Consider the following 144179-nt stretch of genomic DNA (forward strand, 5'->3'; position numbering starts at 1 on the left):
TTGCTAAAATTATTAATTTCTGAAGTCGATGAGATTGAGGAGGATGAACCAGAATGCTTGAAAGATCATCCCAAACCTCTTGCCATACTAGAGTTGGGCCCGAGCACTTGTGTGAAAATGTCTATGTCACTAGTAGAGGATTCCCCAGAAGCTGACTGCAACTCCATCATTTTTTCCCACAGTTTGAAAGATCAAAACACACAAATTAATAACGTATTAAAAGAAATACAAATAAAAAGAATTTAACTATATGTTGCATAATTTATTTAACAATAATGTACACCGCTTATATAATTAATTGCAGCGGCAGGATCCATCCACTCACTATGCTCATTAGTGTGAGTAGCAGTATAAACATTAATGAGGGAAAAGTTTCCAGGATCATCACGCTTCTAACAAAACGACATTAGCAAATTTAAAAAGATAGTGTTAGTACTTATATAAAAGAATAACAAGAAAATAAATGAATTATATAGTTTATTAATTACCATTTTTTCAACAAGACGATAGAATGACCTTGAACCAGCACGATGGTGAATAGTTAGAGCAAATCTATTATGTCCATTTGTAGAACTTAAGTGCTACAAATGCACATTTAAGAATGTTAATTGTAATATATATATATACATATAAGATAAACAACAAATATTAATGTAAATAATTAATGGAAATAAATCTAGAATACCTGATATTCTGGAGATGCAAAAAGATCACAACACTTTATCCAGTCATCTAACTTCATCTGCTGGAAAGGTGACTGTGCAAGCTCTTCAAACGACTCAAACTTCTTAAAGTGGTCGTGACATCGTCCCTTGTGACGTCGGAATAGTGTAGCCATTAACTCATTCACAGTTCTCAAATCCTCGCTACGACCAAAGTCGAGGTCAAATTCATCCTAATTATAAATTAATTAGGTAAAAACTATGATATATTAATGTAGGTGAAAGAAATGAACTATCAAAGTAAACTCACCAGCACACGACTACGAATGTGTTCCTTAATCTTATTAAGCACATCTCACCGGGAGCGCACATAAAATGGAGCATAAGCTCGGACAACTGTACCAATATAGGAGGAAAGTGCTGCTACACTATCATTTACTCCTCTAGTAGAATTATCAGGAATTGTGACTTTCAATTTGCCATGCCTTCGGTTTTTCTCAAGTGAGATGCCGCATGTATAGCCATGACCGCAACGAGCGAATGCATCAACTAATATAGATAATGTGTATAATTTTTATACTAATATAGTTATTGAGACAAAAATATTAAATATATAAATAATTTTCAACGATATTTCCTTACTAGTAGGTGTCGACTGGGCATCGTTCTTTGCAGTGTTAACTTCATCTTCAAGAACGAACTCTTCAGGTGGGGAGTCCTCAACGGGTTCGGGACTTGGACTTGGTAGAGGAGGCACATTTCTTATTTTTCTTTTTGGCTGCATACTTGAAATTAATTATATATACCAAAAAAATTTAATTAGATGAAATTAATTATTATTATAAAATTCTATACTCATAAATGAATAAAGTTTTTAATACTTTTAGTCTTCATCTTCGGATGTATTTTCTATGCTTGTTTCAGAATCTCTCTCTATAACATCTTCATCATCATCATCAGTCTTTTCTTCGTCCTCCTTATCCACTTCCCCTCCGGATTCTTCTTCGTCTTCTTCTTCTTCTGACTCTTCTACTTCTTTCTCATTTTCTTGAATTGAATGATCATTTAATACAGACGGATCAGATGGATGAGTGGGACGTCATCTCTACATAAGGGGAGCAACTCGAGTGCACCAAGGTCAACAAATAAGTTAATACCCCCTCCATCTTCCTGGTACGCCTCTACATTCGGAGTGTCATCTTCATCTCCACTAGTATCGTAATCTGCATTCATTCCCACTTCATATATATTTCGAGGGACAAATTTTTGTACGATTCGCCAAGTTATATCTCCACTATCTTCATCAGCATTTTTCATTGGATTAATCAAGTAATAGATTTGAATAGATTGACAAGCCAATACAAATGGATCATCTTCGTACTATTTATATGCAGTATTTACACTCGTAAAATGATTATCCCTATATATCGAAACCCGACCACCGCCTAGATCCCACCAATCACATTTAAAGACATATGTTATAGACCCACCAAGATATTTCAATCCGATAATATCACGAATGACACCATAATAATCAATATCATATGTTCCATGACTACCCTCGACCAACACACCACAGTTTTTAGTCTTTCTATTACGTTCACGGTCTAGAGTATGGAATCTATTATCTCGTACCGTGCATGCAGTGTATCGAAGTGCTCTATTTGAAGGACTACAGACCAATGCATACAATTCAAAAGAGACAGATTCGGGATCACGAGTACGTTGTTCCAAAATCTAACAATTCAAATAATGTTATTAATTAAATATTACTTAGAGTTAAAACTTTTATAATCTAACATATCAAGTAGAGTTTAGTTCATACATGTTGTTCAAACCATCCAGAAAATTCTTCCTAGTGTCTTGCCACTATATTCTCTACACCTTCCGTCTTAAGTTGTTCCATGTGCTCACTGTATATATATATATGCAAAATCATATTATTTTATATCACAAAATTTATAGTTAATCTCATTGAATTTAGAAATATTTAAACCTTTTACAACGACATACCTGAGATAGTCTTCAATCTCTCGATAATTATTTAGCACGTACCACTGAACTTTACCCAACTCTGTATCAAGTAAATCGTAACCTGTTTGTGCACTCTAGGGTAATACATTCTGAGAAAACACTGATAGCTCACGAGAAGGCGGAGCAGTAAGATCAGCATTTCGCTCTTGACGATTAAATCGTGTCTCAACACCACGAAGATATAAAGAGCAAAATGTTAACTATTCATCATGTATATAGGCCTCTGCTATTGAACCCTCAGCTCTGGCTTTATTCCCAACAGTGCGCTTCAGTCGACCCAAATATCTTTCAACTGGATACATCCAACGGAACTGCATCTGTCCACCCAAAATTATCTCCCGAAGTAAATGTATTGCTAAATGGACCATGACATCAAAAAATGATGGTGGAAAGATATGCTCAAATTTACATAATATAATAGTAATGTCTTCTTCCAATTTCTGCAGCATATCTCTCTTTACTACCCGAGCACACAAATCCTTAAAAAACATACATAGTTCAGTTATGGCAACACATATGGCAAATGTTAGCTTCCCACGAATTTCAACCGGTAATAACTTCTGCAAAAATACGTGACAGTCATGACTTTTGAGACTTTTCAATCCACCAATTTTCCAGTCATCAGGGCTTACGCATCTACTGATATTTGAAGCATAACCATCTGGCAGCTTCACACCTTGCAACCACTTGCAGAAGTCCATCCTTTCCTCCCTTGTCATCATAAAACATGCATGGGGCATGACCACCCTATCACCTTCCACCCGTAAATGTAGATTATGTTTAATTCCCACTCTCTCAAGATCTTTCATCGTCTTAATCGTATCTTTCGTCTTTTTACTAATGCTCATCAATGTACCCAGTATATTATCACAAATATTTTTCTCTATATGCATTACATCCAAACTATGTTGCAACATGCAGGATGACCAATACGGCAAGTAAAAAAAAAATACTACGCTTTGTCCAATTCAATTCTGATGTACCTCGTTTTCTCTTGTTCTTTCCCCGACCTTTGCCAAAATTGTTCGCTGCCACATGTATCAATTGTTCCAATATCTCTTCCCCAGACAACTCATTTGGTGCAATTCTATCCTCTACTCGCCCATCAAACTTATCAGATTCTTTTCTCTATGCATGATTTTTTGGTAGATAACGTCGATGACCCATGAAACACAACTTTTGAGAATATTTTAATCACTCACTAGTAGTTTCTTTATTACACGTCGGACATACTAATTTCCCTTTAGTACTCCAGCCGGAAAGATTCCCATATGCAAGAAAGTCATTTATCGTCCACATTACCGCAGCATGCATCTGAAAAGTTGTCGACGTCGATGCATCATAAGTTCTGACGCCTGTTTCCCATAACTCTTTCAACTCTTCAATCAACGGCTGCATATATACGTCAATGTCATTCCCAAGTGATCTCGGGCCGGGGTTAAAAAAAGTTAACAAAAAGTTGGGCGCCTTCATGCACCTTCATGGTGGAAGGTTGTACGGAATCAACACTACAGGCCAAGTGCTATAACTTGTACTCATATTCCCAAAAGGGTTGAATCCATCTGTTGTAATTCCCAGACGCACGTTCCGAGCTTCTATTCCAAACTCTGGATATTGATTATCGAAAGATTGCCACGCAAGTGAGTTAGTTGGGTGCCTCATAAATCCGTCATTATTAACTCTTTTCTCCTTGTGCCACTTCATATCGTGAGCTGTTTTCTTACACATATATAATCTTTGCAACCTAGGTCTCAATGGAAAATATCGCAAGACTTTAACTGGCAGGCTTTTCTTACCCTTCCACCTCGACTCTCTGCATACAGGACATTCTTGTTTCTCCTCGTTCTCCTTCCAAAATAAAACACAATCATTCTTGCATGCATGTATGAACTTATACTCAAACCCTAATCCCTTTCTCAACTGTTTCGCTTCATAAAAGTTTTTCGGCAATGCGGACCCTTCAGGAAGCACTTCGTTAAATAAGTCTAATACCATGTTTATTACTTTGGTCGACATCCCATACAATGAATTAATGTGAAGCAACCGTACAATAAACGACATTTTGGAATGTTTTGTACAGCCTGGATACAGCTCGCGCTTTGCATCTTCCCACATTCCAGGAAAATTCTCCAAATCATTCCCTCGACCACTTGAGGCATTGTCGTCAACCTCATTCATAAACATCCCAGCTCCAATATTACTCAACATCTCCTCCATCTCATCTCGCTCATAATCGTCATTCACATGCCCCGAATAATTCGGATGACCGAATAATCTATCCGCTGATTGTGCATACGGCTCACCATGCAGTACCCATCGAGTATACCTCAAATCCATACCATTCACAAATATATGACTTTCAACTTCATCCAACCCTATCACACACAAATTTTTACAACTTCGACATAGACGCTTAATATACCTCGACTATCAGCAGAGGCCCTTGCAAAATCAATGAAGGTTCTTACTCCACGTGCATAGGGTATGTAATCCTTTCCAAGTCTATCGCCTAGCTGTATCCAAATTTTATCCATTTCTATAAACATCTAATTATTAGTAACACGTTGTATAGTATAATACACATGCATGTCATGCTCCCATTTAATTACTCTTTCTCAAGATAGTTGGTCCTATCCCATTCAAGATTATATTATCCATATTGCACAAGTTCTGTCACTCTACTACTTTCCACGTCAGTAGAAATTTCGGCAGCACCTCCCCATAGTTCTCCAAGTATACATGTTCACATAGAGGGATTGTGACCCTATGAACAGTACACCCGAAGAACAATAAAAAAGGACACCGAAACTTCATACTAAACATGTTCAGTAGGAATAACATGAATGTACAATACAAATAATATAATCTCAAACTGTCCACACTGGACAATTCAGGAATTAGTGTACACCTAAATGTACACTAATTCCCAAATGGGTCTAAGGTTATTTATGCAATGTCATACAATATCTTATAAAAAACACATCCCCAACAATACCTCAACCATGTTCATTGAATTAAAAACTACAAACAATAATTCTCATGTGTTATATATTGTTAAACAAAAGTTTAGATAGAAGAATATTATACTATATAGTTTATTATAATTTGTATTATATTAGTTCTTAATCTAATAAATTTTAATTGTTATAGTAGTATTATATTATACTATATAGTTTATTATAATTTGTATTATATTAGTTCTTAATCTAATAAATTTTAATTGTTATAGTAGTTCTATATTATACTATATAGTTTATTATAATTTGTATTATATTTGTTCTTAATCTAATAAATTTTAATTGTTATAGTAGTTCTATATTATACTATATAGTTTATTATAATTTGTAGTATATTATTTCTTAATCTAATAAATTTTAATTGTTATAGTAGTTCTATATTCTACTATATAGTTTATTATAATTTGTATTATATTAGTTCTTAATCTAATAAATTTTAATTGTTATAGTAGTTCTATATTATACTATATAGTACTTATTTATATTATATTTGCTAATACTATACTATATATTAGATTATAATTTGTATTATATTAGTTCTTAATCTAATAAATTTTAATTGTTATTATATAATTATATTATACTATATACTACTTATTTATATTATATTTACTAATACTATACCATATATTAGATTATAATATGTATTAGGGATTCTTAATCTAAAAAATCTTAATGTTATTATATAATTTCAAATATAATAAATATATTGCATATATTGCACAACAAATAATCACACTACATATTATATTATATATATATATATATATATAAATTCTTTAATCACACATATTACACAATAAACAATCCTTCAACAAAATTGACAACAAAATTTAACAATAGAGTTTAGTATAATATACCTTGTGCTCACAATATCCTCCTCTTGCAAATCACAAGTTTTCAACACTCCACAACAAACAATCCTTCAAACAATTCACAAAACTAGGTAGTTAAATACATATAAAACAAATTGACAAATATAATATAAATTGTAAATACATTAAGTTTTGAAAAATTTACCTTACTTTCTCATTTGGGTGGAAAAAACAAATACACAAAAAAAAAAAAAAAAACACAAAATCTCTCCCTAACTCAATCTATCTCACTCTAACCCTCTCTCACTCTAACACTCTCTCTATCCTCTCTCACTCTAAGCCTCCTCTTCTTCCTCTCTCTCTCTCTCTCTCTCTACAACTATGTGCTCAGCTCTTAAATCCTTCATGCACGGGATAAAGCAGATGGATCTACTTTCCCATGCGTGAAAGTTTTATATTCTGCTTCTAATACAAGAAATGTTCGGATGTTCACGTTTCACTCTCTTGCTAATGTAATATATTGTAATTTCGAACTCTAAGTTATTCTGCCCAAATTCTGAACAATACATTCGAACGTATTTATAATCCCGCCCACGTCGTCAAATTAACATTCAAACGTAAATATAAAACGATCAAACGTTTTAGGGTTCCAAACTTAAGCGGGAAATAACCTGCCCATTTTTCAAATACGTTCGAACATATAACATGTATGTTCGAACGTATTCGCACTATAATGTTATATATTATTATATCTTATATTATAGTATTTCATGTAAACTCAATTTTCATTGATTAAGTAAAAAAATAATCTTTATTAATTGTATATTATATATCATTTATATAATATAGTAAATCTAGTATAGATATAGTAGTGTATATACTATATATTATATTAAATATTATATAAATATGAACATATTATATTATACTACTATATATTAATACTATTATATAAAGTCTTATGTGATATATATATTAATAGTATATATTATACTATTAATATATAATATATAATATATTATATTGTAGTCTTATATAATATAGTACTATAGTCTATATATAGTAATACTATATACAAAATAGTCTATATATAGCATATATACTATATACTACTATAGTAAATGTATCTTATATACTATAGTAGTATATATACTAGAGTACTATAATATATAATATATACTATAGTAGTCTTATATAATATACTGCTATAGTAAATCATGTAGTATATATACTATAGTAGTATATATACTATATATATAGATAGTATATCTATTAATATAATATACTATTATATATACACTAGATTATATATTAGAATATATATATAATATATAATATATATTATAGTACTCTAATATAATATACTACTATAGTATATTATATTAGTAATAATATAGTTATAATATGTATACTATAATATATTAATACTATATAGTTATAATATTTAATAAATGGCTTACTATAAAATACATTGTGTATATTTTGTTTAATAAATATTATATAAACTATACTATACTATAGTTATATATTATATAGTTATTATCTATATAATATAATATATATAATATTATATATATTATAATATCTTACTCCATGTGATATTTAATAAATTATATATATATACTATACTATAGGTATTATATATTAGTACTGTTATATATATAATATATATATATTAATATATACGTATTAGATATTTACTATATTATATAGTTATTATACATTAGTACTTCTATAACTATATAAAAAATATAATTTACTTGATACGTTCGAATGTCACTTGTTTAACGTTTGGACGTTTCAGTATAACGTTCGCACGTATAACACCAATATGTTTGAACGTATTTAATTAAACATTCGAACGTTAACTGTATATAAAGTCTTCCCCGACGGCAGTGGAAGACTCATTTCATCCTCTCCACTATTCGTACGTCGTTTCTCTGCCACGCACGCCGCCGCATCCGCCGTCATATGCCACCGCAACCGTCACTAAAAGGTAATGTGCCCTCCCCGTCTCGTATAGACTATTATATGTATCGGTGGGTTTCAAAAATTTGAAACCCACCCAAGGTCGGATATTCTTCTTGAATTTCCGGCCACCATTGGTTGTTAAACCTCAAACAACCACCGTAGAAATATTCCCCATAGCCTATAGAGTAGTTTTATGATTTTTTTTGCTTCGAAATGTGTGGAAATGGCTGAGTTGACTCAGCCATTCTATCTCGTAACGTTTGAACGTTACAAAATAAACATTCGAATGTTACAAAATAAACGTTCGAACATGTGACATTTAAGTTTTTTACGTCTGAACGTTACGTTGTAACGTGTGAACGTAAAATTTCACATTCAAACATTTTTATCCAACGTTTTCAGTCGACGTTGGATAAAACGTCAGAACATAAACCGTTTGAATTCTTCCGTTAGCAAATACGTCCGAACGTGTGACATTTCAAGTTATTAGGTCCGAACGTTATAGGATAATGTTCGAACTTCACTGTGCGAATTTATTAAATGTACTATCGAACGTTTAAAGATGACGTTCGCACGTAACTAGAACATTCGAACGTATAAATAAGACGTTTGGATCATATTTACGTTGGAATTTATCTGAATACATTCGAACGTTTGTTCGAAGTTACATTCGGACGTCATTTTGTTATATTAGTTTGACTAAGTACGTTCGAATGTTAATGGTTTATGTTCGATTATTTAATATTACGTTCGAACGTCAAATCATTGTACATTCGGACGTAATTTATTTCTAAGTAGCATAATTTTATAGTTCGAATGTCAATTGAGTAACGTTTGAATGTTTTTTCATTTAATTTAATTTCCATTTTCTCGTCTTATTATTATTATTTTGGGTATTTAAATAGTTGAATTTTTTAATATATTTACTGTCAAAATTATGTAAATTTATAATAATGATATTTTAATTTTGTATAATCCATATATGTCGTAATATGTATATATATCTGCAAAAATTTAGGGATTTTTTTATTATATTTTAACTTGTATTTTTTTTTCCTCAGGATATAACTCACTTTATGACAACGAGGAAACGAGAGGAGGCAATCCAAACATTGCTTGGCTTGGGGCGTGAACTGTCATGGGTGAACGATAAATTTTGATTAATCAGTTTGATTAGCTCAGCTGGGAGCGGAAGACGCTCAAAGACGTCTTTGTCACAAGAGGTTGGGGCCCAATTTGCTCATTGAGGGGAAAGATTTACCCCTCAATGGTCCGGGAGTTTTACATTGGGATGACCACCATGCCTAACGATGCATCATCCCATACCCTCACTATATGTGGTGTACAGTTTGAGTTCTCGGTGGATATTATCGCTGAGTTACTCCAGATTCCCCGGATACTGCCTGAGGCAACAACTGCTCAAGCTGGTGACACAGTAGCTGCATTTGCTCCTGGCACCTTTGAGGCAGATCCAACCACTTCTGCTTCATCTAGGGGCCCTGTTGACACTATGCCCAGTGAACAGGGAGATCGACCCGAGGGCGAGGATATTGCTTTGGAAGTTGGTGATGACAAGTGGGATTAGGATTTCTACATCCTCACTGGCACAGACCGTACGAAACTGAATAGGCCGAACTCTTTCAGCCAGAATCAGTTGCTGCCTTTCTTCCGCATGTTGCAAATTTTTGTTACAACAAATGTAAATCCTGTGGCACATAAGACCACATTCAGTCGGGCTCGCGCACAGTTCCTTATTTGCTTGGCACATGGAGATCCCATTGACTTGCCACTCGTTATATTTGAGTGGATCCATTACGAAGCCAGCATTGTTACGACGGATAATCTCTCGTACGGAGTCACATCAGTCGCTTCTTACTAGCCCGGGGAGTGCCACTGCAGGCGAAGGAGATGGTACTAAACCAGATGAGCCCCATCGACATCACCACACACCATCGGAGCATTGCACAGGGGAGAGGCTTAGCTCGGCGTCATGCTGCTGCTGCTGTTGCTATATCAGATCTTGTTCCTCCTATCGAGGCAGGGGCTGGTGTTGCTTCCCCATTTGCGAGTACTAGCCAGCAGTCGGCGATTGCATCTGTCGGGGATGTGCGACCTGCTTAGGTTGATGTAGTGATGACAGATATGAAGGCGCATATAGACCGACAGATCGATAGACAGATTACGCATATAGATCAAGCTGTCGCACATATTGCAAATCATGTAGATGTGCTAAATAATAAGGTTGAGACATTGACTGAAGAGTTTCGATCTTTTGTAAACCAGCAATACTTCTTAATGTCATTTGTTATTATATAATCATAATTTGTTTTCTTTTTTCGACATATGTAATTGACAATATTATTTAATATATGTATTTTGCTTAGTTTATACTCTCAATGACGATTAATATTATGCAACCTTAATATTAAATAAATATATATTATGATTAATTTTTACAAATTAAAATATAACGTTCGAACCTTAGTGCTTATGTTCGCACATAAATATACGTAACGTTCGGACATTATTGTGACATGCGAACAAATTAACTAAAACGTTCGAACGTTAAAAATTTCTTCCCTAACATTTAGTGACAGTTCCCACAAACCATCACAGAAAATGACTTTTAGTGACGGTTTGGAGACTGTCATTATCTTCAATCCGTCACTGAAACCTATATTTGTTGTAGTGAGAATAAATCTTTTCCAGAATACGTACGACGAGGAAAGATTTATCGAAAAATATGCAAACAGTACTTGATGTACACTTGGTTTGAATTTGATTAGTTTGATATATATAAATGCCTAGATCCATAACATTAATAGAAGTTTGAATATTAAATAATTTAAATGAGTAATTAACTCGTATAAGTTTTCCTGATCTTAATTAATCTCATTAGTAAAGCTCATAGAACATTGACTGACCTGTGTGCTCATATGAACTCATTTTAATGCTTGTAATGTATGTAATATTACATATGCATGCTTGTTTTAAGTCTTTATGAGTTTGATGTAATTAGTTGTAGTTTATATTTTGAATTATGTACTATTAATATATATTCAATATTTAGTTGGGTTATCAAGACATGTTATATGATATTTCATGTATTTAGGTTATATGTAATGAATATAGTTATTTTACGTGTGTGCATATATTGGTTAGTTATGAGTTATCAAACAATGTTATAAATCTAACAACTTGATTTTAGTAAAGTTCTATAAGGTTATATTTGGGAACACAACTGTTTTCAAATATTTTCAAACTACTATTTCACTACTTTTAATTCATAAATTATTTTGTTATTATTTACAGATAGATTTGAGATACTCATAACATCCTGTGACGCCCCCAAATCCCCATGCACGGACACGGGAAAATCGAGACGTCCGGATGATGACAACCCGAGTCACCACCCTATCGACGAGTGCCAAGTGTGTGCAAAAGCAACATATGTGCACGAAGAAACACACAGCGGATAACGAAAGTCATATAACTAAGTACCAGAATTTTTCTTAATGTAATACAAGCTGTTTAAAACATACATAAATAAAATATTACAAAACACAAATATAGTTTTAAACAAAACTATAAAGCATAACATCAGCAACCCGGCGGAGCCGCATCCTCGGGCTCCGCCTCCTCCTCCTCATCCTCGAATCCTGCACCAAAATCTACGGAACCAAAAAGGTACCGCAAGTAAGTAAAACCCAAACACCACCAGATAAAAACACATAGAACTCAAACAACATGCATGAAGTGATGCCAATGCGCAAAACCCATAAAACATAATTTTCACATGCACGCCAAAAATCCCATTTGGCCCAAAAACACATCTTTTCCAAATATCACGCCAAAAGTCACATTTGGCCTCTATAACCATCTCAAACCAAAATCCATTTTATCTGTATGCGCCATGACCTCCCCTAGGGGTCATCCGCACACCCTGGCTCCAGTGTCACACCGTAGAGTACCACCACGCATGTGACACCTAACGAGCGATGCCCAGTTCCACGCCCCGCGTGTTCGTAGCCAAGCATCTTCCAGCCCTCACCAGCGAAGGGCCACGGAGTTGGTGCGTAGGGCGATGCCCGGTTCCGCGCCCGGCGCGTTCGTAGCCAAGCGTCCCCTAGCCCCCGCTCCCGTCGTCGCCTAGGGACAACCTAGGGGACATCACTCAGTTTATTTCGCGCCCGAGTGACCAGAGGAGCTCCACCGAGATAATACCCCATCCCGGCTTGGGGTCATGATACACACGCACCCGTAAGACCACTTACGCCAAAATACAGGCTTTTCACACTTAAACAAAAACACACGTGCATGCACCATGTAATGCCATATCAATGCACAAAAATAAACCATCAACATAAATCAAATAAACAAGCAACTCCATCCTCCATCCATCCGACCCCCGAACTCCTCGGACTCAGTTCGGAATCAACCAACCAGCAGATAAAATTATTGAACGAGCAATATATATTTAAATCTGAAAATAGGGTTTGGAAAATACTTACAGCGCTATATGGTATTTTTAGAAAGCTTGCGGCGTTGTAAATGGCGGAGAAAAAGCAACGTAACAGTGAAAATTCACTGTGGCCGTGGGTTGTAAAATACCCACTTTTGAACGGAGACAAACCAGGGCTTGGGATTGATAGGGAATGGTCTAGGGATGATTATGAAGCTATTGGAAGTGGTGGTTGGCCGTGGGTGGCGGCAGAAACGGTGGAGAGAGGCCGGATTTCCCAAAAAGGAAAGCTAGCTCCTGGGACCTGTTCCGGTGACTATTGGAGGCCGAAAATAGGTGGGTTAGGACGGCAAGGGACCGATGATGAAGTGGTGAAGAAATGGTGGCCGGAGGTGGAGCGACGGCGACGGATCGAGCCAAAAACCATGGGGCTTTGATGGTGTTTTCTGGCCAAACGGCTGGCCAGATGGGGCTGGGATTTGGTGGGGAGGTGCGCCGGAGGGAGGGGGTTCGAACGGTATGGGCGGTGTGCCGCACGGCGGCCGGCGGCGATGGTTCTGGGCGGAGAGAGAAAACGGATGGAAAAAGGGTAGAGAGAGAGAGTCGCGCGGGATGCACGGGGAAGAAGAAAAAGAAAAGGAAGAAGAAAAGAAAAAAAAAAGAAAAAAGAAAAAGAAAGAAGAAGAAAAAGAAAAAAGAAAAAAAGATGTAAGAAAGAAATGAGGTCCAATCCTCATTCCGGGAAAACAAAACAAAACCGCCGAAACGAGATTAAAAACCATAAACGACTAAAAGAAAATAAAACACACATCAAACAAATAAAAACAAGTTTTAAAACTCAATAAATTAAAATAAATAAACTAATATATTATTTAAAATAAAAACGACCCTTCAGTGATAATACACTCAAAAGCGGGTCATCACATCCTCCCCTCCTTAAAAAAAAATTTCGTCCTCGAAATTTGCAAGATCAACCACCAACTTAAAGAAGCCACATAAAAACACATAAACCACCTGTGACCAAGATTAAGATACGTACCTTCATTACACAAACAAGTATGGGTACTGCTCTCTCATGTCCGCTACTCGCTCCCAAGAAAAGTCTTGTGCTAACGGATCTCACCAAGCCACCTTAACCAAAGGTATCGTCTTGGACCTCAACTGTTGCTCCTTCCAATCCATGATTTGCGACGGAACAACTTCATAAGTGAGATCCGGTTGCAACTGAATACCCGCTGGGTCGACGAAGCGTGGCTCTTGCTGTCCAAAGCTCTTCTTCAGGGATGATACGTGGAAGACATCATGAATATCCCCAAAATATCCTGGCAATGCAACTCTATAGGCGACGGACCCTACCTTCTCCAGAATCTGAAAAGGGCCGACATACCTTGGATCTAGCTTCCTCTTCTTACCAGAACGCTTAACACCTCTCATGGGAGAGATTTTAAGGTAAACCCAATCACCAACTTCAAAAGATAACTCTCTCCTCCTGGTATCAGCGTAACTTTTCTGGCGACTCTGAGCTGCCGCCATTTTATCTCTGATGATCCGAACTTGGCTTTGCATCTCTTGAATTATTTCGGGTCCAATTATCCTACTCTCCCCGACTTCATCCCAACACAAGGGCGACCTGCACTTTCTCCCATAAAGAGCTTCATAGGGAGCCATCTGAATGGTCGCATGAAAGCTATTATTATATGCAAACTCGATGAGCGGCAAATGGTTTTCTCAACTCCCTTGAAATTCCATGACACATGCTCGCAACATGTCTTCAAGGGTCTGAATCGTGCGCTCTGATTGGCCGTCTGTCTGCGGGTAATATGCAGTACTGAACTTCAACTTAGTACCCAAAGCTGCCTGCAAACTCTTCCAGAACTGCGACGTGAACCTCGGGTCTCGATCCGACACTATACTCTTTGGTATGCCGTGCAGCCGCACTATCTCCTTGACATACAAGCGGGTCAACTTACCCAAAGAGTCGGTGTTATTAACAAGCAGGAAATGAGAACTTTTCGTTAACCAATCAACAATCACCCAAACAGAATTTTTCCCACTAGGCGTTCTCGGCAAACCCATTACAAAGTCCATCGTGATGTCATCCCATTTCGACTTAGAAATAGGGAGGGGTTGGAGCATACCTGCAGGTCTCTGATGCTCGGCCTTCACTTGACGGCATGTGTGGCATTTCTCAACATATAAGGCAATATCCTTCTTCATTCCATCCCACCAGTAATTTTTCTTCAAGTCCCGATACATCTTTGTACTGCCGGGATGAACTGAATAAGGGGCCACATGAGCTTCCACCATGATCCGCTCCTTGAATTCTGAATCTTTAGGGACCACTCTGCGATCTCGAAACCGAAGTATCCCATCGTTATCCATGCTATAATGCAACGACCCTTGAGATTTTCTGACTCTTTTTCTGATATTCAGCAGCTTCGGATCCTTCCTTTGAAGAGTCTTCAATTCTTCAAAATCAGTTACCCGAATATCAAGAACTGAAGATAAAATCTCTTCTTGCTGCGAACTCTCAATAAGGAGCCTTCTCATCCCACAAAGCAACGAATCCGATTATGACGGCTTGGCTTCATCTTCCAAGTGCGACTTTCGGCTCAAAACATCAGCAACTATATTAGCCTTCCCCGGATGGTACTTGATCTCACACTGATAGTCACTGATTAGCTCAAGCCATCGCCTCTTCCTCATGTTCAGATTTTTTTGGGAAAACAAATGCTTCAAGCTCTTGTGATCAGTAAATACCTCGCAAGCTTCCCCATACAAGAAGTGCCGCCAGATCTTGAGAGCAAAAACAATCACAGCCAACTCTAAATCATGCGTCGGATAATTCTTCTCATGGTCCTTTAGCTGACGAGATGCATAGGCTACAACCCGTCCTTCCTGCATAAGGACACAACCCAAACCAAACTTAGACGCATCACTGAAGACTACGAAAGGCTTATGCGGTTCTGGGAGCGCTAACACTGGTGCCGTCGTCAACCTGTTCTTTAATTCTTGGAAACTTCTCTCACATTTATATGAACAAACAAATTTTATATTCTTCCGAGTCAAAGCTGTGAGAGGTTCGGATTGGTGAGCAAAACCCTCTACAAATATTCGGTAGTACCCGGCGAGCCCCAAGAAACTCCAGATCTCGCGCACTATAGTCGGGCGCTGCCATGACAAAATGGCTTCTACCTTACTAGGATCAACAGCCACTCCGTCTCGGGAAATTACATGCCCGAGAAATTTAACTTCTTCCAACCAGAATTCACACTTGATGAGCTTGGCGTACAACTGGTGTTCTTTCAATTTCCCGAGTACCAGACGAAGATGATATACATGCTCTTCAACATCTCGGGAATAAATCAGAATATCATCAATGAATACTACCACAAAGGAATCCAGATAAGGTCGAAATACTCGATTCATTAAATCCATGAAAGCAGCAGGGGCATTAGTTAACCCAAACGACATCACCTTAAATTCATAATGCCCATACCTCGACCTGAAGGCAGTTTTAGGCACATCCTTGTCTCTGATCCTCAGCTGGTAGTATCCCGACCTCAAATCAATGTTAGAGAACACGGCTGCTCCTTGAACCTGATCAAATAAACCATCTATCCGCGGGAGAGGATATTTATTTTTGATGGTCACCTTATTCAATTCCCGATAATCTATGCACATACGGAGGGTTCCATCTTTCTTTTTAACAAACAAAACTGGTGCACCCCACGGTGAAGTACTAGGCTGAATAAATCCCTTCTCTACTAGCTCTTGCAACTGAATCTTCAACTCTTTTAATTCAGCCGGTGCCATGCGATAAGGAGCTTTATGCACAGGAGCCGCTCCAGGTTCCAAGTCTATAACAAATTCCATTTCGCGCACAGGGGGTAGTCCGGGCAAGTCGTCCACAAACACATCGGGGAATTCTTCCACAACTGGAATGTCTGCCAAAGACTTCTCCTCGGACGGCGTGGACACCATCTGAACCAAGAATGCATCCGCTCCCCATGCAATCTCTCTTCTTGCTTGAATCGCCGATATAATTACCGGCATTTCTTTCAATTTACTCCCCGCAAAATTCCAGACAATCACCATCTAGAAGTTGAAAGCTAATTATCCGACTTCTACAATTAATACTCGCAGAATATCAGTATAGCCAATCCATCCCGAGGATGATATCAAAACCCAGCAGCTTAAACACCACCAAATCAGCATCCAAGAACCTTTCCTCAAAATTTAACGAGCATCCCAAAGCAACCTTGGAACACCACACCATTTCACCATCGGGTAGGGCCACTACCATAGACTTCGGCAACGGTTCCATGACCAAATTACACACTCGAGCAAAAGCGGAAGATACAAACGACTGTGACGCACCGGAATCAAACAAAGTGCAAGCTTAAAACTCATACAAACGAACTCTTCCTGAACCAAACACATTAACCCATGAAATCCAAAAAGCAAAGGAGAAACCAAAATACCAAAAATTGAATCCAACTTAAAATTAAATTAATCCATACCTATAATTACTCCAGCATCATGGGTTGCTGGCGCCTCATCATCCACCTCTCCGGGTGTGACAGCATAAACCCGGGCTTGCACTGCTTGTCTCGGGTTGGTTCTTACACCGTGTCTACCTCCACGGCTTCCTTGAACTCTGACGGGGCAATCCCGAGCAATATGTCCCACTTGGCCGCACCGGTAACACTAGGGTCCACTACTCAGCCGACACTCGCCCTCATGAGCTCTATTACATGCTCCATAAATTGGTACCCGTCCTCCCATACGAACACCTGAGGACGTTTGAGGTCGAGTTCCAGTTCGCTGAACAAATTTCTGGGGCGAACCCGAGCTGCTTCCTTCACCAGAAAAACTCCGCCTCTTATGGCCTGGAGGGGAGCCCACACTCAGATTATTTTCCCGCTCCACAAGGGTGGCCACATCCACTAATTCCTGAAAAGTGGATATCCGATGGCTGACCACCATACGGCGTATGTCATGGCATAGTCCCTCCTGAAAACGATCAGCTCGCATCTCCTCTGTGGCGATAAGATGAGGAGAAAATGGCCCAAGTTCTATGAATCTCCGGGCGTACTGTTCCACTGTCGCGCCCCCTTGGACCAAATTTGAGAACTCTCTTGCCTTTTGCTTCCTTACCGATGCGGGAAAGAAGCGGTCATTAAACTCCTTCTTGAAGCGCTGCTAGGTCACAGCAGCGAAAGACCCCAATTCTGATTCCAGCATCACCCTCTTGGTATCCCACCAATCAGACGCAGTGCCTTGTAAGAGATAGCTGGCGTAGAGTACCTGTTGCACCTCGGTGAAACCACACACCTCAAATGTTCTTTCCAGATCTTTGATCCATTTTCCAGCTTGAAGTGGATCCTCTTCTCCAGTGAAGTGTGGAGTCCTATGCGCCAGGAAGCGCTCATAGGTGCATCCGGCTTGTACCATGCTACTGGACCCTCCTGGGTACATCCAAGGCCCTCCCTGATGTGGCCAAGGACCTCCTGGTTGTTGCCAAAATCCTCCTTGCTGTGGCCAGGGACCCCCTTGTTGTTGTGGCCAGGGACCCCCTTGTTGTGGCCAAGGCCCTGTCTGTTGTGGCCTAACATTCTGTTGCATAAACTCCGTCATCTGCCGTATTGCTTCGACTATGGAGCATCCCTTGAGGTATTGTCCCGTGGCTCCTGAGTAGATTTTCTTGGTCTCCCCATTTTTCCTGCCACAATACAACTCTTGACCCTCCTTTAAGAAAACAAATAAAACCATCATAAAACCAACAAAAACAAAACCAACTCCACACAGCAAGAAACAAAAGAAACCAGCATGCAAAAACATAACGAAATAAATAAAAACAAGCAAACAAGCCCAAACAAATAAAACAAATAAAACAACTGTACTTAACATAATTTTTAGAACACAACTTTAAAAATATTCTGGTACTACCTACGGGACATGTGGTTTTACCCAGAGCCAAACCGCTCTGATACCACCTGTGACGCCCCCAAATCCCCATGCATGGACATGGGGAAATCGAGACGTTCGGATGATGATAACCCGAGTCACCACCCTATCGACGAGTGCCAAGTGTGTACAAAAGTAACATATGTGCATGAAAAAACACGCAGCGGATAACGAAAGTCATATAACTAAGTACCAGAATTTTTCTTAACGTGTAATATAAGCTGTTTAAAACATACATAAATAAAATATTACAAAACACGAATATAGTTTTAAACAAAACTATAAAGCATAACATCAGCAACCCGGCAGAGCCGCATCCTCGGGTTCAACCTCCTCCTCCTCATCCTCGAATCCTGCACCAAAATCTACGGAACCAAAAGGGTACCGCAGGTAAGTAAAACCCAAAGACCACCAGATAAAAATACATAGAACTCAAACAACATGCATGAAGTGATGCCAATGCACAAAACCCATAAAACATAATTTTCACACGCACGCCAAAAATCCCATTTGGCCCAAAAACACATCTTTTCCAAATATCACGCCAAAAGTCACATTTGGCCTCTATAACCGTCTCAAACCAAAATCCATTTTATCCGTATACGCCATGACCTCCCCTAGGGGTCATCCGCACACCCTGGCTCCAGTGTCACACCGCAGAGTACCACCACGCATGTGACACCTAACGAGTGATGCCCAGTTCCACGCCCCGCGTGTTTGATACCAAGCATCCTCTAGCCCTCACCAGCGAAGGGCCACGGAGTTGGTGCGTAGGGCGATGCCTGGTTCCACGCCCGGCGCATTCGTAGCCAAGTATCCCCTAGCCCCCGCTCCCGTCGTCGCCCAGCGACAACCCAGGGGACATCACTCAGTTTATTCCGCTCTCGAGTGACTAGAGGAGCTCCACCGAGATAATACCCCATCCCGGCTTGGGGTCGTAATACACACGCACCCGTAAGACCACTTACGCCAAAACACAGGCTTTTCACACTTAAACAAAAACACACGTGCATGCACCATGTAATGCCATATCAATGCACAAAAATAAACCATCAACATAAATCAAATAAACAAGCAACTTCGTCCTCTATCCATCCGACCCCCGAACTCCTCGGACTCAGTCCGGAATCAACCAACCAGCAGATAAAATTATTGAATGAGTAATATATATTTAAATCTGAAAATAGGGTTTGGAAAATACTTACAGCGCTATATGGTATTTTTAGAAAGCTTGCGGCGTTGCAAATGGCGGAGAAAAAGCAACGTAACAGTGAAAATTCACTATGGCCGTGGGTTGTAAAATACCCACTTTTGAACGGGGACAAACTAGGGCTTGGGATTGATAGAGAATGGTTTAGGGATGATTATGAAGCTATTGGAAGTGGTGGTTGGCCGTGGGTGGCGGCAGAAACGGCGGAGAGAGGCCGGATTTCTCAAAAAGGAAAGCTAGCTCGTGGGAGCTGTTCCGGTGACTATTGGAGGCCGAAAATAGGTGGGTTAGGACGGTAAGGGACCGGTGATGAAGTGGTGAAGAAATAGTGACCGGAGGTGGAGCGACGGCGGCGGATTGAGCCAAAAACCGTGGGGCTTTGATGGTGTTTTCCGGCCAAAAGGCTGGCCGGATGGTGCTGGGATTTGGTGGGGAGGTGCGCCGGAGGGAGGGGGTTCGAACGGTATGGGCGGTGGTTCTGGGCGGAGAGAGAAAACGGACGGAAAAAGGGTAGAGAGAGAGAGTCGTGCGGGACGCACGGGGAAGAAGAAAAAGAAAAGGAAGAAGAAAAGAAAAAAAAAAAAAGAAAAAAAAAAGAAAGAAGAAGAAAAAGAAAAAAGAGAAAAAGGAAAAAGGAAAAAAGAAAAAAAGATGTAAGAAAGAAATGAGGTCCAATCCTCACTCCGGGAAAACAAAACAAAACCGCCGAAACGAGATTAAAAACCATAAACGACTAAAAGAAAATAAAACACACATCAAACAAATAAAAACAAGTTTTAAAACGCAATAAATTAAAATAAATAAACTAATATATTAATTAAAATAAAAACAACCCTTCAGTGAAAATACACTCAAAAGCAGGTCATCATACATCCAAATAGAATTAATTGTGAAAAATTTTAGTTTTTGGTTTAAGTTTTTCTTTTCATCTTCCTTTTAATCCCTTCTTGCCAAGAATGAGCTTTGACATCTTCCAATATGCCGTTCATTCAATTAACTTAAACTTATTCAGCGGGATAAGAATCCTCTCTCTGCTCTCTCTCTGCAGAGCAGCGTAGAGGCCGTTTCCTACCCTGTGTAGGTGGTGTGGGTGGTCTTGTTTTTTTCCCCCTGGTAGGGGTACGGAGGCCGTTACGGACTACGGCAGAAACAGAATGGAGGAAGAACTACGAGCACTCTACGAGAAACTTTCCCTTACTGCAGAGGAATCGGCAGGAGTAGTGGTGGAAACAGAACGGCTTGAAGATGTTAGAGTTCGGGGTGAGAAATCCCTGATGGTCAGGCTGCTTACGGAGCGATACTTCAATCGGGAGGCCTTCAAGCAGACAATGCGCCGGGTGTGGAGACCGACGAAGAACATTAAGTTCCGTGACCTAACTCAGGGATTGATGCTGGTGGAGTTCGATGAACCTAGAGACAAGGTACGAGTTCTACACGATGGTCCATGGACTTTCAACAAACAGTTGGTGCTTACTAAGGAATTCGAGGGCCATCTACAGGCGCATGAAGTTTCTATGACAACGGCAGATTTTTGGGTAAGAATCCATGATTTACCAATGATCGCATGCAATGAATACGTGGGCAAACTAATTGGGGATACGCTAGGCAAGGTTATTGAGGTGGATGTAGATTATGACGACCTTGCATGGGGGGAGTACATGCGGGTTCGGTTAGCGCTTGATATCACGAAGCCTCTGCTACGGAGGAAGAGGATAAGCCTGGGTGACCACCGAGAGTACTGGGTTAGATTCACCTACGAGAGGCTGCCGGATTTTTGTTACCAATGTGGGAGGCTGGGACACTCCCACAAGGAGTGTGATAGCTGGAAAATCCGAAGCACAGATCCCAAAGAGGAGAGCCTTCCCTATGGACAATGGCTGAGGGCGGCTCAGTCAACTGGCGGGGGATTCAACAACCCAAAGTACGGGCATAAAGATAGTAACGCGGGGAAGCACCCTGCCCCGAGCACGGAGGCTCCATCTATGGGACAGACTCAGGCCTCGCAGGACGCACGACCGGAGGACTCGAGTATCCGAGAACAGGGGAACGAAATAATAGAGCCAGCACAGCTTTTTAACGTCCCCATCTTCGAACAACAATTGGGAGATAACCAGAGGAATGGGGGGATATCGAATGATGATGGCCTGAGTAACCAAGCACAACCCGAGGAAGACGGTGCTGCCAATGGCTCGGATGAGGCCGCATCCAACGGTCAGGAAATCTCCCCAAGGGCCGGGGCCTCGAACCCACACCCTCACGGGTTTCCACTGGACCTCGTGATGGCCACACTAGAGCCCACTCCCAATGGGCTCTCTCGGCCCAAACGAAGAAAGCGAGGTAGGAACCGGACGGGGACCGCTGGGTCTGCACCAGAAGAGACATCCACCATCAAAGCTGGTCGAAAACGGTCAGCTCCAACCTGTGATGATGATGATACGCGTAAGGCAAAGAGGACCTCTACGAGCTTACCTGAGGGTTTGCTGGAGGCTGGAGAGTACAACGGATCGGTGGTGGCTGCGGGGCAGCCCCGCCGGGTCCAATGAAGCTACTAAGCTGGAATCCCCGTGGGCTTGGGAACCCACGTGGATTCAGAACCCTTCGTGATTTAATCAGGAAGGAAGATCCCGATGTGGTCTTCTTGCAGGAGACAAAGATCACCTCTCGCGTGATGGACAACTACAGAGCAAGGTTAGGACTTCCTAATTGTCTTTCTGTTGACTGTTGTGGAAGAAGTGGTGGGCTAGCTTTATTATGGAATGCAGATGTTAATGTGAAAATTCTTAGCTTCTCGACTAACCATATACATGCTAGCATTAGTAGTAATGATGGGTGTAGTAGAGACTGGTTTCTCACAGGCTTTTACGGCCATCCCGAGACCTCTAAACGAAATAGAACTTGGGATTTACTTAGAGAAATTGCTAGTAAAGTTGATAAACCATGGCTGGTGTATGGAGATTTTAATGAAGTGTTGGACCACAATGAGAAGTGGGGCGGCAGGATGAGACCACAATGTCAACTGGATGCCTTTCGGGCTGTCCTCTCGGACTGTCAGTTGATGGACTTGGGATTCTCGGGGCCTGCTTATACATGGTGTAACAGAAGAGAAGCAGGAGCACGCATTTGTGAAAGAATTGACCGTTGTGTAGCCACGGACAGCTGGTTGGACTTATTCCCTGGTACAAAAGTTATACATGGGGCTGTTTCTTACTCAGACCATATTCCTGTGTGGGTAGACACGGAAGGTTTTTCTAACAACCAAAGGAGGAAAAGGATGTTCAGATTTGAGGCTATGTGGGTGGGACACCCGGACTGTGAGGAAATCATCAGAGACACCTGGCAAAGAACACAAACAGATGGGGATCATATGGCTTGGGCCATGCAGCTAATCTCAACCTGTGGAAACAGACTAAAGGGGTGGAATCAACAGAATTTTGGAAATGTAAACAAACAGATCAAAATAGCCAGCGAGGAGCTAAAACACCTCCAAAATTCAGATCCCACTTATGAGAAAACTGAAGAACACAGGAGAGCAAGGAGTGAGGTCCAACTATGGCTGGAGAGGGAGGAACTCATGTGGCAGCAGAGATCAAAGGTGCAGTGGATGTACTGTGGGGACCAAAACACTAAGTTCTTCCATCAAAAAGCTTCCCTAAGAAGAAAGAAGAACTTTATCCAGAAATTACAAGATGCTAATGGCACCTGGCTTGAGGGATCACGGAGGGATTTGCTGATCAGTGAGTACTTTAAATCCCTATTTACTACCTCCTCTGATAGAGGCTCTATGGATGTCATCGAAGGGATGGGAACAAGGGTAACTGCTGATATGTATGTTGAGTTGGAAAAAGTCTATACTGCTGAAGAAGTTTCTATGGCTTTAAGGCAGATGCATCCCAGGAAAGCCCCGGGCCCAGACGGAATGTCACCAATCTTCTTCCAAAAATACTGGCACATCGTCGGAGACAAAATTATTGCTGCTGTACTTGATGTCCTTAATACAGGTCAGCTCCCCACGGGGTTAAACCATACCTTGATAGTGTTAATTCCTAAGCTTTGCTCACCTATTTCAGTCTCTGATTTCAGGCCTATTAGTTTGTGTAATGTAATCTACAAACTAATAGCTAAAGTTATCACTAATCGCTTAAAAGGTGTTTTACCTTTCATCATTTCTGATACACAATCTGCTTTTGTGCCGGGGAGACTTATTACTGACAATGTATTGGTAGCCTATGAATTGATACACTATCTGAAAAATAGAAGAAAGGGGAGGAAGGGGTTCATGTCACTCAAGTTAGACATGTCCAAAGCTTATGACCGTGTGGAGTGGGACTTTTTGGAAGGGGTATTGAGGAAGATGGGATTCCCACACAGCTTGGTTAATCTTATTATGAATTGTGTAACCTCAGTTTCCTTTTCTGTCTTGGTGAATGGTGACCCTACTGAACCGTTCAAACCCTCTAGAGGAATTAGGCAAGGAGACCCTTTGTCACCTTACCTATTCCTATTATGCACCGAAGCTCTCATTGCTTTGTTGAAACAAGCTGAAATGGAGGGAGCCGTAAAGGGTATCAAGATCTGTAGGGGGGCACCCAGTATCAACCATATGCTCTTTGCTGATGACTCCATCGTTTTCTGTAATGCAGATGTGGCAACGTCAGTTAACATACAAGTTTTGCTGAGGAGGTATGAACAAGCCTCTGGTCAGATGATTAATAAGCAGAAGACAGCCATGATTTTTAGCTCTAATGTGCCTACTAGTACGAGAGACTCCATCATGGCTATGTGGGGGGGGAGTACAATACAACAATATGAGAAATACCTTGGCTTACCTCCAATTGTGGGGAAAGCTAAAACTGTCGCCTTTGCTGAAATTAAGAATAGAGTATGGAAGAGGCTCCAAAGCTGGAAGGAAAAACTATTATCCCAAGGGGGTCGTGAGGTACTATTAAAAGCTGTTGCTTGCTCAATCCCATCCTTTGCGATGAGTTGTTTTAAACTTCCAACAGTCTTATGCCGAGAAATCGAGAAAATGATGGCTCGATTCTGGTGGGGACAACGAAAGGAAGGGAGAAAAATTCACTGGATATCATGGGAAAAGTTGTGTGTCCAAAAATCAAAGGGTGGGATGGGATTTAGAGATCTCAAGATGTTCAATTTGGCCCTTCTAGCAAAACAGGCCTGGAGGGTTCTCAAGTCTGAAGACTCTTTAATTCACAGGCTGTACAAGGCAAAGTACTTTCCTAACTCCTCTTTCTTTGAGTCCCAGTTGGGCCACAACTCCTCATATACCTGGAGAGGAATCTGGGAGAGCAGAAACATGCTGGAAAAAGGGTGCCAATGGAGAATCGGGAATGGAGCTAAGGCACGGATTTGGCAAGACATTTGGGTTCCAGGGCACGGTTTGCTATTGAATGAGGAACATGGTCATGAGGAGAGGGATACTACAGCAAGAGTAGAAACCTTGATAAATGAAGAGACACAATGGTGGGATGTTCCAAAGGTTAGAGCTCTCTTCAATCCAAAAGTTTCTTCTGATATCCTGAAAATACTCCTCAGTCCGAGCCAACATGAAGATGTATGGATGTGGCGGCATGAGAAAAGTGGGGTTTTTAGTGTTCGAAGTGGCTACAGATTCTTCAAGGCTATACTCAAACAGGAAGCTGCCGAGAGCTCTAATGCCTGCCAAAACCAGAAACTGTGGAAAGCTATCTGGAAAATGCAAGTTCCCAACAAAGTCAGAGTGTTTGCATGGAGAATTTGCAATGATAGCCTACCATCCAAGCTACACCTATACAAGAGGAAGATTATAGAGAACACCACCTGCGAGTTCTGTAATCATCCCACAGAAGATATAGCCCATGCCGTGCTATATTGCCCAGACATCAAGAACACATGGAAGCAGCTATTACCCGAGGTAGCTGAGCTGTCTGAGCAATGCACAATGGATCAAGCTGCTCTGTTTTTTGCAATCAGGGGGGACCAAAATCTCCTTTGCAGATTCTTTCTAATAGCGTGGTCATTCTGGTATAGGAGGAATAAGTGGTTTATTGAGCACTCTCCCCTGAGTCCTATGCAGGCTGCCCACCATGCTCTCGGTTTACAAAAGACAAAAACCTCCCCAACCTCTGAACCAAGTCTTCTAATGCAGAAATTAGACTGTTGGTGTGTTCCCCCATCTGGTTTCTTCAAGATTAATGTGGATGCTGCGGTTTTTTTCAACCTTAGAAAGGCTGGCGTAGGGGTTGTGGTTAGGGATGATGGAGGTAATATTCTCATGGCTGTTAGTAAAGTTGAGCACGAGCTCCATGAACCTGAATCCGTGGAGGCCTTAGCAATGTTACGGGGTCTTCAGTTTACGTTGCACTTGGGGATCTCAAAAGTGGTGCTTGAAAGTGATTGCTTACTCATGGTTGAAGCGCTGACTGCAAACACAGCACTGTTATCTGCTCAAGGCAACGTCATACAGGAGATACGGCATTTACTTAGCTTGTTTGATGACTATAAGGTTCAACATGTATTACGTAGTGGCAATCAAGTAGCTCATACCTTGGCAAGACATGCCTGGTCCGTAGATGAGTTGGAGATGTGGATGGGGTCTGTCCCTCCTTTTCTTTCTCAAGTCTGTTGGCTTGATCTCTCTCATCTGTAATTTGGTTTTTTTGAATGAAGTAACTGTTTCTTATCAAAAAAAAAAAAAAAAAAAATTAACTTAAACTTATTTCTTTTCGTTCTTTCGGTTTTGAAGTTTTTATTTTGAAATTGAAGCTTAATTTTGTAACATTTTCATATTTTAAGTTATTTTATTTTTTAGTTTTGTTTTTAATTTATTCTATCATTTTAAAATATTTCTGAATTTCTTAATATTTTATACGTACACATGAAACGTCACTAGTGGTATGCTTATAAGCAACACGTGTCAAACTATCTGATGTGGAGTTTTTAACTATTTGATAAAACTATAAGAAACTATTCGATAAAAACTTAATATTATTATAACTAGATCGGTGCTTTAATGGAGAAAAATGATCCCTGATGTGAATTGAGTTTGCCAAGTTCTGATCCATATAAATAAATAAGTATATATATATATATATATATATATATTAATATCCATGGTGTTTGACGTTCTCTAGATATCTATGGTCACGACCGGCCAGCTGGATACGATGGACCTTTAATTTTGCTCAGTGAACTTATGGTCAGCAGCAGCCCACTCTACGGTAATGTCTTCGAAGCTATCCACCATGCATTTGAAGCAACCTTATCTCATCCGACTAAATTTATTTTATAATAAAAAATAATTTAAATTAATTCACAGTTTGAAAGTATATATGTTTTTGTAAAACTTTTTTATAATTAATTAAGTATTTCTTTATTAATATATAAATCAATGACTTAAAGAAAATTACGTTTCAGTGTTTTTCTTAGAGAAAGATGAAGAAAAACAAACTCATCTATGCTCATACAGGTCATGATCGTTTGCATGCAACGTCGCATTAATGACGACGTTGATCCACAACAACGATGGGAAGTAGTTTATCATTCACCCACGGTGGCACGGATGTAATCGGGGCACTTAATTCATACCTAAAATGGTTTTTTCAAACTTGTGGTTTTTTATAATTATTTTGGAAAAATAGCATACGTTGTTTTGTTTCGTTTCGTATTAGTTATTGATTTGATGGATTCCAGGTGTGAGTTCGTACTAATTTTGCCTGTTGCTTTTTCCCCACCAAAATTCCTAGCAGACGGGGTATATTCCTTTGCAGTTGCAATTTCTTAAAACCTCTCTCCTTCTTAAAATAGTTTGCCTAATAATCTGTTTCTTACATGGTTGGACTTTAAGATATGGTTTGGTAATAAATTTTTTTTATCTTAAATTTAAAATTTTTATTTCATCATTATAATTTTTTTAAATTTTTATATAAAATATAATAAATAATTTAACTTTTTTTTTATTTTTTTAAATCTTAAAATAATAATAATATTAAAATATTTCATCTTAAATTTAAAATTTTCATTCCACTTACTAAGTAGAATCTAATTATCATTACCTAAAGTTGAAAGGAAAGACTCAAATGGCTTCCCCATCTTGGCTATCAAATCAACATGATTTTTTAGGACCTGCTGATTATTTTTAGTGTATAATACAGCATCAGCAAGCTAGCTAGCACATTAAGAACATATTCTTCACCTTTAATGGTGTTTAACTTAATTGATACTAAACCCTTTGTGGGACGTTGTAGTGGTTAATTAGGTTGAGATTTATAGAATTTGATCGTCGGGACCAAAGGGTAATAATAATATTATAATGATAAGAATCATATAAAAGTAAAGCTATTCACTAGCAATAACAATAGCAAAAGAGATATACTTTTTTTAACTATAAATTAAAAATTTTATAAAAATAAATTTACATGTTAACATATTTGACTCGATGTAATATATCATATTATAAAATTATTTTTATTATAAAATAATTCATATTACATTAATTTACAAATTTATTTTTATTAATATCAACATCAATCATCAAAGTAGACAAATTCGTGGTAAAGAGTATACACTGTTAACATCGTACTTTAGCAAGCTTCCACGATGGTGTAGATCATAAAGCCCCATTTAGTGGAGTACCATTCATTAAAGTGGAAATTGATAACTTGCTCGGACCCCAGGCATAGCTTTTTAACTTCAGTATAAGCGGATTTTTTCTTCGGGTCTAAGGTTTAGAAGACAAGATGAAATACGGGGAGTCCATCCCAACAAGATGGTCTCTCGACCATAAAGTTGAGGTTGTTCTATGATCATAATCACTTGGAAAGTCTCTACATGTAAAGAAGAAGGGGATACATCACCCAGGTATTCCCCTACGATATCTAACTTTAGAGAACTTGTGCAGGCAGATAGACAGGAAATACAGAGAGCCTTCGATTTTCTGACAGCAAGGAAAGAGGAGTCTGATGGGCTTGATTGCGAAACATGCGAGCACGGAGCTACAAATCATGTGAGGTGGAGCTCGACCATACGGGAGATAGGCTCGATAGTGAAATGTGCCAGCGTAGAGCTCAGTCATGCGGGAAATAGGCTCGACCACAAAACATGTGTGTGAAGGAAGGTCGGGCAGTCCAGTGACCTGCCTGCCTATTTGGATGCCTAGAGGGTCGGGCGGTCCCTGACCTTTCCCGAATAAGGTGCGAGGGCTGAGCTCGGCTATGCGGGAGATAGGCTCGATCGCGAAAGATGCGAGTGAGAAGCTCGGTCATGTGAGAGATAGGCTCAACCGTGGAATGTGTGTGCGAAGGAAGGCTAGGCAGTCTAGCGCCTGTTGACTCCTTCAAAGGTGATTTGGCAATGCATTAAGGCCGAACTTGCTTTGAGTCCTTAGAGCATGTCGAACTGCAAGTGGAGGCTAGCTTGCAAGGGATCTTCAGCAAAGTCGAGCAGTGCATAAGCTAGGCTCACCTTGTTGACCCTTGCGCTCGGTGAGAGGGGTCGAGCAATATGTAAGACCTGGCTTGCCTAAATAATCTGACGAAGGTTGAGTGGTACGCAAGCCTAGTTTGCCTCGTTGACCCTCATGCTCGATGAGAGGGGCCTAGTGGTATGTAAGACCAGGCTCACCTGAATACTCTTACGGAGATCAAGTGGTGTGTATGACCAAGCTCGCCTCGTTGACCCTCTTGCTCGGCGAGAGGGGGCTAAGCTATATGTAAGTCCGGGCTTAACTGAATACTCTAGTGGAGGTAGAGCAATATGTATGACCTGGCTCGCCTAGTTGACCCGTGTGCTCTGCGAGAGGGGGACGCTTTGTCGATGCTGCAAAAGTCAAACCAGTTAGTATAAATAATCACTGAAGTTTGCAAATCTGAGTTGTCTGGCAGATAAGCAATGGAGATGCTTGTCTGTCTGAGTGGCCTAGCAGAATTGCTATCTATCCTTGTTTGGCTGGACATGCAGCTCATTCTGAGGTAGAGACGAGTAGTCTTGGGACTATCCCACACTTCATCAAGGGAGGGGTTGGGGCGCCTCAAGCCACACCCTCCCATTCAATCCCTCAGGGAGGTCACCATCCCTTTGCTGCGACAGGATAGGGTAATGTTCGGGCAACCTCTAGGTTGGTCTCGCTCTCCTCCACAGGGGAGGTTAGCCTAACCCGGGATAGAGTAATGTTCGGGATTAGCCTCTAGGTTGACCCTTGCATAGAGGTAGTCTGTTCGGGTAGTATGTCTGACTAAACCTGCTCTAATTAATTAATGTTGCAAGAGAGCAGAGTGAGGGTCAGGCTAGTGTTGCACCCACTCTTCATCATGGAGGAACGAGGTACAGTTCGGGCAACCTCAGAGCTGAACCCGATCTCATTTGGGAGGGTCAAGATGGCCTCTGGTTCAAATCTTCCTTTGGCATCTTGTGAGGAGGTAATCTGTTCAAGTGGTCGTAGACTGGAACCACTCTCATCTTTGGTCGACATCTACGACGAAGGGATTGTGTGTCAGCTACTAAGCATAGACCCGCACTCTGCCATAGGAATGATTGAGCAGCCTTTTGGCATTACACCCATATCTTTGGTACCCCGCAAGGGAGGTAAATATTGGAGGGCCTAGGGGCCATCTGCTCTTCACCGCAATGGGGACAAGATAAAGTTTGCGCAACCTTAGGGCTAGACTCACTCTCCCTCGTGGGGGAGGACAGGCTAGCCCGGGGCTAATCCTACCTGTTAACCCACATGTGGAGGTAATATGTCTAGGCAGTTTGTGATTGTACCTGCTCTCGCTAGTTGACATCGTATGGAAGGTAAATGAGGATTGTGCTGGCACTGCGTCCACTTTTCGTTGTGTCGGGATATGGTATGTTTGGGCAACCTCAGGGCTAGACCCGCTCTCCCTCGCTGGAGAATTGAGATGGCCTCTGGCTCATCCTATCCTTTGGTACCTCGATGTGAGGTAATCTGTTTGGGTAGTCCTTGACTAGACCCACTCCCGTTGGTTGATGCCCAGGACAAAAGGTAAGTCGATGCGTGATCGAGGCTAGCCCACTTCCTTCCCCGGGAGGGATAAAAAAGCCCTTTGGTATTACACCCATCCTTTGGTACCCTGCGGTGAGGTAAATATCAGAGGGTTGAGGGGGTCATCTTCTTCTTCATCATGATGGCCACAGTGTAATATTTGAGCAGCATCAGGGCTAGACTCACTCTCCCTCTGGCATCGCCGAGAGGGCGGGAGCGGGTACAGCTGGAGTTCTAGAGTTGGTGGAGATTTCGAGTTGGGGGGTGCAGTAAGTTGGTGGAGATTTCGAGTTGGGCTGTATAGCTAGAGTTCTGTGCTACAAGTAGCAATTATGTTAGTAAAAATAGAATTCACACAAGTTTTAAGGAAGACAAATAGGAGTATTTTAGCTGCTATAGTCAATTTTTGGCTTGACTAAAACCAGTTGTTATCGAATGTCATTTATTCTCTTCCTTGCTTTGTTTTGCTTTTCTTTTTATGTTTATCTCCTTCTTTCTTCTCTTTCTTCTTCTTCTTATTCTTCTTCTTATTTCTTATTTCTTTTCTCTTTTTGGAAAGGGGGTTGTCCTTGGTTTGAGTATGGCGGCTGATGTAGGCTGCAGACTTGCACTTGGTTGGGACTAAGCTTATGGAAGTTGTTCTGGCCAACGAGTCCTTCACGATGGTGCTACAGCTAGTGAGTCTTCGCGGCGGTCTCACTCAAGCTGCCCATGAGTCTTCATAGTGGTCTCACTCGCGTTTGATTGCGAACCTTCGTGATGGTCCCCCTTGCGCTACCCTCAAGACTTGTTGGTGATCTCACTTGCATTGCCCGTGAGCCTTCGTGACGATCCCACTCACGCTGCTCGCGAGTCTTGCCAGTGGTCTCACTAGCGCTGCCTATGAGTGTTCGTGATAGTCCCACTAGCACTGCCTGCGAGCCTTCATGATGGTCCCATGGGTGTTGCCTGCGAGTCTTTGTTATGGTCCCACTCGCTCTGCCTGCGAGCTTTCTGGTGAGTTCATTGTGCTGTCCATGAGTTTCTCCCCTATTGTCTTTAAGTCATTCCAGGGCTGCCGCCATTGATCGTCGAGGACCACTTTTTGTATGTGAGCTGCCATCTGGGAGCTTCATGTGGCAGTTCTTCCCGTGAGCCTCTTCATGTAAGCTTTCTCGCGGTCATTATTGTGTTGCTGTCCATATGCTCTTCCCATGAGCTCTTCCCACAAACTCTTCAGGGTGGTCAAGGGCCACTTCTTAGTTTGGAAGCAGATGCTAGTGGACTGGGCAATGCCTCGTGGTTGTGAACAGAGGGCTCACGGAAGTTTGTCATGAGCTTCCTATGCAGTCATGTGCAAGCCACAGGGCAGTGTGGCCGTGGGTTAGCTTTTTACCTCTTTGGTGGTCGGAGGTGGCACTGATGGAGGTAGACAATGTCGGCGGCTGCCAGCTCCCTGGCTATATCATGGCGAGGCTGGACCTAGCACCTTTTCTGGAGCATTGTAGTGTGTACCCTCTCATTGAGACCAAGTGGTGGCCATTTGTTACCTCTTGCTGGACTCGTGGCTATGAAGTCGTGAGCTTACAGGATTCTTGCAGTGCATAGTGCACCATGGCCATTTCCGTTAGGTACTTCGAGTCTATCGTGGTGACCAACGACTCCATCGGTGAAGATAGACGACGCTGGTGGGCTAGCTGATGGCTGCCAGCATCCTTCCTAGGCCATTGTCCCTCGTGCAAAGGATGGTGCAAATGGTGACCGTGTGCCATTCACGACCCTTGTGGATGGGGGCCGCTTAGGTTGCTACTAGAAACTACGGGCAGTCCAAGCGTGGACCACATGCTGGTCACTGAAGAGCTTCCTCCATGTTGCATGCTCCTGCCATTCATGGTCAAACTTTCGTGTGTGGCCTTGCAGGAGGGGGGCCATGTGGCATTGGACAGAAGCTGTCGGCGGTCCACTGGACCTCGTGGTGGGTTGCCGTGAGGTTCCTCGGGTGCACAGGTGACGTGCACCTATTGTTATGGCCATGGTGGTTGCACAGAGTCCTTGCGCATAGCCATGGTGGTGAACAATAGATAAATATAGAAAACATAGAAAGAGATAGACACATAGATTTACGGGGTTTGGCATTGGGCCTATGTCCACGGTGGCTTGGGAGGGAAGAATCCACTATAATAAGCTTAATTTACAGTCTCTCAATGTCTCTCATCTTCACTGTACAATAGATTTCATAGATCTCTCTTCCTAGTCTAAATACTATCGCAGGATCCCATGTCTGAAGGTTGAAGAAGCCTTCCCTAAAAGTCTCACAAGAAATCTGCTTGAAGAGTCCATCCAAAGATCCCCGAAGTAGTCTGTGCGCTCTCCTTTTATCTCTTTCTTTCCCTTCCTTTATGTCACGTTACGTCACCTCTATTCATGTCTTTTCCTTCTTTTCCTTATGCCAGCCTAGCATTGCTTTGTTTCCTTTCTTTCCTCTTCCCGTCTTCTCTCCTTTTTCCCTTATTTTGTCCTTTAATGAAGCCCCATTTGTTGGGCTTAGGATTTGAGATCCCATGTGGGCCTATGTCAAAAATCCCCCCTAACACTTCTCTCTCTCTCTCTCTCTCTCTCTCTCTCTCTCAAAATTGTTTCCCTAACCATTTGTTTATTTATGGTTGGACTTTAATTATCATTGCCTAAAGTTGAAAGGAACAAACTAAAATGGCTTCCTTGTCTTGACTATCATGAACTACCAAATCAACATGATCTTTTAGGGCCTTCTGATTATTATTAGTGTCAAATAAAGCATCAGCAGCTAGTAGATTAAGAGCATATTATTCACCTTTAATGGTGCTTAACTTAATTTATACTAACATCTTTGTAGAGTGTTGTAATAGTTAATTAGGATGAGATTTATAGAATTAGAACGTTGCAACAAAAGGGCAATAATAATAATAATAATCATAAAAAAGTAAAGGTATCTACTAGCAAAAGAGAAGTGCTTTCTTTAACTAAATTCACAAACTGACATACTCGGCCCAACACAAAGAAAAATTTGTTGGTCCAGTCTTTGCCCTTACGATAGCGTGGTTCTAGTGCAATGAGGTTGTGCATCGCCCTGAAACTGCAAAGGTTCCCCTCACGTTTTATGAGATTGCAGGTCAGAAGGAATTCACGGCCAGTAAGGTCAGCATGCTTTAGGTCTAACTTCAACAAGGCACGCTGTCATAGAATGTAGCAACATACCAAGATCCTTTAAGCGTTTGGGTGAAGATGAGATTAGGGCACATGGAGATAATAATGTAGTGAAGGGGGGAAAGGAGGGCAAAACCGTGCTTCCATAGGCTCTGGGCGATGGTTCACATCCCAGAATCAGGGAAAACACACACCCCATGAAGCCAGCTAGCCTAGTGCCAATCCTGTGGAACGTACTTTAAGATGCAATGATGAGGGAATTTCCTGACACCATCGATGTTGAAGGGACAGAACAGATGCAACCAAGTGCTCGATTTCAACTATCGAAAAACTTGCCAATAAAGTTGGAAGGGGAATCGCCGCACACCACATTAAATGACCAAAAAACCAAGTAGGTATGTCAGGGGACTTGACAAATGGAAGAGCTAGGAAGTTAAATGGCCACCCCTTTTGAAAAGAGAGGATATCAAACGGTGACAACCGCCAGAGTACATGAAGACAAAAACAAGCGGAAATTCCCACTGGACTAATCTGGCAGGAATTAGTGGAGTAACTGTGAGGGGATTTTTTCCCTTAGGCCAAAGGGTTAGAAGGCAAGCCCGAATACGGGGAACCTAGCTTGGTTGGACGGCCCCTAGACCTCAAAGCTGAGGTCGGCCAATGGCCATAATCATGTAGGAAGTCCCTAAATGCAAGGAATGAGGGGAGACGGGAAATGGAGGAAATCCTTGATCTTCTGACAGTAAGGGAGGAGGAGCCTGACAGCCTGCATCTGCAAGATAGAAGGGACAGAAAGCCAAGCCTCATTAATGGCACTGATCCCAAGACTCCACACCACATTAATTGTGCCACCCTAAAAGCCACACCATATTAAATGATTCTGACTAAAGGAAAAGTTGGGGGGACATACACCCTTGACACATCCCCCCACCGAAACCTAGTATAAAAGTCGATCCCCAGGTACAAAGAACTCTCTAAGTGTGCAGGTAAAATACCAAAGACTTGAGTCGTTGGAACCTGGCCCAAAGGCTTACGAAATATGACGTTAACAATGGCACCATTTGTGAGATCCATTTAGACTTCATATGTCTTTTGTATGCTTGTGACAGCCTGTTCATAGACAACTCAAGGACAAGATGAGGCAATGTTGATAAACATGGAAGCAAGGCTAGTGGTGATGGATTAACTGGTAAGGAAGTTGACTACTGAAATGGAGACCCTTCGAAAAGAAAACAAGACGCTAAGGGAGCCACTAATGAGCCAGAAAATAATGCGGAGCCTAACAATAGAGAGCATGTAGGGTCCGGGAAAATTGGAGGGGAAGGTGACCTGGAGGAAGAAAGGAAGAACATCTAGAATGAGCTGCGTAACCTCAAAGGAAAATATGAGGAAATGGCGAAGAAGATGGACACATCGTCATTAGTAGACTAACTGCTCACTAGCATAGGCCTGTCCTACAGCGAGGAAGTGATGGATGTACCCTTACCACCAAAGTTTTGGGTTCCCCTCATAAAGATGGTACAATGGTAACAGAGACCCCCTTGAGTAGTTGGGTCCTACTAATTTTGTCTGTTGCTTTTTCCCCATCAAAATTCCTAGTAGCCAAAGGCTTGGGGCAAATCTAGAAAGGGGTATATTCCTTTGTAGACATAATTTCTTAAAACTTCTCTCTCTCTCAAAATTGTTTGCCTAAGCATTAGTATATATATGTTTGGACTTTGATTATCATTGCCTAAAGTTGAAAGGAACAAACTCAAATGGCTTCCCTGTCTTGACTATCATGAACTACCAAATCAACATGATTTTTTAGGGCCTTCTGATTATTATTAGTGTCTAATAAAGCATCGGCAGCTAGTAGATTAAGAGCATATTCTTCACCTTTAATGGTGTTTAACTTAATTTATACTAACCCCTTATTGGGACGTTGTAGCATACTAGTAGTTAATTAGGATGAGATTTATAGAATTAGAACGTTGGGACAAAAGGGCAATAACAATAAAGGTGATCATAGAGAAGCAAAGGTATCTACTAGCAAAGAGAAATGGTTTCGTTAACTATATGAAGATTTTATAAAATTAAATTTACAAATTAATGTATTTGACTAGATGTAATATATTATATTATAAATTTTTTTATTATAAAATAATTCTAACATATCATATGACTCTACATTAATTTATAAGTTTATTTTTATCAATATCAATCAATATGATCAAGTAGAATGATCAAAACACATCTAGATATACCAATCAATATGATGAAAGTGGCATTGTTGGTTGAGCCATGAAGATCCAATGAAGGGAGTGGAGGAAAAAGTAATTTCAAACAAAAGGCCAGCATGATACAGTTGGGTTATACCAATCTTACGTAACAACTAGTAGAAGATAGTCCTCTCCTTCGTAAGGGTGAGGTTTTTCGCTTGGTCTATCGACTAAGCTCTTGTCTCTTGGGTGAAAGCCTATAGAGTTTTTCTATCAACAATGGAGGAGGACATCACCCAACAATGGGGCACTCTAAACCTCACCGAAGAAGAGCAACAGGAACTGTTACTACTAGAGGATGCAATCTCATCCACCAAGTTGAGGGGCAACCATTGCCTCCTGGCTTTGATCCTCAATGATCGACATGCAAACCAAGATGTGTTCAAGTCCACCATGGCAAAGGTGTGGAACACAGAGAGCTAGCTAACGTCTAGGGACCTTGACACCAACAAGTTTATGTTAGAGTTCCATCTTGTTTTAGATAACAAGAGGTCCCTTAGGTAACGCCCTAGTCTTTCGATCATCATCTCATATGCCTAAAGGAGTTTGAAGGTGTTCTGGCCCCAAACAAGGTCCAATTCACCAATGAACTCTTTTGGGTTCAAGTTCACAACTTACCATTTGTAGGGATGAATGACTTGGTAGGGAAGAGGATTGGAGAAGCTATTGGCAAAGTGCACCTTGTGGAGGTTGATGAGCAAGGCTATGGATGGGGGAGTTTTCCTAGGATCAGGGTGGCAGTTAATATCACTAAACCATTAATAAGAGGTAGAATGATCAACTTGGGCAAGAAACAATGCTAGGCACACTTCAAATATGAACACCTCCCCACTTTCTGCTTCAAGTACAGTCTTCTGAAACATGTCAATGGTAAGTATCTTAACTTCAATATAAGCTTGCAACCTCAGGAGCAATACGGCCAATGCTTGAGAGCAACTTCTGTCCTCCCTCACCATGTCTCTGTGAAGAAGTATGGAAGATCACCAACCTCTTCTCCTCAGGAACATCTCCCATGTGAACAAGGTCAGGAAGATGGGGGATGGCATGGTGGTGGCTGGAAGCCTCAACCAACAGCAGAGGAGGAGGCACCATGCCGGGACCTAGCAGTTATTGTCCAGGAGCAAACAAAGGACTAGCAGTACACTATCAAGACCACAGAGGGTAGCAACATCCCCTTTGAACAAGCCTACAGACCATTAAGCGTATAGAGGGATCTTCAGAGCATGGGGAACCATGAAGCGTATAGAGGGGAACTTTGTCTATTCATGGGACTGCAGGGCAGAAGACATGTACCAAGAGCCAAAAATTTCCTTTTTTCCATGAAAGCTCGTGCAAGCTATGTGAGAATAGCCTTAAGGTGAAGTCTAGTTCCCCAAAAAAGACTACTCCCTCAAAAGGCAGACTAAAATCACCTTGTGGTCAGGGAAGCAGGAAAAGCCCTGTAGGAAGGAAAGGATCTCCCACCCATAAAAGGTGGAAGCTAAGAGCTCGAGTAGGCCCATCTAGCTCAGTGGATCATCAAAATTTGGGGGAGGGGGGGGGGGGGGAGATGGGCCGTGAAAAGCCTAGCAAAACCTAGAAGAGAAAGGCCCTACCAGTGACAGGAAGTGGAGTCAATAAGAGTTTAAGGCTGCTTGATGAGGAAGGGAAAGAGGAGATCAATGTAGGAATTGCTGAGGGCTTGGGAACCCTCAGACAGTTCGTGAACTTCACATGTTAGTGAAGGAGAAGGTCCCTCTGGTGGTCTTTCTATCAAAAACTAAGTGCAGAAGGGAGAAAGTGGAAAAGGTAAGGAACAAGTTGGGGTTTGAACAAAGTTTTGTGGTTGACAGCTTAGGCAAGAGGGGTAGATTGGCCATGTTATGGAAGAATAAAGTTAAGGCTCTTCTGACCTCTTACTCAAAAGGCCATATAGCAGTAACTATTACACCTGAGCATAGGGGGCAACCCTAGTTGCTGTCAGGCTTGTATGGTAAACCAGTAGTCAAGAAAAGGAAAGGAAGTTGGCAACTTCTTAGAATGATAAAACCCATGGCTATGCATGGGGGATTTTAATGAAATACTCAGCATGCAAGAGAAATTTGGGGCCGCCACTAGGCCCTTTATTCAGATGGAATGAGTTAGGGAAGCTATTGATGAGTGTGAGCTGAGTGGTTTAGGTTATATAGGTTCTCTAAGTTCACCTGGTGCAACAAGAGAGATGGTGGAGGTTTCACCAAAGATAGATTAGATCAAGCTATGGGAAATGGCCTTTGGCCTATAGCAACTGCGAAGTTCATGTCCTACCAGTCATAAGCTCAAATCACTCTCTATTACTAATTACTTGTAATAATGTGGAGGGATATGTGAGAAAGGGGTAGAAGTTGTTTGGATATGAGGCTAGTTGGTCCAATAAACAAGGGTGCAAGGAGACAGTAGGAAGGGCCTGACAGGAAACCATTCAAAGGGACCATTTTCTTAATTCCCTCAAGCATGGATTGGCCAACTGTAGAATTCACTTGAGATCTTGGAAGAAGGATAATGATAGAAACCAGACTCACAAAGTCAGGCTTAAAAGTGCCATGATCCAAGAGCTCCAGAATCTAAATCAAGGGGAGCTCAATGATACTATAAGAGGCCTACAAGGAGAGGTGGATGGGCTGCTAGCAGAGGAGGAGACAAAATGGAGGCAAAGGTCAAAACAGTTTTGGCTTAAGAAGGGGGGGGAGGGGACAAGAATTTCAAATATTTTCATAAGTGTGCATCCCAAAGAAGGCAAACTAATACTATAAGAATGATTAAGAATAAGAGAGGGGAATGTGCAAGGAACCACAAGGAAGTAGCTGCAATGAGACCTCCTCGAGGACGTGGTAGCGGTGGTGGATTTAGGGGCAGGGGTGATGGAGGCAAAGGTAGAGGCGGAGGTGGTGGAGGGAGAGGCAGCGACAGAGGTAGTGCCATGGGAGGCCGTGGTGGTGGATGTGGTGGCTGAGGCACTGGTGGAAGAGGCCGGGGTGGAGGTCGAGGTGGAATGAAAGGTGGAAGTAAGGTTGTGGTTGAGCCTTATTGACATGGAGGAGTATTCATTGCAAAGGGTAAAGAAGATGCTATTGTTACTAAGAATTTGGTACCTGGTGAAGTTGTTTACAATGAGAAAAGGATCTATGTACATAATGAAGATGCCACAAAAGTAGAATATAGAGTCTGGAACCCATTTTGGTCTAAGTTGGCCACTGCCATAATTGGTGGTGTTGATGAGATTTGGATTAAACCCGGTGCTAGGGTCCTCTACCTTGGGGCTGCTTCAGGAACCACTGTCTCCCATGTGTCTGACATTGTTGGGCCTACTGGAGTGGTTTATGCAGTGGCGTTTTCTCATAGAAGTGGTAGAGACCTGGTTAACATGGCAAAGAAGCACACTAATGTTATCCCCATAATTGAAGATGCTAGGCATCCGTCGAAATATCGAATTCTAGTTGGCATGGTGGATGTAATATTTTCTGATGTTGCACAGCCTGATTGGGCAAGGATTCTAGCATTGAATGCATCATATTTTCTTAAAGCTGGAGGCCATTTTGTAATTTCTATCAAGGCCAACTACATAGATTCTACACAACCTGTTGAGGCTGTATTCCAAAGTGAAGTGAACAAGTTAAAGTAGGATCAATTCAAGCCATTTGAACAAGTTATGCTTGAACCTTATGAGCGTGACCATGCCTGTGTGGTTGGGGCTATCGTATCCCAAAGAAATCCAAAATTGCTGTCTGAGATGCTAGGGGGCATCGGTAGCATGTAACTGTTGTCAGAGTGGTAACTGAATATAAATTTTGGCGAAGACAATGTTATGGATGTTTTCTATCTTTGTTTTTTATTTATTTTTTGTGGGTTATTATTAAATGTTCTAATCATTTCTAAGCACGTTTAAAGCAATCTCGAGTTCTCAACTTGGGTCGGGAACATCCTCAAGAACTTTAACGGAATTAAAATCATCTTGCTTTCTAGTCCTTGTTTCTGGATGATATTTCGGTATAGTGAAGATGGATTTTGAATCTATACATCCAACAATCGATGGGCAAAGATAAAAAAATCAAGTGGTGGCTGAAAGGTTACACTCAGAACTTGCAAATGTGATGAAAAGATAAAGGATCAAGAGCTGGCCCGGATTTTCTTCAAGAGACATTGACACCAAAGCATTTACTATGGCAGATTCCTTAGTAGTTAGTATTTCATGCAAGCGGAATTGAAATATTTTACCATAAAAAAAAAAAAAAAACCCTCTTCAAGTCCTCCCAACCAAGAGCTATTGATACTGTTTTCAAGACATGGAGCCAATGGTGACCAAGAGATGAATAGACAGTTACAAAGGGAATGCATATTTGAGGAAATCAAACAGCCTGTATTTGAGATGCAACCACTGAGTTCACTGGCCCAAATGGATTCTCTGCTGGTTTTTACCAAGACAATTGGAGCATAGTAGGAAATAAAGTGGTCTCAGTTGTGCATAAATTTATCTCTACTAGGTTAGGCATAGGTGAGGTAAATGACACTTTCATTGTCATAATTCCCAAGAAGAAATGCCCTAAATTAGTTACTGAGTATAGGCCTATAAGCCTATGCAATGTAATATACAAAATTGTTGCCAAGGTCATAGCAAATAGGTTGAAAGTGTTCCTGCCTTCCATCATCTCACCAACATAAAAGGCCTTTGTTCCAGGGTGCTTGATCTCAGATAACATCATAGTGGCCTATGAAACTGCGCACTCAATGCAATACAGGATGAGAAGCAAGAAGGAAGGGTACATGGACATGAAATTGGACATGAGTAAGGCCTATGACAGGATAAAGTGGCTTTTTTTGGAGGCTGTTTTGAAAAAGATGGGTTTTGGAGAAGCATGGACTGAGCTAATAATGAAGTGTGTAGGCTCAGTGAATTATTCCCTTCTCATCAATGGTGAACCTCAAGAGATCTTCCATCCATCCATAAGGCTAAGGCAAGTGGATCCCCTATCCCCTAACCTTTTTATTCTGTGTTCTGAAGTCCTTGGAGGATTGTTAGATAAGGCTTAGGAAAAGGGCTTAATTTCTGGTTTCCCCTTTGCAAGAGGATCCCTTCTCGTTAGCCACCTCTTTTTTGCAGATGATAGCCTACTTTTTTGCAAGCCCAACGTCTTGGAGTGGAGTAGACTGCTCAAGCTCTTGAACTCGTATGAGTATGCATCTAGCCAGAGGTTGAAAATGGAGAAGACTGCAATCGACTTTAGCAAAAATACCACTGCTGCCCACAAAGAAACTATACTAACAGCAGCTTGAGTAAAGGAAGCAAAGGCTTTTGAGAAGTACCTAGGGCTTCCTCTTATGGGGGAGGCACAAGCTAGCAGCTTTCAAGCCTCTTTTGGATTCAATCAGGAACAAGATCTAGAATTGGAAGGTGAAGTTGATATCCCAGGTTAGGAAAGAGGTGCTTCTGAAGTCAATTGTTCAAGCTATCCCAACCTATTGTATGAGTATATTCAAGCTACCTAAAGCTATCCTTAAGGCAATCAACAAGCTTATGCAGCATTTCTGGTGGGGAAGTAGAGGAGACAGAGTCAAGACCCAATGGATTCCTTGGAAGAAACTTGGCCAGTGAAAACCTGAAGGAGGACTAGGGTATCGAGATTTTGACCACTTCAATGTGGCCCTCCTAGCCAAACAAGGTTGGAGGTTAATTCAACAACCTTACTCCCTAGCTGCTAGAGTACTAAAAGCCAAGTATTCTTTTAGAACTGATTTTTTGAATGGAAAGGTGGGCAACAATGCCTTCTATCTTTGAAAAAGTTTCATGGAGGCAAAACCAGTCTTGGAAGAAGGCCTATTCTAGAGAATAGGTCATGGAGACTATGTGTATATAGGGAGAGATAAATAGATCCCTCAACTTACCTCTTATCGAGTTCAATCCCTTTGAGTGATAGGCATTCATGCTAGCAGGTTAGTGAGTTGGTTGATAAACAATAGAAAACATGGAACATGGCTGCTCTGAGAGAGGTTTTCTCAAAGAATGAAGCTGCCACTATTAGTAAAATTTCCATCAGTATGAGTAGTAGCCCAAACCAGTTGATTTGGAGACTCACAACTAATGGATTACTTACAGTCAAGAGTGCCTACCACCTTCTTGGGGAGATGGATTTGTGCTTAAAGGTCAAGCTTCTAACAGCTCGTGGAACAATGAATTTTGGTCCAAGTTATAGAAGATTAATGTGCCAAATGCTATCAAAATGATGTTGTGGAGAGCATCTCATCAGTCCTTGCCCACTAACCAAAATTTGAATAGAAGGAATATAAGGGACTCTCCCCTCTGTCCTATCTGCCATAGAGAACCAGAAACTAGCTCACATGTTTTGTGGTCTTGCCCTTCAGCTCAAGATGTCTGGGGAGTAAGCCCGAGGAAATTACAAAAGGAAAGGGTGGATGAGTCAAACTTCAAAGAATTGGTATGTTATATGTTTTTAGCCCTAGATGAGAATGATAAGGCTTTCTTTGCTTCCATAGCTCACAAACTTTGGAAGAGAAGGAACCTACACGTGTTTGAAGGCAAGTTCAAAGCTCCTAATAAAGTGGTGGAAGTTGCCACCCAACTAGCACTTGATTTCAAGAAAGCAAACACTTAGTAAGACAGCAGGGAGAAACCAGAAGGCTTATTGGCTCATAGTTGGACTGCTCCTCCTCTGAACATGAACAAGGCCAATTGGGATGCATCGATGGACAAAATACATTGCAGGATTGGCATAAGGGTGGTTGTAAGAGACTAGAATGGCCACGTGATTGCTACACTTAGATCTTAAAGAGACTCATTTCCTAATGCAATGCTAGTTGAATCAGTTGCTATCTTAAAGGCTATTATCTTGTGCAACCAGCTGAATTTGCAAGATATTCTACTTGAGGGTGATGCTTTGAATGTGGTTCAACAGATCAAGGGTGAAGAAGTTAATTGGAGCTCTGCAAGGATGATGATTCAAGACACCATAACAACGCTCAAGAAGTTTAAGAATTAGTCTGTGATGCATGTGTTTTGGGACTTTAATAGTGTTGCCCTTTATTTAGCTAAGAATGAACTTAAACTCTATGAGGAGAGCATTAGTTTGGAGTGAGTCCCGTATTATATCCAACATTTACTAATCTAGATGAATATAGGTTTTATTAAAAATAAAAAACAAAACAAAACAAAATAGTATGATAAAAGTGGAGAATATATACTGTTAGCATAGTACTTTAGCAGCCTTTCACAGTGGTGTAGATCATAAAGCCCAAGTGGCAGTACCCTTCCTTAAAATGGAAGCTAGCTAGCCAGCGAGGACCCACGGATAGCCTTTTAACCCCAGTGTTTGGAATTCCAAATGTTTTGGCAGCTCAGCTTCACATAGGTATGCGCACTTAGGAATCTAAAATGGTACAACTAAGGTCGGAAGCTGAGCTAATTCACGTGGGCGTGCAAGCAGAAGGAGACTATCTCTTTCATAATACAATGTATTAATTGAGATTTTTTAATATTTTTTTATTATAATTTATAAATAATTTGAGATATTATAAGATTTTGTTTAAATATTAAAAGTATTTTAAATAATTTGTAGCCAAATAATTTATAAATAATAACAAAATAATTTAAGAATATATATATACGAAAACAGTTGTTTTTTTAAACGAATATTTATCCGTTTGGATAGTGAAATATTTTGAGATCACTCTACTATTATTTATTATTTTATTATTATTTTTTATATACTTTTTATTATTTTATTTCTATTTATTATTATTTAATATTTTATTATTACTTTATTATTATTATTTATAAATCAGATTGTCTCACTATCTAAACGCAATTTTAATATCCAAACGGAAGATAAACAGCACACTTTGCATCCAAAGTTAAAAGGTTGCTTCGTGTTGTCCAACTACCATCTTCTTGTCCCATATACACCACATCGTCCGAAAATTGGGCCACTTCCTCAACTTCAAAACTTCATGCATGTTGATAAGCCACTACGATGTTCAACTAGAGGTTTCAAACCAAATCCCAAATATTTGGGAGGAGGTTGACAGAAGACGTAAATGGGGAGTAACGATGTAGTGCATGAGGAGTGTAGTGCATACGTGCATGGACTGGGACATTGGAGAAATTTATGCTTGATGTTATCTTTCTGTTGCAATTTTATTTTAGTTAGTTGTGGGGCCTATTTCTATTATTTCATTTTTTAGGCGTCGGCTACTAGTAGTGGCCTTAGGATGTTCCTCTATTTTCGGCTTATTTGTTTTTCAATTTCATGAATGTGGTATGCTATTTAAGCAGCTGTGGGTTATCAATGAAAGCAAGAAAAATTATTCCAATTATATTACGTTACATCCTCACCCAAAGAGGATATTTGCACGAGTTATTTTCTTTATGTGTACACAAGACCTATCATTAGCATCACAGCTAGGTTACCTATTGATTCACTCAAAATAATGCTTCCAAGTATAAAACCATGTTTAGAATATAGTGTGAGTGCCAAGGTCATTTCCACATGGACGACTATGTTAACATAACCCAAAAATGTAAACAAGTAAAACAATTTAAATTGAGTGGAAGATAAGATGTGGTAGAACAAATTCTCTTTATGGAAGAGGTCTGTTCTCAAATACGGAAGAGGGGCTATATGCAATGGATTGCACTGAATGTAGGATAATTTAGAAGTGTAACAAGTGAAACAAGGGATTCAATTCTTCTAAGAATAATGCAAACGAAAGAGCCAGATCAACAGTATTTAAAGTTGAGACAAATAGAATGTAAAATGTGAATAAAATCTTTGAAACTTAGAACTAGAAAGTATTTGTCAGAAAGTGTGAATACTAGGGACACAAAGTTAGAATTTCCTTTATCATCAGGTTATAGTTGCTGGGTGCATCTGCTTGTATTAACTCAATCAAGACAATAACACTTAAGAACCAAAGAACAGTAAAACTCAGATGAAGGCACCGATTGGAATAAAACCTTCACTACATTATCATCCATTTTCATCTCAAGATTCACAGTGGATAGATCCTTGATTATTTTAGGTCTTGATGTGCCGTGAGTCTACAACAGGTCAAGAACAAGAGATTTATCCAAACCGATAGTAAATAAGGCATGAAAATACAGCAATAGATTTATATTAAGTATAATAGCAACAAATAACCATTGATAATGAAGGAAAGAAACCCCTTCCTCTGCAACCCCAGCTATAGAAATTAGCCACAAATCATCATTTGATAGATGATTTGAAAATCCTAAAAAGTAAGAAAAACTGCAAATGTTCTGAAAGCAAAACTTAACTAAGGATTCCAAGAATGGACGTGAATCGATTCCCTTTCTCTGTGGTGCGCCTCTTCTCCTTTTATTCTCTCCATCCATCATCTCCATCTTCTCTCTCTTCTAATCGAATCCATTTAGCTCTCGATTCTGCCCTCTACGGGACGAGGTGTTTGATGAATGAAGGTGAGTTGCAGCAGAAGCCTTCACACAAGCCTTAACTCATCGGGTCTAAACTCAAGGCTGAGCCAATGCTGATTTCGAGCTTTAATTCCTAGGACTAGGCCTTAATACCTGCAAGCATAACAATCAACCCATCAAACAAGTAAAATAGCACATTTATCCTCTTGACTAGCAATTCCAAAGGTCACGGATTTTGTCTAAAGATCTAACAATTAATCTCACTTTTTTGACTATTTTATCTTGATTTCTCTCAATTGTAATCAGATATTATAACCAAAATATCTTGACAATCACCTATGGGCACAACAAGGAGCGAATTGAGTACTTGGAGTTGGGACTCGGGACAGTTCAAGAAGGTCTACAGCAGATGGAGGAAGCTCTCCATCATATTTCGAGTGTGTTGATCACAAATCAGGAGAACCCCAACCACGGCAACCCTTATCGAGAAGGCAATGATGGAGGTCAGCAGATCGTCTCCTCCAAATCAGCCAAGCTCGAATTTCCATGCTTCTCTGGAGACGATCCGACAGAGTGTTTCAATTGAGTGGAACAATTCTTTGAATACCAGGACACTGCAAAGAACCAAAGGTTCCCATGGCTACTTACCATCTTGAAGGGGAGGCCAACCAGTGGTGGCAATGGCTTCGTAGGACGTTATAGGAAGAAGGACAAGTGATTTCATGGAAAAATTCAAAGAAGAATTATGGGCTCACTTTGGACCATCAGGCAGTGAAGATTTTGATGAAGCCCTCTCAAGAATTAGGCAGCTGGGAACGTTGAGAGATTATCAACATGAATTTGAGAAGCTCGGTAACAAGGTATATGGATGGACGCAAAGGGCATTGGTAGGGACGTTCATGGAAAGCTTGAAACCTGAGATTTCTGATGGGATACAGATATTTAAGTCTTAATCCCTCAAGGTAGCCATTAATTTGGCACGGATGCGAGACGAGTAGCTAACATGATAGCAACGGTTCACACGAGCACAGACCACAAGAGCTCTCTTAGCTCTTCCACCAGATACGCGTGTAGATCCTGCTAATCAAGCGCTTAACATGGGATGAAATGCAAAGGAGAAGGGCTCAAGGTCTCTGCTTTAACTGCAATGAATGCTTCACAGCTAGGCATAGATGTAAAAAACTGCAGCTTTTACTCTTGGAGGGGCACGCGAGTACTGTGGTATGCGAAGACATTACGGATCAGCCAAAGTGGAGGAAGACCAAGTTGGAGATATAGGGGAAGTACAGGAACATGAATTGGAACCAAAAATTACGTTGCATGCATTAACGGGATGGACGAGTCCAAGAACCATGGGCCTAACAGCAAAAATGGGCCCTCACAAAGTGGTGGTTTAGGTTGACAGCGGGTCAACACATAATTTCATTAGCAATCGTTTGGCAAACGTGCTCAAGTTGCCAGCCATTCCTAAGGAAGCATTTTTTGTCTAGGTGGCCAATGGAGAAAAACTAAAGTGTCATGGGCGATATGACAGGGTACGAGTGGAGTTGCAGGGCACTAAGTTTTACCTCACCCTTTTTTCTCTGCATTTAACAGGTCTTGACCTTGTCCTTGGTGTACAATGGCTTGAAATGCTGGGCTCCGTGGTCTGTAACTGGAAACAATTGGCCATGGATTTTATCTGGGAAAATCAAAACAGGAGGCTAAAAGGTGTCGACGTACAAGCAATTCAGGTTGCTTCACCAGACGAATTATTGAAGGAGCTTTGCTAAGGCCATGCGAGATTTGCAGTATGCTTCCAACCAACCTTTGGAACAACATCCAATGGTGTGCCACCTGATGATAAGCTGCAAGATATGCAGAGGTTGCTGAAAGATTATGTAGACATGTTCTAGGAGCCTTCAAGTCTGCCACTTGTGCGTGAGTTAAAGCATTGCATTACACTCAAAGAAGGGACCGAGCCTATTAATGTATGCTTGTATCAATACACCCATTTCTAGAAGGAAGAAATTGAAAAACAAGTTCAAGAGATGCTGAACTCCGGTCTCATTTGACCGAGCACCAGTTCGTTTTCGTCACCTGTATTATTGGTCAAGAAAAAGGATGGAAGTTGGCAATTTTGCACAGACTACTGCACACTCAATACCGCCACCATCAAGGATCAATTTCCCATTCCAACAGTAGATGACATGTTGGATGAATTACATGGCACATCATACTTTTCCAAGTTTGACCTAAGGGCCAGATATCACCAAGTAAGAGTAAATCCTTCTGACGTACTCAAAACTGCTTTTCGTACTCACAACGGGCATTACGAATATTTAGTAATGCCGTTTGGCCTATATAATGCACCCTCTACATTCCAAGCCATTATGAACTCTATATTCCGACCTTATCTTTGAAAGTTTATTTTGGTTTTCTTTGATGATATTCTCGTATATAGTTCTAATTGGGATAGGCATGTGGTGCATGTTAAACAAACCTTGGAGATTTTGAGAAGGCATCAATTTTTTGCCAAGGCCAGCAAGTGTGCATTCGGCCAGTAGGAGTTAGAATATTTGGAAAACATTGTTACGCCTCAAGGAGTGAAGGTCGATACTCACAAAATTGCCCCCATGGTGGTGTGAGCATGACCAACTAATATTTCTAAATTACGTGGTTTTTTAAGCTTGACAGGGTATTACAGAAAATTTGTTCAAAATTATGGCATCATTGCTCGACCCTTACCAACCTCATCAAGAAAGGGCAGTTCGAATGGAATGAGGAAGCCGAAGCCGCCTTTGTAACTCTTAAGCAAGCATTGACCACCACCCGTGTTTTGGCGATGCCCAACTTTAATGAGTCCTTCACCATAGAAACGGACGCTGCAAGGGAGGGAATAGGCACGGTCCTAACTCAACAACGCAAGCCTATTGCTTTTATGAGCCGTGCACTCAGAGTTACAAAAAAATCATGGTCAACCTATGCCAAAGAAATGCTCGCCATTGTGGAGGCTATACGCGTATGGCAACCTTATTTATTGGGGAGGAAGTTTTTCATCCAAACCGATTAACGCAGCTTAAAATATTTCTTGGAACATTTGGCAACACGAGAGCAGCAAAAATGGGTAGCCAAATTGCTAGGCTACGATTATGAGATCACTTATCGCCCAGGCCATGAAAATTCAGCTGTGGACGCTCTCTCACGCAAGCCCAACAGTCAAGTCCTTAATCACCTCCATGTACCCACTGTATCCATGTGGGATGACATCCGGAGGGCATATGAAGAAGATCCAAACATTCAGTCAGTCGCCCAGTTGGCCAAAAGTCAAACCGAAGGGCCATATACACAACGACAGGGGTTGTTCTATTTCAGAGGCAGGGTACTCATTCCTTCCCAAGGAGAGTTACGAAAGAGGCTGCTACATGAAGCTCACGACACAAAAATCGGGGGGCATTCGGGAGTGTTGCGGATGTTCAAGAGGTTGGCTCAACAGTTTTATTGGCCTAAAATGTATCGAGACATCCATGAATATGTCCAGCGCTGTGAAGTCTACCAAAAAGTGAAATCCGAAACACTCTCACCTACAAGACTTCTCCAACTGTTGCCGATTCCGTGCCAAGTATGGGATATTATCACTCTTGACTTCATTGAAGGACTGCCCCCTTTCCATTGGCATGGATACAATATTGGTAGTAGTGGACAGATTAAGTAAATCTGCCCATTTCGTAACCTTAAGTCATTTGTTTACTGCTAAGGGAGTAGCTGAAAGATTTGTGGAAGGACTTATCAAGTTGCATGGCCTGCCAAAATCTATTATCAGTGATTGCGATCCAGTTTTCATTAGTAGGTTTTGGCAAGAATTTTTTCACATGTCAAGCACCAAACTACAACTTAGCTCTGCTTATCATCCGCAAACCAACTGCCAAACAGAAGTGGTCAACCTCTATGTGGAGCAGTATCTTCGGTCCTTGTGCATCAATGGCCGCGCAAGTGGAGTACCTATCTTCCTTGGGCTGAGTTATGGTATAATACAACATACCATGCCTCAACAACAATGACTCCATTTCAGGCATTATATGAACATCCGTCCCCCTCATTTCCATTTTATCATAATGGTTTTTCTTCCGTCAACAAAATGGATGAGCAACTGATAACTAGAGATGAGGTCATACGTAGCTCAAAGCTAATCTGGAAACCTCCATCAATCACATGAAGCAAACGGTTGAACAAAAGAGGAGGGATGTCACGTTCGAAGTAGGAGAAATGGTGTTACTCAAGCTGCATCCCTATCGGCAACAGCTTGCAAGTCGATTTTATGGGCCATATCCCGTGATACAAAAAATTGGTGCGGTTGCTTACAAACTTCAGCTACCAACGGGAGCCTGCATCCACCCAGTTTTTCACATTTTCCTCTTAAAGAAATTTATTGGTGAGCGCACACTGCCCTCTACTGAGTTGCCACCTACAACTGATGAAGCAGCAATGATACTTGAGCCCCAACACATTCTAGATACCTGTTGGATCAAGCGGGACAAGAAGTTTGAAGAAGAACACTTGGTTCAATGGAAACATTTACCAGCTGAAGAAGCCACATAGGAGAGGCACCAGTCATTGCTTAAGCAATTTCCGGATGTGGACTTGTAGACAAGAGTCCATGCGGTGGGGGGAGTATTGATAAGCCGCCACAACGTTCAGCTAGAGGTTTCAAACCAAATCCCAAATATTTGGGAGGAGGTTGACGGAAGACACAAATGGGGCGTAACAACGTAGTGCATGGGGAGTGTAGTGCATACGAGCATGGATTGGGACGTTGGAGAAATTTATGCTTGATGTTATCTTTCTATTGCAATTTTATTTCAGTTAGTTGTGGGGCCTATTTCTATTATTTCATTTGTTAGGTGTCGACTATTGGTAGTGGCCTTAGAATGTTCCTCTGTTTTTGGCTTATTTGTTTTTCAGTTTCAAGAATGTGGTCTGGTATTTAAGCAGCCGTGGGTTATCAATGAAAACAAGAAAAATTATTCCAGTTATATTGCTGTACATCCTCACCCAAAGAGAATATTTACGCGAGTTAGTTTCTTTACGTGTACATGGGACCTATCACATGCCAATACCCTTTTGACCCAACACAATTTTGGACATATTAACGTTCATTTCTCAAGGCTCCAATTTTTCACTTGATTTTTACGAGTTGGAATTATCAGGTCCGCTACACAGGGTGGTGCCACCACAATCTATTTGTTTTGTTTTTATTTTTTTCAAGGTTAAAAATGTGAATCTACAATTTTTCAAATTGTAATTCATCATTTTCTTATCTATATTTTTATTTTTTTTATTTGCTTTTGTTTAGGTAAAAATAAAAACAGAAATAATCCATTGGACATTTTGTCCATAGAGTGAAAGTCCTCTCCTCTTCTAGAGAGTGGGGTTTGGAAGCCTTTTCCTCCTCTAGAGGGTAGAGATGAAATCTCTACTTTAGGTAGAGCGTTGTCTCTAAGGCGATTTATTTATAGAGAGTTATAGAAGTTAATATTATACCATTCACAAAGAAATTTGTGTACTGAGAGAGCTCTAATTATGAGTAATTAGCTTGTAATTGAGTAATGCTACCCATCATCTTAATTCTTATCATCTTATGATGTGACATTAAATGATTAAAAATTATTTATTATATTTCATTTGTGAACCTATCATCTAATGTAATATTATAGGATGACGATAAGATGATGAGCATTAAGATAATAAATATATTTTTTTCTCTTATAATTATATCGGGTCACAGCTATAACTTCGTTTTGATAAATAAATGAAGTCTATTTTTTTTAAAAAGAGAAAATAGCTACTTCCTGTTTCAAATAAAATTGAGAGAATCTTGTCCTAATCATGAGGTGGGCCTTCATGATCACGTTTCATTAATGTCAGACCTAAACAGTCATTACAATACTTGTGTTTAAATTGAAGGATAAAAATAATAAATTACATTTTGATTTATAATATATTAAATAGTCAAAATACTTTATATTATTTTTACAAGCAAAATGATCGCATTACTTTATATTTTATACTAAATAAATATTATCTAATTCAAATAAAATAGACATCAGTGTCCAGCTTGTTTGAATCTTAAGGGCTTAGTTTGTAAGAAAGTAAGGTGCAGAGTAGCACTTGTGGAAAAACAGAAGGTGGAAGGTGAATATGAGAAAAGGGTATAGCTTCATATGGAAGAGAAGGCTATTGGAAATCTCCTTTTTACTCACACTATCGAATACAAGTTCTGTTACAAGTATATATACACTACAGAAAATAGAAAAACTAAAGAGGAAGAGTCCTAAAATTAACTTTACAGTTTCTACTGATTTACAAGTAATCTAGGACATGGCTTTTCATGACAACCTAAGACACTGCTTTACATCACTTTATCTGCAATTGTGTGCACTCTTAATTAGCTGTTGATGTGTGCTTTTATGCTTCTCTGTTGCTTTACTTTTCTGTGTTGTGCTTTATGCTTTTCAGCTGCTGCATCTTGCTTTACACCAACTTGTCTGCTGCATGGTGTTTCCTGCATGTCATTGTGTGCTTGCTCAGAATGTCCTTCTTCATTCTCTTTTTCTGTTTCATGTGATAATAGCCCCCCACAAGATGGAGAGTAGTAATTGACTACTCCCATCTTGCTTAGATGTGAATCAATGAGATAGGCAGGGAGTGCCTTAGTGAAGACATCAGCCAATTGTAGCCTACTAGAAATGTGAGAAGTCTAAATACTTCCTTCCAATATTTTATCCCTTATGAGATGACAATCTAGTTCAATATGTTTGGTTCTTTCATGGAATACAGGGTTAGATGCAATATGTAAGGCTGCTTGATTATCACAGTAGAGAGTGACAGCTTGTGCATGAGGTACTAGCAAATCTATGAGGAGATATTTTATCCAAGTCACTTCACAGCAAGTTGTAGCCATGGCCCTATACTCTGCTTCAGCAGAGGACCTGGACACAATGGACTGTTTCTTGGACTTCCAAGATATCAAGGAAGTTCCAAGGAACACACAATACCCTGTGACTGATCTCCTAGTATCGGGGCAAGATGCCCAATCTGAATCACAATATGCTGACAGTTCAAGTTCAGCTGAAGAAGAGAACATAATCCCTTGCCCAGGAGCTCCCTTTATGTACCTTAGAACCTTTTGAGCTGCACTTAAGTGAATGTGGGTTGGACTGTCCATGAATTGGCTCAAATTTTGCACACTATAGCAGATGTCAGGTCTTGTAATTGTTAAGTAGAGTAATCGACCAATGAGTCTCCTGTATACTGCTGGATCAGGAAGCATTTGACCCGTGCCCTTGCTTAGCTTGGTGTTTTGGTCCATAGGTACCTTAACAGGTCTTGAGCCAAGAGTACCTGAATCTGCAAGAATGTCAAGTGCATACTTCCTTTGGCAAATGTGGATTCCTTTGGAAGATCGAGCCACCTCTATCCCAAGAAAATACCTTAGGTGACCCAAGTCTTTAATCTTGAATTTTTGATTCAAGAAGGTCTTCATGAGGGCAACAGATTCTGCACTATCACTAGCCACAATAATATCATCCACATACACTAATAATGCAGTAAATGAATCAGGTCCTTTCATTGTGAAAAGGCTATAGTCAGCCTTTGATTGCTTAAAACCAAACTCAAGCAATGCAGCAGAAAGTTTAGAATACCATTGTCTTGAGGCTTGCTTCAAGCCATACAAACTCTTCTGTAACTTGCATACCTGATCTGGCCTTCCTTTGTTGTACCCTGGAGGTTTTTGCATATAGATTTCCTCTTCTAAGTCCCCATGAAGGAATGCATTGTTCACATCAAATTGATGCAATTGCCAACCTCTCACTGCAGCTATGGAAAGCAAACTTCTCACTGTAACCATCTTAGCAACAGGAGAGAAAGTTTCATGGTAGTCTATCCCTTCTTGTTGTGTATATCCCTTTGCAACAAGCCGAGCCTTTAGCCTTTCAACTGTTCCATCTGAGTTACACTTCACTTTGTAAACATATTTACAATCAATTGGAATCTTTCCTGGTGGTAAGTCAGAAATTACCCATGTGTTGTTTAATTCTAAAGCTGTCAACTCAGCTTCCATAGCCTTGCACCAATTGGGATCTTTAACTGCTTGGTGATATGTTTGTGGCTCAGTTTGAGTGGAAATGCAAGTGGAAAAGGCTTGAAAATTGGGAGAGAATTTTTGATATGATAAAGTGCTTGACAAAGGAAAAGATATACCTGAAGAGGATGGAGCTGTCTGATCCACAGAGTGGGAAGGGAAACCAAGGGTGACCTGCTGGCAGTGATAATCTTGAAGGTACTGAGGTGCCTTCTTAGCCCTGGTTGACTTTCGAGGTGGAGATTGAAGTAAAGGGGGTTGCAAAGGCTGATCTGTAGAAGTAGGAAGGTGTATGGGGTTACTGTCTTCAGGGAATTCAGGTGTGGACAATAGTTCTGATGTGGTAAAGTCAGGGCTATGAATGCTGTTGGGAAGATGTGATGGTCTTGGTGAAGAGAGAGGATGATTTTCTGTTTGTGGTGGCTGAAGAGTTGGAGCATGATCACCACAATGAGGGTCAGTACAGTAAGGAGAAGTCTTAGTTAAAGGATGGTTAACATCCTGCTCAATGGTGGGCATGGACAGCTGCTGTGGAGCTGAATTCATTTGGAAAGGAAAAATGGACTCGTGAAAGAAGACATCTCTGGATACAAACACACTTTTGCTTTCAAGATCAAGTAACTTGTAACCTTTTACTCCAAAAGGATACCCTAGAAAAACACACTTCTTCCCCCTAGGATCAAACTTCTTTTTGCCTTGAGATAAGGTGGAGGCAAAAGCAAGACAACCAAACACCCTCATGTGTTCATAGGTTGGTTTGGCTTGAAATAGGGTCTCATAAGGTGTTTTGTTGTCAAGCAAGGGAGTTGGGATCCTATTTATGATATAAGTGGCAGTGAGAATGCATTCATTCCAATACTTGAGAGGGATGTTAGACTGAAATCTCAAAGCCCTTGCAACATTCAAAAGGTGTTGATGTTTTCTCTCAACAATGCCATTTTGTTGAGGTGTTTGGACACAACTCCTTTGATGAATAACACCTTTCATACTGAAAAAGTCTTTCATTTGGAACTCAGCACCATTGTCACTCCTAACAGTTTTAATTTTAGTTCCAAACTGGGTCTCAACTAAGTTGAAGAAGGACACTATGCACTGTCTTGTATCAGATTTATTTTTAAGGAGGTAAACCCAAGTGGTTCGAGTAAAGTCATCCACAATAGTGAGGAAGAAACGAGTTCCATCATAAGCTATTTCTGAAAAGGGCCCCCAAAGATCAAAATGAACAATTTCAAAACTATTAGAAGAGTGATGAGAACTGTGAGCAAAAGGCAGCCTGTGCTGCTTGGCCATAGGACAAACACAGCAAGGCATTTTGTCATTTGAGGGTAAAGGTTTTCGTACAATAGGATCATTAATTAAAGAAATCCTAGAGTCTGAAACATGGCCTAGGCGACAATGCCAAAGGTCTGAAACACAAATGCTGTTCATGACAGAGGCAGAAATGAAGCTGTCTTTCTTGGAAAACTTTGAAAGGGTGGTCATTAATGCTGAGGGAGAGACTTTCACTTTTAGCAAATGATACAATCCATCCTTGGTTTCACCCATCCCAATCGTGGTCCATGACAAAAGGTCCTGTAGAAAACAACAGTTTGGCAGAAAAACAAGGCAACAAGCAAGGTCCTTAGCAATTTTTCTGGCATATAACAAATTGAAAGAAAAGGATGGAACACAAAGAACATCATTCAAAATGATATGTTCAGTAATTCTAACTGTTCCTGTATGTGTGACTGGAACCTTCTCACCATTTGGAAGTTTAACTGAACAAGGTGCACTTTTAGTGACTGTATTGAAGAAAGAGGTGCTGCAAGCTATATGATCAGTTGCACCCGTGTCCAAAATCCAAGGAATATCAGAAAAACTAGAGGGTTTCTGTGTATAGGCTGAAAGGCAAGAGAAAATACCAGACATCTTGGAAGTGTTTGTTGCAATGGGAAAATTGGTTTGATGTTGTCCTGCAGGAGATTTGACCGAGTGATCCTTCTACTGCAGCAAGGCAAGAAGCTGTTGGTATTGCCCTTTGGTGAGAGCCATTTTATCATCACCTCCTTCTCCTTGATCAACTTCAACTTGGATGTTCGATTGAGCAACAAAAGCACTTGATCCCTTTCCTTTATTGTGCATTTTATGCCCTGGTGGATACCCATGCAGCTTGTAGCATTTTTCTATCACGTGTCCACTCATGTTGCAGTGGCTACACACAGGTGTTTTTGCATTGTCAGCCTTAAAACAGGTATCTAAAGTGTGTCCTTGCATCTTACAATGTGTACAATAAGGCCTTTCACGCCTGTTTGTAGGCTTGAAGTTACCAAAACTTCCTTTAGTGAACATGGCCATAAGGTCAGGGGAAGGTATACCAGAAATCATCTGGTGTTGTTTCTCCTGCTGTTGGATCATGGAGAAGACTCTATTCAATGCAGGCATGGGTTCAATCAGCATGATCTGGTCCCTAGTGTTGGAGTAGCAGTCACTTAATCCCATAAGGAACTGGATGACACAGTCCCTTTGGTACCTTTCCATTAGGATCTTCAGTTGACCACAGCTACATTCAGGCATCGGGTCATATAGGGCTAGCTCATCCCAAATGGTCTTGAGTTTTCCAAAGTAGATGCTAACTGAATCATCTCCTTGTGAGAGGCTTGCCAAAGATTTCTTTAGCTGAAAAATACGTGGCCCATTTTGTTGTGAAAGCCTATCTTGCAGTTCATTCCAAATAGCACAAGCATCATCAACAAACACCAAACTGGTCCTCACAGAGTTGCTTACTGAGTTGTGAATTCAGGATACCACTACATCATTGCAGCGTTCCCAAGCCTCCATAAGGGGATCATCCTAACTTGCAGGTCTTTTGATGTCCCCATTAATGAAGCCAATCTTGTTCTTGGCCCTGAGTGCTCTTTTCATAGCTCTAGACCAAGTAACATAGTTTTCTGTGGTTAGGAGGTCAACAACCAAACTGGCTACTGTGTTATCTCCATGTTCTATCCTATATGGATTATTTTGGTCAGAGAAGTTGAGGAAGCGTGAAACATGCTGGTTATTTTGGTCGACTGATTCTTCTTCCATTGTTTACAACAACTACTGCTCTGGTACCATGTAAGAAAGTAAGGTGCAGAGTAGCACTTGTGGAAAAACAGAAGGTGGAAGGTGAATATGAGAAAAGGGTATAGCTTCAGATGGAAGAGAAGGCTATTGGAAATCTCCTTTTTACTCACACTATCGAATACAAGTTTTGTTACAAGTATATATACACTACAGAAAACAGAAAAACTAAAGAGGAAGAGTCCTAAAATTAACTTTACAGTTTCTACTGATTTACAAGTAATCTAGGACATGGCTTTTCATGACAACCTAAGACACTGCTTTACATCACTTTATCTGCAATTGTGTGCACTCTTAATTAGCTGTTGATGTGTGCTTTTATGCTTCTCTGTTGCTTTACTTTTCTGTGTTGTGCTTTATGCTTTTCAGCTGCTGCATCTTGCTTTACACCAACTTGTCTGCTGCATGGTGTTTCCTGCATGTCATTGTGTGCTTGCTCAGAATGTCCTTCTTCATTCTCTTTTTCTGTTTCATGTGATAATAATAGTGCAAAAACAAATTGTGTAAAGTCATGAGGAACACAACTTTGACTTTAAAAAGAATCTCAATAAATGTTCAATTGTTTTTCTAATCATTGATATTTTAAATTAAAATCTACATATGCAAGAGGATGGTGATAATAATAATAATAATAATAATAATAATAATAATAATAATAATAATAATAATAAATGAAAAATGAACAAAGATATAAGACCATCAATAGAGATCACCGTTTGTTGGCAGGAGTCGTTGCCGAACTTGGTACATTGTAGTCAATTGTTTTGGCACACTTGACGGAGTTTTACACATCTACTTCCTCCTAATCACATTTAGGGAAAGTTAGATTATAGGAGGATATATAGTTATAACCAAACGGTTTATATTTATAGCATCTATTTGGTGTCATTGGGGCAATCTTGGCTTGTGGGGCTCACATGTACGTCGACAGAAGAGGCTGGTTGAGATAGATCTACGTGGTTTGAGGTCGAAGAGCCTAGCAGTGCCATAAGTCATGTGCCTACCGCGTACAAGTAATATGAAAAAAACGGCGTTTTTGTTTGGTGCCCGGGGGGGGGGGGGGGGGGGGGGTGGTTATTGTTTGGTGGTTCTGTGTGCAGGGATAATGATACCCTTGCAGTTTATTCACTACCGCTTTACTACTTGTCCTATGTGGATAATTTTTTCATTTTCTTTTCATAGCAGCCAAACGCTATAGTGAATGTTGAAATTTTTGTCATGCTTTGACAGTAGTTGAATGTACAGTACTCTTCAGACGATTTTTTTAACTGGCGACCAAAATCAAGACCCTCTCCAAAACCCACCCGAACTCCTTTTTCTCTTCTCCAGGACCTTGCTCCTCTCCACCGCAAACCAACTGGTGTGGGAACAATGGCGCCGTCGAAGGTGAGATACCCATCGCCCATACCCACTCCTGAAACCAATCTCCCTCTCTCTCTCTCTCTCTGCGCACCCTAGCGTTGCTTCCAGGCCGAGCCTCCTCTGCTCTTGGGGTTGCACCTCCTATGGTGTGGTCACCATTCAACGATGCCTTCAAAGGTGAGGGTGTTTTCTAACTCGATCTCTTCTCTCCTCCATGCCTCTCTCTCTCTCTCTCTCTCTCTCTCTCTCTCTCTCTCTCTCTCTCTCTCTCTCTCTCTCTCTCTCTCTCTCTCTCTCTATGTGTGTGTGTATGTGTCTAACTCTCTCTGTGTCTCTATCTATCTAGGATTTGGGAGGTTTGGGCAAAATCACACTAGGTCTGGCACCACCCCCGCACAGTTGACCACCCTCCTAAGCCGCTAGGTAAGTCCTACAATTTTCCTCTCTCTACGATTTTCTTTTCTAGGATTCTTGCTTGGATTTCTATATACTGTGATTTAAAAAGTTTATGAAAAAATCACTTTGTAAGCTTAGTCCATTATTGTTCATAATAGAAGGAAAGAAATGTTAGAAAACAAGCAAAGTTCAATGTGTCCCCATTTATATACCACAAAACGCCCAAACCAATGTTTGCAGTTATCTGAAAATTATTATTTTGGAAAACAAACTATGCCAATGTGCAAGATGATTAAAAGCCAGCCCAATGTGCATGATTGTTTAAAATGCATTCATTTTCTTTTAGTAATTTTTTAGCATTGTGGATAACATTGTTTGAGTGGCAGGTTGGTGGATACCAGAAGCCTATGTAGAACTTGCGCATCTTTTAAGCTAATTTAGTAATTTACAACTTCATAATAGCTTATATAACCACTTTTAAACTCTTAGTATGTCATACTTTGTTTGGTGACGTATGCCCTTGGAAGAAAGGGCTTTGGAAGAATTGGCTTCCAAATAAATTATCGTTGTTTGTTAGGTGAGCTAAGAGGGGGGTAATCCCGATTGACTACATTATTAAGCATTTAGGCATTCCTCTTATTTTGAAGTGTGAGTGTTGTGTTCAATCGCAACTGGAATCTTTTAAGCACATTTTGTGTGGGCCTAAAAAGTTTGGCAATATTTTGCGGAGGCATGTCTTATAAGAATGCCACATATCTGAAACTGGGAGGGAATGATGAGTTTTTGGTGGCAAAGAGCTTCATTGTCAACACAGGTTGGTGGCTTCGTGGGTTCTCCCTATTTTGATTTCTTGGGCGCTATGGAGAGTTCAATGCGCAACCCAAATGGAAGGTATTAATTTTAATCCAAATAGTATTATTCAATATGTTAAAATTTTAATTAGAGACCTTTCTAGTAAGATCAAGGGTTTTCGGGGAATGGGTGCTCATGATCGGGCCATTATAGAATTGTTAGCTTGTCCGATTGTTCCTCTTGTTGTAAGGTGAGTGAGACTAATTGAGTGGCAACCTCCAGAGCGAGGGTGAGTAAAAATGAATGTAGATGGAGGATCTTGCAGTAACCCGGGAGATGCCGGTGGGGGTGGTATTATTCGGAACCACCAAGGGGAGTAGTGGCGAGATCCATGCATTCTTATGGTCATGCCAGGAACAACATCGCTGAATGTAGAGCTCTTCTTGATGGGCTTTTGTTGTGCAGAGATTTGGGATTGCGGGATGTATTAGTAGAGACAGACTCATTGATCTTAGTGGGTTGGTTGGCTTCGGGAGTGTGCAAATATTGATTTCTTTGGGATTTCTAAGAGGAAATTAAAGCTATTACTCATGAGTTAGATGTTCGTTTTTGGCATATTTTTAGAGAAGCTAATATCGTAGCTAATTTTTTGGCTAAGCAAGGAACTCGAGGTATTATTTCAGACTTTTGTGACATTGATTTCACTCAAGGTCTGATTCAGGGATTGATTCGTATGGATAAATTTGGCATCCCTTATCTTAGATGTTGAGAGTCCGCTGGTGTGGGGGTCTTTTGTTGGTTGGTTGTTTTTTCTAGATTTTTGGGCAATTGGAAATTGTTATTTTTTGGGGAGTTTTTGTAAGTTTTCTTGGATTTGCTTTTCTATTTCATGGTATTCCTCCACTATAAGTGAGTGCTTTTTTAATACAATTGGGTAGCAGTCACTCTTGGAAATGTGACCTCGACTCTTAAAAAAAAAAAAAAAAACTCTTAGTATGTCATACAAAACTAAACTGTCAGATCATGCTTGGATTTGCTATTATCCTTCTTGTTGTTGTAGATATTTATTGACTTGTATTGGAAATTGCATGGTTGGTTAGCTACATCCAGTCTCTCTTTTCAACTTTAGGTTGCTACCAAGCGAAATGAAATTTCCTTAGGTGGGTGTCAGATTTCTTACTTATTGTAGATCAGTGAATAATGATGCATACCTCTGGTGATAGAGTAATTTCTTACTTTTGTTTTAAACCCAGTTTTTGAAGTGGTTCTTGTGAATGTTTCCTTTCTTTCTTATATATAGTAGTTTAAGGGTAAGGTTGATTTGGTATTTCTTACTTATTCTAATTCAATGACACATGCTTCTTTGTGATTTGAAAATGATTGTGGTCTTTTTGAAATGTGGGTTTAGATGAGTTAGTTCATTTCTATGACCACATCTTATAGATAAAAGGTAATGGTCTTCATGATGTCTGGTTTCAATAACTAGAGAGTTTAATCTAATGGCAATGATAAAAATGAAACATGGGGAGAGAGCTCACAACCGGATTATTCTTCCATCCAAAATGTGGATATCAAGAGAATGGTCTCTATGACAAAAAAAGAACTCTTGGGGAAAAGGGTTATATTTCAGTCAAATTGGATATGAGTAAAGCGTATGATCGGGTTGAATGGGATTTTATTAGGGCTGTTATGAATAGGATGGGGTTTGCGAGGATTTTTACAGATTTGGTCATGTCTTGTATCAGTTTAGCTTCTTACTCAATTTTGATTAATGGGGTTCCTAAAGGACCTATTGTGCCTTGTAGGGGATTGAGACAAGGGGATCAATTATCTCCCTATCTCTTTCTTCTCTATTACAGAAGGGCTGCTTGCCCTGCTAAAAGAGGCTGAGACAAGAAAAAAGATTTCAGGGATTAAAATCTGCCAAGGAGCGCCAAAAATTACTCATATGCTCTTTGCAGATAATAGTTTGATTTTTTGCAAGGCCGAGGTGGCAGAAGTCAACAGATTACAACCTCTTTTAGCCACTTATGAAAGTGTGTTGGGTCAGAAGATTAATAAAGACAAAACTAGTTTGGTTTTCAGTGCTAATGTTGAAAGGGTGAGGAGGGAGGAGATTAGATTAATGTGGGGCACTGGTGAGGTTCAACAGTATGAGCGTTACCTGGGCCTTCCCCCTATTGTTGGTAGATCAAAGAAGAGGGCTTTCCAAACAATAAAGCAGAGAGTATGGCAGAAACTCCAGTGTTGGAAAGAAAAATTGCTATCTCAAGGTGGGAAGGAAGTTCTTTTGAAAGCAGTTGCCCTCTCGATTCTCACTTATGCAATGAGTTGCTTTCTATTGCTTAGTGGCTTTTGTTCTGAATTGGAGGGGCTTATGGCAAATTTTTGGTGGGGCCAAAAGCATGAGGAGAGGCGAATCCATTGGGTTAGTTGGAGTGGTTTGTGTCAGATTAAATCTCAAGGGGGAATGGGTTTTAAGGACCTTCGGTCTTTCAATCTTGCTCTTCTTGCTAAGCAAGGTTGGAGATTATTACAAGATGAAACCTCTCTACTTCATAAACTTCTCAAGGCGTGATATTTCTCAACTACTACTTTTTTTTATGCTGGTTTGGGCCACTGCCCTTCCTACTCGTGGAGAGGTATCTGGGAAGCTAAAAGGTGGTTGAAGGAGGGGTGTTGATGGAGGATTGGAGATGGGAAAACAACTGTTTTATGGACTGATAGGTGGATTCCTCAACATCAATCTCTAGCAACAGAGGGATATGCTATCATTGAGGCAACTAGGGAGGCCCAGGTTGACTCTTTATTTGACAACTGACTTAGAGGTTGGAATCTGGACATGCTTAGATCTCTCTTCAATCCAAATGTGATCTTGGATATTTGTAAGGTGATGATAGGACCCGAGGGTACAACTGACAAATGGATCTGGGATTTTGAAAGAAATGGCTTGTTTTTAGTTAGAAGCTGCTATAGATTTATTCAAGAGCAAAAGAGGGGTGTGGTAGCAGAGGCTTCTGAGATGGGTAGTCAAAAAATGGTTTAGAAAACTATATGGACTCTACCTGTACCAAACAAACTGAAAATTTTTATTTCGTGAGCTTGCAAAGATATCCTTCCTACAAAGAATAATCTTTTGCAGAAATAGGTGATGTTGGATAGTAAATGCAATTTTTGTGATTTTCCAGTTGAAGACTTGAATCATGCAGTTCTCACTTGTGCTCTACTCCGAGAGTGCTGGCAGTAGCTGATGCCTGGGTTAAACATAAATGCTTCTGCTTCTATATTTGATGCACTTCTACAATGATGTCAGAGGATGGAGTTTGACAAGATGGCCACATTTTGCTCACTACTTTGGAGTTTTTGGTATAGACAAAACAAAAGGAATTTGAGCAGCTTGAGTTGCCACCACTACAGGTTGCTGAGCATGCTTTAGGCATCTTGAGGAGGTTCAAATTTGTGAAGGGTCAATCTCGTTTAAAGGCGCAACAGTCTTTACAGTGGTCTCCTCCTCCAGCTGAGTATTTAAAGCTTAATACTGATGGCGCTCTTTTCAGTGATGTTCGTAAGGCTGGTATTGAGGCTATTATAAGAGATGCTGTAGGTAAGGTAGTTATGGCTGCTAGTTTGGTTGCACAGGAAGTCAATCAGCCTGAAACTATTGAATTGTTGGCTGTGTTTTAGGGCATGCAGCTTTGTATTGGCATGGGTATTTGAAATTTAATTGTGAAGTCGGATTGTCTTTTACTTATTAATTCCTTGCAGAAGAATGACATGATAGATTTGGCTTCTGGTTCTCTATTTGCTGAAGTTCTATGCTTGCAAACTTATTTTGCTTCTTGCTCTTATACTCATGTTTATAGGGAGGGTAATGTGGCAGCACATAGTCTTGCCCGTCATGCTTGGAAGGTTGAGAATATTGAGAAGTGGGGAGATTGTATTCTAGACTTTCTTTCTTAAGCTCTTTGGCTTGATAAATGTCTGTAATCATCTGATTAATCAATGAAGTTGTTATTGCTTATCAAAAAAAAAAAAAAAAAAAATTAACAAATAGATTCCTAAGAAAATCTTCCATTGAAAACAATCTATCATGGCAAGGTGGAGTACAGTGAGTGGGGTTTCTAAAATATTACATTTGCTAGTGTTTCATTATGGATCTCAACTTCATTAGTTTAATCTGACCAGTGCATGCTTTGTTGTGTGACGGCTTTGGTAGTGCAAAATGTCCACAAATTTTGTGTTAAACTCAACTACTTAGAATGTTTTACCAGTTCGGCAAACGGTATCTAAGCAAAGATCAACAATGGGCATTGAGGCTACCTGCCATCTTAATGGATTTGAGAATGAAGCACACAAAATCAAGATTCTCATGCGTAGATATAGGGCTGCACTTACAATGTCTTGGATTTTTTTCTTAGTTGTATTAATATGGTTGCTATTAATTTAACTATTTCGAACCATCTTGAAAATTTTGCTGGTTTTCTGGTTGAAAATATTGTATATACTACTACTTGGAAAAGCTATGTTTGGTATGTATGCTCTAATATGATGAAAATATTGTATATGTTTACTTCTCCCTAGAATGGAAAAGTTCCATATATATAACCCTTTTATTCACGCTGTGATATCTGCATTATATAAGATTTTTAGTCAATATGTGATATGAGCATTCCAACATATTGACATGTGCCTCTAAATAGAAGAATGAAAAAATATGTTTATGGTATTGTGCACGTTGTTGTAATGCTTTTTCTTGTAATGGTTTTGGCTCCTACAAAATAAAATCTGCAGTCTGCATATGAAGGAATTAAGAAGTGGTTTTCGGCTCCTACTTGTCTTTTACAAGCGGTCTCTAATAAGTACCTTTTTAATGACTTCTAAGATAGTTGGACATAATACAAATAATTTGTCAAGTATAAGTTGCTTTAACGTCTAAAGTGACAAGAAAATGGTTATATCATGGTTATACAAAATGGTTATAGTGGATAGTTATAACATTATCAACATTAAGAATGTGTACATATGGTTACAAATCCAAATGACTAGTTACAAATGTTGAACCATTTTGGAGTCCGAGACTCACAAAAGCAACACTCCAGTCTTGCATCATTAAGTTCCAGTGTCTCAAAAAATCCCTTCTTACCCAAAAAAAAATGTTTCATATGATATTTGTTCCAATCTCAAATTAAGTGCTGCTACTATTAAACAGATCTACAAAAGCACAAAATTATAAAACATTCTATTGCAACACTCCCCTCCTGCAGTAAACAAAAAAAAGAAAAAAAAAAACAACAACAACAATCAGCTCACTTTTTAGAGCTCCCCAAATCTATCTTTCAAAATTCATGAATTTGATGCCAGTTTTTAAAAATCACCAAACCCACAATCATTCTTCCAAGTCACAATAAAAGAATGCAAAACAACAAATAAGCAAATGAGCACAAAAATTAGCATCTGCAACCACAAATCAGCAAATGAGCACAAAAATCATTCTTCCAAGTGACAAGTAAATTAGTCGCAACAAATGAATGCCAAGCCTCTCACAAAAGTAAGCCCCAACAATGAGCACAAACATCTTAATAATATTCAAGAACAACTCAACTTAATTACACTATCAAGCATCTTCATATATATATATATATATATACCTTGTATCTTATACTTAGTCTGCCACATTATGATCTAGCCAATGTGACTAAAGAATTGATCAACAATCCCAAACATGCGTTAATTATATGGTTAAACCAATAATTGTTCTTCCTTGAGTAATATTCAAATTCAGTATAAATAAGTGTTACAATATACATACGAATTTTGACGTTTACATCTTGATACATAAGGATAGGAGTACAACAAGAGGTTTCCTCATCCAAAAGTTGAAAAGATGGTTGTAACTACCAATAATAGAGAAGAAACACACAATTAATATCGTCAAAGTATCATATTATATAAACAATACTTCCAAACAATGCCACAATACCACGGTTGGAAAGTCACGCTCGAACAAGCTAGGTGAGCCAAAATTTATCACAGTTGTTCTATCTAAGCACGATCTATTCTTTTGGTTATTATTTCAAGACATATAGTTAATGTCAATAGGTTACAAAATACCTAAACTACCTGACTTACCTGAGCCCGTTGAGTCTTCCTTACTTTCAATCTATTTACTGCCTCGTCAGTCGTCGACTATTTCCTCTTAGAAACTAGCCTACTTTTATCACGCGCAGCTATGAGACTTTTTAATTTGTCAGATCCTTTTATTAGCCATAATGACTCAATTGAACAATTATCACACACTAGCTATACATCAACCCACTCTAGCTTCAACTTAACTGAGTCATTAACTTCGCACAACCTTCATCTAAGGTGCCTGCAATTGAAGAAATCTTGTAAAAAGCCTTTTCAATTTATTCATTCGGTGTGCATTTGGACTATAACTCAGATTGTGGGCTACAAGTGTGTAAGCTCATATCAGATCCTTCCTCCACCTATCAAAGAAGTATTTTGCAGGCAACCCTTCCTTATTATGCAGTGCCAACACATGATTGACATGTCTACACAAAATGCCCTTAAAAGCAAATAACTGACATGTGCATTGCTTTGCAATCTTCTTCGTTAAATGCAATTACACATTTTGTACTTTTTCTAAACTCATCCATAATTAGTATCTGATTGGCCACATGATATGTAAAAATCCCTAATTCACTCCGAACCATTGATGGGCAATAATAAATCAACACTCTTAACTCTTTTTGAACTTCTTTAAATTTTACATTTGTATAAGTTGCTTGGAACTGCCGCTCAATGCCATAAAATGTTATGCATGAAATTTGTGTGTGGAATGAATTGAAGTCAACTAGAAGCTCATTCTCCATCTTGCGCCTAAGTGCATTATCATGCTGATCTACAAATTACTTTAGTATTGTCTTTGAATTTACATAATCATCAAAGAACGCATTCACACCCTCTCTTCTCTGAGTAGTTGACATTCCTGCCCAAAATTCGTTCCTCACATATGCTGACAACTATAGATGGCTCTTAGAATATAGTCATTCAGGCCATGAATTATCATATAGATCAAAATTATCAAGAAGTTGTAGCCAACAACACTCAAATTCATCACGAGTCAATGTGTCATAAACACACCTATGTGCATAATCCAAAGAAAAAAAAATCATTTTCTATGATAATTGAAGGAGATAACACAGCATTCAAGAAATAACCGTGGAAAACAAATACCTTTGCAGCTGACTTTTGATGCCATTGTACTGACTATGTGACCTAAATTTCTCAGAAACGTTTTTCAATATATGCCACAAGCAAAACCGGTGTCAATATTTTGGGAACCGGTGTCGAGATTCAGAAAGCAGGCCACATAAAAAAAAAAAAAATCAATTGACCATGATGATTGACGCTCACAAAAGAAGTAAATGGCATTTTGCATGCATTGAAGTACGTCATGTCGAAAGTTATAACATCACCAAACGACTTGTATGCAGCTCTACTATGGGCATTTGCCCAAAACACATGTCGCAATCTAGTTTTATCATCAACGTCCATGACATAATATAAACCATCATTTTGCGCCTGCAAACGAGTGAAGCAGTTTTGCCGTACTTCAGCCCCTTCTAACCTAAGCCAAAGTAATTTGACCTCATGTATATAATTACGTGCATCTCTTTCTCCAAACATCATATTTTCATACTAATATAAACCCACGAAATTGGAATCTCTTGAACCCACAATCAATTTGAAAACTTATCCAAGAAAGTCAAAATCAAGTCAATGGATTGAAGAATCTAGACCCTTTGAGGAACTCGTTTCAAGAACCTAGATTATATTAAAATCTAGACTCGTTGAATAACCTATCTCAAGAACTCAGATTATAAAAGAGGAAAGCCACAAAATTTATGATTTATCTTTGATAAATTCAAAAGTTCAATGAAACAAGAGGAGATAAACTCAACTAACAATGAATAAAAATTCGTAAAATTTCATAAAATTTCATGAACTTCTTAAAATGAGGCAACAAAGAGTATTTAAACTAAAACCTAATTAAAATCCTAGGCAAAATAAACCTCTATCTTCCAAAAATACCCCTGAATAAATAGTGTCGCGGCTACAGTACCGCTACAGTAACTTATCCTTTTGAAATCTAATTCAACAAAATAAAACATATGTAGGCCAAGCATTCTCAAACTCAGTTATTCTAGACTAATTCATATAACTAATAAAATAAACAAGTCTAAGGCCTTCAATGACATAAACATAATAATAGGCCATAATTTATGTTGCACTCTTCCATTACTTGTATCACGTGGATAAGAACTGGATCTCCTTCTCTTAAGCCCATTTTAAATATTGGGCTCTTACTAGACTCGTCCCAAGTGGATTGCACCAATTTTTGCATTACTTCCTTGTTCTTCTTACCTCTCGATCTTGTAATTACTCCATTGGGAACTTGCAAAGGATCTCTATCAGTCAGTCCACCTTGGGGCCCATCATTCCCCTTCTCCTAAAAAAGATTTGACCTCAAATCTCCACCTGCATCAAAGGGAAAAAGATTAGTAACATTGAAAATAGCATAAACATGATACTTACCTGGAAGATCTACTTGATATGAATTATCATTAATTTGTTTAAGAATTTGGAAAAGTCCATCCAAGTTACTCTTGTCATCAAAAAGCAAAAGGTATCAAAACTGAAGGAATAAGTGGATTAAAACCATAAACAACTTCAAAATGGGAATATGAAGTAGTAGTATACATGGTCCTATTATATGCAAACTCTATAAATGGCAAATAAGTCTCCTAAGTTTTTAAAGTCTTATGAATAACAATGCGTAAGAGCTGAGTTAAGGTCCTATTAACTACTTCAGTCTGGCTGTTAGTCTGTGGATGACAAGTAGTGGAAAATAAAAAGTTAGTAACTAATTTTTCCTACAAAATCCTCCGGAAGTAGCTAAGAAATTTAACATCACTATCAGAAACAATACTCCTAGGCACACTATGAAGTCGTACTATCTCCCTGAAAAATAAGTTAGTTATGTTTGTGGCATCATCAGTTTTATGACATGGAATGAAATGTGTCATTTTGTTAAATTTATCCACAACTACAAAAATAGAATTTCTACCCCATTTTGTCATAGTCAGCCTCAAAACAAAATCCATAAATATATCTACTAATGCCTCACTAGGAACGTTTAAGGGTGTATACAACCAATGTGACAAAACTTTAAATTTGGCTTTTCTACATGTAATGCACTTGCCACAAATGCAATTGACGTCTCTTTTCATCTTAGGCAAAAATAAATGTTCATACAACAAGTCAATGAATGGCAAATGATACTTCCACAAACGTTCATGCATCACATCTAAAATTTTCCTTTAATTAAAATGACCACTCCAATTATATGCAAACTTAATAAATGGCAAATAATATTCCAACAAATGTTCAAACAACATTTCTAAAGTCTTCTTTACACCAAAATGTTCCAACAAATCACATACATGCACAAACATCTCACGCATAAGACTAGCAGGCTCACAAAGTTTATTCTCTCTAACCAAATACTAATATAGTCTATAGCACTTACCAAACAATATTTTCTCACGTACTCCATACACACTAGCAAAGTCATCATCATTACCATGTAATTTCTTATCATATTTATATCTCAATAATTTTTCATCTAAAATGAAGACAATGACTTACATTCTTGATAATGCATCAACTACTAGATTTTTCTAACCATGTGTGTATTTGATTTCATGAGGAAAAGTTTCAATACATCCCTCCCACTTAGCATACATTCTAGTCAACAACTTACCTTATCCCTTCAAGTGTGTTAAGAACTCATGTTCTTGAAAGAAAGGTTGGGTAGGGATTGTCATACCTGGCACAAAGTTAATATAATGCTCTATCTTTCTAATAGGTGGCAATCCACTAAACACTCCATTAGGAATCATGACCTTATATCCCTGTAGCAAATAAACAATAACACTAGGCAAAGAGTCATCAAATTTGTTAGTATAAAAGCTTACTTAGCATAAAAATTCACTTTTCTCTCACATTCTTCACTCTCGCTTTTCTTTTCATTCTCGCATTTCTTTTCACTTTCTTTTTTTCTTTCACTCTCTTTTTCCTTTTCACTCTCTTTTATTTCACTCTCTTTTTCAACATTTTTTTTTTGAACTCTTAGCCTTACAAATGTTTTTTAACATGTTCTCTCTTTTCTTTGAGGTTTCAGCCTCACCCTCATCCTTTTTCTCTCTAATTTTTTTCTCTCTCTCATTTTCGGTCTCACTATTTCTTTCTTTCTCAATCTCACTCCCACTCTTTCTTTTTTGCTCAACCTCACTTTTACTTTTTTTTTTTAATATCAATCTCAGTTTCACTCTTTTTTTATTTATTTATTTATTTTTTTATCAACCTTACTTTTCAACTTTAGTTGATTTTCATGAACCTATGTTGGAGTTAAACGAGCAAGTTTGATTATTTTTCTATCCTTTTCAATTTGGTACATATTCCTAAATCCAACATGGATTACTCTCCTATCACACTACAATGGTCTCCCCAATAAAATATGGTCAGCATGCATGGACACTACATCACAAAGCACCTCATCTTTATACTTTCCAATTGAAAAAGAAACTAGTACTTACTTATTTACCCTAACATCCCCACAATTATTCAACTACTGCAACATGCATGATCTAGGGTGTTTCAAGGTAAGTAAATTTAATTTCTAAATTAAAATAGTGCTAGCCATATTAGTACAACTCTCTTCATTAATGATCATACTACATACCTTGTTGTTGATGTGTCATCTAGTATGAAAAATATTCTCTCTCTGCTACTCCATATCATCTATTTTAATTTGTGTATTGAGGGCACGCTTGGTAACAAGAGACTCAACATACTCTTCATAGTTATACCCATTCTCAATACTACGCTCACGTCTCCTCCAATCTTTCCCACCATGTAGATTTCTAATTACTGCACCTTGTTGATCCATCATATCTGTTGAACCCAAGGTTTCAAGTTTCATGTGATTATAAATCTACACATGGATTTTGATGATAACAAATGAATTCATAGAATAAAGGAGTTTCAAGATCAAGTTGTCCACATAATGGAGTCAAGCACATCAAAGAACCAAATATGAGTAAGAAGGAAACAAGTTCATATTAAATTCATAGAGTAATGTTGTAAATCTCTTAAAATTTAAAATTAAGATTAATGCTCAAAATTAATATTTTATCATAAAGCATTAAAATACATTTTCCACATATGCATGAATATTTTTGAAAATTAAATTTGAAAATTTTGAAAGATGATTGATTGTCATCTTTTACATGTGCATGCCTTGATTAAAGGGTTGAACTTTGAAAATATTAAATATGATTGATTGTCATCTTTTACATGTGCATGCCTTGATTAAAGGGTTGAACTTTGAAAATATTAAAGATGATTGATTGTCATATTTCACATGTGCATGTTTTATTTGAATATTTTCAAAAGTAATTGATGCTTTTTTAGACTTATACAAAAGGTAGATGATTTTGTTTGAATTTTTTGAAAAGTAAAGTGTGCTCCTTTTGTCATATGCAAAAAGTAAAAGATTAGGTTTGAATTTTTTGAAAATGAAAGTGTGCTCCTTTTGTCATATGCCAAAACTAAAGATTAGGTTTGATTTTTTTGAAAAAGTGAATGATGTTGTCTTTGACATGTGAATCTTTTTAAATTTGAATATGAAGTCTCATATGCCTATAAATAGATCATTTGAGAGCTTCACATTTACAACACCAAGAGCATACAACATTCATTCAAAGCTTTCATTCTCTCTTCTCTAAGCATTGAGCCTTAATCCTTGTTCATTTTGAGAGATATAGTTTGCGCTGTATTGTTCTTATTTCACTCATTGAGGAGTGTTTTCTGATAACCTACCCACTATCAGCTCTTGTATCAGAAAAAGGGTGTGTATAACCCTTGTGCGTGTAACGGGAAATAGTTGAATCACCATGTGTAAGGTGATTGCAAGTGTAGAGGGTGTTCTACACGGATCTTTTGTAGCGGTGTTGTTCAAAGGTGTAATAGATTTCTATCTCCACCTGAAGGAGGTTGAATAGTGAATTTGGGAATCCTCAAGGGGTAGCTTGAGGCGAGGACGTAGACAGTGGGGCCGAACCTCGTTAACATACTGAGTTTGCTTCTCTCTTACCCTTACTCTTTATATTTATTGTTATTTCATATTTTGTTTATATTTTATATTATATATTTGATTTATAATTGTTATTTTTTTAATACAACTTAATTCACCCCCCTCTTGTGTTAGTCATCTAGGCAACAATTGGTATCAGACCTAGTTGACCTGTACTGTTCATACAGGCAGATTACTCATGGGAACTCTCGCTTGTGACTGTGTCACCGAAGCAAGACTCTCCGACCATGGGTGACGGTGCACCGGTAGAGACGGTGGCCGGCTACTCTGGTAGGTACAATTGTTAAGTGACATAGGTGTGGCCTATGATCAGTAACAATTGGTATCAGAACTAGTTGACCTGTACTGTTCATACAGGGAGATCACTCATGGAAACTTTCGCTTGTGACTATGTCACCGAAGCAAGACTCTCCGACCATGGGTGACGGTGCACCGGTAGAGACGGTGGCTGACTAGTCTGGTAGGTACAATTGTTAGGTGACATAGGTGCGGCCTATAATCAATAACAATTGGTATCAGAGCTAAGAGCTCTATTATAAGATTAACTATCTTTTGGGTTAAGATCTTATGGCTAACATTTCAACTTCATTTGGTGAATGTCAATCTAGCAGTCGGCCTCCACTCTTTTGTGGTGATAATTACTCATTCTGAAAAGTTAGAATGAGAATATTCTTTCAGGCTCAAGGTCGAGAAATCTGGAAATGTATTTTAAATGGACCTTATATTCCAACAAAAGTGGTTGATGGAGTAAAAGTCAAAAAGGAAGATGAAGAGTTTGATTGTGAAGACGATAGACTTTATACTTTGAATTTAGCTGCTATGAATTTATTATTTAATGCTCTCAATGGAAATGAGTTTAATAGAATAATGACTTGTGCTACGGCAAAAGAAATTTGGGATAACTTGGAAGTTACTTATGAAGGAACCTCGCAAGTCAAGGAATCAAAAATTTATATTCTTACTCATGAATATGAAATGTTTAAGATGAATGATGATGAATCTATTTCTAGTATGCGCACTCGTTTTACTAACATCATAAACAGCTTGACAGCTCTTAGAAAAGTTTATTCCAAGCTGGAGATAGTAAGAAAAATTCTCAACTCTCTACCAAAACACTGGAATAAAAAATGATAGCGATTCTTGAAGCTAGAGACCTCAAGAAGCTCGAAGTGAATGAACTCATCGGGTCACTTATCACCCATGAGTACACATTGAAAAGAGGAGAAGAAGAAGGAAAGCCAAAAAAGAGCTCGGCACTTAAAATTGTTCCTCATGAAAGTGAAAGTGATGAAGATGAGGAAAATGAAGACAAAGATGAAGAAGTTGCGATGATAACAAGAAGAATTCAGAGGTTCTTAAAGAAAAATAAAATTCCTCTGAGGAAATCCTTCAAAAAGTTTTTCAAGAAAGATTCAGGTAAAAATGACACTTTAATTTGTTATAAATGTAATAAGCCTGGTTATATCAAGCCAGATTGTCCTCTTCTAAAGAAAGATCGAAACAAGGGCAAGAAAGCAATGAAAATTACATGGGATGATGATTCAAATAACTCAGATAGTGAAGCAAATAATGGAGAATCAGCAAATCTTTGTCTTATGGCTAAAGATGACATTGAGGTAACAAACCTTGATAATATTGAAGATCCTTCATATGAAGAATTGCAAAATGTTTTAGAAGAGGTTTATGAGGAATTTGAAAAATTGGGTATCAAATATACTGCTTTGAAAAAGAAAAATTTTTCTTTAACAAATGAAATTGATATTTTAAGAAAAGAAAATATCATTTTGAAATATGAAAATCTTGAATTGAATAAGAAGAAAACCGATTTAGAAAATATTGTTGAAAACTTTACGAATGGAAAAAGAAATTTTGAAAAACTTCTTGGTAGTCAAAGATGTGTTTTTGACAAGGCATGCTTGGGATATATGCCAAGACAAAAATACAAACCATATAAAAATTTCTTTGATAATCCTTCTAGATCAAAGACCAATAATCAAAATTCTTTTCATAAAAATAATTTTGTCAAAAAAAGATATTATTATAATCATTCAAGTTCTTCATATATGTCACATGCTATTTGTAATTTCTGTAATAGAAATGGTCATAATTATCATACTTGTCCTATTAGAAGAAATCATACAATGACTATTAGGGCCATATGGGTACCTAAAAATCTTGTTTCTTCTAATACTAATAAATAAAGGACCCAAAGAACTTGGGTGCCAAGAAAAATCATTTTAATTGTTTTTATAGGTATGCATGAAGTCATCCACAAGCAAAAACAAGTGGTTTTTAGATAGTGGATGTTCAAGACACATGACGGGAGACAAAACTAAGTTCTTTGATCTTAGATCTAAAGAAGAAGGACACGTGACATTTGGAGACAACTCGAAAGGGAAGATCATGGGAATAGGTAAAATTGGTAATAAATCTTCTCTCATAATTGAAGATGTTCTACTTGTTGAAAGTCTAAAACATAATCTTTTGAGCATAAGTCAATTATGTGATAAAAGATTTACAGTTACTTTCAAAATAGATAAGTGCATTATTTTGAATGATCATGATTGTAATATTTGTTTTATTACTTTTAAAAACAATAATGTTTATACAATCGATTTTGAAGAAATTACCTCACAAGATGCTATTTGCTTTTCAGCTTAAAATGAAACTAGTTGGTTATGGCATAGAAGATTAGGTCATGCCAACATGGAACTTATTTCCAAACTTTCAAAAAATGATCTTGTGAGAGGTTTACCAAAAACAAATTTTCTTAAAGACAAAATTTGTGATGCATGTCAATTTGATAAACAAACAAAAACTTCTTTTAAAACTAAGAAACATATTTCCACTACTAGACCATTGCAACTGATACACATGGATCTTTTTGGACCAAATAGAGTTGCAAGTCTAAGAGGAAAATCTTATGCATTTGTTATTGTTGATGATTTCTCTAGATATACTTGGGTCATCTTTCTTGCTCATAAAGATGAGGCATATAATGCATTTACCAAGTTATACAAGAGAATTCAAAATGAAAAGGGTTATACTATTTCAAGTATCCGAAGTGATAGGGGAAAAGAGTTTGTTAATAAAAATATTGAAACATTTTGTGATGAAAATGGTTTTGTGTATAATTTTTCTGCTCCTCGAACTCCTCAACAAAATGGGGTAGTATAGAGGAAAAATAGATATCTTCAAGAGATGGCAAGAACAATGCTCAATGAGAACAACTTGCCTAGTTATTTTTGGGCCGAAGCGGTAAGTACTGCATGTTACGTTATAAATAGAGTTATGCTAAGGTCTAAATTAGATAAAACCCCCATTGAGCTTTGGAATGAGAACAAGCCCAACATTGGTTACTTTCATGTATTTGGATACAAATGTTTTATTTTGAATGACAGAGATAATTTAGGCAAGTTTGATGCAAAATCTGATGAAGGTATCTTTCTCGGGTATTCTACTAATAGTAAAGCTTATAGAGTATTCAATAAAAAGACTTTGACTGTACAAGAATCTATGCATGTAGTATTTGATGAATCTAATTCTCCACTCTCCAAGAAATCTATTGATGAAGAAACATGAGGTATAAATAACACAGAAAGTCTCAATCTCAACAAAGAGAAAACAATAGAGGAAGTTCAACATGTAGCCATCAGGAAAGGTCATCAAAATTTAATACAAGATGCAACCAAACAGTGAAAATTTCTTAAAGATCATCCAGTAGAATAAATTTTGGGAGAACCTTAACAAGGTGTAAGTACTCGATTATCTCTTAGAAATATTTGCAATCATACTGCTTTTCTATCGCAAATTGAACCCAAAAATATTGATGACGTACTTCTTGATGAATCTTGGATTCTAGCTATGCAAGAAGAGTTGAATCAATTTGAAAGAAATGATGTTTGGACACTTGTTCCTAGACCCAAAAATCATACTATTATTGGAACAAAATGGATTTTTAGAAACAAGAAAGATGAGTCCGGAGTCATTACTAGAAATAAGGCTCGACTTGTAGCTCAAGATTTTAATCAAGAAGAAGGAATCGATTATGATGAGACATATACACCTGTCGCAAGATTAGAAGCTATTTGAATGCTACTTGCATATGCTTGTTATAAAGATTTCAAACTTTTTTAAATGGATGTTAAAAGTGCTTTCTTAAATGGTTTTATAAATAAAGAGGTATATGTTGAGCAACCTCCAGGTTTTGAAAATCATATTTCCCCAAATCATGTTTTCAAACTCACAAAAACACTATATGGACTTAAACAAGCTCCTAGAGCTTGGTACGAGAGATTCAGTGATTTCTTGATTGAAAAAGATTTTTCAAGAGGAAAAATCGACACAACTTTTTTCATTAAATATGAAAATGATGATATTCTTTTGATTAAGATTTATATTGATGATATAATATTCGGTGCTACTAATGAAAATATGTGTCAAGTTTTTGCTAAGACTATGCAGGAAGAATTTGAGATGAGCATGATAGGAGAACTTACATTCTTTCTCGGATTGCAAATTAAGCAAGCAAAAAGTAGAACATTCATCAATCAATCAAAATATATTAAGGAATTACTGAAGAAGTTTGGGATGGAAAATGCTAAGGAAATTGGAACACCAATGAGCCCATCAACTAAACTTGATAAAGATGAATCCGGTAAGCCAGTTGACTCGAAAATATATCGAGGTATGATTGGTAGCTTATTATATTTAACAGCCAGTAGACCAGATATTATGTTTAGTGTGTGCTTATGTGCACGCTTTCAATCATCTTCAAAAGAATCACATTTAATTGCAGTTAAGCGTATTCTTAGATATCTTAGTGGTACAATTAACCTAGGGTTATGGTACCCTAAACACACATCTTTCGATCTAATCAGCTACACAGATGCAGATTATGTTGGCTGTAAAATAGATCGAAAAAGCACTAGTGGAGCATGTCATTTCTTAGGTCATGCACTAGTTTCCTGGTTTAGTAAAAAATAAAATTCTGTTGCACTATCTACTGCTGAGGCAGAATATGTTGCTGCAGGTAGTTGTTGTGCTCAAGTTCTCTACATGAAGCAACAACTTGAAGATTTTAAACTCATGTATAATCACATTCCAATCAAATGTGATAATACAAGTGCTATAAATCTTTCAAAGAACCCAATACAACATTCTAGAACTAAGCATATTGAAATAAGATATCATTTTCTTCGAGATCATGTGCAGAAAGGCGATATAGTACTAGAATTCACAAACACACACAATCAGTTAGCAGATATTTTCACAAAGCCTTTACCAGAAGATAGATTATGTATGATCAGAAGAGAAATAGGTATGATGCATGCTATGAATATCTCTTAAAAGATAGACTAGAGTCAATAAAAATAGAGATAGATTTTTTAAATACTTTTAAATACGCTCATTCTCTTCATACAATACCATGTCATTCTTATCCATGGGAACTAGCAAGCGGAATGAAGAATCTAATAAAGATTTCAACTGTTTATTCTTCTGCCGAATGATTCCTTCCCTTGTGTGAGACTCTTGAACAATTCGTTGAAGCAACAATTTATTCTTTGAGCTTTTCAATTTCATAATTTTTGGCTTGTAGCCGCTGAGAAAAAACAACAATAGAGGAAGAGTAGCGAATCCTAAGACTCACTAAGTCATAAATAGCATCAGAATCTGACTTATTAGTCAGATTATTATTTTCCTGCTGCAACATGGCACCAATGGCAGCTGCAGAAAGGACAGGAGATTGAGATGCAGAATGCCTCATGGATGGATCTAGAAAAATGTTACAAGAATGAGCCATTGAGAAAAGAATAGAAGGCTTAAAACGAGAATGTTGAAGGAATGCAGATGAGTTATAGAGATGAGAAGAAAATTTGATGCGGATTGGATGAACTTTAGGACTGATTTTATAGAGATAGCATAAAGAATAAGACAAACTATTGTCTCTTCAAATCTTATTTAGTCAAAAGAAATACAAGATATGCTGGACACATATTGTCAAAAGTTTTCTTACTAAGCCAGCGAGATTAATAGTAGATTGTCCCTATTTTTCTAATAAACGATGACCCTCTGGTGTTATCTGTCGATGTTGACCTTGTATCTGAACCCTTTCTCGTTCCAGCTCCTCTATTTGTGGTTGCAGATCATGAGCATACCAATCTGCAAATTTTTTTAACTCATGGTTTTCTTGCTTTAGCCTTTTATTCTCACTATCCTTATTAGCAAGCTTCTGTCGTAACTCAGATATTTGCATGTTAAGATGATCAATCTCACTCACCCTCGCCATTAACCTCCGAGACATGATCGTAACAGAGGCATCATATTGACTACAGAGCATTTTTTATTCTGCAATAATCTCAGAATCAGCCGTACTAGAAAAACGGTTCTCTGCTCCTATCATGGTATTGACGGCCTCAGGAGAGAAGATTGATGATTGATGCGTCAAGGGTTCCTGATTCAAGTCTGGAATATTAGTGGAAGAGAATTGCTCAGTCATTCTATCGTTGTGGAAAAACAGAACTCAGGTCAAGAAGTGATGTATTTTTTGGCATCCGATAGATGAAAATGATCATTTTTTTATAGAAACTCAAAGCCTTCAATCACGTTTGTCAACAACATCAAGCGATTGTTTAAATTTCCAGCCGCACTAAATTCATAGAGTTAGGCCTCGGGACTTTGCAGCATTTGTCGGGTCACAGACGGCTCCTTTTTCAACTATCTAAAGTGACTATTAAACACATCATTTTCTTCAGTCCATTTACTTGCTGCCGATCCTTTTTAATGATGCCAAAAGGGGGAGAAGTTTTAGACTAGAACATTAACATTGTTTAAATTGCTAAACTTGTTATATATGCTTGGAATTATATTTATACTTTTGTTTGAAAAACTAACTCATATTTTCAGGGGGAGCTTAAGTATTAATACAGGTTTCAAGTTCTATCAAGTATTTGTCATCATCAAAAAGGGGGAGATTGTTGAAACCAAGGTTTCAAGTTTCGTGTGATTATAAATCTACACATGGATTTTGATGATAACAAATGAATTCAAAGAATAAAGGAGTTTCAAGCTCAAGTTGTCCACACAATGGAGTCAAGCACATCAAAGAACCAAGTATGAGCAAGAAGGAAACAAGTTCACATTAAAATCATAGAGTAATATTGTAAATCTCTTAAAATTCGAAATTAGGATTAATGCTCAAAATTAATATTTTATCATAAAGCATTAAAATACATTTTCCACATGTGCATGAATATTTTTGAAAATTAAATTTGAAAATTTTGAAAGATGATTGATTGTCATCTTTTACATGTGCATGCCTTGATTAAAGGGTTGAACTTTGAAAATATTAAAGATGATTGATTGTCATCTTTTACATGTGCATGCCTTGATTAAAGGATTGAACTTTGAAAATATTAAAGATGATTGATTGTCATCTTTCACATGTGCATGTTTTATTTGAATATTTTCAAAAGTGATTGATGCTTTTTTAGACTTATACAAAAGGTAGATGATTTTGTTTGAATTTTTTGAAAAGTAAAGTGTGCTCCTTTTGTCATATGCAAAAAAAAAAGATTAGGTTTGAATTTTTTGAAAATGAAAGTGTGCTCCTTTTGTCATATGCCAAAAGTAAAAAATTAGGTTTGATTTTTTTGAAAAAGTGAATGATGTTGTCTTTGACATGTGAATCTTTTTAAATTTGAATATGAAGTCTCATATGCCTATAAATAGATCATTTGAAAGCTTCACATTTACAACACCAAGAGCATACAACATTCATTCAAAGCTTTCATTCTCTCTTCTCTAAGCATTGAGCCTTAATCCTTGTTCATTTTGAGAGATATAGTTTGCGCTGTATTGTTCTTATTTCACTCATTGAGGAGTGTTTTCTGATAACCTACCCACTATCAGCTCTTGTATCAGAAAAAGGGTGTGTATAACCCTTATGCGTGTAACGGGAAATAGTTGAATCACCACGTGTAAGGTGATTGCAAGTGTAGAGGGTGTTCTACAAGAATCCTTTGTAGCGGTGTTGTTCAAAGGTGTAATAGGTTTTTATCTCCACTTGAAGGAGGTTGAATAGTGAATTTGGGAATCCTCAAGGGGTAGCTTGAGGCAAGGACGTAGGTAGTGGGGCCGAACCTCGTTAACATACTGAGTTTGCTTCTCTCTTACCCTTACTCTTTATATTTATTGTTATTTCATATTTTGTTTATATTTTATATTATATATTTGATTTATAATTGTTATTTTTTTAATACAACTCAATTCACCCCCCTCTTGAGTTTGCTTCTCTCTTACCCTTACTCTTTATATTTATTGTTATTTCATATTTTGTTTATATTTTATATTATATATTTGATTTATAATTATTATTTTTTTAATACAACTCAATTCACCCCCCCTCTTGTGTTAGTCATCTGGGCAACAATATTTCTCACTTCCCCCAACACCAAATTCAACCGTTCAAACTTTTGTTGCATGGCCTGCAACACAAAGTATGAATTGTCTACCATACCATTTAGTGATGAGTCACTTTTATGAGATATCTCATATGCGCTGCACAGAAAAGAATGTTAGTGGGAAAAAGACCTCAGACGCTCTCTTATGTGTTTTCACTTAAATAATGATACTCCACTCATGTTTCACATTTAATTGACTTTTTTCCAATAATGATCTCACACTCTCTTAATTTTTACCTCAAGAGTTTTTCCACTCAAATTCTTTAAGAATTAATTGAATTCAATCAAGACAAGACAACTTTGTTTTATTCAAACTAGTAATTAGGTCCAATAAACAAGAACAAGAGAAACACAGAAGGAATAAAATGACACGAGAATCAAGGAAATTATAAGAGGAAAAGAGTAATTACAAAACAAGATAGCAACTAGAAAGATTTATTCAACCCCTTTGATGATAAAGCTCAATCAATGTGTCAAATTACTTAATTTTCAGATTGCAAATATTTCAAACAACTATACCAAAAATCCTTTTCTTTCTCTTCTTTTTTTTTTTTTTTCAAATTTTTCTTTTCTTTTTTTTTTCCTTTTTTTTTTAATTTTCTTTTCTTACTAATTCAATCACAAACAATTAATTCAATTATGACAATCAAACAATTGAATTTAAAGACACAAAATTGATAAGGAAATAAAAGAGAATCAATGAGAAGGCACTCTAAGCAATTGACAAACTTAGAGATGCAAGAAACCATAGAATTTAGAAACCCTATATGATGCAATTTTTAGCCCCTAATCAATATGGCAGCCCAAGACCAAAACACAAAGAACCCTTATAATGATAGAGTAATTCGGCAGCCCTAGGAATAAGGAAACTTCTGCACTTTTTTTTGTTTTTTGTTTTTTTTTTTTTTTTTTTGGCAACCCTAGAACAATGAATCCCTAGAATTAAATTTAAAAATGCAAGAATTAAAAGATAGAATTATACCTGATTGAAAACCTTGCTCTAAATACTAAAGGATATGAACCCGTGTAATTGAAATCCCTTAAACTCACAATCAATTTGAAAACTTATCCAAAAAAATCAAAATCAAGTCAATGGATGAAAGAATCTAGACTCATTGATGAACTTGTTTCAAGAACTTAGATTAAATTAAAATCTAGACTCGTTGAATAACCAATTTCAAGAACCCATATCATCAAGGAGAAACGCCACAAAGGTTGTGATTTACTTTTGATAAGTTCAAAAGTTGAATGAAGAACAATATGATATAAACTCAACTCACAATGAATAAAAATTCATTAAATCTCATAAAACTTCATGAACTTCTTAAAATAAGGCAACAAAGAGTATTTAAACTAAAACCTAATTAAAACCCTAGGTAAAATAAACCCCCATCTTCCAAAAATACCCTTAAATGAATAGTATCGTGCTACAATGCGTGGCTACAATACCGCTACAGTACTTAGCCTTTTGAAACCCTAATTCAACAAAATAAAACATATGTAGGCCAAGCATCCCAAGCCCAATTATTTTAGACTAATTCATATAACTAATAAAATAAACAATTTTAATGAAATAAACAAGTCCAGGGCCTTCAATCACATAAACATAATAATAGGCCATAATTTATATTGCACTCTTCCATTACTTGTATCACGTAGATGAGAACTAGAACTCCTTCTCTCAAGCCCATCTTGAATATTGGGTTCTTACTAGACTCATCCCAAGTGGATTGCACTGATTCTTGCATTGCTTTATTATTTTTCTTAGCTCTCGATCTTTTAATTACTCCATCAGAAACTTGGAAAAGATCTCTGAGGGTCAGTTCACCTTGGGGACTATCACATACCCTCCTGCCTCAATGATGCAAGAATTGTAGTTCTTCCTCAATTGAATGCCAGCCATATCATTGTATTCTAATCTTCTTTTCATCGACTCATCCAACCTCTTATGACATCTAATGTATCTTGGTTTTTCCAGGATTAAGGGCATGAGTGTGTTCAAGGACAACATGGGTTAAGAAAAATTCACCTTCAAAATCTAATATCGCATTAATCTTTGCCTTGCATCCATTGTTATCCATCGGTCTCAGTTTAAGAATATTCAAAGATGTGCTCATAGACATGCCTTGATGGAACATAAGTAAGGTTGAAATATCTTATTTTTCCATCCTCTCCGACTTTGGAACTTCACTTTGTCACCCCGAAACCAACTTATTTTGCATACTTCTTATAGTATGCCCTTACTTCTTCAACTAAGAAAAATGGCATTCCCTCTCTAGGCTATTCAACAATATCCTCACCTCTAACGTTTGGTTCTATCTACATAGCCATTAAGACATCCAATGCATTTTATTATATATATCATCATCAAAACTCATAGCAGCCAAATTTACGATTATTAATTTATCATTTGCAGTTTATATATATATATATATATATATATATTTATGGGTCAAAAAGTAAACAATCTCGTATGTTATAAGTTTAATTCGTTCTCAAAATTAGATTGACAATATTAAAGGAATAAAAGGTTTGTCTAATAATTAGATTCACAATAAGAAAAGCCAAACTTAGACCACCTTAAACCAAACCAGCAAACAATTAAAAATGTGGAAGCATCTCAATATTTCTATAGTATCAAATAGTTGAAACTTTAAGGTCATTATTTAGTAAAAGGTTGTCTTTATCTAAAAACTACTTCAAATGTAATGTATGTATATATTTTTTTTTATCAAATTTTACTTTTCCAACTAAAACAATCAATATAAGTTATGCTTTCAATAATTAAGCCTAATTTTACAAAATTACTTACTGAAAGTAAGTTATGCTTACAAAAATTAAGCTTAATTTATCCAAATTAGTTACTAAAAATAAGTTAAACTTGCCACAATAAGTTCCTGAAAATAAGTTACTTTTTGTATTAAACAACTGCATTATACCAAATTAAATTTACGTACGGGTGATACCAAATTAAATTGAAGAACTTCACTCAAATACAAGAAGTATATACAAATTTATTTCACATGTATGCTTGCAAGAATGTGTATACAAATTCAATTCCATGTCTTAGAAATTTCAAGTAAATGACACATTTTTCTATACCGCAGGATGAGCACTACGGAGGCACGATAGATAGAAGTATCCTTAGCACAATGGAGGTGGGCTCAACTTCTAGGCTCAGATGGGCTGAACGTTTAGGGCTCAAGGGTTAGGCTCGTTGGTTGGGCTCCCTCGCATGGGCTCATGGGCTCAAGGGTTGGGCTCGTGGACTGGGCTCCCACTCATGGGCTCATGGGCTGGGCTTTTTCGTCTGGGCTTGTGGGCTGTGGACGTGTTGTTCAATGGTGGGGCAACCAAATGGAAATTATCGGTTATGATTTTGAGAGAGAGAGAGAGAGAGAGCGCAAAGAAGTTAAAATTCAGGTACTTGATTTTGGGCGCCAGTTCAAAGAAATTTTAGAATTCAGTCCAGCATTCAGTTGCTGTGAAAAGAAAATGAAAAAATGTCTGTAGGACAAGTAGTAAAGCAATAGTGAAAAAACCTCAAGGGTATCATTATCCATGTGTGTAGCCAAGGAGCCGCATAAGCCACACATCCTGCTCATTTAGTAGTTGTATTGAGTACAATTTCTTGAAGTAGTTGAGAAGCATAATAGTATAGTGTACTATGTATGTGTGTAGGCCAAAGGTGGCCAAAAAGTAGATAGATTAGCTCGACTGATCTAGCTAGTTGAGAAAGTATTTGTTTTTAAAAGGCTTATAGAAAAGAGTTGTGCTAGGTTGCCGCCCAGCAATGTCCACAAAGCGTGCCACCTAGCACATTTGTATTTTTTGTATTTTTTAATATATTTAAATATTTTTAAAAATTAAAAAAAAAATTCCAATACACTAAAAATCACTTCTTTAATTATTAAGTAAAAAAAATTAAAATGATGAGCAGTATAATGCGGGCGATATTGTATCATTTCTGTATGGAAAATGTCCTATTAACCTTTTTAGGGATGGAAAAGGGGGATGGGAGGCAGGAGGCCAGAGGAGTGAAGGTTTCCTTTCACTTGTGTGATAATCCGCCCCTTCTTCCTTCTTTAAGTATGAGTCTCATTTTACGTGATGAGCCTCGTTCTACATGCCGAGCCTCAAGGGTGTGTTCTAAAAGATATCAAGTGGATTTTAAAGCAAGATAGATATTTTAAAACTTACAGATATTTTAAATATTCTGAAAATATTTATATGAGACATTTTCAATGTTATTAGATAACTTGTTTTTAAAGTAACACAAATATAATGGAGCGTGCAAAGAATACTCAAAAGTGACTGTATATAACATAATTCTTCAGATAAACAAGTTGGATTAATTGAAGATATTGAGCCTGATACGCAATCCCCCATCAGCTGTCAAGATTGTAGCCTAGTTTAGTATAAACAACAGCCAATAATCCACAAGATTTGAATGCTGAAGATTGTCTACACAATGTCAATGACTCTAAAGAAGGAAAGTCTGTTGCATATAAGCATGACTACACAAATAATGAATCTTGAGTATAGTTATATATGCAGTAGATACTTTTTAATATACAATTGTAATGACACATGTATAAATATTTGTAATCTATAACTGAATTGATTATCAAATACAATTATTTCTTTATCATTTCTTACAGTATCAATGTTTTATTGGCAGACATGCCACTAGACAATCCTAATGGCCTCTTCAACCTCCTAAGTTCCTTCCAAAAACACCAACACTAACATCTCATATCTCATTTCTGTTAAATTGGATAATACCAACTATTTTATGTGGATATTAGAGTTTCTTCCCATTTTGCGTAGCCATAAACTTATGGCTAAGTTGGCTAAGTTCAAGTCTCTTAGAGAGTGTTTTGTCCTCTATTTTTGGACTTCACACATCAAGACAAATTTAGAATTATTTAGCATCTCAATTTGCCTCACACTCACATTCTCATGTTAGCCAATTGAAGAGACCAGTGCAAACTCTTCATCAAGGTTCACAAAATTGTATTGATTATATAAAGTGTGCTGAGACCATTTCATATCAACTTGTAGCCATTGGCAAACCTATGGCGGATAATGACTTAATATATAACATCATCAATGCTTTAAGCTAAAATTTCACCCTTTTATTACTTCATATTCCTTTACATTCCGTGACCAGGACTAGGCTCTGACTCCAATGAAGTCTTAAAGCCCAATTCTGAACTCTGACTCCAACAAAAGTCAGAATCAAAATTGGGCTCCGACTCGAACTTCGATCAAGAGTGGACTCTAACTCTGATTAGAGTTGTTGGAGTCAGATTCAAAGTATTGGAGCCACATATATATATATATATATAGAGAGAGAGAGAGAGAGAGAGAGAGAGAGAGAGAGAGAGAGAGAGAGAGAGATGACTCGATTGACTATCATTGTTGAACGATGGCATAGTCAACGCTGCTAAAGCCACCATGATGATATGGAGCCTGTAAATTTTGGTGCATGGTATACATGTACTCTGGTTCCCTTTGCAAGATGGTTTTAGAAAAGCATAAAAGGTAACGGGACTGGGAAGAAAGTAGAGAGTTGACGTTGAAAAGGAGCTCAGATAATGATGATATGGAGCCTCAAGAAGGAGTGTGCCATCCTTAGAAGATGCTCAATAAAAAGCAGAAAAAGAAATGGGAGGAGACTAGGTGTTGCTGTATTGGCGCAATTGAAGAGGGAAGTCTATTTTTTTTTTTTGTTCCTTTCTTTTTTCTATTCAGAGGGATGTCTTTATGCTATTGGTTATTTCAAATCTTTTTTGATACAAAGGACTTCCCTTTTTTTTTTTAATATATCCAAAGGGAAGTCTTTTGGCTTGTCGTAGTTCCTTTCAATGTTAAAAAAGGAGACATCTTGTCACTTGAAGACCCTTTGAAGTTTGCACCAACTGACTTGCAAAAATCTAAAACATAAAAAGCAAAAATAACAATGATTTCAATCCAAAGCAATGAAAACATGTAAAACGTAAACTTGATAAAGTTGGTTCTGGAGACACGCAACTTTACGTTGGTTTAGATACAAGTAACCTTATAAAAAGGAAATAACAACCTTGACAAAGTTGGTTCAGGATAAAGTTGGTTCAAACAGATGAAAACGAGCTAATAGAAATGGTAAAGTTGAAGGCAATGGGAGGGAGTCAAGGAACAAATAGCACTCACAGGAGAGATTTGCTCTGAAATTTTTGGTCGAAGTTTGGAGTCAGAATTTGAAGCCCATACAGACTCCAACTTTGACTCCCACATTAAGTTTCAAATTCACTCTAACTCTAACTTTGGATTTCGAGACAAGTATTACATAAGCAAGTCAATGATGCAGACTTTGGCAGTTTCACCCTTTACTCTCAAAATCCCAAGTACAATGGTTCTAAGTCTAAGAAACCTCAATGGTCTTCAAGGAACTAGCATCACTTCAAGCCTAAGCAATACCAAGACAATTCCTCCTCTCAAGGTTCTCAATCCTCCCAAAAGTTTGATGGACAATCCTTTGTGACCAACAAGGCTGCTTGCCAAAAATTGACACCAAGCCTTAAATTATTTTCATAAAATGGAGTTTGCTTATCAAGGAAATCACATTCCTTCATAATTTGCTACTATGACTACGAATACTAGCATCAAACCAAAAGATCAAAGACTTGTTGATAGTGGAGCTAATCAACACATGACAGATGATATGGAAAATCTAGTGATAAGTTAACTTTATCGAGGTGGAGAAGAAAATCACAATTGGAAATGAGCTTGGTCTGTCCATTACTACAGTGATTCTTCCTTTCTTAAAACCCCATCTTGCACACTTGAACTTAAAGATGTTTTGAGATGCCCCTCTACAAGTGCAAAGTTTTTGTCCATAAACAGATTTTGTCATGATAATGATTGATGGCTTATACTAACCTCCAATCTTTTCTTGTAAATGACAATCATATTGGGAGGATTCTTGTACAAGGACCACATAGAGATGGCTCGTACGATTGTACCCCATGAAATCTCCAGTCTCAATTAATAAAGGCATGTCTTGCATAGCCTTCTTAAGAGTTTTTGCTCAATCCTCCATTTGGCACTTCCGTTTAAGCCACCCTTCAGTTCAAGTTCTCAAATTGTTAAAGTATAATTTTCATCTTCCAATAAAAGGTTCACTCATCTATGGTTTTGTTTATGTATCATGTTAGATGGACAAAAGTAAGTATCTCCCATTTCCATCTTCAACTCGAGTTACTAAAGTTTCCCTTGAATTGGTTCATTTTTATTTATGGACCTCCCATGTTTCTTCCTTAAATGATTATAGATATTATGTTATCTTTATCAACAATTACACTTGGTTCTCATGGATTTATCCCTTGCATAGAAAATTAGTTACTACCTTCACTTACTTTGTTAAATTTAAATGCATTGCTGAAAACTACTTGAACAGCAAAATCAAATCATTGCAAACAGATGGTGGTGGAGAGTTTATTTCCAATGATTTTAGATAACTTCTTGAAACAAATGGGATCTTACATAGACTCTCTTGCCCATTTACACCTCAGCAAAATGATCTTGCTGAGAGAAAACACAGGCACATTGTCAAAACAGGACTCACTTTGCTTGCTCACTCAAATCTTCCAACTACATATTGGTTGGATACTTTTAACACTACCATATTTTTTATCAGTAGGGTTCCCACACTTGTGTTACAAGGCAAGTCTACTTATAAAATATTATTAAAGAAAGCTCTTGACTATTCTATGCTCAAAGCTTTTGAGTGCGCCTACTTCCCACTACTCATAACTCTTCATGATCAGAAACTTCAATTCAAGACAAAGCAATGCATTTTCCTATGATATAGTCATAATTCCAAGGGTTATCGGTGTCTTCATCCTTCTACTTAACTAGTTCATGTCACTATACATGTTTTTTATGAATTTACATTTCTAGCACAAGACCTTCTACCATCTTTACAACATCCCTTTGTAACAAGATTACATCAACTAATTAAACCTTCTATTAGCCCCACCTTGATCATGGTACTCTCATTTTCTTCACACTCTTTATCTTTTTATAGTAAGAATCCTTATACAGGTACATCATCTCCTAAAGCCTCAACTAACCATGATCCTACCATGCTTGAAACTTCTACAATTGTTGCAACATTATATTTTGTTTCTATTGCCCAAACCGAGCTTAATCCCTCCCTCTTGTACATTCTTCTCACCCTATCAGAAGGGCCAAGACTGGTATTTGACAAGGCAAACTCTTTTGTGATTATCAAGTTTATTATTGTATTAATCATCTTGTGCAAGTCACTTATGCAGCAGTAGTACCTAATGAACCTCACAGTCTTTCTCAAGCAAAGCAACACAAGGAGTGGAAACTTGCTATGCTAGATGAATTCAAAGCTCTTCAAACCAATGGAACTTGGACCCTTTGTCTCAGATCTAAACATAAGAACATAATGAAGAATAATTGGTCTTCAAGGTGAAGCAAAGTTTGATGGGACATTAGACAAATTCAAGACTAGTCTATTTGCCAAGGGATTTCACTAGAAAGATGGGTTGCATTATATAGATATATTCGGTCCCATGACTAAACCATCCACAATAAGTGTTGTAATTACTCTTGTAGTTCATTTTGGATGGTCAATTTAACAGTTAGAGGTGTCCAATGTGTGAGGACCATGACAATGAAAGAGGGTAGACCACCATCCAAGGGCAGAAAGGAAGGCAAAGAAGAGAGCCTTTTCTTGTTGAGTAGAAGGCAAAGATGATCCTTCCTCGATTTGGGTAGAAAACGGGGCAACAATGGTCTGCCGAGTGCAACCACTCCAACGGAAGAGCTAGCAAGCACCTAGGTAAGAACGAGGAGTTGAAGAGGCTCTTAGTTCTAAAAAGCTGCCTAATGTACGGAGGTAAAGAACGAACTTAAGGCGAGCAATGATCAATAACAAGACCCTTATTGACATATATGAGCTTTTTGAGACAACATGAAAACTTTCAGAAAGCGGCAGTGTCGTAGACAAAGACCCACACTCCAGCTAAAGAGTCACATCTAGAGTGAGTCTACTTAAATGATTACAACTCAGCAAAACATATCAGCAAAACATATCGTTTGAAGCCAGATATATGGTCTAACACCATGTGGGAGACCCTCAATTGGAGAGAGACTTAGGCAAAGAATCACTCTTTGAGTAAAACATGTATATATAAAACATGTCGAGGAATCAGCCTCCAAGGAATTACCCTATACACAAAACTCAATACATGTATATAATTGTACACGTCGCCAAGTCGAGAAATCACCCACTTCTTTGGCATGTAAAACTCATAACACTAATCACATAGTAATTCACAGTTATCACATAGATATTCATCACTCAAACATTCGTCTTCTGATGGGCCAATGTGGAATTAGTCGCTCCACCGTTTGCTCCACCGTTTGAAACTTGAATATCTCTCCCACCCAACCAACATGGTGCAAGTCAACTCTCTTGTACCCAACATAGATCGACTCTCACACAGAGATACATATGTTCCCTCAAGAAATGTGTACCCAGTCAATCATCTTGAAAACACCAACAAGTGATATGCCCAAGGGATTCTTCATCCAATCTAACAGGTGTGGCCAATGCAATATCGCCCCACCCCAATCATTTATGAGAACTCTCTCTACCTGTATGAAGCTCGTGGAAATGTATCCCAAAAATGGTTTGGGGAATTCTCTTTTCTGTCCCATGATGATCGACATGTGATATGATTACTCACATAGAGACAGCACCAAAAACAAATGCATTTAAATCTAAAAAAACACGAAGTAAAAATGTTTGTAAACATAATTTTCTCGCACCGTCTTATAAGCTAACCTACCAAGGGATAGGGCACCTTACAATACCTTTTTGCATAGCACTCTAAAGAAGAAGTCTTTATGGAACAACAACCCAATTCCACAAATACTTGGTTTCTAGACTTTGTTTTGTTTGTCACCTCAACAATGCCATTTATGACCTCAAACAGGCTCCTAGAGCCTCGTTTACCAAGTTCTCTAATTGTCCTCTACACTTTGATTTCACATAATCAAAGGTAGAGTACTCTTTATTCACCTTTCATCATTATGATATTTGCATCTACATACTTATCTATATGGATGATATCCTCGTCACAGGGACTCATCCTTAGTTTATTTGTTGGCTCATTTGATCTTAGCAAGCCAACTTTGCTCTCAAAGATCTTGGGTTGCTTCACTACTTCTTTGGGAATCTAAGAGGCACAAAATTCTTCTAGTCTTTATTTGTCTCAAACAAAGTACATTCTTGACCTTCCATACAAATCTAAAGTGCTTGATGCTAAGCAATGCTCCACCCTCATAGAAGTTAAATTGTCTCAAACTCAAGGGGACCTTTGTGATGATCTTGCTCTGTTTAGACAGGTGGTTTCTGCATTAGAGGATTGCATGCTTTCTTAGCCCAATATTGCATTTGTTGTTAACCAACTATGCCAATTTATGCTTGCTCCTCTTACCACACATTGGATAGCTACCAAGCATGTAGTATGCTACCTCGAGGATAGTTTAACTCGTGGAACTTTCTCTGGACTTGGGTCTTTGCAGCTTAAATGGTTTTTGTGATGCTGAATAGCTAGAAGTATAGATGATCGATGTTCTACTACAGGCTATGCAGTGTTTCTTGGCCCTTGTTTGGTGTTGTGGAGTGCTAAGAAGCAATCTGTAGTCTCTCAGTCTAGCAACGAGTCCGAGTACAAATCGATGGCCATTCTCACTGTTGAGCTATATTGGCTATGCAGGTTGCTACTTGACCTCCATCTTCATTGTCTTCAACTCCTACTAGCCCTACAACTCGGCCCGCCCAATTTTTGCCCAACTCGACCCAATCTGACACTCCATACAGTACGAAATTAACTCGACCCAAATCGGTTCCCCCCTGCGATTGCACAGAATCCCAACATGCCCATCAACCCCTTCATTGCCATTGAATAACAAGTTGATATGATAAACATTATGTAGCAAAGAGAGAGGGATTGGATGATCTAGTATCCACTTGAACTTCAAGTAGTTCAAGATGACGCTTGAGCATGTCAAGCTTCTCATTCAATGATGCCAACTTGCTCTTCATTGTAGTCTTTGAAAGAGTACAAGAAGCATAATATGAAATAACACCACACCAATCCCACAAAAGTTGATACTATAATAGGATAGAGCAAAAATCACAAAATGGTTATGGGCATTCATGTACTGGGGTAATTATGGTGTAAAAACTAAAGCAATCCACAATAGAGGGACGTGCTATTCGAATCAATCCCATATTAGCAAATCCGGTATTGTAGAAGAAGAAAAAGAAGGGAATAGAATTGGTTACCAAATTGGACAAGGAAATCGAAGAGGCGTCAAACTTTGAGGGAAATGTGAGAGATAAGCTCTTGGTTCTCCTAATCTACTTGCACCGCGATCCCAACATTCACTGCTTTTGTGATCCCTCCTACCCTGGCCATCATTCATTTACTTCTTTTTTCCTCTCTTTAAGAGATACACAAAGAGATCGAGCAAAGGAAGTATCAAACCCTTTTCAAGTTCTCAAAAAAGCAAATCATGTGTCTTTTTCTGAGATGATGCACAATCCTTAACAAATCGAGTTGATCTTGGAGGTTGAGGAGAGAGAGAGAGAGAGAGAGAGAGAGAGAGAGAGAGAGAGAGAGAGGTTTTTTCTGAAGAAGGGAGGAAAATTGGGGATGGATGCAGGCTACAGTTTCACCGGCTAAACAACCCATCCAAGCCACATCAAATTTTAACCCGGTTTTATCGAATGGGTCGGGTTTTGCATGGGCCTAGCTCCTACCCTCTGGAGAGACAATGTACGCGCTCTTTCCCTTGCCTCTAATCCTTTTTGTCATGCTAGCACAAGACATATGGTGGTAGACTATCATTTCATAAAGGAAAAGGTTACTCGGAATGACATTTTGGATCAATCACATCTCAACTCAATCTCAGCTGGCAGACATCTCCGTCAAGTCTCTAACTTATGCACAATTATTTCTACTTTGTGACAAGCCCTCAACATCTGTCAAGATTCCAGCCCATGGTTCAATACAAAGCACAGCCCATAATCATCAAGATTTGAATGTTGAAGATCATCTGCGCAATGTCAAAGACAGAAATCATGGATCCTATAAATAACTGTGTAATAGATACTCTTTGTAATCTGTACGTAAATGTTCCGATTATCAAATACAATTAGTTCTTTATAAAAGTGCACTTAAATGTAATGATCTGTAATGGATGCTAAACATCGTAGCCACTCTACGACCGCATTTCATCTAAGAAGCAAGAGGATGACAAATTTATGGTCCTTCGTATCCGCTAAAGCTCATAAACATGGTACAATTTCTTCTTGTTGGGAGTCCAGTTCGAAGTTGGGTGGCAAAACTTACTGAAATTAGCATCAAATTTGATGGAAAGCTATAGGCCGATTCGTCTGCATATGCAGTTTCTCTGGTGAAGTGGGTCCTTGTAGTTGTGATCCCTACAAAGTTGCTGCAACCGTGCAGAAGTTCACATGTTATGTTTCAGAGACTTTAAATAATGCATTTGAAATGGAAAGGCCTAGGTCACAAAAAGCTACCACAGAATCCATTCAATAATTCAAAGCAAAGGGCCCCCTGAGCCTTGGAACGGTTTCGCTCACTACGGAATTTTGGAAACTCACATTCCAATCAAACTTCCCAGTTAAAAAACTTAATAATATTATATACATCAATTATAAAATGGTTAGGTGTCGCATGCTAAAAAAAGGAATGTGATTTATTATTAAAAAATTAATTTTTTATTTAAATTTGATATTTACATATGTTTTTTTTCAAAAAAAAAGATCGCAACATTTATGTTTTCTATAACTGCAAAAAGTCATCTTTTTAAAAAACTAATAGCTAATTATAATGGGAGATGATCGGGTGAGCGCATTAAATTGGCAGGCTACACCCACCTTTGCCTTTAAATTTGATATTGGGGATAGTGCAGAAGATGCATCTAACCATCGCGGGGATGAAAATCGAAATATAAACTATAAACATAATACTTAATATAAAATTAGTATATTTTAAAAAAAAAAAAAGGTCAAAATTTTAATAATTTTATTTATAAGAAATGTATTTTCTTGTGAGCAAAAGGGTATATAAAATAGTGTGAATGATCCCATTTTAAGTTCCAATAAGTAAGCTTGAAATTGAAAACTAATCCAACCAAGATTTGATGCTTTTGTTTTGTAGAGTTGCCATCTATGATATATAGGGGCAATCGGGGTGATTAGCTGGTCCCCAGCATTCAATGAATTGCCATTATCCATATCTTTCTTACGGGTCTCCATGGCTACCTATAATATGCGGTGCATTTACTCTCTTCACTTTGTTATACCCTAATTTCTTCCCCAAAATCAGTCCACCTAAGGCTAAACTCTTTGGTCGGAATGCGGTTTAAACTGAAAAATGAAATTTGCAATCATGTAATGCGTTAATCATAAAAAATAGTAGACGACGATCTATACTTTATATGAAAGTAAGGACCGGGTGGTGGAGGCACAATAGTGACAGATCTATCTTCATTCATTATAGGATAAAAGCCGTAAGAAAAGAATTTTAGAAGTTTAAAGAGAAAAAGGAGGAATCCCATCATTTCGTGGATGAATATAGTACTGGACGTGGAATTTTCGGATAGAGGCTTTTGAGGAGAGATTCTGCACACTACGGTACGTAGAGGCATGTCCGAAATGGATGATTACATGATTAGATTGATCAACACAACCATTAAAAGCTGTCATCTTTTAATTCATATATATATATATATACTAGTAAGGGCGCTACGTGCAAGGCACGTATGCCCTTGCACGTAGTGCCCGGTTGGAGGAATGAAGAAACCCCAACAGAAGATAAAATCTCTTCACAGGAATAGTCAATAGCAGTAACAGTTCATCCAAAAAAGTGTCAAAATTAAGTAAAATTTTCGAGATGGAAGAATACATTATCATTGCGATGCCTCATTAGCTTTTGCATAGGCTGACTGGTATGCATGGTTTCTCAATTCAGCCTCTACTCTTTCTTGCTTCTCTCTTGTGGCTTGCCTCTCTGCATCCTTCTGGGAACCAAGATCCCCAACACCTAGACCAGCAGATAAGAGCCTCTGCTTCAAGGACATCTAAATCCAGCTCCTCTTTCTTCTACAAGGATTTTATTTTTTTTAGGCTTTTCAAATTGAAGCATTTTTTGTGGAGTAGAGTTAATCTGATGAGATCTTCCCAAATGAGTTGAGATCTTCAAAGGGATCATTTGTGGAAGAACCCTCTATCTTCTTACGGACCTGGCAATAGGGAAATATATTCTTCATAAGCAAGGAAAATCTTGATTAAGAAATAAATCATTCAGGCATGAAAAGAAGCTTAAAATGGTTATATCATCCACCACTCATAAAAGAATTTTAGCGAATTACCTATAAATTCTAGGAAAGCCTATGTATAAATGTTTTAATAGTTCATTATACTTCTGCTTTGAAAGCTAAAACAACGAATGTCAAAGAACAAGGAAAAAAACGTTATACCAATTCCCTTTCAATAATCTAATATGCTCACTAACAACCACCCAAACAACAATAACGTTGCATATACATATGTGCATAAACAATGAAAAGCTCGTAATTTACCTGACAACAAAGAATGCTTGCATTGTAATTATTGATCTCCGTGTACAAGGATTTTTCATCTTGTCCTGCATTTTCATGTGTCTCTTGAGCATCAGATCACAAGCAGATTAGACAAAAAACAAAGGAAAAAAAAAATAGAGACAAGCTGAGAGAGAGAGAGAGAGAGAGAGAGAGAGAGAGAGAGAGAGAGAGAGAGAGAGAGAGAGAGGTGGTGAGAGAGAAACCCTAAGCAAAGATTCCATCAATGAAAATTCTGAAGCCTCTCAGCAAAGTTTCCGTTGAGCTGGCCGCCGTCGATCATGAAGAAGTGGTTTCCGTCGAACCTAGGAACACATTCGCAAGCCTGCCAAAACCAAAAGACAAAACAGAGATAAGCTATGAGAAAGAGAGAGAGAGACCCTAGGTGAAGAATCGGAAGCCTCTAAGCAGAGTTTCCTTCGAGCTGGCTGCTGCCAACCGCGGAGAGGTGGTTTCCGTCGAGCCCTAGGAATACATTCGGAAGCCTCCTAGACGACTCTGTCTATTTGCCCAGGATCACCGTCCCCTGAGCCACGAAGCTGTAGATTCACGACTACTTCCCCTTTGAATCGGTCACCTCAACCCTAACCGTAGGAAAGAGAAATGAAAACACAAAAAAAGAGAAGAGATTCTCAGAGGGAGATGAACTTGATGAATGGCTTGCTAGTTGCTTTGCTCTTTTGCTTTAGATTGGCCTCCACCCATCAACTAACAAATACATCTCTTCACCCTGACAACGTCACACCACCACACTGTAGAATAGAGATATTTTAGAAGGCAACCCAACGAGAAGTAAGCTCGGTCTTCAAAGAACCAGATAAACGATGCTGATGAACGAAGAAGAGGAGAAACCGAGCTTTACACGATTCGAATCCAAAACAACCATAACGAGCTTGTTGTGTGGGTGATGCGGAGGAGCAATTCGAAACATACAGAGATTTTTCTGTGAGAGAAGTGAGAATAGAGAAGAGCAGAAGTGGAAGTATAGTTTCCAGATTTCAATCGGTGAGAGCAAGCGGTGATTTTGGAATTACGTGATTTAACAGATGGAGCTCACCAAGCAGATCTTCAATAACTTGCATGCTTTAGTGAGGACGCATCCACCGAGCGGTTTAAAAGCAGAGCAAAAACGTACACATTCAGCTGGATACGATGGAAATTTGGAAAATAAAGCAGAGACAGAATTGGCATAAAAGAGTTATACTACAGCTGCTTGATTATTGTCGCATAGTAATATAAAGATATATATATATACAAGAAACAAATTCTAGATTTAGAGGCTGGTGCGGCTGCCCTACAAAGAAGAAGAAAAGGCGTGCGGCAGAGGCTTACCTCAGGAAAAATAGAGGTACCGTGGGGAAAGTGACGCGACGGAGCTGGGCTACCTGAGGCGATGGCCTTCATTCGAGAGCTTATGAAGATGGCAAAGAACTCTGTTGAAGGAGGAGGATCCTCTTACTCCGATTTGAATGCCTTGATTGAAGATCTGAGATCCCAAGCCATTGCTGGTGAAGCTACCGAGGATGGAAAGAAAGAAAAGAAACGCACGCTGGAGGGCATATAAGAGCATGGGTCTTCTTCATTTTTCCTCTTGGAATTCATTTTCGGGACGAAGAGAAAGATCCGAAGACTGAAAGAAGAGAGAAGACGAACAGACATAAGGAAAGGAGTTTGGTTTTGGAGAGTTAAACGAAAGAGAATATGCAGAATAGAAGACGTAAAGGTGAATTTAAGAAATTAAGAAGAAGAACTGACATACATCCCAACAATTTACACGGCGTTAAATAAAACAATAAAAATAGACGGAAAAACAAGAAAACAAGAATTACTGTTAACTAACCGTTAGATAGGCACTTTTTATAATAGAGAGATATATATTATAATAAGTGACTATTTAATAGAAATTTTTATTTTTTATTTATAATAAAAAACAAAGCAAAACAAAAAAGATAATACTTTATTCATGTACGGTGACCGTACTTTTTAATTTTTTTAATATATATTTTTTTACTTAATGATTAAAAAAGTATTTTTAAATGATGTTGTGATTTTTATTTATTTTTAAAAAATATTTAAATATATTAAAAATATATATATAAAAAATTAAAAAAAAAATTGTTTTGCCTATTCGGTGGCCACCTTCGGTGACATTTCTATGTAGACGTAGCAGCGTCCAAACAAAAATAGCTACATTAAAAACTAAAATGGTAATCAAGTAATAACCGGCAATTTTATGACCAAACTTAAAATATTCTAGTTCCCCCACTTATGCACAGACATCCCTATTAAACCAACAACCACCAGCAGGTTGCAGCATCCACTACTCCCACACTCTTACTCCACTAGCCTCCCTTTGCCTTTCAGATCTACAGACACTCAAAAAACAGCGTCACGCGCTCTCACAAACGGGAATGTCTCCCCCATTCTCAATCCTTAGTATTACTCTCCTACTACTCATCCTCTCCTTTGCCGCCGCCACAGGAAAAGCCCAAGACGATATCGTTCGCTCATCGTGCGTGCACGCCAGCTACCCCAAACTCTGCCTCCATACGCTCTCTGCCTGCTCGGACCACGCCTGCAAGACCCCTCGCGATCTCGCCCAAGCCGCCGTCAAGGTCAGCCTCTCCCGGGCTCGCCGACTCTCCAGCTACCTCGCCCAAGTCCCCACCACCGGCGCCAAGATGAGACAGCAAGCGGCCTTGAGCGACTGCGCGGAGCAGATATCAGACACCGTGGACGACCTGAGCAAGACGCTGAGCGAGCTGAAGCACCTGGGTCGACGAGGCGAGGCGTTCCAGTGGCAGATGAGCAACGCGCAGACTTGGGTGAGTGCGGCCTTGACGAATGAGGATACTTGTCTCGATGGGATCCCGTATGTTGATGACAAAAAGATCAAGTCGGATGTGAAGCGTAAGATCAAGAATGTGGCTAAGGTTACGAGTAACGCCCTGTACATGATCAACCGTCTGGACGAGAGTCGTGGTCGTCGGGATCTATGATCACGATGAACAGTACTCCTCATTAATCATGCATGTGATCTGTTCGATCCCGTTTATCGTATCTGTGCAACTTCCTTAAGTTTCCAGGTTTTTCCTTCCCCGAGTCTGTACCTAATAGTGTCAGTGTATTATTGTGTTGTTACTCCCACAGTAAATGTAATATTGCTATTTTAATATTTTCCATCATTTTCCTCAAAAAAGTCAAGGAAAATAGTAGTGTGCCCATGAATTTATCTATTCGTTTTGGCCGCTCATATATTTTAATTTTTTTTATTATTATTTAATAGTTAAGAAAATAAATATTAATGAATTAATATATTTTTATATTTTTTAAAAATATTAAATATGTTTAAAAAATATGAAAAAGAAAAAAAAAATAAAAAAAGTGATATTTAGCTTGTGGAGCAAGCCGCTGGACGGCAGAGTAACATCACTCAAAACTTAAAGTTGAAATTTATATGTTTTAGCCGCAAACAGGCTTTAAAAAAATAAATTTATAAATTGATATCACTTATTATATTAGATTGTGAAGTTACGTTTATTATAAAATAGACCTAACATATTATATGAAAGTAAATCAATTTATAAATTTATGTTTTTAAAATCTCTTTATATAATACTTCTCTTGAACAATAAAAACTGTTTTATCTACAAAGAAAAACACAAAATCTTCCATTTATAAATGACCATGATTCATGGAAATCATTGGTTGGTTGCCCATCGTAACGTACTCAACTAGTACCTGTGGAGGAAGTAAGAAATCGTCACTACAAGAAAAATGAGCAATTGCAATTAATTTATAGCAATGAAAAGATTATTAACAACCTATTCGTTGCTAGTCGTAATTGCCTCTTTTTTTTACAGTGCGCGTTAGCTTGTTTGGACTGTCTTCCATTAGGAGCACTTTACCTGGGGGAGTAGGACTATGAGAACCTTGGCCGTTCCATAATGGTCGGTCAATTCCTGAACTCATAAGGCCGCGGTCTCTTACTTGTTGGTGCCTTTGGGGATGGGCAAATATCAAGACTGCCGACAGTGCTTGCTAAGGCGACAAAATGGCCCCAGTGGCTACCGCTGTTCAGGAAATTTCTCAAGGAGGGGCAATAAATTAATTTTTTGAATAAAAAGGCCTTTGAAAATTAAATCTTAATTCATTATATATTGAAATTTTGGGGGGCTTTCGAAAAGAGATTAAATACCTGGCTTCGCCCTTGTGTCTATTTTCATGGAGATTTGTCATCTTAATAAATATTTCTGTGTAAATTATACAGAGGATTGCTTTAATTAGTTGTAAAAAAAATTTATAAAAATAAATTTATAAAATAACATAATTTAATATGATATATTAGATTATAAAATTATTTTTATTATAAAATAAATCTAACGTAATATCAAATAAAAATATTTTAATTTATAAATTTACTTTTATGAAACCTTGAGTATATCACTTTTCAATCATAAATGTTTTAGCTTTCGTAGTATCACTTTAGAATAATTTTGTAATTTGCATTAGGAAAGGTCACATTTGCTGTGAACGTTTTAAAGGGCGAAATTGTTGCCTCATAAAGGAAAAGGAGTACTGTTCAAACTTTGCATGGTACTGTAATATAGTTATTTATACTTTCAATTTTATTATTTTATTCTCTGAGTTTAATATTCTTAACAATTTAGTTTCCTCAAGTGTTTGTTTAGAATTACGGTAGAAAACATAACTTATAAATTTAGAGACTTATAGCTTATAACTTAAAATAATAAGTTTTATTATTAAAAAATTATTTAGTGTTCAATAACTATGTGTTTAAAGCACTTTCAAACATGTTATATTTGTTTAGAATCAAATTACAAAAGTGCTTTTTTGATATAAAAAAGATGATTATTTGATTTTTTTTTTAAAGATTGTGATCATATTTTAAAAGTTTAAAAATTGTAATTATATTAAAGTTGTATGAGTATTTTTGCTCATTAACAGTTTTTTTAAAATTTGAATTAAGTTCCACATTATTCGAGAAAGTACGTTTGAGGAAAAATATAAAAACATATTTTTTAACTTATTTGAAATTAAATAGTATTTTGATATGTAATAGTCAAACAATCTAATTTTTTTCATTAAAGAGTTTTTAAATCTATTTAATCACTTTTTAATACTCTTAATGCAACTCCAAGCAGCCCTTAATTTCTTTTAACAAATATAAGGAAGGTATTGGCATAGCATGCATGCTACGTGTATAACAAATAAAATATCCAAATAATTTAAAAAAACTAAAAAATAATTGCAAAAGGCCTACAGATTTAAGAAAATATCAAGAAAGACTCAAAATATGAAAATAAAAGTAAAGTTAAAAATATTTAGAAATAGAAAATAAAAATACATACTGGAAAAAAAAAAATTAAAGAAATGTACGAAAAAGCCATGAAATATACATAACAAGCATAAAAAAATTAACCAAAACACAGAGTATTTTGAAAACCAAAAAATTAAAAATTAGAAAAATGATTTTTTTTTCTCTGTTTTTTCTTCTTTTTTTTTTTTTTTTTGCTTTCTCTTTTGTTCTCAATTTGCTGAAATCTTTAGTTCGTAAATATGTTTCTCATGAAATTTGTAGTTTGGTTTTTTTTCTTTTTTTGCCATATTATATGTTTGTATTAGCACATGCTGTTTTTTATTTCGTTTTTTTGTCCAATTTATGTTTTTGTTTTCAATATTTAGGTATTTTTGTCGTCTATCATATGAACAATATTTTTCGTTTGAGAGTTGCTATGCATCCACAGCTGTTTTGATGCACACTTCACACTTTTTACTTTAAGAAATGATATTTGCAGTCGTAGTTGTGCAAGCGGCGTGCAGTCGCTTTGAAAAAAATGAAATAATATGGGACCCACATGAAAAAAAAAAAACTAACTTTTTAATCGTGGACTCCACTCTTTTTCAAAGCGATTGCGCGATATTTGTAATTCCACGACTGTATGTAGCATTGCTCTTTTACTTTTTATTTCTTTTAAATGTCAGACGCCTCTCTCTCATTAGCTCTCTCTCATCTATGTCTCTCTCTCATCATGCTCTCTCACTCCTTAGGTCTCTGTCTCTCTCTCTCTCATCAAGCTTTCTCTCTCTCTTTGACCTCTCTCTCTTTGACCTCTCTCTCTCCTCAAGCTCTCTCTCATCAAACTTTCTCTCTCATCAAGCTTTCTCTCTCTCTTTGACCTCTCTCTCTCTCTGACCTCTCTCTCTCCTCAAGCTCTCTCTCATCAAACTTTCTCTCTCATCAAATCCCTCTCTCTATCCAACTAACATACTTTTTTATAAGACTCGACTGTTATTTCTTTCTTCTCTCTTTTTCTTCTTCTTCTTTCTTATCTAGTCGTGCATCCATGGAGTAGCAACAACGCACAAAAAAAAAAAAAATATTGATATTTTCTATTGATGTCATGTTTCGTAGCCCAAGCAGTACCATGATAACCAAACCCTTGGTGTTTGCAGCAAGAAAGAAGAGTGGGCTCCGGTAATGTCTGATATCCCTCCGATGCCAAAGTCAGTAGAGAATATTTGGATGAATAAGAAGGCTAAAATAAGTGAAGAAGAAGAAGGGTTCAGAGAGAGTCCCCTTGGGTGGGATTGGAATATTTATGCCTGCTTGAATTTGGTTGTCAAGGAAGGTCGTGGGGTGTCAGGTCGTGCTTGGGTCAAACCTGCCACCAACCTCGTACCATGGTAGGGTGTCAGGCCAAGGTCATGCCATCCTACGGTGCCAAGACGCCGTCGTGTGTTTGGGCTCCCTGATCATCATTAAATGTGGCGTATCCTAGGTCTAGTACACCCACGATCGGACACGCCCAGTCGCCTATGCTTTGCGGCAATTGTCTGCTGAGTGTCCACGCTGCCCCATGATAGGCTTTTCGATCGGGTCGGCCCCAGTGCCTAGGCCTCTTTGGACGAGAAGGTGCGTCATGGGCTCTCCGCTTGGCTCCTACCTTGAGCCCCTAGCCGACTTTGGTTCCCATTTGTGGGGCCCAAAGTCCCAAGGGTTTGATCTCTTTGGGCCTGGGCCTCTCCCTGGAGGGGCCTCCCCTTGCATTTTCAAAATGCAAACTAAAATTAAATCCCCTACATAGTGAGTAGAGGCACAATCATGAGTTATTTCGATACATACAGACTAGAAGTAGAAGTTTTCAAGCTTAGTACTCTAGCATAGTTAAGTTATAAGTTACACTAATAATATACATTAATATCCCATACCAATGGCTCTCAAGCTTATATTGTGTTAACATAACATCAGTAGTTTAAAGCTTTTGAAATACACACAGACCCGTGCGGTCAAAACACCCAAAAGCCACCCCACCCCACCCCACCCCAGCTCAAACACAAACACGTACACAACAACATGTAACACTAAGGATGCCACGTACTTTTGTAATTAAAGCCAGGCAAGAAAACGTCTCTTTATTTCATGGAAAGTGTTCTTAAATTAACCAAGTCTTAAAATAAATACGTACTCAGTTTTTAATGCGGAAGATAAAATAAATGCTAACTCATCCTAGTCAACTTCTTCACCTAGATGGTTAAAAACATAAAATAAAATATGTTAAAAATTTAATAAGAAGTATATAATACCGTAAACATAAAATTCTTCTTAAAATAAGCATAATATTGATCGATATAAAATCATAAACATTCATCTTTATGCTCATAATATACAAACTTATAAAACTTTATTTCCCTTTTCTTATCTTAATTGGTCAACACATACTAACTCTCTAGCAAGGTTGTGCATCAATCTTGTTACCTATAACCACAAGGAGAACTGCTAGATATATCATAAATATCTTATGGACTACGTTTAGGGTGGTTTACACATCCACCCATAATTAATTTACGTTGGTACTATGCATCCCTATGACCATCTCAGCTTATATCTTATTAATCTTAGACTTATCTTATGATTACCATATGAGGACTTTCACGACAACATATGTCGTATGAGATGCATGATTCACGAGCTTAACATGGCTAGCATAAAATAAGAAAAGTACTATAATATGACCACATGGTATGATGAATGGTATGCTTTACGTAACTAATCAGCATGTTCTACGCATTTAGCATCACGTTTGGTACATAAAAAAATGGACTTCCAAATAAATGACTTTAACTACTATAATAATTTAATAGACTAGTTTACGATATTTTTAAGCTTATGGTGAAGCTACTTATCTCGTAGTGCTAGTCCAACAATTTATTCACGTAACTTGTCACCTGTACGAACTAATGAATCGTCACTTAAAGTGTGTATTATGTTAGGAGGTTGTGGTACGGGGCATACAATTACAACTGAAGTAGAAATGAGAAAGAATAAAAAAAATAATAAGGAACTCAAATTGTAGAAGAATTTCACTTATAGCAAAAGGATTACAAGAATTTCTCTCTTGAATAAGGAGAGCACAATTGACAATACCCTCTCTTATAAAAGGAGAAAACTCACTCTTTCTTATAAAAGGAGAGACAATATATAGGAGAAACCTCACTATTTTTCTCTCTAAAACTCTCTCTCTTTCTCTAAATTTTTCTTTCAAAATGGGATAGGTTTCTAAAAGCAAAAACATGTATTTATAAGAGTTAAAGGAGGTGGAAGATGGCGGAAGCAACTGGAAGATGGTGGAAGTAAATGTGAACGCAAGCTTGATGTAGGTTGTCAACTAGCCACCATTTTTGACCCATAAAGGTGGCGGTGGAAGATAGGGGAAGCAAGTGGAAGATGGCGGAAGCAACTGGAAGATGGCGGAAGCAAATGTGAATGCAAGCTCAACTAGCCACCATTTTTTACCCATAAAAGTCCATAAAAGTAGCTTTACCGCTACATATTAGTATCTTATCTAATTAATTTATATAATCTCTAAGAAAGTAATTTAACTCTCTTGTGGTTAAAAACAATTTTGACGAAGAAATTGAATAAGTAATAATATTAAAAGAAAGTGACTGATCCGCAGAGCATCAAGGCCAGAAATCCGCAGAGCATCAAGGCCAGAAATCCCCAACAGCAGCGAAGCAAACCTTGCCGACAAGATCTGCATTGCTGAAGAAGGCTGCTGGGAGGTTGACGAAGACGATGTCGTCATCTCCACTGGCAGAGAGTTTTTGTAGAACGAAAAATAAAGACGGCGGGGATCAGAGGATGTTGAGGACCAGAGCGGAGAGCTCGTAGAAGATCAGATCCTAGATTGCTCATCTTGATGCTGCCTTCTCTTCATTCTTTTCTCAGAAAATTCAACATTTTACATCAATATTTTAGAGACCAAATCCAAATGAGAAAAAAAAAAAAAAAACTATAAGCGAAAGCAGAATTCTATATTAACTTTAAAACCAGAAAAGGTACTTTCCTTTTCTTTTCTTTTTTCCAAAAAAGAGGCAACTGGCAAGTGGATAGACTTGGAAACTTTATCTACAACGGTTCTATGGATCGGAGAGGCTTTAACTTAGAGGGTTTGAGTTTGATATTAAAATGTTTAGGTTAAAACGGATTGATTTGTTAAGATATGATTTATAAACAGGTTAATAATAAGTTAACCTATTTAACACGAAATTAATTCCTTTTGACCAATTTAAAATTTATTTTAAAATTAAAATTTTATTATTGTTAAGTTGTAATATTGATATTTTTTAATATATTTATGTTTTTATTGTTAGGACTATAATTTTAGATATATGCTCATATTTGTTATTATACGGTTTTTATTTTAAACATATGCTCATATTTGTTATTATACGGTTTGTAATATTAGTTTTATTATATGTTAAAACCTGAAAATTATTGATATATATATTTTTCAAGATATTGTGGTTTTTAATAAATATAGATTTTAACTTTTATATAAAATTATATTAATTAGGTCAAATGAGTTATGTGCTTTAGTTCAACATATTTACATGAAACAAACAGGTTTAAATAAGTCATGTTGTATTAACATATTTCTAATTAATTATTAAATAGGTCAAAACGGGTAATACGACATGACCTGTTATCTAAATAGGTTGGGTTAGGATTTACAAGTTGTACGTGTTTAGCTTAATGGGTTGGGTTCGGGTTGATCTATGTAGTCGAATGTTTATAACTTGATGGAGAGTTGTTATGGGCAGAGGTATGATTGTTTCCTAGGAAATCTAGAAGGGAAAAAACAGAGAGAGAGAGAGAGAGACAGAGAGAGAGAGAGAGAGACTGACGTGGTTGTGGTAGTATATTTTGGTTGTGAATCTACTCAGATGACCAAGAAGCATCGTTTAGCTTGAGAGAGAAAGAGAGAGGGGGGGGGAGGAGAAGGGAGAGCACATGATGGGAGATTGTATTGAATTATTGAGGTGAGGCCAGTTCTATTTTAATTTAATTAGAATGATAATGTTTAATCTGATTATTAGAGGGTGTAAATCCCATTTGCACATCACAACTGGCTTGAAGTTAAACTCTATGTTTTATACCATACAAAGCAAAGATTATACATGGTATTTGGCCATGAAATAAAAAATGAGAGCTTACTGAGATCTTGTGTGGAGCTAGAAGTGACTAGTTGGTCATGAATGATGGCGAGGTGATGGTTGCGACTTCCTCTATAGAACACCTAGGTGGGTGAGAAGAGTTTTAGTGACGTTAGACAGAAAAACGATGGAGGAGAGAAAGAGAGGGAGGTAGATGTGGAGGCTTACCGAGGTGGTGCGAGGATGACTGGGAAGGGTTGGTTAGTGGTTTCTATGATTGTCCTGATGGTTTTCTATGAGATGAGTGCAAGGCATTGGCGATTGAATAGAGCAATTAGACGACTTGGGTTTGAGTGTATGAGCTCCTCCTTATTTACGGTTGTCCTTGGTGGTGCAGGGTACCATTTTGGTGGTTCTAGGGTCTGAAGCTTGCAGTTATGGGTTGGAGTTGGGCAACAGCACCATCGTGATTCATGAATGGAGATGTTTTTTGGTTAGAGAAAAACAAGGGAGATAGAGAAAAAAGACACAGTGTGAGGGTGGATATGAAGAGAAAGGGGACTTGTGACGTCCCTAAATTCCGTTTGGGATCAGACGGACATTTGAAGTGTCGAGACATGCAACACAAGATTACCTGCCCCCGTTCATGACATATAAGATACAATATTCCTAACATGCATCTAACATTATGTAATATTCGCAGCGGATAATTTTTTTCTTTTAGCAATACTATGCACCAAACTGAAAATATCCCAAATACTTAAAACATACTTCATATATAAAGATCCACTGAATAACTAAGATCACAGCACTAGTCCAAAATAGTTATGATCCAAAAGTACTGGAGATGCAACTCCATCGTACAAGTAGTAATTTAACTACTATATTAACATTAACGACGCACCGTCATTCAGTCGACTGTGTCTAGTTGATCAGCTCCTGATCCTCCTTCAGGTCCTGTAACAAGATCTACCATTCGGGGGGAATGGTAGTTGGGACTACCACAGTGAGATTTGATTACAAATCTCTGCAAGTTAACAAAAAAACTTCCACACATGCTAATGATGCACGGATGACAGTAAAAGCATAAATGCATAATCAAATTCATAAGTAATTAAAGCATAACTTAGCGTACAACATAGCATAATTGACATAACTTAAATTGAAATATGAACTGAACTTGACTTGACATGAACTTGATCTGAAACTTGACTTAGTATGAACTTATTCTGAAACTTGAATTAACATGAAAAATACATACTCCACAATTGTTGTGGCCCCATATATTCTACGTGTAAATACATACTCCACAGTTGTTGTGGCCCCATGTATTCTACGCAAACTTGACTTAACATGAAAAATACATACTCCACAGTTGTTGTGGCCCCATGTATTCTACACATCACAATGCAGTTAAATACATACTCCACAGTTGTTATGGCCCCATTTATTCTACACAAACTAAATGTACTCAAGATGAAACGTGACTGGAATACGAAAGGATTGGAGCCCTGACGTAACATAACGTGATTTGAACATAACTTGAAATACATGACCAACTTGAGATAGAAACATTTCGTAACATGGCATAACATATAATAGATAACATATTTAACATGACATACTTGTAATGTACAGTAATACATGACAGAATATTTTATGTAACAGATAAAAATTGATGACAGAATAAATTCTGTATAATAGACAATTACGTGATAACTTGGCATGGCATGACATATACGATAACATACATACATACACTGTAGTTCCTTTACTTAGCACACATACACAGTAGACTGCTAGTAAGTTAAAAGCTAACCTACATCGATGTCCGCATTTCTTATAAAACTTCAAGTGCGATCACGAGGAACTGTAATTAGTGATTCTAAAAGTTAGAACTAAATTACTAAAAATTTGAAATATGGAAAATACTAACTTAAAGAATAAAATTTTCATTTTACTCTCTACATGTGGGAAAATGACCGTTTTACCCATAACTTAAGGATTTTTCATACTAACTCCAAAAGTTTCCAAAATTTACATTCCTCATGTAAATTTTGTCCTAAACTTAGATATCAATTCAGAAAAATTTAAAACAAAACACAACTATGGAAAACACACTATGGCCGAAACCTCCATAGGTCATTTCCCTTGATTTTTGTTGCAATTCCTTCCAACTTCAAAACTCATACTTAAACCAAAATTTTGCAACAAACATCTTCCAATCCTAAGTTCAAAACCATACTTAAAACATCCATTTAGAAAAAATTAATAATCAACACCAAACTTTTTTTGTAAAAAGATCCAAGCACTTGAATCACAAGTTTTGACCTTAAATCAAAACATCTCCAAGAATTTCAAAAAATCAAATCTTACTTCTAACATATTCATAATATCATCCTAACATCAACCATGCTTTAAATCATCAAACTAAAGTCACCAAAATCACAAAATAAGATTTGGAGTTTTTGGTTTTACACTTAGTCCAAAAACAGAAACTTTTTCCTCAACTAGTTTTGATAAATCTCTTGATCTATGACTTATAAATATATGATCTTCAAACCAAACCATCACATGGTTTAAAAAGATGTCCTAAAACATATATAAGCTTCTAATTCAAGATCACGTGGTTAGAAATTAACCAAAACATAAATTTAGCTAAGAATATCCACACTTTGGCTTATCTGAATATCTCTTTGCATAAAATTTCATATATTTGAAACTAATATCAAATATCTTCAAAATAATAATATAAAACGTATATAAGATGCTTAGGATCCTCCAATAAAATTATTAAAGTCATTAGAATAGGTTTAGACCACCAAAGAGTTAAACTTTCTCAAAACAGAAACTGTTTTTCTTCTTCCAGTTTCTAAGTTTCTAAATCTAAGAAAATCTTTCATCAAAACATTTAATCATGCAAAAATCCTCAAACAATAGTCACATATACATGTTAACAATACTCCATAAAAATTTCGGAGCAATATCTATCCATTAGCTTAGTCAAAAACTCCAAACTATAACATATTCTCCAGTTTATCTCCCAAAATAACCTTTTTATAGTTTATATAATATTTTACTGACCAAATGATCTTCAAATGGGGCAAATAAGATATCTATATAAACTAGACTTAAAAAGGAATAACTTATATGAAGGAGACTTTATGATAAAACACTTACAAAAGCTTCGAAATGGGTGTACAAAAGAACTCCTAAAAGCTGTCCTAGAGAAAGTATTTGATATTCTTTTAAGGAACGTGTAAATGAAGATAAGTTTGTAGGTGATGGCTGGAGCTACTTATGGACGAGATAAGGAAGATGATAAGGCTGGAGTTGAGAGTTGAGTGTAGTTTTCTCCTGCCCAAAATATCTATAAAAGATTATCTCATAATATTCTATCCAATAATATCTACAAAAATCAACTTAAGATATTTTTATCTAATAATATCTATAAAAATCAATTCAAAATATTTTTACCCAATAATATTCACGAAAATTACCTCAAGATATTTCTTTTTATTTTTATTTTTATCCAATAATATCCACAAAATCAGCTTAGGCTATTTTTCAAAAATGGAGAGTATACTTGGAAGAGTAAGGTGGTTAAAATCTTTCCATGTGTCCTATTAAAACTTTCTAACTATCTCCAATAATCGAAACCTACTTATGATACCATAGTGAGTAATAACATCAACTATACGATTAATAGATTAGTGAAAACTTATCGGGTCTTCACGAGATTCCTAAAACTAATAGAAATTTCACCGTTAAATTTCTAGCGCGCTGTTACAGGACTCATCACTCATCGTTTTCCACGGTGGTTCATGATGGAGATTGTAACACCTTTAGAGATGCCCAAGCTACATCTAGGCCTATATTCTAAAAGGATTAGTCAATGATACAATTAGAGGCTCATTGAGACTATTCTAAAAAGTAAGAACGTATTCTTCTCAAATAATGTGGGATATCATACACCACCTACCCTTATTGTTCAATATAGTGTATCACAGAATCTGGTGTGAGCAAATAATGAGTGTTTATGTGACCAATTGCTCCAATTTTCTCTTGGGTTGGTCATTAGCTTGGCCTAAAAGCTTTAAATCTCAAATTTTAATTTATTTTAAATTTAGCAAATTATTTTTAGATTGAGCCAAGTATTTTAAAATCTTCCAAGTATTTTTAAAAGTTCAAAAGTTATTTTAAATGTGCTATTTCAAGTATTATTGAACTAAACCTAAATTTTTAAAATATGTCTATTTGATTTTTGGTAGTTCATTTTGTTAAATGTTAAAATATTTAATTGGATCAAGAATAAAAGTTTGGTTTTTATATTTAGTCTATTTCCCTTCCATTTCTATTTTCTCTATTTCTTTCTCTGCTATTTCTGTATGTTTTATCTCCATCATTAGATCAAATCAAACCCTAAGTGTAGGGCTAGGAACTTAGGGCTAGGATCCATTTGCCCCCATCCTTATCTCCCCATATGTATTTCAGGCCACACATAGCTCTCAACACCGTGAGACCGAGGCACCTCCCACAACCACCAACGTTAGCACCTTGAGGAACCAAAAGCCACCGAACTAAAATCCTTGCCCTGTACTAAAAACATAACACCCCCAACAAGCCTCCATGCTCATTATATTTGAATGTTTGGGGAGAGGAAAGTTATAATATATTTTGCTAGGATTATATGCAGCCATGAGTGAAGATTATAAACCTTTGTCATTATATTTGTTTTGGATTGATTTACATTGGTAGGAGGAATGTTAGTATGTTTTATAATCTAAGTTGTGTATATGGAAGGGTGGAGTGGAATGAAGTTAATTGATACTAAATGTTGAAGTGATATTTTGATTGGAATTGTTGTTGTTGTGCATGAAGCTTGACAGGCTATTTGTATGTTGGTGAAATGGCTAGATAGATTATCTTCAAAGTGGTTTTTCTTGCAATTCATGTTTGTATGAGGTATAGTTGCGAGACGGTAACATTTTGGAGATACATGAGTGCTATTAAGTAGCATAAGAGTCGCATAACGGTATTCTTGAAAGATGGGTAGATTTCTATACATTGAATATGGTTGTGTGATGGATTTGTTTTAAGCTCAAGTGATAAATGAATGGAGTATGTATATCTTTGTGCTAATTATATGCATTGGACGGATCTCAAATTTAAACTTTGGCTTTACTTGTATTTGATGTTTGAGCATACACTAACGACAGGGACATCCACCCTAGACACACATCTACAACTACTTCTTGTGGAAGTAATCCAATACCTAAAGGTCGCGAACTAGTTGGATCAGAAGAAATGGAGTGTGCTGACGGTCAAGCACTACGAACTAATAATAGAAGTTTGTGGACATGGGACCATTCTACCAAAATTGAGGGTGATCGTGACAACCTACAAGCAAGGTGCCACCATTATGAGGATTGTTTTAGTTGTCAATCGAAAGTGCTTTACGACAATTTTGATGGCACATTTGAATGGCTATGGTATAAGATACACAAAAGGTAGGTGGCTAAAGATCAAAAGAAGCTAATTACGAAACAACAATTGCCACTGATGGTACGAGCAATATAAAACTGTCGATCCCTCATTTCAATAAGAAGAGATGCAAGGAGTTGCTAATAGCCATGATTATAACAGATAAGATGCCTTTTCTTACCATTGAGGAAACAGGGTTTCACAAATTTTTAGCTAATCTTGAGCCCCAGCTTCCCATTTCATCACAATATTCTGTGATGAGAGATTATTTGAGGATGCAAGAAATGTCACCACTTAGTATCTTATCTCGAATGAAGTAACAATCAATCTCTATATCTTTAGTTCTCTCATGGAACACAGGATTAGAGGCAATATGTACTGTAGCTTGATTATCACAAAATAATTGGAGAAGATAGGAGCTGGAAACTCAATCTCTTGAAGAAAGTGTTGCAACCATGTCAGCTCACTAGTAGTGTGAGTCACTGCCTTGTATTAAGCTTCCGCACCATACCAAGCTACTAATGCTTGTTTCTTGATCTTCCATGTAACCAAGTTACCTCCCACAAAGGTATAATATTCTGTAGTAGATCTTCTATTTGAAAGGGATCCTGCCCAATTAGCATTTGAAAAGGCTTCAACCCTAACATGTTCATTTGGTTGACACAGTAATCCAAGGAAACGGGCTCACTTAAGAAAATGAAGAATATGAATTACAGCATCCCAATGTGAGATGCGAGGCGTTTGTAAAAATTGACTCAGTACACTCACTGTATAAGAGATCTTCGGTCTAGTGATAGTGAGATAATTCAATTTTCCAACAAGTCTTTAATACCTATTTGGATCTCCAAACAGCTCCCTTTCCTCTTTCAAGAATTTACCATTTAGGTCCATAGGTGGGGTGTCAATAGGTCATGCACCCAACATGCTGGTTTCTTCCAAAAAGTTAAATACATATTTCCTATGAGATAGGTTGATACCCTCTTTAGATCTACTGACTTCAATTTCAAGGAAATATCTATGCTTGCCTAAGTCTTTTGTTTGAAACTGATCATGTAAACATTGTTTCAGCCTAACAATTCTGGTAAAGTCACTTCCAGTAATTACAATCTTGTCCACATATACAACCAACAATATGTGACCTGCATCACTGTGTAGGTGAAATACTGATTAGTCTGTTTGGCATCTATGAAGACCAAATGCTAACAAAACATTAGAAAACTTCCCAAATCATGGTCAAGGAGATTGTTTCAAACCCCATAATGCCTTTTTTTAACTTGTATACGGTACCTCGATACATTCCTAAGCAGCAAAAGGTTGTTCCATACTTTTTCATGCAAGTCGCCATGCAGAAATACATTCTTAATATCCAACTGAAGTAAGAGCAAGCTAAATTAGCAACAAGAGAGATTAATACTCGAACAAAAAAGATTTTGGAAACCCAGGGAGAAAGTCTCCTCGTAATCAATGTCATATGTTTAAGTGTAACCCTTAGCAACCAAGCAGGCTTTCAGATGTTCCACCAAACCATCAAGATGAAATTTGATTGTATGTACCCATTTACAGCCAACAAGTTGCTTACCAGGTGGTAGTGGAACAAGATCTCATGTCCCACTATGGTGAAGGGTATCCATTTCATTTTTCATAGCTATCTTCCATCCTAGATTAGATAAAGTATCCTGAACTATCTTAAGAATAGGTAGTTTTGAAAGTTTAAAAGTAAAACATGAGAATGAAGGAGATAAGGCATAATATGAGACAATTTGACTAATCGGATGTTGAGTAACACAAGATCAAGTATCTTTATAGAGAGCAATTGGTGGAGAGTCTAAAATACTAAGTAATTGAGGATCCGAAGATGGTGACATGGTTAGTGAAGGCATGGAAGTCGGCAGCTGCAAGCGACGCTAGTAAACCTATAAAGGAACTGGGGGAGGCATTGAGGAGGGTTGGGTAATGTTAGGTGAGTGTGAAGAAGAAAGTGTAAGAGTACGTAATGGTAGACGATTACACTCAGCACTAGAAGCTATGTCTGAAAAATAGCGTATGGACTCAAAGAATGTAACATCAACACTCATGAAATAGCGTCTAAGAACATGACTATAACAATAATATCCTTTTTTAGTCCAAAAATAACCAACAAAAAAACTATTGGTAGAATGAGGATCAAACTTATCAAAACTTAGGCCAAGGTTATGAACATAGCAAACACACTCAAAGATTTTTGGAGGAAAGGCAAATGGTGGAGATGAAGAAAACAAGATGGAGAAAGGAGAGGAACCATTGAGAAATGATGAAGGCATACAATTAATAAGTTGACAAGTAATAAGAACATTATCACTCCAAAATCATTTAGGAAGATGCATGTGCAATAAAATTTCTTGGGTTACATCTAACAAATAATGATTTTTGCATTTAGCCACCCCATTCTATTGGGGTGTATAAGAACATGAAATTTGATAAATAATTCTTTTATTACTTAAGTAGCAAAGGCACTAGATTAATATTCTCTAACATTATCAAAACACAAAACCTAAACCCTTTTGTTAAAATGGGTTTTAATTTCTTTTCAAAACACTTTGAATAAGGAAAGAGGTCAAATCTTTCCTTCATTAGAAATACCAATGTCACACGAGAGCAGTCATCAATAAATGTGACAAAATATTGAACTTGTTTGATTCAATGTTGATTAGTTACCATATATCAGAGTGAATCAATTCAAAAGGACTTAAGGCTCATTTATCAACTTGGGGTATGAAAGACACAATATGATGTTTACTAATTTGACATGCTTCACAAGGACAGGAAGACACATTTCCTAGATTTATAACCTGGCACTTCAAAAGGAAAAGAGATGGGTGACCAAGGCAACAATGTCATTCATAAGTAGATGATGAGGAGGACGTAAGGGCTCGAGGGGGTGACTATTTAGCATCAAGATAATACAGACCACCATCTTCATGCCTTGTACCAATCTTATTTCCTGTCTTAAGATCCTGAAAGACACATGAAAAAGGATAAAAGGTCACTGAACATTGAAGACTTTGAATAATCTTACTTATATAAAGTAAACTAAAGGGACAACTAGGAGTATATAGAACAGATGACAAGGATATAGAGTCAATGAGTTTAGTGGATCCAATGCTTATAGCTTTAGCAAGAGAACTATTAGCGAGAGTAACAATTTTTCAAGATGTCACAATATCTAACTTAGATAAGAGGACAAATCAATTAGATGTTGATTAGCTCTTGAATCAATTATCCATGGATTTTGAGTGGATGAGACAAGACATGTGGACGATGTACTTGATTGGGCAAGAATAGTTGTGAAAGATGAAACCTATGTGCGACCCAAAAGCTTATCATACTCACCTTTTGATATACTAATCATATCTTGGAAAATGATTTGATTAGCGAATCCAGATTGTCTACCATGTAGATCCCAATAATAGTCCATCTAGTGGTTAGTGCGACCATAATGGGTACACTTACGAGATCCTTAACCTCGAGTGCAATTACCTTTGACGTCATGTCTCCAACATGAGCTTTTGCCACCTCGACCTCTACGCCCACCAGGAGTAACATAAGAGGTAATCACATCATGTAATTGTGACTCAAATCTAGTTGTCATGGATGTGAAAAAAAATATCACAAATAAACTTGGAAATTAAAACTCCACAAAATATATGAGAAAATCCACAATTCAAATTGAAAATATGAGAAACACAATCTAGAAATGTAGAAACTAAGCCCGAGTACTTGAAAAACAACTCGAATAACAAAATTTTGGTCCTATATCGGTCAAAATTATACTGTATCGGCATATATTAGCTTTGAATTGCATTGTTTTTGTCGGTCTCAGCTTAGAATTGGCCTTTATCAGTCAATATCAATTTGGATCGGGTATCAGCCGAAACCTACTTTAATCTAAACCCAAAACTGGATTAGGTTATCCTAAAGGAGAATAAGTGATCTGGGAATTACCTTATCCTCATTACCAAATAGGCTTCATTTTAGATTAGGAACAAGCTCTTACTCCAGGTTGGGGTTATATGCACTTGAGGATGGGATTGGTTATCCCTCCAACCAAATGCTACATTCTTGTGACATTGCTGGCAATAGGTTGCACTTCCAACAGCCACTGACGATGGGGAACACACCAGAATGCACAGACAATGATGGGGAACTCAACTTGGGTGTGCAATACTAGAGACGACACAAGAAACTACGAGCCGCTGATGACAAAAAGAAGCCACTGGGATGTGTGAAGGACGATGAAAAACTCGAATTCGGCAGCTACAAACACTGGTGAGCTTAAATCTAGCTACAAAAGTCAAATACAACACCGGAGAACACTCCAACGAGTTTAGATGACAATGAGCTCGATTTTGACATGAACCACTGTACACCACTTACCACCATCTGACAACCATGAACTCTGATACCATGTAGAAACCTATGGAGGGAAAATATTTCACTACATTTATTCATTGATGTACAATAGCATATATATATACACTACATGCAATTAACGATTATACCCTCACAAGTTACACTTATTACAGCCATGTCCTCTAACACATATCATATCGTATCGTGTCATATTACTATATCATATCATATACAATGTTTAACACTCGTGGTAAGGTTGTAATATCCCGGGTGGCTAAACCAAACAATATTAGAATGTGAATCTTTCCCTTATTCATTCTCGGAGTCCCAAGTGTACACATAAAAAAGAACACATAGAAAAATCACTTTATTTCTAAAGTGGGCAAACTCATATCAAAGATGTTGGTACCAACCATATAACAACCATATAATAGAAGCAGAGTCATCGTATTAGAACCAAAAACAGAATCAGAACAAAATTAAAAAGTCATGCCAAAGGTTTTTCATATGCATATTATATCAAACAGAGTGCTGAACATATTTGGATTCAGCTTGCGTCCTGTACAAAAATAACAGGACATCTCCTGTTACAAAAGTCAACGGCCCATATTACATGTTGATCAACAAGTCAAATTCCTAGAGTTTTTCTCTATTTCTTTACAATTTTTTCCCCAATGGCACACCATGCCACTCATTTTAGTCAAATCAAATCCTCCATGCTGCCACTTACACATTTAACACACCAATAATTAAAAAATATCACCTATTTACCTATTAAACATAAAAACTCATTTTAAAGATATTTATATTTGTTTATTTTTTTTAATATTTATAATAAATAATATATTACAAACCATGAATTAGATAACATAACAAATGTAACGACTTTATATTAGCAATTCTATATAACTTCAAAAATATTTCATCAATTCTATATAACTTCAAAAATATATTAGCAGTTCTAGTTGTAAGCGTGCAAATCTTAAGTAATTTTTTTTTAAAATAGATAAATTTATGACTCACATAAAAAAAATTATTTTTATAATAGTAAAATATACTTTTATTTTTAAAAAAAAAAATGAGTGTATGATAAAGATTATATGGATATTATTTAGCATTATCTATATAAGTTTTTTGTCAAAATTTTATTAAAAATAAATTTAAAGAGACCAATAAGAGTATCCTTACATTTTTTATGTTATCTAAGTCATGGTATGTAATATATTATTTATTATAAATATTAAAAAAATAAATAAATATAAGTTTTTATGTTTAGTAGGTAAATAGACTATTTTTTTAATTACTGGTGTGTTTAATGTGTAAGTGGCAGCGTGGAGGATTTGATTTGACTAAAATGAGTGGAATGGTGTGCCATTGGGGAAAAAAAATTGTAAAGAAATATAAAAAAAACTCTAGGAATTCGACTTGTTGATCAACATGTAATATGGGCCGTTGATTTTTGTAATAGGAGATGTCCTGTTATTTTTGTACAGGACGCAAGCCGAATCCAACATATTTATATCATTTTCAATTAATCAAAATCGGGTTCAGAACATCTTCATATAATATGTACAAAATTCACAAAATTCATATTTACTCTTTTGCACATTTCAAAAATAGCATGTCAAAATATTGCTCATATTTACACTAGTCATACCATAAAACATTCTCTTTTATATAGATTTTATGAGTAATGCAGAACACATAACTGAGGTTATTGTTACATTTAATTTTAAAACATATCGTGCACATTTTCATAAATCAACCTTAATTCATTTCTTTTTATACAAAGTCTAGCATAAGAACCCTTCTTACCTAGACTCTTTAATATTTCTGAATTTTCCTACAACGTTATCGTACAAATATTAATTTTCACCTATAAAATAGACATATAACTTACTTAAATTCCCAAATGAACACGTACTTCATAATTAAAACCTGAGATATAAAAATCTATATTTCCTTAATATCTAAAAATCCTCAGAATCCAAAAATATTGTCACTCTCCAAAATATTTTGATTTTCATATAAATAATCTAAATAATTTCTCAATTAATTCCTAAGATGATATCAAGTCTATAATATTGACAATAATGTCGTAAATCTACTATTCATGTGTCAAATTTTAATTTCCCGATGTCCCGTCAAATTTTCCTAAATAACCTAACTTCCACAAATTGATACCACCTATAAAATTTGTTACACCTATGTTCAAGCCTATGGACTATTTAAATTTTCATGACCTACCAGATAACCATAGGTCGTAACAATCAATTACTATATGATCTTAACCATCAATATTCACTTCATCTTCTGTAACCAAAGGGAACTAATAACTAACTAAAATTATATTGATGAGAGGTTTTTCAAGTGGAAGTGGAACCATGTGGCGGGGTTATGGTTTCCATGGTGATTGGCATCTTTGTGCGGTGGTGTCTATATGACATCTCGTGGCTAAACTGTGTCCGTGTGGCATCGAGCATGGAGGACACCGCGATTGACTTAGACGTGATAGTTACTAGTGCAAACATGGGAGGTGTAATAGGAGCACGCCCAGCAAACTAGACTACTCTCACGTGAAGGGGTTTTGGTTCAGTTCATTTGTGTCTCCATGAAGCACATGGCAATTATGAGAGCCTTCCGTTGGTGGTTACCAAAGTAATGTACATTGGAAGACTAAGACCACCAGAACAAAAGCTTGCTCTATTTTTCTTATATAAAAACAAAGGCTTGCCATGTGGGTTTTATGTGTGGAGGAACTAAGCTGCAGTGGTGCAACTAGGTGGCTGGCAGTGTTTGTGAGGTCGATTGTGATCAGTGGTGGAGAAGCCTCTATGTCACAATCTTTAGCACTGCTCTAATGAGGAAGGTTGATTGGTTCACCTAGAGAACACTTCGATTAATTCTCAAACGCAGCCGTGGATGGAAGCTCAGCCATGTTAGGCAACATCTATCGACTTCCCAGTGGCTGCATTGAGTGGTATTCGTGCTGCTTTGTCATAGGGTGGCTGAAATGTGGAGGCGTGGGGGTGATTTATGGCGGTTCACGATAGCTAGGCATTGTTTTGGGTGGTTAACACTTGAATTGACTTGAACATCATGTGATTTGAGGCGTAGGGTGGTTTTGAGGGTGATCTACAACGATAGTGAACAAACCTTAAGATAGGAACAAAAGGTTGTAGCAACTTGAAGAGGATGAGAGAGAAAGAGCTAGAGCATGAGAGAGGTGGAGGGGGAATTTGTTTAGAGAAATGAGGACGTGGGGCATGATAGTGCTACATGGTGGTTGTTGTGGCTTTGGCTGCGAGAAGAGATTTGTGAGAGTTAGGGAGAGGCAAGAATGGAAAGACGAATAAAAAGGGTTATGAGAATCCGAGTGTAGCGGAAAGAGATATTATCAATTCAAAAATATAAATTAAAATAGGGGTGGCAATATATGACATGATCCATTAACCCAACACGAATACAATACGATAATAGTGGGTTTAGGTTCGGGTTAAAACAGGTTGATTTATTAAGACACGATTGTTTAACAGGTTACTAATAGGTCAACCCATTATAACATGTTAAGAAAGTTAAAATTATATTTTTACCCTTATACCTAAAAACTAAAAAACCATAAGTGACTATGTTCTGCCCCTCAAAACTCAGTCTTACACTCCCTCAGACCCTCACAAATTCACAATCTCAGACATTATCTTCTTCCTCTTCCCCCAGTCTAGAAAAAACCCTAACCCTCGCTGCCACGCTGCCACCTCCCTCACTAGTCGCAACCTCGCCGTTGAACTCCTAGCCACTCAACTGTCTCATGGTGTCCTAGGCCATCTCTGAATCTCTCACAGTCTTACTTCTTCTCTTCTCTCCTATCACACGAGTCATGGGCCACGACTCAAGTTCAACAACTTAGTGCAGGTTTGTTCTTCTCTTCTTCTTAATTTTTCTATCCTAACTGCAGTCGTCATATTTCTAAATTTCTATTCATTTTATTTTTGTAATTTCCATTCAATTTAATTAGTTGTGGCATTCAAAATAATATTCTCTTTTATTACATCTTGATTGAATATATGGTGCAGACAAATGAAATTAAGACTTAAACTTGTTGCTAGTTCTTTATGGACACTGGCCTCCAAAGATTTGAGAGGCAAAACAAATAATAGTAAATAAATAGATGAAGAAGATCTATAGCAGAAACAACCCTCTAATGGAGGAAAATATTCCTTGGCTCATGAACTAAACAAACATCTCAGATATTGTTCTCTTGGTTCTCTTTAAGGACATCATAGTATTATTTCTAAAATTATTGGTGGGGTAGCAGTGTCATGTTCAAGGGTAGCAATGCCATGTGGCAGGGTTATTTTCCTAATGCTCCTCTGGTTTAGCTTAAGTTTTGTCCTAAGCAAGCACATGTTTCCAAAGAGACTAGATTATTCTTCATTAAATTAAAAGGAACTGCAACATAATCATGCAACCAACAAAGACTACAATTTATTTTCATTTACTATATCAATTCATCCTCAATATGCAATCTCACTCGTATTGACATTTATCTTTCTATCTATCATAATAGTAACTACTAACAACTAGCCATTTTATAAATTGGCTGCTATATGCAACAAGACACCTATATATATAGGTTGGACAAGAAGACCTTGAAAGGATTTGTTTATCTTTTTCTTGTTCCTAGCCATCACATTCTTGTAGGCCCTCGACTCATGCAGCAGATTTACTTAAGTAAGCATGCAACATTTTGTGGTCAAGTAACAATTAAGATTTATCTTCCTTAATAGAATTTGATGAGCATAAAATGAGTTTTTTAGTGCTGCAAACAAAGTAAACTATTGAAAATTTACTTTCCTATATGTGCCACCTTTATTAGCATCTCATGAGAAGATTTATATTTCTAAATTTCCATTTTTTAAGTTATGGTTAAGTACTTAATCAGTTGCTATTTTTTTGTTCAACTTTTTTAAAATATCAAATGAGTGAGGTAGTAGGCAAAAATGACGATTTGATTGACTTGGACATGTTGGACTTAGAAAGTTTTCAAAATGAAAAGCTAAAGCAAAACAAAGAAACCGGTTAAACGTGTGGAGTTTTTTTGAGATAGTTCCTAACTCTGATAAAGGTAATGGTAAGGCATGAGCCAAGTGCAAGATATGTAGAGCTTCTTACTTGGCAATGAATAAATATGGAACCGAAAATTTGAAGTGTCACATTGACACATGCCCTAGAAGAAGTTCATGAGATATTGGTTCGTTGATGTTCGTACAAATAGTGGATCTATTTCGGTAAGCACTTTTAAATTTGAATATAAACAATATAGAGAAATTTTGGTAGGCACTATTGTGAAGCATAAACTGCCTTTTTGGTTTGTTGAATATTCAAGGGTGAGATCTTTATTACAATATTTGCGCCTAATGTTGCAATTATTTCTAGAAATATTGATAAGGTCGATTTGGTTAAGATGTATCATCGAGAAAAAAAAAAAGATTAAATGCATGTTAAATAATGCTCCTGGTAGAATTAGTTTGACATTTGACTTGTGGACTTCTATAAACATTTATTGTTATTTGTACATTATAGCACATTTTTTGGATAAAAAATGGGTTCTACAGAAAAAGGTTTTCCACATAATGATATATCTTTGTCTGAAAAAATTTATAATTTGCTATGCAAGTGGGGAATTCAACACAAGATTTTTGTATTGGCTTTAGACAATGCTTCTTCTAATGACGTTTTAGTAGGGTTGTTAATAACTCAATTAAACATTAAGAAAGTCCTTATTTGTGATGATGAGTTTTTTCATCTATGGTGTTCCCAACCGAGCAACCCCCGGGGATAATGGCCATTCATGACATGCATGACGAGCAACCATTAAGCATTGCCCCACCACCTGAGGGGCTCACAATGGCTACCCATGAGCCTACCCAATCCTTCAGTGGCCACAACTTTAGCTGCCGAAGTTTCTGTCCCCAGCCGACCACCCTCGATAGAGTTTATTGGTGGTCGTTGGAGGCTTAACCGTGACACAACGAGGCTGGGCTTCACATTTCTTATCACGTGTAAGGCTAAGGATGTGGTTTCCCTTGGTATTGCTATGCTGTATGCCTCCCTTGAGGTGGTTACCGACCACCCCAACCGACTGGCAACAGCTATTGGCCACATAGTGGAAAAATGTGCAGGAAGAAATCGAAAATAGGGTGAATACTTGATTTCGAACCATTTTGCAAAAACAGTTACAAAAGCTTCTGAGTTCCGTATGATTTCTTTTTCGGATCGGTTAATTAGGATTGGTTCAGGTCGGTATTTCGGCTCTAACCGGCAACCGGTTATTTTGTTCACCCCTAGCCTTACTACTTTATGGTTTTATCACACCTTTTTGGCCTCACTTTGAATTCACTACTAATTATTTTGTTATAATTTCTAGGGCAAAAGACTACCAATTCATGTACATGTATGTTCTTCAAGGAATTGCAATTTGGACTGATCTAGTCTTTGGAGTTGCATACATATTAAGACTTTTTTATGTAGTCGAAAACCCATAAAGCTTAATATTTTGAGGATTTAAATGGTACAATGAATAAAATGAAAGGTCATAACTCGTGATGCATCAGCAACTTAAGATAACAAAATTAAGATGATGAATTTCATATCTTAATTCCTAGATCGGCAATTATCATAAGTAGGGTAAATACTATCTTAATTCCTTTACTAATGCCATTTTTTTAAATAGGAGCACAAGAAATGAAATTAGACGAGTTAACTAAAGATGTAATGGAGTTGGATAACAACAAGAGCAAGGAGGACACTACACTTCCTTCTTCAAGTTCTACATTTATTTAGACTTGTGTGTTTATCATATTTGGGATTGTAACATTAATATTATTACAATGTGTGTTTATCTTATTTGGTACTGTTGGGATTTTATTGAAGGATAATTAAAATGTCATGGTTAGAAGAAGGAATGGGTGATGGGTGTAATCGGTGGGTTGGTGTTCTAACTATATAGGGCTTGCAAGTGTGTTTATTATGTTTGTGTGTTTATCATATTTGATATTATTGGAATTTTAATTTCAGTATTTTTATTATTTGGATTGTAATTTTATTTTTGTAGTTAGTTTTGTATTTTTTTTATAGATATTGTGATTTTAATATTTATATAAAATTAATCAGATCAAATGGATTAATTTTAGGTATGTTCAACCCATTAACATAAACGGGTTGAAACGAGTCATGTCGTATTAATCTATTTCATAGGATTTACTAATTGGTCGTGTCGTGTTAATCCGTTATATTAATGAGTCGTGTTAAAGTTTGAGATTTTGTCACGATAAGTTTAATGAGTCTTGTTTGAGATGATCCATACAATATAATATACATATTTTGATACGACACGAATACGATCTACTAACATGATTTGACATCCTAAATTGAAATGAGGCATTGAGTGGTTTTGAGAGCATAGGGAAGATGAGAAAATGGCAGAAAAATGTTGGAGAAGAAGAGCCGTCGAGGGAGAGGGAAACTGAAGGGGAAAAGGGAAATAGTTTTCTAACCACAAAACTACGTCTGAGTGGGCTCTGCTCCTGGGCCTGAGCATGGCCCGGGTGTTACATATAAGGTTTTAGTTTACGAAAAGTCTTCTCGTTAGCCCCTATTTTGTTGAGCTGAAGCACACCTTACGTGGCATAGGGTGATTTTACTTTTTTATCCCTGCTGCTCGTTCCACATTCCCCGTGTTCCCTCATTTCACTTCATTTCAAATTTTGAGAAAACTGTCTTCGTCTCCTCCCCTTCCCGCATCGCTCTCTCCCCACCCCGAGACCCTTCCCCCTTCCTCTTACCCCCAAGACCCATCTCCCCCCCCCCCACCCCACCCCGAGACCCTTCCCCCTCCCTCTTCCCCCTGAGACCCATCTCCCCCCACCCCAAGACCCATCTCCCCCTCTCTCTTTCACCCGAGACCCATCTCCCTCTCCCTCTTCCCGTCGCGACCCATCTCCCCCTGTTACCAAGTCGCATCCCCTCCCTCTTCCCCCCCTCCCCGAGTCGCTTCCCCTCCCTCTTCCCCTCATCCCATCGCTTCCCCTCCCTGCGTAGTAGAGTACCTCCCCAACCCCAACCCGGGTCACCCAGGCCTAAACCGAACCAGACCCAACCCCCACCACCGCGTCGCCCAACAGTAAACCCACCCCCACCCTCGCGTTGCCCTGTCACGAAAGTTCCTTCAATTCCAGAACTTTAGCATCCGTCGGCCCTCACTTTGCGCATCCTCTGATTGTGTTGATTGAAAAGTTTAATTTTTGGTGGGAGATCCGAGGCCACTAGCGAAGGTATTGACCAAAATTCAATCTTTGTTAAATTTTTTGTGTTAAGTGGATTTTTTTTTTCGTTTTCAGCTTTAAAGTGTGTGCTGGTTCAGTTAGATAAATATTTGATGAAAGCTTCCATCACGTAGTCATACTCATAAATGTCAATCTCACTTAAGTTATGGTGTCATGTAGGCTGTGTACTAAAAATTCAAAGTAAAAAAATCATGAAAAAAAAATATTTGGTGTAACCGAGTCTATGAAAGTCATGCATGTAAATTGACATCTAATTAGTCCAAGGTAACTCAGTTGAAATGAGAATAAATTTCAATGTTAGAATTTTCCAAAGTTGACTCACTGTTGGAATGAGTTGAAATTTGTTAATGGTATGGTTAGGGGTATGGTGATAAGTTCATAACTTGTGCATGATTATATCAAATGATTATAATCATTGAGACGTCATTAGGGATTACAATGTATTCAGTTACTGTCTAAGGAAAGAGGCAAGTTTGTCATTCTTCTAACATTTTCGTTGAAAATGATTATTTATTAGTTGGAAAGAAAGAATGCTATGGCTCATCATAGGTAAGCATATTTATGTTATAATGGCTTTCAGCTAGTTTAAATCTTAGAAGAATATTATGTTTGTTTTAATTTACATGCAGTTGTCTACCATGTGCACACGTGATAATGGCATGCATTGATGTGTGACTGGCTTTTACTATGTATTTAAATTCGTGATTCTATTATTTATTAAGAGATCAGTAGGCTCTATTGCTATGTATTCAGTGCTGTAAATGACACATATCTATCGTTGAATTTGTGTCACATTATTCAGAATCACGCATGGCATCATCCCAATCATCATGTTTATCTAATGATGAAGTCATGGAATCACCAACTTGTTGGTGTGGCTTGAAAACATCACTTAAGACATCCCACACTAAGTCTAATCCTGGAAGGAGATTTTATGCCTGCCCAAAGTATGATATGGTAAAGCAATTGTGTAATTTGTCATATTTGCATTATCGAATTCTGCTAGTGGGTTGTGTTTTTTTTTTTTTTTTCCGTTAATTGGGAGTTCGTACTGTGTGTAGGGAGATGTGAGGTGTTAATTCTTCGTCTGGACGGATATATTTTATTTGCTAGATCAGAATATTCATAACAGAGAAAATAAAATTTGGAAGATGTGGGATGACGTGTTGCTTCGAGAGTGCAAAGTTCGTTTAAGGGAAGAGAGAGAGAGAGAGAGAGAGAGAGAGAGAGAGAGAGAGAGAACTCTTGAAAAAAGAAGAAGAAATTATTGTGTTTGTATTGGGTTCTCACAATTGTAATACTATTTGCTTGGTTTGGATAATGCCTTGTATGTATTCAAAGACACGTTGTATGGAGTACATAATTTTGAATTGGTTCTAACGTACTTGTACTCCCTATGTTTTGGTTATGATGTACAAAAGGGGAATTTGTAGGTTGTGAAAAATTAAGGTGTGCTTCAATGAAGTTCCAAGTGTGACAATTTATGTAATTTTCTAGCATTCATTCATGCATTTAGGTTGGTATCAAGCCTTGTATAAAACTGAAAATTAACATCCTCATACGTGTGGAGATGTTGAAGTGCAGGTTTAAAATATAAATCATGACATGGCCTGGGTGCAAAAATTACCAAATGCAAAACCCAATTAAACCTATTGACATTTTCTTATTGTTCTGGAAGCACCTCATTTAATTATTGGTACATGATGCTCAAAATAGTCACATGAAAAAGAATTTGGTTTCATGACCCTTATCCTCTTAAATTTGGCAGCTCCTTTCATCCAATATATCATGTGCATACATCGACTAAGACCATGCATATAGAAAACAAATTAACAACCAATGCCATTTACATGACACTTCCAATTTCCACTTAATTCCAGCTACTGGAAGTTCTTTGAGAAAACACGAAATTTACGTACAATTCAGCCTTTCCACTGTTCCATTGTATGGCTTTAAGTGATCGAATTGAAAGTCCTTGAAATGCTAGCTGATTTAAGCAGCCAACTCAGTTGGTCCCATTTAATAGGAAAAACAATTCAAATAATTAGTAGTTGTATTTTGGTCTTAAATGAATACAATAGCTGCTAGTACATCTTGTCATTACAAGTAGCCTCTAGCAGTGTTACCCTCTAAATCTTCATCTATATCAAATAACATTTCTAAACATGGAAACATAGGGATGGATTAGCGTCAATTCAATATTAGCGTCATTAAAGTGAAAGTAAAAATCTGTGTAATACCATCAGCCGCATCAGAAAAGGTACTTCCAACATTTTCTTCAAATTCTGGAAAAGCAGAAAATTCTTGACTAAAGTTATCTGGATTACTCGGAAGCGGGGGGTTGGACATATTTACATCAAAATTTTGCTGCAATAATGCAAATAATTAGAATAATGAGCACGCCAAACACACTTTTTTAAAACAATAAAAGGCATCAAGTTGCACACTCACATGGTAATCATTTGGATCTCCTAATGTATTTTAAGCCGTCATTAACGACTGCGAAGTTGAAGTCGAAGGCCTGAGTGCCATTTCATCTTCTTCTCCCATCATAATAATCTATGAATGGTCTTTCGAGACTTTAAAGGAGAAGTACATGATGGCACAAGAAGAAAAACGAACATTTAACAAATCATAATTATAACCATTAATAAAAAATAAATAAAAGTTTCAAATAAAAACTTCCTCCTGAAAATCGGTGTGTTTCAAAGTATTATAAAAAATAATTAAATAAAAACGATTACCACGTAGGAATTTTGCACACCGCTATAGTGCTTGGTCCCTATCAAAACTCATTTACCCCATGCGGCTCACGATACGGCTCGATCGATAAATCTGAAATTGCCTTAATTTTCTTAAGTTCCTACTAAAATGAGAAAACTGGAAGTACAATCTTTTTCTCTTCAAAATAAAAATTCGCCACTAAATGGGAATACTTAGTTCTAGAAAAGAAAAGTTGTCAAACATAAAACACACTACAGAAAACACTAACTACCCCTTTTCATTCAAAGAGAAGATTTCTCCAGCTGTAAAAGCCATCTCTCAAGCGAATACTCTAAAGAAATTAGAATAATATACCATGTCATCATATTCCAACTCACAACACCTAGCGGAGAACGTGTGTTTTTCTACAGTCCCGTGGTCTTCATGGCTAGCGGAGAACGTGGTGGAGCTGAAGTTTTAATGGCTCAATGGAGAAAGCTCAAACTATCTGAGGAGGAAGAAGAAGTAGTGGAGATAATGCAAACTGGAAAAAAAGAGATAGATCGCAAGGGAGAAAAGAGTCTGATAGGAAGGATCTGTTCAGACCGTCCAGTTAGCAAAACATTGATCAGCAATACCATGGCAAAAATATGGCGTATTAGCAGAAGGGCAGTCTTTCAAGAAGTGGAACGTAACACATTCGTAATCTCTTTTGAAACTCATGCAGACATGTACAGAGTTCTTGAAGGGAAACCATGGTCTTTTGATTCATCTTTGTTTGTACTGATCCCATACGAGGGGAAGTTATGCCTCAGGGAGATGGTTTTTGACAAAGAAACCTTTTGGTTACAAATCCATAACATGCCTCTAGGGTGCATGTCTATGGAATGGGGAAACCAAATCGGAAGTTCAGTGGGAAGGGTTTTAGAAGTTGACGTAGAAGAAGATGGTACTGGATGGGGAAGGTATCTAAGGGTAAAACTAGAGCTAGCACTGATGAAGGCTATACCGAGGGGTCACTTCATCAATGTAGAGCAAACAAAGCACTGGGTATACTTCCGTTATGAAAATCTACCCCGAATCTGCCTCAAGTGTGGATGGATTGTTCATGGAGAGATGGGATGCCTGGCTACGCATGCAGATCAAGCAGTGGAGGGAGGGTCGGAACCTCAGTTTGGATCCTGGCTAAGGGCAGAGAGCTTCTCAAAGCGCAACTTATTTTCTTACCGAAACAACAAAGGAAGAGAGGATTTGTACACGAGAGATACTAGTGGGCAGGCAGGGGTGGAGGGTGGTGTAGGAAATGAGGAAGGAGATCGGCAAGCCAATGGAAGTAACATGCACTCTTCATCAACCTTCTCCAACACACAGGGACCAGTGACGGTTGAAGCTAGAAGAAAAACAGTGGAAAAGGAACTAGTACGAACCTCAGAAGTGTCAGGAGAAGGTATGGCAACCTGGGTCGATGTGCAACAACCCGGTATGGGAGATACAGTGAAAGCAGGTCAGCAACGGGAAAGAAAAGGGCAGGAAGATAAGCTTTTAGAGGAACAGGAGAGCAGGCGGGGTCTCTATGCTAGGCCTGAAGGGGACCCAATTCTATCGGCCCCAAAGCCCATAAGCCAGAGGCTTTCAACCACAACGGCTAGTTCTCTGGCCAATGGGATAGACAGAGTTGCTTGTACTGTACAGGAGTCACAGAGTAAAAGAACTGATCGAAGATGGAAGAGGCTAGCAAGAAGTCTGAAGCAACCATCCTCATCAACCATGGTTACCCGATCCCAAGGGGAAAAACGCCTAGCTATGGTAAGTTTAGCAAACGTTAGCCCCTTGAAAAAACATAAGTCATTTGCTGTGAATGGAATACTTGGAGAGGAAGCCCTCTCTGTGGATATGGTGGAGGCTACAAGGCAGCCCCACCAGGGGTTATGAGAATCCTAAGTTGGAACTGTAGGGGGCTTGGGAACCCCCAAACAGTTCAATACCTTGGTATGTTGATCAAGGAAAAGAAGCCCGAGCTGGTCTTCCTAATGGAGACCAAGCTATCGTATACAAAAGCTTGTAGGATCTCTAAGAGGTTCAGGTTTCAAGGCTGTGTAGTTGTAGAGGCAGTGGGAAGAGGGGGGGCCTTATGCTCATGTGGAAGGAAGAGAGTATGGTAGAGCTCATCAACTACTCTCAGTATCACATTAATGTGCGTATGAGTGATGAATCAGGCAGTAATAGATGGTTGCTATCTTGTTTCTATGGCCACCCTGTTACAAGCTTAAGAAATAAGACCTGGAGATTATTATCATCTTTTAAGCCTGCAGTTGGGGGGTGGGGGGTCATAGGTGATTTCAACGAGGTTCTATACAGTGATGAGAAGGAAGGAGAAAATCCTAGGAGTGAGTATTTGATGAGACAATTCAGGGAGGTGATGGAGGAAGGCAGTTTAAGTGATCTAGGGTGGGCTGGAAATAAATTCACCTGGAGCAATTGCCATGAGGATGAATCTTTCACTAAAGAGAGATTGGATAGAGCTATAGCTAATGTTGATTGGAAATCTCTATACCCGGTGCATACAGTTGAGACTCTCCCAGCCATCTATTCTGATCACAGCCCAATATTGTTAGATTCCAGTATTGAGAGGTGCTCATTTCGAAGATGGCATCATTTCTTTAAGTATGAGGCCAGCTGGAACAATGAGGAGGGTTGTAGTGAGGTTGTAGCAGAAGCATGGAATAAACGTATGGGAGAGAGGAGCAAGATGGAAGGTTTGATGAGGAAGCTAGAAACCACCCAAAGGAAGCTCAGTCAGTGGAGTAGAAATTTGAATAGAGAAAGGATAGAGGCAATTAAAGAAAAGACTCACCAACTAGATTCCTTACAAAGGAATGCAGGGGCTGAGAACTCAAGAGAACAGAAAAAGCTTCAAGTGGACCTTAATCACCTTTTAAACCAAGAAGACATAAAGTGGAAACAAAGGGCTAAAAGACACTGGTTGGTAGAAGGAGACAGAAACACTAGATTCTATCATGCCTGTGTGAACCAAAGAAAAAAGAAGAATGCCATCAGGAGAGTGAAGGACTTGAATGGGAATGAATTAGTAGAGAAAGAAGCTATAGCAGAAGGTTTTAAGGCCTATTTCAATTCAGTTTATCAGTCCACTCAACCTGACTCTACATGCATCAACAAGTGTCTGCAGGGAATAGAGCTTAAGGTTTCTAATGAGATGCGAACTAAGCTGGAAAGGAATTTCACTGCCAAGGAAGTAGAAGTGGCTCTAAAGCAAATGTCCCCTTTCAAGTCACCTGGTCCCGATGGGTATAGTGCAGGCTTCTATCAAGAACATTGGAAGATTGTGGGGCAGGATGTGTCCAGTGCAGTAATGGAGTTTCTGAGTTCAGGAATAATGCCATGGAGTTTGAACCATACCCATCTTGTCCTTATTCCTAAGGTAAACCAGCCTATCTCAGTCCAAGATTTCAGACCTATATCTCTTTGTAATGTTGCTTACAAGCTAGTATCCAAAGTTTTAGCAAATAGAATGATAGGTGTCTTGGAAAAGGTTATATCGTGGAACCAAAGTGCCTTTCTCCCCAAAAGGCTCATCACAGACAATATAATGGTGGCATTTGAGCTATTACATACTATGCATTCAAAAAAGAAAGGAAGGGAGGGTTCTATGGCAATTAAGCTAGACATGTCAAAAGCCGATGATAGGGTGGAGTGGAATTTTTTAGAGGCTATACTGATTAAGCTGGGTTTCGGCTTGAAGTGGACTAACCTTCTAATGAACTGTGTCAGAACAGTCACCTACTCTACTATTTTGAATGGCATACCAGGAGAGGTAATCACACCCACAAGAGGCTTGAGACAAGGTGACCCTTTGTCACCTTATCTATTTCTCTTATGTGCTGAAGCTCTCAGTTCTCTTTTGAGTGGTGCTGAACAGAGAGGCATCATTAAGGGGGTTGCAGTATCAAGGAATGGAACCAGAATTAACTACCTGCTTTTTGCCGATGACTATGCTATTTTTTGCAGAGCTAAACTGGTGGAATGGTACCAGATCAAGGGCCTTCTGTCAGTATATGAGGAAGCATCGGGCCAAACACTAAATCAAGAGAAGACAAGTGTGTTTTTTAGTTCTAATACAAGGGAGGAAACAAAGAATTGTATTTTGCAGCAGGTAAATGGCTCAAGGTGTAACAACTATAACAAGTATCTCGGACTTCCAACAATAGTGGGCAGATCGAAATATAACACCTTCAAAAATCTTAAGGAAAAGGTGTGGAGGAGGGTCAATAGCTGGAAGCATAGGTTTCTTTCCTCTGCTGGGAAGGAAATTCTAATTAAAAGTGTGTTGCAAGCTATCCCAACCTATGCCATGAGTGTGTTTAATATGCCTGGAAAGCTACTAAAAGAAATGGAAGCTATCATATCCAAATTCTGGTGGTGTCAAAAAGAGGCAGAAAGGGGTATCCATTGGAAATCATGGAGCAGCTTGGGGACAGTTAAAAACCAAGGTGGGTTGGGTTTCAGGGACTTCAATAGCTTCAACAGGGCTCTCTTAGCAAAGCAACTGTGGAGAATGATTAAAGAGCCACAATCCTTAGTCTCAAGAGTTTTCAAAGAGAAGTACTTCCTGAACTGTGATGTGATGGAGGCTAAGTTGAATGGTTCTCCATCGTATATATGGAGAAGCATTTGGTCTAGTAGGAACCTGGTGGAAGAAGGGTTAGTATGGAGAGTTGGCAATGGAAGAGACATATCAATATGGAAGGAAAAGTGGCTGCCTCGACCAGTAACATATCAAGTACAGACCCCCTCCAACACTTTGGATTCAAATTGTAAGGTGAGTGCCTTAATCAATGTAAGTACAAAGTCATGGAAGGAGGATCTAGTCAAGGCTATCTTCAGTAAAGAGGAAGCAAACTTGATTCTTTCAATCCCCATTAGCAAGAGAGGGGCTAGTGACAAAAGGATATGGGCAGGGTCTGCAAAAGGAACTTTCACAGTCAAAAGTGCTTATTACATGGATACTAGCTTTTCAAAAAGAAGTAGGGGAGAGTCCTCTTCAGGAGGGGATAATGCAGGGGTGTGGAAGGACCTATGGAAGTTGGAAGTCCCGGGGAAAATCAGAATGTTTGTATGGAGGAGCCTATCCAATATACTTCCAACCAAAGATATGCTGTGTAGGAAAAGCATTGTGGAGAGTAACCTGTGTCCTATCTTTATCAGGGAGCCTGAAACCGTAATACATACCCTGTGGACCTGTCCAGCAGCTCGAGATGTGTGGGGAGTTGACAGTAGCAAGCTCAAGAAGTGGAACGGTTCCTTCTATGATTTCCAGCAGTTATGGAAAGAAATGTCAACAAGACTCAACAGAGAGGAGCTACAAATGGCTGCAGTGTTGTGTCACCTTCTGTGGAGCAGGAGGAATGCTTTTGTCTTCAAAGACCAGTTCATGAGTCCTGAGACCATTACAGCAATGGCTCAGGCTGAAGTTTCAGTGCTGAGGGAGGCTAATTCCAAGGTTAGCAGCAGGTTAGAGGGAGGGGGGTAGCTGCAGTGGCCGGTAGGCAGTGGCAATTACCTGAGTGGCCTGCTGTAAAGGTGAATTTCGATGTTGCATTTGATAAGTCCTTGAATAGAGGTGGAATAGGCATAGTAGTAAGAGATTGTGAAGGAAAGTTAAAAGCCTGCCTAACTACATCAAGGGACCAGGTTTTCTCGGCTACCCAAGCAGAAAAAGCAGCACTACAGAGGGCGTTGGATATGTGTATAGACCTGGACTTGAACCATGTTGTCTTCGAAGGAGATGCAAAGGCAATCATAGAGGCTGTCAATTCAAGAAATGAGGACTTTTCGTGGGGTGGCCAAGAGACAGATGATTTGCAGCATGTGATGAGGCTTCATCCGGGTTGGAAGCTATCTTTCGCTCTCAGGTCTGCGAATGGTGCAGCTCACAATGCTGCATGTTTAGCTATTAAGGAATCCAACGAGAGGGTGTGGATTGAGAGTGGACCCTTGGCGGTTATGAACTCTGTTTTGAGTGATGTACCTATTGTTGTTGCAAGTTGATCAATGAAAGCAGGTTTTTCTATCAAAAAAAAAAAACTCACAACACCTAGAGCACGGATTTCATCAGAGAATATGATAAAATAAAAAAGGCTGAAGCAAATATAACCATATGTTTACCATTCTGTGGCTCCCTCTCTGTGAACTAGAAAACAGATCGATTATCAACAATAAAACCATACAAGGCAGAACAACATTGGCTGAAGGGAACTTCAAAATCGAAAAAATAGATTTTTTTACCCTTCTTCACTTAAATATTAATGCTAACCTCCAATAAATTCACCTTCTGCAACAAAGCCCATTTTTTTCTTTCTTTCTTTCATTTTAAGTGCCAGATACAACCCTAAAATATATTATGAACATTTTCAAACGAAACAAAGTAATATAATACGGACAAAGCTTAAAGACCCAAGTAAAAATACATTCGGGAGTTACCTCTTGTTGTTTCACAGCTGGCCGGGGAAACACAGCAACATGCGGAGACCGAAGAGTGGCGCTGGCAAGATTCAGGTTGGGTGGCGCTGGTCGCGACAAATCGCGGGTGCTGAGCGACAACTACTAGGGCTGACGACGATTCGTGGGTGTTGGGTGACGACAGAGATGATGACGATTCTGTTGGGCGATGTGGGATGCTTTCAAACAGCGAAAATGGAGTAACGGCTTGAAACAGATGACGTCGCCGGATGCTTTCAAACAGCAAAAATGGCGTAACGACTTGAAACAGATGGCGTCGCCGGTGGGGGTGGGGAGATGAGGTTCGACGCAGGCGGGGAGTAGATTTGACATGGGCTCGAATTCAACACCGGGGGCGGGGGGGAGCTTCAATTCGAAATGGGAATTCGACATCTCAAACGCTACCGAAACGGTGCGTTTCACATAATTAAAAATAAAAAAACATTTGCCACGTACGCTACAGTGGCTGATGCCTATCAAAACTCTTTAGTTTAATTCTATTTATTTAAAGAAGTTAAAGTCCATGTTGATAGTCAAATAGAAGGTCAAGTTCGGAGTGGAAATGTCACAAGTGGCCTTTACAGCATTCTCGTTGTGTTGGTCAAACGAAGATATTAGTTAAAATTTAAATTATTTATGTAAAAAAGACTTACATTGAAATAGATAAATTTAAAATATTTTACATTTTTATTAATGTTATTGGCTAAAGATGGAAGACCATTTTTATTTATCAAAAATTAAAATATTACTTTCTCAATTCTACACTTTCATTTTACTAATTATAATATTAAAATATTTTACACTTCCATTTCAAAGAATTAAATAACCTTTGAAAATATGTTTTTTAAATATTAATTTAATTATAATATAATTATTAATAATATTAAATTGGTAGAATTATAAAATGTGATAAAAATATTAATTTAATAATATTTTATTATTATATAGAAAATGAATGACTAATCTAATGTGATGATTGAATTTAAATGGAACAGGTAAATATAAAGAAGTGTTGATATTAGCTAAATTTGAAGATGAATTTAATCAAGTCAATGATAATGCTCTTAGTGAGGTGATCTATTTCCATCTCATCCTAGCCGATGTCCAGGTTAGCAACTTGCTTCATGGGTTTGGGTGTGTTAGTTGTAATTAATAGTTCACGATGCCTCCGTAACTATGGCTATACTTAGTAGAATTGAAAGGTAAAGTGCTAAAAAAACCTTTGGAAGTAGAATATGAAAACAGAACCATTTTGGTCAACAATCAAATGAAATAAGATATTAAGCAAGAGAGTCCAAAGGCACCACAATAAGCATAAGATCATTTATATATATAGGACTGTTCAACCGATCCGACCCGACCCGTAACACTATTGTTCCAACCCGAACTGGTAATTTCACTACCAAATCTACCATTTCTGAACCGTTACCCGATATCAATTAACCGACCTGTTTTCATTTCGGGTTTCCGCTTTGTTCCCTATCAGAAAGATCTAAAAAAAAAAAAAAAGAGTATAAATTTATAAAAGTGACGATCGGCAAAAAAGATCTATTATGAGCAATTTTTTTTTTTAAAAAAACCTCTCTCTCTCTCTCTCTCTCTCTCTCTCTCTCTCTCTAAATCTGCCATTTTCGATCCCTTTCAGTTCCAAGAAAATCCTCTCAACTCCAAGAAAACTTCTAATTAAAGTTTAAACCCAAAAGAGTCAAAAAATGCTTAAATCCTCTCTCATTTCTAGTGCTGTCAGCATGGTTGATTTTGGGCGTGGGTGTGAGTCTGTAGCAGTAGTGCAGGGAGTCTTTTTTGAGCACCCATTGGGTCCCCCATGAGAACATAGCCTGGAATAAAAGGACCAACTTTATCATCCATAAATAAATTGAAGCTCCAATCGAAAAGTCTGGAACGGATGGGTTTGATGAAGGGCTTTTGGGACTTTGATAGTAGGGGAAGAGGAGAAAATGCCTAAGATAGAAGCCATACTTGGTTCGGAATGAGCGATGATCACGATGCTAAGAGGTTTATGTTACAAATCTTCCATGTCTCCGTTTGTGCAAATTTTTATTTTCTTTTCCTCAACTCGTAACTGAAAAATTGTTAAAGAAGAAGTCGTTTTCTCTTGGGTATTGGATCAGTTCTTTGATTTTTTTTTTTTTTTTATATGGAAAGAAAAATTTAGAATCTTTGACTCTGATTAGTAAATTTCATGAGCGATATTAGATTCCTTGGGACATCTAAGTATTTTTTCGGAGGAGTCGATCACCGTCGATGCGAAGCTCGGTCAAATTCTATAAGCATTTCAGTTTCAATTTCAATGGCAGTAGAACCATCATCAAATTCGGTTAAAAAGGAGTATCGGGTATTACCTGATTAAACATAAACGGGTTTTGGTTATGACCGATACCAATTTTCATCTCAACGAGTCGGCTCTTTTCAAGCCGAGTCGGGTCGAAAAATCGGCCGAGTAAGGTTGACGGCTTTTTTGTTCAGCCCTATATATATATAGAAGTTTGCCCTATAAAAAGGACCTAACAATCTCACCCTTCTTACACATTACTTATCAAACTGAAGAGGACCTTACAATGAAGGTCAAATCCTTACAGACTAAATGTACGATCTTCTCCAGACTTTCCCACATTTTTCTCACTAACCAAAAGTCTAAAATCTTTAAACTCAAGTCCCGCTCAATGCTTTGGTGCTAAGAGATGATGACAATTATTCCTTCTGCGATAAGAGAGAGGCAGAAAGAACGAGGAAGATTGGTGGGCAGGAGGGAGGGGAGGGGGGAAGTGGGGAACTGAGCATATCGTTTTCTCTTTTTTTCTTTTTCTTTTTTTACGAAGGAAAAGATATTTACAAGACTTGCACAAATGCTGAACAATTCTTTTAAAAAAAGTAAATAAACATGAGTCACATATGAAAAAAAATCTAATTTTAATAGTGAATCTCATTCTTTTTCAAAATAATTGTATAACGCTTACTCACTCCATGAATGTATATAATATTGCTCTTTTTTTAATCTCTCTCGTATCTAACGTGTGACCCAGTCATGTTAGATATTAGTGCGCAATGATTGAAATAAGATAAATGATTTATATAAGTCTCAAATAGACGAGTCACGCACAAGCCTTTATAAAAAAGTGAATCACATCTTAAAAATATATATAAAAAAACTATTTTTTATTAGTGAGACCTACTTTTTTTACAAATGAGTTGTTATTTATTTGATACCTATACCTAAAATTACTCTTGTAATAATCGATTGTAACTATTAGAATTGTTAAAAAAATCTATTATTAAAAAATAAAAAATTATATTTACAGTCGTAGAGTACGCAAGTGCCACTCAATTTCTTTGTAAAAAATAAATAAATATGGGATTCACTCAAAAAAAATTAATTTTTTGATAGTAGATCATTTTTTTAAAAAAATAATTACGCAGCGCTTACGCACTCTACAATTGTACGTAACCTTACTCTTAAAAATTAATCTTTTTATATAAATTTTATATTTATTAACTTTTTAAAAAAAATGCACGATACTTCTACATTATAAATATCATTTTTCTTTCCTATTCGTCTCTGCACAACAGCCCAAACTGCCGACACCGTGAAGCCCTACCGCACCACTTCGTTTGTAATATCCGGCCCGTTAGAAGCCCAAGACCCACTTAAGGCCCAGCCCATATAACCCCATAAACCCTCACCCCCTTCCCTACCCTCCCGGGACTCCTTTTTCTCCTCTCTGCAAACAAACCAGCAGCCCCACGCCTCTCTTTTCCGCGATTTCTGTTTCCGTTGTATGCAACACGCCGCCGCCGTCGTTGTTCCTCGCCGGTCGTTTTGTTTTCTCGCTCCTCCCGTGTCTCGCTTTGCCTCGGTCTCTCTCTCATCTCCCTGTTTCGTATTACAGTCTTCGTGGCTGCCGACCTCCGTCACTTGCTTCCGTCGCCGCTTGTCACGACGCCACCGTGCACCGCGCTTCGTCTACGCCGCACCCCATCTCGGTTTCCGTTACTTCACTTTCCCTCACTCCGATTGATTAGTTGGTGCCTTTTCCTCTTTGCTTTACAGCTGTGGACTACCGTTTTAGTTTGGGCCTCGAATTAAAAGGGACCACCCTTGCTACACGTGCTGTTGAGAGTTAGGGTTCTCTGCAACTTCTACAACAATGGAAGGCATGGACGAAATTGAGGATCCCACGTTTTTCCTTGAAGAAACCAATGACGACTTGTGCCTTTCGATCCTCTCTAGCTTCAGCAACTCCACCAAAGAGGACCATCAGCACCTCTGCTCAGTCATAGGCGCCATGTCGCAAGAGCTCAAGGACCAGAACCTTCCTTCCAGCCCAGTAGCGTACTTCGGGGCTGCGTGCTCCTCCCTTGACCGCCTCGCCTTCGAGCTTGATCCACCTGCTTACGTTGTCAACACCCTCCTCACAATCCTCCACCTGGTTCTTCCCCGAATACCCCCTGCCATTCGTAAAAAGAAGGCTGATTTCTTGTCCGAACTATTGGTGCGGGTTCTTCGGTCTCCGTTGTTGTCTGTCGGAGCCGTGATATCTGGATTGAAATGCACTTCTCATTTGTTAAACAACCGAGATGCTATCAACTGGTCTGACATTTGTCACTTGTATGGCGTTCTTTTGGGTTTCCTCACGGATTCCCGTCCCAAGGTAAGGCATAGTCGTAATGAACCACTTCGTATTAGGATATATTCAATATTGATATTGACAGCATCAACCACTCAGTCTGGTGGAAACTTAATCAAGATGTTCATGTGCAATTCGGTGAGTTTCAAATGTTGGCTTTTGAAGGACATAGAAGCTATATTAATTAAAAAGCAGCAATTCGTGGTGTATCATATAATGTAATTGCTTATATGGCGCCATTATATTCACCAAATAATAAGAAGCAGTTCGAATTGCTTTTGATGATGTGTCAAATTTAATTTAAGGTATAGCCTTTAGGATTACTCAGTGTTTTAAAACAAAATATCTAGAAAGACGAGAGCTTCAAACTCCGTTTTAGTTTTATCTATTATGTAAGCTATGTGGTTTAACCCATGAAGCTGTGTGTAAATTTTGATTCTAAACCAAAAAAATATATAAAAAAAAAAAATTGATTCTGAACAACAGGTGAGAAGGCAATCACACGTGTGTCTTCGAGATTCCTTATCAAGATTTCAAGAAACATCAGTGCTAGCACCTGCATGTGAAGGGATTACAAAAATATTTGAAAAATCTCTTCTTATGGCTGGTGGATCAAATGTGAATGCCACTGAAGGACCCAAGGGAGCTCAAGAGATCCTTTATATTTTGGATGCTTTGAAGGAGTGCCTTCCTCTTATGTCAATTAAGTACACAACAAGCATCCTCAAATACTACAAAAGTTTACTGGAGCTGCACCAACCCCTCGTTACAAGGCGGATAACAGATAGTTTGTATTTACTTTGTCTTGTCCCGGCTTTAGCTGTTTCTCCTGAGGCATTGCTTGATTTGTTAGACTCAATATCTCTATCCGTCTCCACAAATGAGACATCTGCTGATTCGATGACATTTGCTGCACGCTTGCTTGATGTTGGAATGTGTAAAATGTATTCCCTCAATAGGCAACTATGTGTAACGAAGCTGCCCGTTGTATTCAACACACTCAAAGGTATGTTTTCCTTTTTACATTTAATTCTGTACACACTTCTTAGATTACATTTAATAATTATATCTGTTGAATTAAGATCTGAACGGAAGTGAAAGTGTTAATATTTCATCTTTGGCATTGGCAGATATTTTGGCATCTGAACATGAGGAGGCTGTATATGCAGCCACGAATGCATTGAAGAATGTGACGGGTGCTTGCATTGATGAAAGCTTGATCAAACAGGGTGTGGACCAGATTTTGACGAATGCAAACAATGATGCTAGGCGGTCTGGCCCTACCATCATTGAAAAAGTGTGTGCAACTATTGAAAGCTTGCTTGGTTATCACTATGCTGCTGTCTGGGACATGTCATTTCAAGTTGTCTCTATGATGTTTGACAAATTAGGTATTTCCATTGTTATATAACTTCTTTTGTTGTAGTATAAAATCTGCTATTTGATATCCAGTTGTATTTAACTATCACGTTGCATGTATAGAAAGATCAATCAATCTGATGCTGTATTGGGATGTACCCCTCATTCTTTCATTAGATTGTTTGAGAAACTTTGTAGTGCTGCATTGATCTGCTAGTATGGTCTGTTATTTTCATATATATGATTCTATATTTACAATATTACCATAATTTTGATCATACAGGGAATCATTCTTCTTATTTTTTGAAGGAGGTCCTTAGCAACTTGGCTGATATGCAGGAGTTGCCTGATGAAGATTTTCCTTTCAGAAAACAGGTACTTATTTTTCTAATCATAAATATGAATGTATGATTCATTCTAATGATATCATTTTATCAAAATATTTGACATGAAGACTTGATAGAAGTTTTTATAGTATGATGAACAATCCATTCCTTTCTGAAGTTGTGGATTTCCTCCCTCATTTGGTTTATCTTTGCTTGATCTCTATACTCTTTGGGGAGGACTATGAGAATGCCCTATATCTCCACATCCTTGTGTTGTCAGATCTGCAAGTCTTAGGTTAACTGCATCATTCAGAATCATTTTTCCAAGATTGCATTAATTAAAATGGTAATTAAGCAAATGAAAGCTGTTGCTTGTTTTTCAATCATTGGACAGTCAAAAACAGGGGTGGTTCAGACAGTCAGACCTGAACACTATTGGATGAAGGGTGGGCTTTCTGTTGCGTCATCTTAACGTTAATTGCAGCAGCGCTTGGGGGACCTTTTCTAATTGTTTAACAAGTAAAATATCAAGGAGAAGATCTCATATTGTGGAAGGCACAACAGGAATACTCTCTACTTTATTGGCTGTATACTTGGGCAGGGGAGAATAGGACATTCTGGAATTTCTTTTGGACTGGCAACCAAGGTTTTGAATTCCGTTCCATTCTGGCCAGAATGGCTGGAATTTGCTGTTCCGGTGTAGTGTCCGGTACACTCTACCACCCAGTTCCGTTTCGATTCAAATTCCGGTCATTCCGGTCCCGTTTTCGGCTATTTCGGTTAAATTCCGACCATTTCAGCCGGAATTGAACGTTTCGGTCCCCATTCTGTTTCAGACTGTTTTTTGTAATTTTTTTATACTTAGATGGCATTTTTGTAAATTTTAAATCTAAATGGTATTTAATTAATTCTAAAATATAAATATATTTATATAGTTTTAATTTTTTTATAATTTTAAATATGTCCCCTCATTCTTTTTTTTTTTAAATATCATTATTTTTAATAATTTATCTGTTCTTTTATTTTTTTTCTTTATTTTTGTGTCTTAACTCAAGTTTGTGATTTTTTTCAACATATATTCATTTTATAAATATTCAATTCTTCTATAGATATACACATATACATGATACACACTTACATATATATGTATTTATTTTATTAGTTATAAGTTTATATATACATATAAATAGATTTATATATAATATATAATTAATCCTGAAACGGTACACCGAAACATACCGGTACCAAAATATATCGTTCCATTGCCTTAACCGAAATGGTCACCGAAATGGTTTTCAAAACTTTGCTGGCAACACAAAGGTAGTGGGGCTGCAATTTTAGGAGAGTTTTGGGGGCTGAAAAGGGGCAGTACTAAGTGGGAATTGTGGCTGGGGTGAAATAATAAGGTTTAGTGTTCTTTTGTTAGAAAAATTTAGGATTTTCTTGGGCTACATTAAGGCTGACAAAAGTAGGGTTTTTTTAACTCCTCTAAAGACTGGGTTTCTTTAGAAAAATATATTGGATAAGCTCTTGGAGCCTGACAATAAGTTTTAGAAAAGAATTCCTATAATTTAGGATTTATCCCTAAAACAGGGCTGGCAGCAAATTGCATTCGTAGGAATTGATTTTCCCTATGATAAACTTTTAAACTACTTCTAACTCTTCTAGGAATAATTTGGCAGCATAATTTTTTTTTTCGATAAGTAATAAGATATTTTATTGATGTAAAGATAGGCATAGCTCAGGTACACTGGAAGATTACATGTGAATACACCTATTTAGGAATTAGAGACTGATACAAGGAAATCATGTAAGCTAAGAGTCTGAGACCATTCAACTCTAGAGTGATGGCCCACATAAATAAAGTCTTCCAAAAAAAAAAAAACCTCCTAAACTCTTCCAAGGAGCGTTTATGATCCTCAAAACTCTATCATTTCTTTCACTCCAAATACACCAAAGAATACAAAGAGGAGCCATCTTCCACACGGCTGCAAGCTGTGGTGTCCTAGTGATTCCTCTCTAGATAGCTAGTAGTTCCACCACCCTTCCCGGCATGACTCATGCTATACCCATACTGCTGGAGAAATAATTCTAGATTTTCCGGGCAAACTCACAATGTAAAAGTAGATAGTCTACCGATTCACCACTATTTCTGCACATACAGCACCATTCTATGATTATAAGGCCTCGTCTTCTTAGTTTGTCCATGGTGGTAGGTGCTTTACTCCTTAATGCTGCTGTCCAGACAAAGAAAGCAACCTTGGTAGGTGCTTTACTCCTCCAAATGTTCTTCTAAGGAAAATTATTGTGTCTTTGTTGCATAGTAATTGTCTCATAAAAAGAGCACACAGAAAAATTTCCTTTCCTAGAAGCTCTCCGTACCATCTTATCTTCATTTGTGGCATCAATAGTAGCGTTATACAGCAGGCTGATAAAATCCACCAGCCCAGTCACTTCCCAGTCATGTGCATCCTGCGTAAGACTAATGTTCCACTCTTGTGAATCATTAGTTATTACCCGCAGATCAGCCACCATAGCTTCTTTATCCCGAGCAGTTTTGAAAATCGTAGGATAAGCATCCTTCAAGACCTTGTCGTCCCCCCCCCCCCCCAAAAAAAAAAACACACACCATGCCAAAAGCTGATCCTACTGCCATCTCCCACACACAGTCGAGTATTACTAGCACAAAAGAACACCAACCTTTCCTTATATCCTTCCATAACCCCACCCCATATGCGCCCCCACCTTCCCTAGAACACCGACCCTCCCTGCACTTCCATACTTCATGTCAATCACCCTTTTTCCATAAAGCTCCCCTCTCATTATTATAACACCAGAACCATTTTCCTAATAATGCCTTGTTAAAGGCCCTCACATTACGGACCCCCAAGCTTCCATCTCTCAAAGGAGTACACACCTTATTCCACCCCACTAGGTGAAATTTAAACTCTTCACCTACACCATTACACAAGAAATCACATTGAAGTTTATCTATTCTAGTTGCAATGCTGGCAGGAAGAGGAAATAAAGACAAGTAATATGTAGGAAGTTTGGATAAAGTGCTCTTAATAAGTGTGATCCGCCTCCCTTTAGTTAAATACAACCTTTTCCACCCGGCCAATCTACTCGCTAATTTCTCCACCACCTCTTCCCAAATTGTCTTAGCTTTGAAAGGAGCCCTCAATGGAAGACTAAGATACTTCAATGGCAACGAAGAGACCACACATCCCAATATATTAGCCAACCCCCTAATGTTTCTCATCTCACTAACCGCAACCATTTCTGTCTTAGCAAGGTTAATCTTCAAACCTTCAAAACAAAGTAAGATGGCCTTCAAAGATTGTATATGTCCTACATTTACCTCACAAAACAGCAATGTGTCATCTGCAAACAAGAGATGTGAAATGATGGTAGAACCATGATGAGTATTTTCTGCTGAAAAATGGGAAAAAAATCCACCCTCAACTATAGCCAACACCATTCTGCTTAGAGCCTCCATAACTATGACAAATAATAGAGGTGATAAGGGATCACCTTGTTGTAATCCCAACGAGCTATTAAAGATACCCACCGGATTCCCATTTACCAAAACTGACAAATGAGCCGTTGACACACAATGTCTCATCCACTTCCTCCATCTTTCCCCAAAACCACATCTACTCAACATGTAGAACAAGAAGTCCCAATTAACATGATCATAGGCCTTCTCCATATCTAATTTGCATAAAAATACTTGGCACTCCCGACTTGATCTTGCTGTCCAAGCACTCATTCGCTATAAGAACCGAGTCCAGAATTTGTCTCCCTCGCACAAAAATGGCAGCATAATTTTCAGAAGAGGATTCCTAAATTTTAGGCTTTGTCACTAGTAAGTTGACATATATTAGGTGGAAATTGAATTTATATCATACATCTTTTTGCAAAGATATTGTGGAATGTACCCAGTTTATCTAGTAGTTTTGAACTTTGCACCATCGACTAACATTTTGATTCTCCAATTTGCAGCTGCATGAATGCCTTGGAACAGCTCTTGGTGCATTAGGACCTGAAATGTTCTTGGACCTCGTACCTCTTAATTTGGAAGCTGAAGATCTGTCTGAGGCAAATGTTTGGCTCTTTCCAATTCTGAAGCAGTATACTGTCGGTGCCCGTCTAAGCTTTTTTACGGAGTCAGTTTGGGGTATGATTGGACTGATGAAACAGAAATCTCAAAAGGTGTGAAGCCTTTTGGACCAATTAGATCAGTCTTGTTCTCTCTTCCATTGAAATTTACTAAGTATTCTCACTTTTGGCAGCTTGAACTTCAAGGACGGGTTTTTTCATCTAGGAGTGCTAATGCACTCGTGTACTCTTTGTGGTCCTTACTGCCTTCATTTTGCAACTATCCTTTGGATACTGCTGACAGTTTCAAACATCTAAAGAAAGCTTTATGGGATGCACTTAATGAAGAACCTGATACGCATGGAATAATATGCACCAGTTTGCAGATACTTATTCAGCAGAATAAGAAAATTTCAGAGGAAAAAAGTGAGATGCCTAATATTGAAGAAGGTATGGCCAGACAACGAGCACTGGCCCATTATACCCCACAGATTGCAGCAGATAATTTACATGCACTTAAGTCATCTGCACGTGAGGCCTTAACCATTTTGTCAAATGTTCTCATGCAATCTACAAAAGATAATGGTGGTTCTTTGCAGGTACTCAAACCATTGTCTATTTTTTTGGAGTCTAAGCCAAGATGTGGCTTGGACCTTTTCTTGGGTCTTTATTGGAGGTCCAACTAAAGTTT

At 37.9% G+C, this 144179-nt stretch overlaps 3 protein-coding genes, 1 long non-coding RNA gene and 1 pseudogene across 6 annotated transcripts in view; 4 read left to right on the forward strand and 1 right to left on the reverse strand.

The window, feature by feature from the left end:
- The first annotated feature begins 39390 nt into the window (after positions 1-39390).
- Positions 39391-40310, forward strand: LOC122304792 (annotated as a pseudogene).
- Positions 40311-56086: 15776 nt separating this feature from the next.
- On the reverse strand, positions 56087-57169 carry LOC122304795. The gene is made up of 2 exons (XM_043117058.1): positions 56941-57169; positions 56087-56868 (listed from the first exon to the last, which is right to left on the reverse strand). The coding sequence occupies exons 1-2, from the start codon at positions 57167-57169 to the stop codon at positions 56087-56089; spliced, it is 1011 nt and encodes a 336-aa protein (XP_042972992.1).
- A 1147-nt stretch (positions 57170-58316) lies between these two features.
- LOC122304244 lies at positions 58317-64375 on the forward strand. Of its 2 annotated transcripts, none has more exons than XR_006240972.1 (3): positions 58317-58744; positions 58914-58990; positions 62944-64375. It is a non-coding gene; the product is annotated as an uncharacterized LOC122304244 (long non-coding RNA). The 2 variants fall into 2 exon arrangements; XR_006240971.1 differs by having other exon boundaries at positions 58325-58744; positions 63619-64375.
- A 33077-nt stretch (positions 64376-97452) lies between these two features.
- On the forward strand, positions 97453-98394 carry LOC122304245 (pectinesterase inhibitor 3). Its single transcript, XM_043116395.1, has one exon. It carries the CDS (start codon positions 97570-97572, stop codon positions 98155-98157), a length of 588 nt encoding a protein of 195 aa, XP_042972329.1. The 5' UTR covers positions 97453-97569; the 3' UTR covers positions 98158-98394.
- A 38377-nt stretch (positions 98395-136771) lies between these two features.
- The window catches only part of LOC122304246 (RRP12-like protein), a 12754-nt gene continuing 5346 nt past the window's right edge, over positions 136772-144179 (forward strand). The window contains exons 1-6 of one of the 2 annotated variants that reach the window (XM_043116397.1): positions 136772-137726; positions 138189-138708; positions 138833-139093; positions 139345-139436; positions 143393-143602; positions 143683-144087. In XM_043116397.1, the coding sequence (XP_042972331.1) occupies positions 137223-137726; positions 138189-138708; positions 138833-139093; positions 139345-139436; positions 143393-143602; positions 143683-144087 (1992 nt within the window). In that variant the 5' untranslated portion in view covers positions 136772-137222. The remainder of the gene's footprint in view (positions 137727-138188; positions 138709-138832; positions 139094-139344; positions 139437-143392; positions 143603-143682; positions 144088-144179) is intronic. The other variant, XM_043116396.1, reaches the window with a different exon arrangement.

Source organism: Carya illinoinensis, chromosome 3, assembly GCF_018687715.1.
Source record: "Carya illinoinensis cultivar Pawnee chromosome 3, C.illinoinensisPawnee_v1, whole genome shotgun sequence".
In the NCBI taxonomy this organism is placed as follows: domain Eukaryota; kingdom Viridiplantae; phylum Streptophyta; class Magnoliopsida; order Fagales; family Juglandaceae; genus Carya; species Carya illinoinensis.

Bases quoted from the DNA above. Each gene is read 5' to 3' on its own strand.
- LOC122304795 (XM_043117058.1), bottom strand. From the start codon at position 57,169: ATGGAAGAAGAATCAGTCGACCAAAATAACCAGCATGTTTCACGCTTC. The intron at 56,869-56,940 runs GTTAGGATGATC...TTCACAACTCAG, and splicing joins GGACATCAAAAGACCTGCAA to TAAGCAACTCTGTGAGGACC.
- LOC122304245 (XM_043116395.1), top strand. From the start codon at position 97,570: ATGTCTCCCCCATTCTCAATCCTTAGTATTACTCTCCTACTACTCATC.